Raw genomic sequence first — 144179 nt, forward strand, 5'->3', positions numbered from 1 at the left:
GCGTGCGCGAAAAACGACATTTAAAGACATGCACAATAAAACGAAACGCCGTAGCAACCTGATCACGGGCTTCAACGCCGCCGACAGATTATTCACCGCGTACACCACGGCCATGTTGTCCGTGAAAAAGACCACCTTCCGGTCCCGCAGCCGATCCCCCCACATGGCCAACGCCACGACCAGCGGGAACAGCTCCAAGAAAGCCAAGTTACGCATGAGGGGGCTCGTTCGCCACTCCCCCGGCCAGCGCTCCGCACACCAACTTCCCCCAAAGTAGGCCCCGAAGCCTATGCTACCAGACGCGTCGGTGAACAGCTCCAGTTCCGCAGCTGACACGCCCTCCTGCCTAAAAATCACCGTCCCATTGAACTCCCGCAGGAAAGCTTCCCATATGGCCAAGTCGGCCCTCATGGCCGACGACACTCGAATGAAGTGACGCGGGGAGCGCACTCCCGCCGTCGCAGCCGATAAACTACGGCTGAAAACCCTGCCCATTGGGATCACCCTGCACGCAAAATTCAGCATCCCAATTAACGACTGCAGCTGCCGCAGCGTAACCTTGCGGGCCTGTGCCACCGCTGTCACCTCCCCTTTCAGCCTCTGTAGCTTATCCAATGGCAGCTGACACTCCCCTTGTACCGCGTCTATTTCCAGCCCCAGAAAACTAAGGCACGTAGCCGGCCCCTCCGTTTTGTCTGCCGCCAGCGGGACCCCGAAATGGCCAGCCACCCACTCGATTGTTCTCAGTAAGTGAAGGCAGGCGGGGGAGTCCGCCGGCCCCACACAGAGAAAATCGTCCAGATAGTGCACCACTGCTCCACTCCCCGCCTCGACCCTAACCACCCATTCAAGAAACGTACTAAATTTCGCAAAATAGGAGCAGGAGATAGAACAACCCATGGGGAGGCACAGATCCACGAAGTACTCCCCGTCGAAGAAACACCCCAGCAGGTGATGACACGCTGGGTGGACCGGAAGCAGCCTAAACGCCGCTTCAATATCCACCTTGGCCATCAGTGCCCCGTGTCCAGCCCTCCTGACCAGCTCGACCGCCCTGTCGAATGATGCGTTAGGCCCCGGGGCAAGCGAAACTCCCCCTCCCCCCCCCAGCCGCAGTAGGGACTCCGGCATGCCCCGACTTCCCTTTTTTGAAGCACCGGTTGAGCCCATGGGCGCCTCCGCAGCCCGAACACTCATGCTTAAAGCGACAGTTGGTTCCCCATTTGCACTGGCCCTCGTTAAAGAGCCAGCAGAAGCCCTTTTGTAAGGCGGCTGACGAGGCGGACTGCCCCTTTGCGCCGGCCGTGGGCTGAAAGGGCTGCACCTTCTGCGCCATCATCAGCTTCATCCAGAGGGGCAGGTCCATTTGATCCCAACTCATACCTGGGTTAGCCGCCAAACGCTGCCTGAACTGCTCGTTGTACCGCCACCATGCCAGTCCGCCATAGGTGCGGTACGCCTTCCAAATACCGTCCAAATAACAGAACAGGGAGGAGCACAAGCCCAGTGATTTCTCGCCCAAAACACTAGCCAACACGCAAAACGACCTCAACCAGTTACCGAAAGATTTAGGTATCTTACGATACCGCTTCTTTTTCTCCTCCTCCTCCTTCTTCTCGTCTTTTTTATCGTCCTCCTTGAGGTCGATAAAATCTTCCAAAGGGAGGAGAGAAAAGATCTCGCAAAATTCGCCCTTCCAGATCTTATACTTCACCTCCTGCTTAAGGTGGATCCCCAGCGGACCCGCAAACGACACATATGCGTGTTGCCTGGCTGCATCAGGAACCACCCCCCCAACCAACTCCGCCCGCTCGTTCGACGTGTCCGCCCCGGGAACCGTCGCCTCAGTGTCCCCACCCGAACTCTGCTCCGCGGAAGGAACCACACTAGGACCCGCTACCCCAGCCCCCTGTGCCCATACCTGACCCACACCGCCCCTTGTATCACCCCCCGCTCCCAGTGAGTGGAGAAGTGCTTGAAGTGTGTGAACAAGTGCACTGGATTGCAGTGAAGCGCAGGACTCACTGGCCAAGCCCCTTGTTCCAGAAGCGCCCGGGGCTGCGTTGTCAACTGTTCCATGACCAGGATGAGCGACATCCGTCAACGACCCTCCAACCGGGGAGCCAACCCGGTGCATGGCCATCGCAGAGGCGGAGCGGCTCCGAGACCTGTAAAGAGGAGAAGTCCTGGGCAGGGCATGCTGATCTCGCGCTGCCTCCCCTCCCCGACCCTGGGAGCGCCCGGTGAATACCAAAGCCTCCCGCCGCGCAGCCTCTCCCTGCCGAGCTTTTTACTTGGAAGAAATAAAGTTTGTTTTATCTAGCTGGCGTCCTGCTGTTTTACTACTATTAAAGTCCCATGGTGTGGACTACATGCTGAAGAAGTTGGAGCAGACTTTTACTGCTCCTCCCTTGTGAGTTTTATTCTCTTTTTTGCTGTTTTAAAAATCTTATACAGTATTATGCTATGTGATTTTTTTTCCTTTTATGTACCATATCTCCTAATTGGAATAACCGAATATTATTTATTGTAAGTTATTATTATTATTTGTATCTTTTGTTCACTTTTCACTTGCAATTTCGCACAGTTGTTATATTGAGTGTGATTACATTGGACAGACACTCCCTATTTGCACTATTTTGATGCACTTATTTGCACTTTACATTTTTTAAAGGTACAGCGCACCTTTCTATTTATACTATTTATACTCTTTGTACGGTGTTTTTTGAGCTTGCACACTTTTAGGTGCTGCTGTACCTTTATTTGGAATATTTGCACTAATATTTTACACTTTAGCGCCTATATTGCTTGTTCGTTTTTTATTCTCCCTGCCGTCTACCTAAGGCCCGAGCGGCCCTGCGTATGGGACTGCGACTCCTCCTGGTCCTGCCAGAGGCCCGCCCCCATCGTCCAGGCCTGGGGGCCATGACCCCGTCCCCCCCTGAGCTACGAGATGTGGACCTAGAGCGCTGGGCCCCACCCTTAACTCTTCCGGACCCCCGGGCCCTACTACTAGACCCCGGCCCTGACCCCCCTCTGGGACCGCGCCTAGCAAACGGCTCACTTGCGCGGGATGACCCCCACCTACCGCCCTGGCGGTCCCCCTGACTAGACGAGCCCCCCTTCCCAGGTACCTCCATACTAGCCCCTGATCCCCCCACAGCCCCATTGTCCTTCACTGGCCCAGACCGCGCTGCGCGCCTAGCCCTCCCGTCCACACCCGAGGACAATCCATCCTCCCCCTCGGGGCCCAAAGGGCCCCCCACCTGTCCTGGCCACAGGCCCACGCCCTCCATCCGTGGCCCCTACACTACCACGTGTTCTCCCCCTCCTTTGGCCCTCCCACACCAGATCCAGTAGGGGCCTGACTACCCCTCACCCCCCTCCCAGACCTCTGTTCCCAGGGCCTAGCACTCAGACCGCTATCAACTCCAAGGGGGCCCCCGCCAGAGCCCCCTGCACCACTTGCCTGATCCAGGGGCCGGTCACGCTCCTCTCCCGAGCTGGCCCCGCTATTCCCCGTCCTGGGTGGAGGGGGGCGCCCTCCCGGGCCGCAACCCCGAGCCATCTTTCGTTCCAGGGGGCCGCCCGATGTCGTCCGCGGCCCCCGCTCTAGGCGCAGCCCTCCCCGAACTGGGAGCCGCGCCGTTCACCTCCCGGGCCGCCGCCCGCCTGCAAGTGCTCCTCCGAGGTCTCCGAGGACCATGCGGCTACCAGGTCCGTCGCGGCCTGCTCCCGCTGCCCTGCGGCTCCCGGCTCTGTCGTCACCGGACCCCGTGTCCGGGCTCAGCCTCCGCGGTGGCCTCCGGGCCCGCACAGGACGACCTGCGCCGCCATCAGGATCCGCTGTTCCCGCCAGGGCCGGTCCAAGTTGGGCCCGCAACCAGTCCACGCCACGTCCTCGAGCCGCCGACCGGATCCCCTCTAACAGCTTCTCCATGTCATCCATCGACCCTGCAGAGGAGAGAAAAAGCAAAGGCCCACCAAACCAAATCTGTGGACACAGGAGTGCACACAAACTCGGCAAGGTAGAAATTAAAAGTGAAAGATCTAAAATGGCTGCCTATTTAAATAGCCAAGCCCACTTACCCATAACTCTATCCCTTCCTTCCTTCCTCCTATGCCCGCCTCCTAACCCCTGTCAAGGCCTTTTTCCGCCTAGCTGCGCTTTGGCTACATGGGGCTACAGAAACTCTGTGAGTGTTTCCTCTGGGGGGAATGCAGTAACCAAGCTTCTCCTAGGAGGGATAACTTACAGAAAATATATGTCTATCGTGAGGAGAGACTTATCGCTGCTTAGTAAATATCATTTCCTAAGTGACTGGTCTCTCACCATGTGTCACATGGGGGGGGGGGGGGAGAGAGTCAGTTGGTGGAAAATGAAGGGAATTTGGGGTTGGGGGTCGTGGATGGAGATCCGCATGTCTCAGGGTACCGAGATCTTGGGGTTAATACACTAAACATTTCTCAAAACTGAACAATAACATTGAAAATGTTCACAATCGAGGAACACTGTTTAACATTATATTTTCAGATATTTTTACTAAACTGCAGCTGAAGTTCTCTGCGTTTCACTAGACTATAAATTCCAAGAATGTTGCACTGTTTATTGCTACATAGTGCCACTGGGATATTCCAAACTGATAGGAGAGAGAGAGAGAAAGAGAGAGAGAGAGAGAGAGAGAGAGTGTTCTACAGGCAGAAAGTTAGAAAGAGTCATAGAGAGCAACCGAGCCCCAGAAATAAAAAGAGCTAGAGACAGAAAGAGAGAGATCCAGAAATAAAGAGAGAACCAGTGAGACAGAAAGAGAGATCCAGAAATAAAAAGAACTAGAGAAAGAGAGAGAGCCAGCGAGACAGAAAGAGAGAGAGACAGCGAGACAGAAATAGAGAGAGCCAGCGAGACGGAAAGAGAGAGAGCCAGCGAGACAGAAAGAGAGAGAGCCAGCGAGACAGAAAGAGAGAGAGCCAGCGAGACAGAAAGAGAGAGAGCCAGCGAGACAGAAATAGAGATCCAGAAATAAAAAGAATGAGACCAAGAAATAAAAAGAGAGAGCCAGAGCCCCAGGAATAGAGCCAGAGCCCCAGGAATAAAGAGAGAGACAGAGCCCTAGGAATAGAGACAGAGAGAGACAGAGCCCCAGGAATAAAGAGAGAGACAGAGCCCTAGGAATAGAGACAGAGAGAGACAGAGCCCCAGGAATAAAGAGAGAGACAGAGCCCTAGGAATATAGACAGAGAGAGCCAGAGCCCCAGGAATAGAGACAGAGAGAGACAGAGCCCCAGGAATAAAGAGAGAGACAGAGCCCTAGGAATATAGACAGAGAGAGACAGAGCCCCAGGAATAAAGACAGAGAGAGCCAGAGCCCCAGGAATAAAGACAAAGAGAGACAGAGCCCCAGGAATAGAGACAGAGAGAGACAGAGCCCCAGGAATAAAGACAGAGAGAGACAGAGCCCCAGGAATAAAGACAGAGAGAGCCAGAGCCCCAGGAATAGAGACAGAGAGAGACAGAGCCCCAGGAATAGAGACAGAGAGAGACAGAGCCCCAGGAATAAAGAGAGAGAAAGAGAGACAGAGCCCCAAGACTAGAGACAGAGCGTGTGAGGCAGTCATGGAAGGAAACAGAGACATTTTGATAGGGGTTAAATGAGAGCCACACTGAGCGTTGGATCAATAGCAATAAATGAATAATAACAACGATATAATGTGTATAAATTCTAACAATATTATATGTATAAACTGTATGATATATGTATACATTCTAACAGTATAATATGTATGATTTATAACAGTATGATATATATACCGTATATAAATGACAATAGTATAATGTGTATAAATTCTAACAGTATTATATATATAAACTACAAGGGTGACAGAATACAGCCACACACCTCATTGCGCCCTATTTAACCCTTGCACGGTGTGAGCCTAGAATGAATGTCCGTGTTAGCAGGTTAATCTGATAAACAAGCATTTGCCTGGCACAGACAGAAGCAGGGTGCTCTGTAAATAGCGGCTGGCTTATCTTATAACTAGACCCCCACTCATTTTCACCCAAGTCATGTTTTTAAACACTGCATGGACACTGTGCGCTGTATTTTATATTTTGATAAATTGATTCATATTGTCCTGAGTGCAGAAGATGAATGGTACCCAGCCTCCAGAAAGTCTTGCTGTTAATTTTTAAGAATTTTTTTTTTTTTAATGTCCATTACGTCCCCCACAATAAAGCTGTAATGTAGCTGGACGTCAGCGCCTCGGTTGCCTCCAGATAATATTACGATTGATTGTCCGCATTACTGACAGCGCGATCGATGGTACAGGTGGAATCGTTTGTGGTAACTCTACATCTGGCAACCAGGTGGTGAGCGAGGTCCCTAATGGTGAGACTTGTCATTCTCTTCATTTTGCAGGAAGGCAGTTTAGCAGTTTCTTGTCACCCAAAGACTTGCAGCACTGGGCAGCTCCAACTGCCTGAGAGCTCACGGGAAAAAACAAACAGAACGTTTCACCACAATCTGACAATATGAAATCTTTTTCAGCAGGTTTGAAATACAAGATCTATGCTGCACAGCACAGAGCATCATGCGAGGCCGAGCATTTGGCTGAAATATCAAAAACTAATTCTACAATAATCATTGTGCTTACATTTACATTTTCTTCCCCGATTCTCTGACACTCTATTGGTTAAAACAGCCCTGGAAAATTATTATCTCCTAAACTAAAGAAAGAGCATTCTACCTACCTTCTGGGGCAGCATAATGACATCATAGGAGATCAACAGGGTCCGGTCACAGGAATTCCGGGGTACAGTTCTGTTGCAGGAATTCTAGGCTACAGTTCTGTTGCAGGAATTCTGGGGTACAGTTCTGTTGCAGAAATTCTAGGGTACAGTTCTGTTGCAGGAATTCCGGGGTACAGTTCTGTTGCAGAAATTCTAGGGTACAGTTCTGTTGCAGAAATTCTAGGGTACAGTTCTGTTGCAGAAATTCTAGGGTACAGTTCTGTTGCAGGAATTCTGGGGTACAGTTCTGTTGCAGAAATTCTAGGGTACAGTTCTGTTGCAGAAATTCTAGGGTACAGTTCTGTCGCAGGAATTCCGGGGCACAGTTCTGTCGCAGGATTTCTGGGGAAGAACTAAATGAGAGTTGCTTACCTCGCTGTGGCTGAAGTTTAAATGTTTGTAAAATGTCTTACTTTACCAAACATTTGTTTTTGTTATAACTACGGTAATTCCAAATTTACATATGTTATGACTGAGGTGGACACAATCAATTTATGAAGAAATAGAGGTCCATAAAATGCCTTGTACACCCCAATATTACCCATAATAACAGAATATGCATTTCAGAGAATGTCCTATAGGAGGCGCTCCCTCTCCTTCTCACAGAGTCAGATACATTGGGCACAAAGTTTCCTTTAATGCAGCACACGGTGATAAGAATAAATTGCTCAGTAACTAATGTAACTCAGTAAATATAAAACTATCTCTCATTCTGTAACTCTCTCTCTCGGTCTGGATCTCTCTCTATAACTCGATCTCTCATTCTGTAACTATCTCTCTCGGTCTGGATCTCTCTCTATAACTCGATCTCTCATTCTGTATCTGTCTCTATAACTCGATCTCTCATTCTGTATCTGTCTCTATAACTCGATCTCTCATTCTGTAAATATATCTCTAACTATCAAACATCCCAACATGCAAAATGTTTTTTATTCGGATTCTGCCATGGCCTGCAGACACTGGAGAGAGAGAAGACGACTGCAAATCCCACCTAACGAGAAACCTGATAGGTTAGTTAGCGCAAAGCCTTCAGTTCTTGGTAGGCAGGCTTTCTTTGAAAGAGAGACCAATGAGGACGCGTACTGTGTCACTCTCTCACCATGTCTGTCACTTTTTTTTCTCCTAAGCTGATATCTACCTAGAGTGGCAAAGTGACAGGGGCAGAACCAGAACCTAATCTCTGGAGGGATACTGGTAGTGGGTTGAAGTGGGGGCTGTAATTGAAGAGTTAGGGACACGGGCTGTAATTGACGGATTAGGAAATGTAATTACTATAGGCGTGAGGTGGGTATTAGAAATTATGCAACACAACTATCAGTGTCACACACATCATGGAGATGAGGTAAGGAGGAGCGAGGCTATCTAGGCGCTCGTTACGGTGTATCAATGTGATACCAGCAGTATCTTGAAATGGGAAATCACGCTGTTTGTAGACGTTATGTAATTCACCGAGAAGGATTACATAAGAACTGCTTGTCCGAAATTAGCAAGAATTACTGTAAAGTGTTACGTGACAACGTTTTTTTGCCCCATCATGTTGAAAAACTGTTTAGAATGTTAGAGAATTCAGCAATATTCTGTGTGAGGGAGATTTTTTAGTTCATTAACCTACTTTCTTTTTTTTTTTTTTTTGTGTGTGGAAATGTTGTGCCCATGGCAATCGCCCCTGTGCTATCCACTGGTCTCAGTACTGTTTCTGTGTCTACTTACTGTCCTGTCCCAGGGGTGTTGCTAAGATCCAGAAAAAACATGGACTCTAGCCCAAAAGAAAACTTGGTAATTCTTCTCTAACAAAGCAGTGAGGTATGTCATGTGCCCTCCTCTCTACCCTTGAACAGCTGCTGCCGAAACTCCAGGATTATAATGAGAACACAGCTGGAAACAAGCCCAGGCTACACAGCCAGATATTCAATGTGATCCCGCCACGCTACCTAACAGCAAAGTTCTCTTTTAAAATACTGACTTTCTGACAGTCACCTGCGGGCATCAACCCTCCTCCTGAGTGGCCTGGTGTAGCACAATATTAATCATCTTTTATTTTTTGTAAATGGCTGCCTAATTTTAATAACACTAATATTCTCTTATCCCTTCCATCAACTGTAGTGATCCAGATCTAAACAGTGACTCCTATGGACCCTACTGCCACGCGTTTTGATCTTCTACCTGTTCTTTCTGCTAGTTCTCGTGACTAGTTGGGCTTAGATCTGCATATCCGTATTGGCAGATTGTGTTGACTCTTTCTGTATATCACATCAAGTCTCAAGCTTTAATGCCAGGCTGGAGACTACTGCTTTTCTCCTGTTTTTTCTACTGCTTTTTGTCTTCTTTGCCCACATTCTGATAAATACCTTTTCACTGACTCAGATTGAATGATGGACTTGTAAATTATCTTTATTACAATCTGAGGACCTTGCTGTGCCCATCATTAAGGCAATGACAAAACCTAAGGTGGAGTGATCCCATAGCAAAACCGACATAGTTTAATTCTTAGTCCATCACCTATCCTCGGAGAGTTACTACAGACAACCACCTTCTTTGATTAAGAACATGACTAATGCCATCGTTCTCTAAAAATACCTAAAAATGTTATAGCTGTCTTACATTTTCGCTCTTTGCCAGGAAACTGCACAATATTTTCCATATCTCTCTTCTGCTTTATCCAATATTCTAATTTCTTCTCTTCTGTGTGCTGTTTACCCTGTATAAGTATGTCTCACTCTTCACATTAGCTGCCCAGATCCATGGCTTTTACGCAATGAATAGAGATTCCAGAGACTGTATCTCCTCACCTAACAAACACAAACTGTAGCTGTTAATTTTGCAATAATTACAGTTAAATCTGTAATACGCAAGTCAAATACTTTCAAAATGTAAAAAATGTAAACAAACAGTGGAAGAGAAACTGGGCAGGAGATCAGTGGGATTCAGTGCTCGATGTACATGCTTCCTCCTCGGTGTTTTTCTTGTGGTAAAGTCAGAAATGGAATGGAGCCAAAAAGGGAAGCCTCCAAAATCAGTATCTTCACCAATACAGGCAAAAATAGCAACAACAACAAAAAGCAAATAATATAAATATAGGGGAAAATCAAGTAAATTAGTTTATTGAACTAAAAACAAACCTCCATGATGAATCCAGTGTAAGATCATAATTCAATTTAAGAAATAGCATGAATTATAGAAAGATGGGGACTTTCCATGGCAGCAAAGTAGGTTGCACCAGAACGAAGTAAGGTTCACTAGGACTAAGTAGCGTGCACCAGAACGAAGTAAGATCCACTAGAACTAAGTAGGGTGCACTAGAACTAAGTAAGGTCCACTAGAACTAAGTAGGGTCCACTAGAACCAAGTAGGGTGCAGTAGAACTAAGTAAGGTCCACTAGAACTAAGTAGGGTGCAGTAGAACTAAGCAAGGTCCACTAGAACTAAGTAGGGTCCACTAGAACTAAGTAGGGTGTACTAGAACTAAGTATGGTCCACTAGAACTAAGTAGGGTGCACTAGAACTAAGTATGGTCCACTAGAACTAAGTAGGGTGCACTAGAACCAAGTATGGTCCACTAAAACTAAATAGGGTCCACAAGGACTAAGTAGAGTCAGCTATGACCTCTAGTGATGTACCGAACTGTCCGCCGGCGAACAGTTCCCAGCGAACTTAGCGTGTTCGCGTTCGCCACGGCGGGCGGACACATGCGCAGTTCGATCCGCCCCCTATTCGTCATCATTGGGCAAACTTTGACCCTGTGCCTCTCGGTCAGCAGACACATTCCAGCCAATCAGCAGCACTCCCTCCCTTCCACACCCTCCAACCTCCCTCCCAGCATCCATTTTCGATTCATTCGGAAGATGCATGCTTAGTGAGAGGAGGGAAAGTTTAGCTGCTGCTGATTAGATAGGGAAATTGATAGCTAGGCTAGGGTATTCAGTGTCCACTACAATCCTGAAGGACTCATCTGATCTCTGCTGTAAGGACAGCACCCCAAAAAGTCCTTTTTAGGGCTATAACATCAGGCTGCTTTTTTTTTTTTTTTTCCTGTGTAATGTAATTGCAGGTGCCTGTCTGCCAGCTTCTGTGTGAGGTTCACATTGGATACTGTGCCTATTTGCCCAGTGCCACCACTCATATCTGTTTTAACAATTGGTTAAGCTTTACATTTAAAATAAATATTTTTTTTTCACTGTAATAGAAGAGCAGTTGCCTGCCTGCCAGCTTCTGTGTGAGGTTGGATGCCTTGCCCATTTGCACAGTCAGTGCCACCACTCATATCTGTTTTAACAATTGGTTAAGCTTTAGATTTAAAATAAATAATTTTTTTCACTGTAATAGAAGAGCAGTTGCCTGCCTGCCAGCTTCTGTGTCAGGTTGGATGCCTTGCCCATTTGCACAGTCAGTGCCACCACTCATATCTGTTTTAATAATTGGTTAAGCTTTAGATTTTAAATAAATCTTTTTTTTCACTGTAATAGAAGAGCAGTTGCCTGCCTGCCAGCTTCTGTGTGAGGTTCACATTGGATACTGTGCCCACTAGCCCAGTGCCACCACTCATATCTGTTTTAACAATTGGTTAAGCTTTAGATTTAAAATAAATAATTTTTTTTTCACTGTAATAGAAGAGCAGTTGCCTGCCTGCCAGCTTCTGTGTCAGGTTGGATGCCTTGCCCATTTGCACAGTCAGTGCCACCACTCATATCTGTTTTAACAATAGCTTAAGCTTTAGATTTTAAAGAAATCATTTTTTTTCACTGTAATAGAAGATCAGTTAGTTGTCTGCAAGCGTCTGGGTGTCAGGCCTACTTCAGCGTGTGCTCTGCAGACCTGTGCCAGCGTGCTTTGACAGTTGCCAATCATATCTGTGTCTCTTTAGCGTGCTTTTACAAAGAAAAAAGGTTTCCAGTGTTAGCTAATAGCAGACAGTCAGTGTCCTTCAAGCGGCTCTGTCAGGCCTTCCTTCAGCGTGTGCCCTGCACAACCCTGCCAGCGTGCTTTGACAGTTGCCACTCATATCTTGTGTCTCTATAGCGTGCTTTTACAACCAAAATTTTGTTTCCACTGTAATAGAAGAGCAGTTGCCTGCCTGCCAGCTTCTGTGTGAGGTTCACATTGGATACTGTGCCCACTAGCCCAGTGCCACCACTCATATCTGTTTTAACAATTGGTTAAGCTTTAGATTTAAAATAAATATTTTTTTTTCACTGTAATAGAAGAGCAGTTAGTTGTCTGCAAGCATCTGTGTTTCAGGCCTACTTCAGCGTGTGCTCTGTAGACCTGTTCCAGCGTGCTTTGACAGTTGACAATCATATTTGGTGTCTCTATAGCGTGCTTTTAAAACCAAAATTTGTTTTTCACTGTTATAGATTGAATAGCAGTTACTTGTCTTCAAGCGGGTGTCTCAGGCCTACAGTGTGTGCTCTGCAGAACTGTTCCAGTGCACATTGCCAATCATATCTGGTGTCTCTATAGCGTGCTTTTAAAACCAAAATTTGTTTTTCACTGTTATAGATTGAATAGCAGTTACTTGTCTTCAAGCGGCTCTGTCAGTCCTTCCTTCAGCGTGTGCTGTGCAGAACTGTTCCAGTGCACATTGCCAATCATATCTGGTGTCTCTATAGCGTGCTTTTAAAACCAAAATTTATTTTTCACTGTTATAGATTGAATAGCAGTTACTTGTCTTCAAGCGGGTGTCTCAGGCCTACAGTGTGTGCTCTGCAGAACTGTTACAGTTCACATTGCCAATCATATCTGGTCTCACAGTAGCTTGCACGCATAGTACCACTAATCCCAAAAAAAATGACAGGCAGAGGCAGGCCACCCCGCAGGGGCCGTCTTGGTCGTGGTGCTGTGATTCCCTTTTGCCCTAGAATAATGCCCAGTTTTCAGAAGCCACGTACCCTGAACTTGAAAAGTTCTGAGGACTTAGTTGACTGGCTAACACAGGACACCCAATCTTGTACAGCCTCCGCTCGGAACCTTGACGCACCATCCTCCTCCAGCTTAGCTTCAGGCACCTCTCAAGATAGCACTCACCCGCCTGCCGCCACCACCAAAACTAGCACCACAGCCGCTTTACTTGGTATGTCAGAGGAGTTATTCACACACCCGTTTGAAGAAATGAGTGATGCGCAACCATTATTGCTAGAGGATGTAGATAACAGGGATATGTCTCAGGCAGGCAGCATTAAACACATGGAGGTACGGTGTGATGATGATGATGTTGTACCCGCTGCTGCTTCCTTTTCTGAGTTGTCAGATACAAGCGAAGCGGTTGATGATGACGATGCGTCCATGGATGTCACGTGGGTGCCCGCTCGGCAAGAAGAAGAACAGGGCGAAAGTTCAGATGGGGAGACAGAGAGGAGGAGGAGGAGACGAGTTGGAAGCAGGGGGGGGGTCGTCGCAAGGAGCTAGTGGCACAGTCAGACAGCATGCATCGGCACCTGGGGTCAGCCCGACAGCACGCCAATCAACGCATGCTGTGTCCACCACCAGAATGCCGTCATTGCAGAGCTCAGCAGTGTGGCATTTTTTTTGTGTGTCTGCCTCGGACAACAGCGATGCCATTTGCAACCTGTGCCAAAGGAAACTGAGTCGTGGGAGGTCCAACACCCACCTAGGTACAACTGCTTTGCGTAGGCACATGATCTCACATCACAAACGCCTATGGGATCAACACATGAGTACAAGCAGCACGCCTACTCTAAGCCGCCATCCTCCTCCTGGTCCAGCATCTTCAGCCACGTCAACCACTGCTGTCCTTCTTGCCCCCTCTCAACCATCCGCCACTCCGTCTCCCGCCTTGAGCAGTTCCCGCTCATCTGCCCACAGTCATGTGTCTGTCAAGGACATGTTTGAGCGTAAGAAGCCAATGTCACCAAGTCACCCCCTTGCCCAGCGTCTGACAGCTGGCTTGTCCGAACTATTAGCCCGCCAGCTTTTACCATACAATCTGGTTGAGTCTGAGGCGTTCAAAAAATTTGTAGCTATTGGGACACCGCAGTGGAAGGTACCCGGCCGGAATTTCTTTTCACAAAAGGCAATCCCCAACTTGTACTCGATTGTGCAAAAGGAAGTCATGGCATGTCTGGCACACAGTGTTGGGGCAAGGGTCCATCTGACCACTGATACCTGGTCTGCAAAGCATGGTCAGGGCAGGTATATCACCTACACTGCACATTGGGTAAACCTGCTGACGGCTGACAAGCAAGGAATGCGTGGCATTGCAGAGGAGTTGGTGACACCGCCACGAATTGCAGGCAGTCCTGCTGCCACCTCCTCTACTCCTCCTACTCCATCCTCTTCCATAACCTCCTCGGCCGAGTCCTCTTGTGCCGCTGCTTCTTGCCCCACATCAACGGCACCCCCCCAGCTCCCCAGGTACTATTCCACATCCCGGATACGGCAGAGTCACGCCGTCTTGGGTTTGACTTGCTTGAAAGCAGAGAGTCACACCGGACAAGCACTCCTGTCCGCCCTGAACGCACAGGTGGAAAAGTGGCTGACTCCGCAGCAACTGGATATCGGCAAAGTGGTGTGTGACAACGGAAAAAATTTGATAGCGGCATTGAAGTTGGGCAAGTTGACACATGTGCCGTGCATGGCACATGTGTGTAATCTGATCGTACAACGCTTTGTGCATAAGTACACAGGCTTACAGGACGTCCTGAAGCAGGCCAGGAAGGTGTGTGGCCATTTCAGGCGTTCCTACACGGCCATGGCTCACTTTGCCGATATCCAGCGGCCAAACAACATGCCAGTGAGGCGCTTGATTTGCGACAGCCCTACACGTTGGAATTCAACACTCCTAATGTTCGACCGCCTGCTCCAACAAGAAAAAGCTGTTAATGAATATTTGTATGACCGGGGTGCTAGGACAGCCTCTGGGGAGCTGGGAATTTTTTTGCCACGTTACTGGACGCTCATGCGCAATGCCTGTAGGCTCATGCGTCCTTTTGAGGAGGTGACAAACCTAGTCAGTCACAACGAAGGCACCATCAGCGACATCATACCATTTTGGAGCGTGCCCTGCGAAGAGTGCTGGATCAGGCTGTAGATGAGCGTGAAGAGGAAGAGTTGTGGTCACCATCACCACCAGAAACAGCCTTATCAGCATCGCTTGCTGGACCTGCGGCAACGCTGGAAGAGGATTGTGAGGAAGAGGAGTCAGAGGAGGATTGTAGCTTTGAGGAGGAGGAGGAGGAGCAAGACCAAACACAACAGGCATCCCAGGGTGCTCGTTGTCACCTATCTGGTACCCGTGGTGTTGTACGTGGCTGGGGGGAAGAACATACCTTCAATGACATCAGTGAGGAGGAGGAACGGGAAATGAGTAGCTCGGCATCCAACCTTGTGCAAATGGGGTCTTTCATGCTGTCCTGCCTGTTGAGGGACCCTCGTATAAAAAGGCTGAAGGAGAACGACCTGTACTGGGTGTCCACGCTACTAGACCCCCGGTATAAGCAGAAAGTGGCGGAAATGTTACCCAATTACAACAAGTCGGAAAGGATGCAGCATTTGCAAAATAAATTAAAAAGTATGCTTTACACAGCGTATAAGGGTGATGTCACAGCACAACGGGAATCTAACAGGGGGAGAGGTGGAAGTCATCCTCCTCCTCCTCCTCCCACGACCACGCCGGCAAGGACAGGACGCTTTAAAGACGTGTTGTTGATGGAGGACATGCGGACCTTTTTAAGTCCTATGCATCGCCACAGCCCTTCGGGATCCACCCTCAGAGAGCGACTCGACCGACAGGTAGCAGACTACCTCGCCTTAACTGCAGATATCGACACTCTGAGGAGCGATGAACCCCTTGACTACTGGGTGTGCAGGCTTGACCTGTGGCCTGAGCTATCCCAATTTGCGATAGAACTTCTGGCCTGCCCCGCTTCAAGTGTCCTGTCAGAAAGGACCTTCAGTGCAGCAGGAGGTATTGTCACTGAGAAGAGAAGTCGCCTAGGTCAAAAAAGTCTAGATTACCTCACCTTTATTAAGATGAATGAGGGATGGATCCCGAAGGGACTGACACTGGGCGATACATTCAATTAAAAAAGGCCTGATGAGATGAGCTGCCTTGGGCTAAAAATGGTCCACACGCTGCTGTATTTTAGCTCTGAATGACGTTTGACTTGCGTGACTTATCCGCCACCAACTAGGGTTCAAGCCGCCATGTTTTAGGGCACTTTCTGCCTGTGAAACAAACATCAATTTTTCTGGCCGCTGCTACAGCAGCGGCTGCAACAATACCAAATTTTTCAGGCATGTGTACATGCCTAATTTTTAGGCCCACTGGTGCAGTACTGTGGCTTCAAAAACCAAACCAAAAATTAAAATCCTCCAAGATGGCACCAATATACCAGTGGTCTAAGCATCTTCCCACCTTGGCCTAAAAAGGGGAGGTGATTCAACAATTAAAAATCTCTGCCATTTACACGTCCACTGATAGGAGACGCGGAAGGTATTAAACTGATATGAACAATACTCCACTCCTATCAGTAGGTCCGTCCCATTGTGATTTATGCCCCCCACCCACCGCGCAGGGATGGGGGCCGGGGGGGAGGAAAGTAGGCCCCCCCATTGTGATTTATGCCCCCCACCCACTGCGCAGGGGTGGGGGCCGAGGGGGGGAGGACAGTAGGTCACCCCATTGTGATTTATGGCCCCCACCCACCGCGCAGGGGTTGGGGAGGACAGTAGCTCCCCCCAGTGTGTATCAGGGGCTTTGAGGACAGGTGTCAATCCATACCTGCCAAGTGACCCTATGTAGGGGGAACAGTCCCTATTCTGCTCTGTGTCAGTGTGTATCAGGGGTTTTGAGGACAGGTGTCAATCCATATCTGCCAAGTGACCCTATGTAGGGGGAACAGTCCCTATTCTGCTCTGTGTCAGTGTGTATCAGGGGTTTTGAGGACAGGTGTCAATCCATATCTGCCAAGTGACCCTATGTAGGGGGAACAGTCTCTATTCTGCTCTGTGTCAGTGTGTATCAGGGGTTTTGAGGACAGGTGTCAATCCATATCTGCCAAGTGACCCTATGTAGGGGGAACAGTCTCTATTCTGCTCTGTGTCAGTGTGTATCAGGGCTGGGCTTTGAGGACAGGTGTCAATGTTAGGTGATTTCTGCCCTTTATGGATTAAAAGCAGACTCTGCATCAACTGTGCAATTTTCCATGGGAGTTTTGCCATGGATCCCCCTCTGGCATGCCACAGTCCAGGTGTTAGTCCCCTTGAAACAACTTTTCCATCACTATTGTGGCTAGAAAGAGTCCCTGTTGGTTTTAAAATTCGCTTGCCCATTGAAGTCAATGGCGGTTCGCGAACATTTGCGGAAGTTCGCGTTCGCCGTTCGCGAACCGAAAATTTCGGGTTCGCGACAACACTAATGACCTCACTTAGCTTGGGGTTCACTTGATGGGTTCCAGCTTGCCTGAACCGTTACAGAGGAACAAATAAGGCATAACAGGGAATAAGAGAGATACTAAAGGCTATACATACAGCTTGTTCACTGAGGCTAAAATTCACTCTGCTTACCAAACTGACAGTAACAAAACAAATTATTCAAAATTATCTCAGGTATCCTTAAAATCGATTTTAGAATCCAGCCCAAATGTTATTACCCTCACCACACAGTCTATTGGGTGAAGGAGGAGGTAAGAGCAACGTGTCTGGTTCTAGGGCGGCCTTCATTTGTTTAGTATTTTGTTAATAGCGCTCTTTATATATAATATTATGGGAAATTTGTCACTGCTAAGTTATGGCTGAGGTTAATATGGCATTTGTAGAGCGAGCTGCAGCCAGTAAGATTTAGCAACTAGCATGGATGCGAGTTGGTAAAAGGTCCTTTTCATCCTCCATTTTTACATTATTATATGGGAGATGTTAAGTCAGCCAGGAATTACAAATGATTCTAGACAGGGTGTTTTAGTGAGTAGCAGCTCAGAGGTAACACAAACAACATTAAAAACAAGCCCTGTGTGGAAACTTCGTAACGTTCTCGGTTTTATAGCAATCTCTTTTATGAAACCGTTTTCTCTTTTTCAGTACCAGTTTGTTTAAAAACAAAAATCTGGAAAAAAAAAACCTGTGAATTAAAACAGATTTAACACTATACTGATGGATAGAGAAGTGGACATCAAATAAATTAGTTTTCTCCCGCATCCGCACTTCTACATATAGGATGGCAAAAATCGAAAAAGACAAGTGAGATCTAATAATCCATATCCTGTTACCTACAAAACTACTTATACCTAAAAATTGGAAATCTAATCATACACCAAAAATAGTAGAAATAAAATTTCTAATTATAAACCACTGTCAAATGGAACAGGGGATAAATGATCATTTTAATTTAAGCAACGATATAATCATATGTAAAACATAGATAATATAGGCAAATGAGTTACTAGAATACACAATATAGTCAAAAAAATCATAAGAAATAATCATTTATGCAGTTTGAGTTATGTGTTATGTTCCGATATACCTACTATATGATCCAGGGAAGATATAACCCGGGTATTTAAATCCGAGAAAATAGGATATAGATATAAACAAGGGGAAAGGAAAAATGATGAAAGGATAATTCTAAAGAAATTGTAAGGAATAACATGGTATCAGCGCTAGGCAATATGATTTGTAAAGTTTGTAGGATAAAGGAATATATTGATGTTTATTGTCGTTATGTCAAAACATTTCTTGGAAAAAAAAATTCTTAAAAAAAGAATATAAAGATTAAAAAAACTGATTTAACGCCATACTAGAATAACATCTGCATAAAACAAGCTTCTCACACCCATAATTGATCTGGATCAATCTACAAGCCTTGGCTCCAAAACACGACTCATTACAGCTTATAATGAGAGCGGTGATTAGAGAAGGTGGGTCCGGTGCCATCGCAGGGTCCCACAGGACAGCTTGAAATTACAAGTGTGACGCACGCCAGAGGCAGACAGGCGAGGAGGACATGGAGTGTTCCCAAACCAGGCTGAATGTCACAAAATACAAACAGTTTGTAAGATTATAGGTCTTCAGAGACTTTCATGCTACATTAGTGAGGCACACCAGGCTGGAGGCGCCCCATTGTTTTGTATGCATATTGCATTTTAAAAAATTCTCAAAAGCAAATATTCCATAACAATTAAAGATAAACAATTCCCACATTTGTAGTTGCTGCATTTGGAATAAGTTCCCAGGCTTTCTGCAGTTAGACAAATTCATTCTCAAGCTGTCTGGATTCACAATAATATTCAAACAAATGTCCTCACTGGTGTAGCTAGCATCATCAGAATACACCACCAGACACCATCAGAACAACAGGATCCAGCAGACGTTGTGGTATAGACATTCTCCACTTTGAGCCTCATGGATGCTGGTTAATGCTTTGTCACCTATTCCCAGTCCTCCTTTACCTATCACCAGACTTTCCTCACCTATTCTCAGGCCTCCTTTACCTATCCCCAAACTTTCCTCACCTATTCCCAGGCCTCCTTAACCTATCCCCAGACCTTCCTCACCTGTTCCCAGGCCTCCTTGACCTATCCACAGATCTCCCTAACCTATTCCCAGGCCTCCTTTGCCTTCTCCACCTATTCCCAGTCCTCCTTAACCTATCCCCAGACCTTCTTCACCTACTCCCAGGCCTCATTTACCTATCCTCAGACCTTCTTTACCTATCCCCAGGCCTTCCTAATCAAAATCCCCAGGCCTTCCTTCAGCTATTTCCAGGTCTTTTTTTGACTATTTTTTTGCCAGATCTTCTTTAACAAACCCAGGCCCTCTTCACTGACTCTCAGACCTTATTTACCAGTTCCCAAGCTTATTTCAGTTAGACTCATATCTTTTTACCTATCTCTAGAAATTCTTCACTTATCAATAGATATTATTTACCCTCACCTTTTCTTCACTTCAGAGAGGAGAAAACATCTAACTTAGTGCTGCTACTGAACATCACCCAGGGCCCTCCTTGTGTAAATACTTTGTTTTGGGGCTCTCCAGTCTTTTACACTATTCTTGTGTGGTCCATACATGCCCAAAATTCTACTACGTATCTGCCTTTTACCAATGACTATTGATTTCTTTATCGGTAATGTAATGTAATCATGCATAGATTTTACTCCCCATTGATGTGAATCTCTGGTGGAGCACGGATTAGTTTCTTGCTCATTGCTATGTGTCTTTGTTTGTTGATATGTCTGATAATCAGAATAACATGAATATAGAGAAGTTCTACAGATAAACAAGCAATGCAGCAGTCAGAGCACCACAGTCTTTTCATCCTAGTCTGATGCTTTAGGCTAGCATCAGGCTTTTTGATTTTTTCTCATTTTTTTTCTGGGGTTTATGTTCACCATGCCGGTGTGAGATCTGCTGATTACATCTTCATAAGTTGAGATAGAACCACTGTACGCCATTCACACTAAAGCTGGTATTAGCTCTGGGAAATGTGATTAAAAAAATATTATTGGCAGAAGCTACCTTCCTTTTGTTGGATCATACTATATGTACATTTCTCTCTCTTGCCTTCCCAGTGTAAATAGTTTAAAGTTGGAACAGAGTTGGGAAACACCTTTCATCTACATATAACCAGTTCAAGAAAGCGGATTTTAGAAAGTCCTGCAGATCCCGAGTGAGCAGTTCTAATAGTGAGCAGTTCTAATAGAGACTTCTTTCCCGTGACGAGTGACCTGTCCCTTGTGCTTTACTTACCAAACATCAAGACGATAAAAAATTCCAGTCAACTCAAGGTGTTTACAACAGCTCACTACAAAAATAATAATACAATAAAGGGAAACGTGGGAGCACCATATGAGAACCCATGAATATCTTAGGAAATGACGAGTTTACTCACAAACAATAACCTTGCAGAAAATTAATAATAATACTGACACCAAGGTTCCTTGAGAGTCCTTCCTTTAACCCCTTAAGGACACATGACATGTGTGACATGTCATGATTCCCTTTTATTCCAGAAGTTTGGTCCTTAAGGGGTTAAAGCAGGGTGATCCAGGAATTATTGGCCAACTTCAACTTATTAACCAACGATTGATCCCATCCTCCTTCCATATTCAGGAGGAATCAAGGGTTTCCATGTATTATTTATACCGACTCATGTGAAGGGAGCACAAGAGATTCAGCTAATCAGATAATAGGAGATAATTAAACATTTTCACATCATGTTAGTCCTTTAATGACATGAAATGAAGGAATGAAGCACATAGACGGGTGGTATATCCCCAAAACATACTTCTAATTGGTTTCTTTGAGATTTATTTCTGTTAATTTGGAGACTATCCACCTTGATACGTTTTCATTATAGAGTGATGTAAAGTTTGTAAATGATTTGAAGCAAAGAGCACATTTTTACCATTCAGCCTAGTCCCAGCCATGTAGCGTGAGTATAAGACACGGACCTGACTAATGTCATGGATTTTGGAAAAGATGCTGCTAAAGGCAATAATCGCGAAGTCTTAATATGGACATTTCAGACACATTATGCGCCCACAATGCTTAGAGATATTTTAAATGATGTGGAAGAGGACTGAAAGGTCCTATGAAAGTTTAAACCATTACATACTGTGCAGTTCCATTCAGTAAGAGCAGATGGAAGCCATTATTGCACATTGACTGCCGCTGGAATATAATACTGTAATCACAGACACTGCGAGAGAATACCCAAAGGTCAGAGTAAACGTCAGCCGAGATACATTTGTTCTTCTTCTTCATTGTTCTGAGCACATTTTATTTTTTGTGCCAAATGCTAAAGGTCACTTTTTAAAATAAATACATCTCTGTCATTAAACCGGGAAAGGTGAGAAAAGAGAGGATAATGCATTAAAAGGTACTTTAATATCCAAACGGGGCACATAACAGGGAATAAGTAAACACTGCTCACAAAAAAATCAATATGGCAAATAATGCAGGTATCGTAATGTGAGAAATCAGGCCTCTGGTTTGAAATAATCACCCTTTATGGATTAGCGGGTGGTCCGTCTCGCAGATCAAGAAATGCCACGGGGGAGAGGGGGTATGGGTGCCGTTAGGAAGCAATGATGGGTAAGATGGGTGCCGCTGATGTGTTAGGATTAGGCGTGTGCACCGCAAGAAAGTTTGTTTTGTCGTAAACAATTTCTTTCCAAGAGTAGAATATTTTTCAAGACAACCGAAATTCAGAGAGCAATACAACATTGACCCTGTCGAGGGACCATATTTTTTATTACTCGGGACACCATGGACCCCAAATTGCAACAAGGTGGGATCCATGAGCTCCTTCTTCGATCCCTAACCAAATATGCGGTAATTAGAAATGATGTTGAATTTGCTGCGGTCTCTCTTATACCAGATGTATTATTAAAGTCTGTGCCCAGATGTGATATTGTACTATTACTCTATTATTTGATGTATTTTAGCATTCATTATCATTTTAATAAAGGCATCAGACCATGTCTGTACATTCTCACTTTCAGGTCAGAGCCCCCCATCTACCCCTACACATTCTCCCGTGTAGGAAATGAAGGTCATCGGTGAGTAGCAGAGAGGACTTCACTCTTTATTTAGACCAACAAACTTTATCGAGAGGAAGATAACCTGTATGATGCTGAGATTCTATATTTCATCTAACTCGTTATTATTCTGTGCACCCGTCACATACGGTCTGATTCACATGGTATTAGTTAGCATATTGTATTTTGTTGTAGAAACAAAATATCGAAAAGTGCATATATTTCTTTTGAAGTAAAATATAAATAATGTTATAATGCAACAGAGAAAAACAACAAAACACATCATGCAAGTTATGTTATAAATCGGCAGTCTTTAATGTTCCTTTCATAAACAAACCCATTCATGGTTATTTGCTGAAGTAAGAATTAAAAGTGAATTTAGTCCCATGTAGCCAAATCTAAGGCCAGAAAGAAAAACTGGGAAAATTCTCTAAATCAGCTATGCTTTAAGTTTGGTTACTTTTGCCTGAAATTTGAAATTCACTGTGAATTTTCACTTTTATTTATTACTGGTATTTACTTAGTGAATAACCCTGACTATGTCTACATGCTGACAATTGCTCCTTCCGATTTTAAAATCTTTAAAGTAATCAAGGAGTTATAGTCACAGCCAGTTTTATTCTCTAAAACCCTAGTCATGCCCCATGTGGATAAATCTTAATCTAAAACAGTGTCAATCCCCTCCCCCCCAAGTCCTGACTTGGGGGGTTATGATTTATCTGCTGTCCATCTTTATAAATTAATTGTTCGGTTTAGAAAGAACTATTTCAGACTCTTACGCAAGATGGATTTCAATATTCTGGATGTGGGTTACATGTGACAATGATATAGATATGTTGATGTGTTAGGGTCAGCATAGTCTCTATGGTTTGGTTTACATTACAGAGACCCAATGGCAATGTCATCATCTGGGGCTTGACCTAGTAATAGTTTCATTCTGTAGAACCTCGTACTAGATCGTCTCATGTTGTCCTAGCTCTCTGGTGCCTTTTTACCACGAGTTATAAACATGATTATTTTCAGATAAATGTCTCTGTATTGTGAGAAGCTTTTTTTTTTTTTGTAAAGTCACTTTTTATTGTGGTCAGTTGACAAAATAAAGGAGCAAACAAAACTGTCAAACATTTTAGCAGTGGGACACGCAGGTCTCCAATTAAGTTACTTCAGCGATAGGAGTGTTGGATATGCAGATCCACGGCAGGTAGGCTTACAAATGAATGTAACGTGAGGATGGCTGCTTTGCTCTATATGTTCCTGGTGTGTATAGGGACCAATTAATCTTTATACATATACGAAAGCGGTTAAGAACAACATAATCGTCAGTGAATTACGGGACGCAAAGGTCCCTAGGAGAGAAGGCTAACATGGCTACAGTAGGTGGATCGTAGCATTAGTAAAGAGTAATTCAGTAGTAAATTCAACAGCTAAACATTAGTTAAACATGTATGGTTGTCGGTATCAGCGTATACAGTATGGTCAGCTTGGGGTCTAGTGTGGCGTTGCCGACAGTTGTGGTAGTCAGTGTGTGTGGTGTCGTGTCTGAGGAGCAGCTAGTCCTGCGGAGCATCGTCCCCCTCTACTAGGTTCACCCTGACGTCCATATAACAGATTTGTCGGTCATCTCGGCCCCAACGAGTTGGGGAGGGAGAGGAGGGGGGGGGGGAGGCCCAACCTCTCGAGTCTGATCTAGTGGTACTGGTGTTAGGGCCGTCATGCGAAAGCCAGGGTAGGGTTAGGTCTGTCTCGGGTGTCCTGTCCTCCTCTTAGTCTCTAGTGCACACCTGTGACAAATAGCTATGTGGGTATATGAGTAGCCATTGGGTATGGGCTTTGCCTGGTGGGGCTAGATGTATGCTTTGTAAGCTAGTGGGATCCTTCGTCGTAGTCTCTCTTGAAAGGTCTCGGGATTAGAGATGTGGTTGCGGGAGCGTGAATGCGCCTGGTTAGATTTCACGATGGTCGTGTTAGGGCGTCTTGCCTGTCTCCTAGGGTGCGATAGTCTTGTGTCAGTGGGTGCTGTTACTGCTAACCCCGGGTGTCCCCCCCATATGCTGAGTGGCTACTCTTTGATTCAGGGGTCGTGTATGTATCCGCCAATTTGATGGCTAGGAATATTGTCCCCCAATCTCCGCCCCGGGGCCCTAACGTGACCCCGTTGTCTAATGTTGGGGTCTTGCTTAGCTACTCATGTGAAATGGGTGTGTGCCCCCCTAGGTCCCCAGTGTGCCTCCATTGGTAGGTTGCGGGGTTTTAGGATGCGACCCGGGGAGCTGTGTCCGGCGGCTCTGGGCGTCCCAACACACCCACACCAGCAGCTCGACCCCGGCTGGGTGATAGTTAAGGCCTAGGAGCAGTAGAGGTACTATGACGCCCATTGTTCTGCGTGTTTCTCCTGTCTCCCCATCAGGCAGGCTATCGTAGACTCGGCTCTGTGGATGTCCTCGACCTTAAGTCTCCACTGTCCAACGGTCGGACGGGTTCGTGTTTTCCAGAATAGCGGTATCAGAGCCTTAGCTGCGTTCAGCAGGTGTCTAAGAATCGATCTCTTGTAAGTCAATAGTGTGCCTTCTGTGTGGTGTAATAGGGTTAGGCTCGCCGTTAAGGTTGCGGGTTCCCTCAGTACCTCACGTATCTCCGCTTCAAGTTCGTACCAAAATGGTTGGATCTCGGCACAGTCCCACCAGATGTGTTTGATGGTTCCCACTCCAGTTTCGCATCTCCAGCAGGTGTCCGGTATGTTTGGGTTAATTCGGTGAAGGAGGGACGACGTACGGTACCAGTGGGATAGTAACTTATAGTTCATTTCCTGGTAGTTGGTGTTTGATGAATGTAAGGAAACCAAGTTTAACCAAACCGAGTTCGGTAGTTTCCTCCCGAAAGGTCAGAGTCTAAGGTAGTGCGAGCTTGCTTCGATAGTTACAGGAACCGAAATCCATACGGAATAAAACAGCTGCATAAGATAATTCCCTTGTTACAGCATACGAATTCCAAATAACAGTCAGAGTCCAGGTTCAGGATACAAGTAGAACTAACGTTTATTCATACACATGGCTTTTTATGCAGGTCCCCATGCAAGGGGACATCCCACAGGGAGGAGTAACATTTATCCAATCCCGAACAGTAAAAATATAAAACACACCCAATACAAACAGGCAGTTCCCTCCCCTAGTCCTGGAGATAATCAGGTCTGATATAGTAACAACCTAATTATCTCCAGGCTGAAAATTCACTATTTTCCCCAATTTCTGGAACACCCCTTTATACCTGGGGTATCCCCACAAATACTATATCCCCTGATAGCCCCGAACCGGGTGACCAACATATCCAAATTTCACCCGGATCGGTTCAGGGGTTCGCAAAAAGCATGGAAGTCCTTTGTGACCGGTCCACTGGGGGCGGACTGCCCAAAATAGTTCCAGAGGTTCGTGTGGTTTTGCCGGTCACTTCAGAAAAAGGGAAGAAATGCATAAAAGTACCGAATGAATTCCCCTGGCTCCTAGCAGCGATTGTTCCCCTCATTCGTGTGCATATTTGTACCGAATAGCGCTCTCCTAGCTAATCGGTATCACTAGTTCCAGCGTTCGCATGATGGAGACCGGTGATTGGGAAGTCGAGTGTCCGATTTTAGTTCCAGACACTCGACGACCAAGTCCCGCTGCCTTTGTTTGGCGAAAAAAAGATGGCCGCGGTTTTCTCTGCCACGTGGCGTTCGACAGTACGAACGCTGACCGCACACATAGAGGGTGAAAGTGATGCCGGCTTTGAAGTTAAGTGAGCCAGGGGTGGTCTCTGTTCGGCAGTCCCATCTGCCGAATGAAAAGTACACAAAAAAGCAAGAACTATGCAACAAAATATCGAATAATATAGTCATTTCTTCACAATGAACTCTTATGCTGTCGCAGTAGGATTTGTTCCCATTGACCTTCCGTGAATGTAGTGTCTAGGAGTTCTTCCCACTGCCTCTTAAACAGATCGTTTGTGTCTTTGTCTCCCGTCACCAGTTTTTGGTAAATAATCGAGACTGAGCTGTTCGATTCAGGCGTCAGAAAGCAGAGTCGTTCAAACCAGGTTAGGTCCCTGTGCAGTTTGTTTCTGTTCGGGAGGTTGTGGTAAAAGTGCTTAAGTTGCGCATAATGGAATTGGTGTAGGGGGGTAATTATCCGTTCGTCCGATAAGTCCCGTATGGTTCTCAATCCAGAGTCAGTTAGCGCCAGATGTAGCCTTCATGGGCCTCCAATGGCCACGCTGATGGTGGGAGGTTATCTCCTATGTTCGAGTTAAGGGTGATGGGGATCAGTGGGCTGGGAGAGGGGGAGATGTAGGATGTCTTCCTCAGTCTGGTCCATGGTTTGAGCATATGAGTGATGGGGGATTCATCCCCTACTAGGTTCGTGGCATCGTTTCCATCATGCCAGATGTATTGGAGCAGCTGGTTTCGGGTAAGGTCTGTACACAGTGTGGTCCACCGTTTCTGAGGGGTGGCTACGTGGAGTTCCCTAATGCGCTGCAGCACCGTAGCCTGGTGGTATTTGTTGAAATCGGGTAGGGCGAGTCCCCCCCACGACTTGGGAAGGGTCAGCCTACCGTGGGCTATCCTGGCTCTATCTCCTTTCCATATGTATTTAAGGACCGCTGTCCGGAGCGTTTGAAAGAAGGTTTGGGGTATAAGGCATGGGAGCGTGTGGAAGACATAGAGTATCCTGGGGAGGATATTCATCTTTACCACTGCGATTCGCCCTTGCCAGGAGATGTGATTGTAGTTCCATCTCCCGAGGTCCTTTAATACTGTGGACAGAAGGGGCGTGTAGTTATGTGCGTAGAGATCCTTCGCTGCAGGGGTAACCTGGAGTCCCAGGTATTGCATACTGTCTGCGCACCAGTGGAACGGGAATTGTCGTCTCAGCTGCCCACACTCCTCCTCCGGCACCGTCACGTTGAGGATCTCGCACTTGGGCATATTGAGTTTGAGCCCTGATAGATCACCATATGTCTGAAATTCCGCCAGAAGGTGAGGGATTGATTCAAGGGGTTCAGCCAGGAAAAACAGCATGTCGTCTGCGTACGCAGCGACCTTGTGTTCCTGCGTCCCACTTCTAAGGCCAAGTATCCTGGGGTTTTTCCGTATTTTATCCAAGAGCGGTTCCAAGGTGAGTGCAAAGAGAAGCGGCGAGAGTGGGCAGCCTTGTCTGGTCCCGTTCATTATGTTGAAGCTCTCTGTAAGTGCCCCGTTCACTCGAACTTTAGCATTCGGTTGGTGGTATAGCGTCCCGATCCAGTGTCGCATTTGGTCACCTATGCCCGTCTTCCGTAGCGTTTCCATCATGAATCGCCAATCCACTCTATCGAATGCTTTTTCTGCATCCGTAGATAGCAGAAGTAGCTTCTTCCGAAGGAGTTTCGCCGCATGTTGGACTACAAAGAGCCGAAGGGTGCTATCTCTGGCTTCCCTGCCCGGAATGAATCCCGTTTGGTCCGGTGGACCAGTCGCGGTATGTACGGTCGTAGTCGAGAGGACATGACTTTTGAAAAGAGCTTGACGTCAGTATTGATAAGCGAGATCGGGCGATAGTTACCAACCTGTTCCGGGTTTTTACCCGGTTTCGGGATCACCGTTATCGTTGCCGCTAGGGACTCTTTGTGAAAGGATGCACCTTCCCGGAGGCTGTTCAGTGCGTTGACCAGCCTTGGTACCAATTCCTCCCCGAACTTCTTGTAGTACTCTACCGTAAAGCCATCCGGGCCTGGCGCTTTACCATTTTTGGCTACCTTGAGGGCGAGTTTGACCTCGTCTTCCGTCACCGGTGCGTTGAGTGTTTCTGCTTCCTCAGGGGTGAGTGTATCGGGGTTGAAGTCCCTTAGGTAGTCTATTGTGTTTCTCTGTTTGTGTGCAGCGATGGGGCCCTCAGGTGAGTCGTCCAAGTTGTAGAGGTTGGTATAGAAGACCTCGAATTCCTTTGCGATAGCCTCGGGGAATTGTGTCAGTGCTCCTTGTCTGGTGCGCAGAGTGTGTACTTGGGCCCTGTTTTGCGGGCCTCTTAACATTTGGGCCAGCAGTTTCCCTCCTTTGTTTGCATGCCTGTAAAAGAATACTTTGGAGCGTTGTAATTGTCTCGTATATTTACGTTCTAGGATGTCAGTTAGTTGTCTCCTTTTTGTGACAAGATCCTTAAATGTTTGATCTTCTTGAGATCTTTTATGGCTCTGTTCTAAGGTCGCTATCTGTTCGGTGATGTCGCGTAGCTGTTGTCCTTCGTCTCTCTTCTTTTGTGCTGCTATTCGAATTAGGTGGCCTCTGAGGACACTCTTGTGCGCTTCCCATTTCGTCATGCCTGACAGTTCCTCCGTCGCGTTCTCCTCAAAGTATTGACGTATGTGCACCGCAATTTGCAGTCTCGTCGGTTCGTCTAAGAGCAAGGCATCATTTAGTCTCCATGTTCTTTTTGTCGGGCGGTACAAGGGTGACTCCATCTCCACTTTCACTGCACTGTGATCCGACCAGGGTGTAGTTTGGATGTCAGCTGTCCTGAGGTAGGTTAGTCCTTCCTGTTGTACGCAGATGTAGTCCATCCTGGAGTATCGACGGTGTAGCGTGGAGTAGTATGTGAAGTCCCGCTCCATTGGGTGCAGTGCACGCCACGCATCTATGAGCCGGAGGTCTCTGAGGGCCTTCAGGATGGTCCTGATTGTCGAGCTTGGCACACTGCTCCGTCCCGTGGATGTGTCAGTCAGGGGGTCCAGCGGGACATTGAAGTCCCCCCCAGGATCAGGACTCCCTCCACGAATTTGGTTAGCTTCAGCAGCGTTCTGCGGATGTAGCTAGCCTGTCCCGAATTCGGGGCGTAGATGTTCGCGAACGTATACTTTTTCCCTGCTATTTCCCCTTTCACGAATAGGAATCTGCCGTCCGCATCAGCTAACTGGTCGGAGACTGTGAATTGGAGATTGGCTGCGATCAGTATAGCAGTACCTGCCTTCCTCATTGAGGGGTGGTTGCTGTAGAAGTTGTTCGTGTAATATTTGTTCTTGAGTAGGGGATTCGCTGCTACCCTTAGGTGGGTTTCTTGTAAGAGCGCGACTGAGATGTGTTGGCTCCTGAGGTCTCTCAAGAGATGGGATCTCTTTCCGGGGCATTGAGTCCCCTGCAGTTCTGCGTGAGAACGGTTAAGGGCGTTGGGGAGTAGGCCATCGTAGGAAGGGGGGGTGTTTTGGCGCCGATCCACCGGTGCGCGGGTCAGGGGCCCAGACCCGCCGGACTACTAGCTGCACAGGAAGACAGAGAAGGGGGGGGGTGTAGACACGGAGGGGGTAGCGATCTCCTGGGGACCCAGGAGGGGAGGGTGTGAAGCAAAGGTGTGTGTGTTGTTCCTCCCCCAGAAGCTACTGTGCTCCTCGTGTGTCGGTATCCTAATGTGTGTTAATGTGTGAGGGTAGTTACCCTAAAGTATCCCAACGTATGGGGTTAATACTGCCTTTTTCAGGCAGAGTCCCGTGTAACTGGGTGGGCGGCCTACGCTGTACCACTACACGGTGGATACCGGAGCGGCAGCAAGCGCGGCTCCCCCAGTAGTCCTGGTGTACTCGGGTCTAGGTCGGGTCGTGGCTCTCGCCTAGTGGCGACGGTCAGGTGTGTGTGTTCTTTATGGGTTTGGGTCGGGTTCCTGTTCCGCTAAGCATGTGTCAGTAGGTGTGCACAGAGCAGTCGGGTCAAGTGCTAATGCGTACTCTCCATCTGGGGCCTGATTCGTCCGTCAGGTGTGTATCGTACCAATGTGGTCCCCCTGTCTCCTGCAGCCCGGGCTCTCGTCATGATAGCTTGTAGGGTCATCTAAATATACAGATAAAGCAGTGAGCGTGCCATTCGGGAACAGAGGGGAAGGTGGGAGAGAGCGAAGGAGGCAGTATGGTCCAACTTCCCACAGTGCTACATAACAAGCAACAAAAACATATGAACTAAGTTACGTAAACATGTATAGCCCGCTTCCCCCCCCCCCAACCCCCCACCCAGCCCAGTCAAACATCTCTAGCCACCCATCAAGTGAAAAATACTGCATATACATAGGGCATATTATAACGTCCAGCATGATCAACCAGAGAGTTCAGCAAAATCAGGATGACTAGTGGCAAATTGGTCCCCATTGTAGTTGAACCCCTCCCACCCCAGCATGTGTTCCCACCCAATATTGTCGTGGCTCCCGCCCAACCCATGAATAGGGTTGTTAGTGTGTGGGGCCCACCATAATTCTCCTGCCGGTTGCAGCTAGGGTCCGTGGAAAACACCCCCCACTCGGCTCAGTGCGCAGTCTCCATGTGGGATCCCCCGGTCCCCCCTCCCAAAATGGCCACATGGCAACATAATGCTCATTCGTGTGCGTGTTTCCATCAAAAATTATGCCCCATGGTGGGTTGGGTCCCAGGAGGGACGAGTCACTTCCACAATTGTGAGACTAGCAGTTAGTATACGACACAATATGGGTGGTGGAAAGTACTTATCCATAACCGCACAGTGTGTGGTGTCTCCGTTATCATGGTTGCATCTATTGGTGTGGTGCGTGCTACCAGTAAAGGTCATGCCTCATTGTGGGCTAGGTCCCGGGGAGGACGGGTGCATGTCTAACGTAAAAAGCTAACAGTCAGTGTGCGACCCAAAATGGGGGGGCGGAAAGTACTTATCTGTATCTGTACGGGGAATGATGTCTTCGTCCCTTGTTCGGATGCGGCATCATCTCCGGATCACAGGGCAGGGGGAGAGTCACATTGGTCAAACTGATCTGTTCGGTTGTTACTCAGCATGCGGGGCCGGGTTGCGCGGCCTGTGTGCTGGGGATCTGCGCGGCGAATCCTCTCTGCGCCTCCTTGCGGCTCTCTGAGCGACGGGGCCTGGTCGTTGTTCAAGGGGTCCCAGTATCCAGTCCGCAACTTCGGTCGGCGGTAGGCCTAGTTTTCTCAGGAACACTGGGACCTCATCTGGCCACCTCACGGGTACCCATTCATTTTCATAGCGAGCTAGCAGGCTAAAGGGGAATCCCCATTTGTACGGTATATTTCTGCTTCTGAGCAATCGCGTTACAGGTCGTAGAGCTCTTCGGGCTTCTAGTGTGAGGGGTGAGAGGTCCTGGTAGAGGGCGACTTCGGCTCCTTGAAACAGCCAGGTTTGTCTGGATCTGGCTTTGGACATGATGAGATCTTTCACCCTAAATTCATGCAGGCAGCAAATGATATCTCTGGGTGAATTGTCTGCATTGCGGGGCCGGAGCGCTCTATGTGCCCTGTCGAATTTGAAGGTCGGCGGTGTATCAGGGCCCAAAATCTCAGTGAATAGGGCTGTGAGAGTGGCTTCCACATTCTCTTCATTACGTGGTTCAGGGAGGTTACGTATTCTAATGTTAGACCTACGGCCCCTGTTGTCTAGGTCTTCTGCCTGTCTCCTAAGGTGTAAGAGGATGGTACCTTGTCGGCTTATAGCCAGGTTGTTAGCTTCGATGCGGCCCGACATTGTTTGTTCTGCTGCTTCCAGGGCCAGTATACGAGTGCCCTGCGCTGCTATGTCATTCCCCAGCGTTGCGACTTCGGCACGAATTGCCTCATGTAGGGTATCGGATGAGGCCTTTAGGTCAGCTTTAGTGACCATGCTGGCAGTCAGGGTAGTCAGGGCTCTTATGTCCGCCCTGATGTCTGCTAGTGAGAGGGTCTCCCCCTCCGGTGGCGTGGTCTGCCCGTCGGCCATCTTGGGGCCCTGTTCAGCGTGGGACGGCCGCAGCGGCGTGCGAAGGTATCCGTCCAGCGGTCCGCTCTGTGAGGCGGGCAACTGCCCCCTGGGTGTCTGTGGAGCGTCTGGTCGTTTGGTGCGCCCCATTTAGAGAGTCTGTGCTTCGGGATGTGCCCTGATTATCGCTGCGCGGGTCGGAGCTCCGAGATCAAGCGGCCGGCGCCATCAGCGTTCAAGCCACCGTGAGAAGCTTTTCTCCGTAACGGACCTGTGGCTGGGGATTGGTAGGATCTCCTTATCTTGGTCAGTAGTTACTTTACGTTTGTCGTTTTATTTTTATTTTTTATGTGAAGCATTCCTGACACATGTCTCTGTGTCCAGCTGTGGGGAGTGCACCTGGACAATCTCCATTTTCACTTTTGATTCTCACAGAGGATATGTCCGGTAATTAGAATGGTGATTTGAAATGTTTCGTCACGACTTTGGTTCTCCATGTTATTTCCTTGGGTTCTCAATGGGTTTGAAGCAGACACATGATATTATTCATAGCACAGACAGCACCATAATGACATCGCTTTCTGTAGGATGACTGCCTTTCACGATGGGAAGAGTCTAATGAAGGCGTTTGGCAAAAAGTTGTTTTGTTGTAAATATACGCTATGTCCCATTTTCCTACCTGCACCCAGACTCTCACGTGCTGGACTTCTCCAGGGTTGCCCTTTCTTTATGCAATGCCCTTCTGTGGGACATCAGAGTCTCCTCTTTGTGGCAGTCCTTTAAAACAATTCCTAAGAACACACTTTCTTTAGAGAAGCCTATCAGCTCGCCCCTTAACGTTTCATGCCCTACAACCTTCCTTTGCCATCTTCCACATACTGTCCTCCTCCCAAACACCCCTCTCATCCCTTAGGTACAATCAGGTCACTTGACTTCGCACTTCCCTCTGTGTAATTGTCGCTCATCTCTTTAGGTTGTTAGCTGGTTTGGGCAGAGCCCTCATCACCTGCTGATCCCGTTTGTCAAACGTGTTTGTAAGAATTAAATCTTGTTTGCTATTGGACTGTGCTGCAAAATATGTTGGTGCTATGCAAATAATTGCAATTGTACTTTACTTCAGCATATTAAGGCTGGAATAATGAGCTGAGCTTTTTCAGTTGACGAATGGGTCGCTGGATTGGAGAGCAGCACCTCTGCTGGAATCCATAAAATATTAGATGAAAGGAACATGACCAACAATTGATCTGTTTGTGTAATGTTTGGATAAATGTTATTGTTGTCCAATCCAGATTCTCCTGTTATGGTATTTTTACAAATCTGCAATCAAAACCTCTTTATGAATATCATGTGTGCAGGCCACTAAGTGAGCAGAACCACTGCTGGGACAAAGTCCTCCAAAATAGAGACTGTCCTTCCTAACTAGGGACACATGAGAGGTATGCTGCAGTAGGTGAAATCTCTTTTCTTGGATTCTAAATAACATCAGTTTATTCTTGTTGAGTAACAGGAAAGGATAGTTCATTGAACCAGACTATATTTATATAAAATCTTCATTCGCTTGTAGGTTTATCAGATCATTTTCTAAATATACCATTGTGTAATCCTTATAATCAGCTGTTTTTATGGCGCTAGTTCTCTGTATGATACTTGTTATGTCAGACGTGGTGTGACCCTCTCACATAGAGAAAAATACAGGGTTTAACAGAGATGCTTGTATACCGAGCTGAGATAGTCATTTTACATAAAAAGCTCATTTTGAAATATGAAATATGGTTTTAATTCTAGAATAGTTTTATAAAACCTGTGCGTTATATAAATATAAAACTACGTCATAGAAATATTTTTCCAAATAACTGAATAAATTGCTTCTATGAAAAAAAGAAATGTTATGACATTATGTGATTTTACCGATAAATTCAGCGTTTTGTTTTATTTTTGGTTCTGCAGCTACAAGATCTCCCGGAAGGTGGAATCGGACCGACCTGTCTGTCTATTTTCATATTACATTATTACAAAACGATTTCTAATTATACATGTGAAGGATAAAATGTAACTAGTAAGAGACCTTACAGGTCAATCATTGGATATTGGCAACTTTAATCAGTGATAGAATTTACACTTTATGGAATCAATTACTGTAGAGGACTTAATAAGCTGCAATAATATAATAAACTGTAACCATACAATGAACTTTAATAATACAATAAGCTGTAATGATATACTAAGTGAAAGTTGCATAGTGTTTTGAGTGTCTTATTATTATTATTATTATTATTATTATTGGTATTTATATTGCGCCAATATAAAAGGGGAAATTTAACAATAAATTAGACAATTACAAAACACTACAGGAACAATAGTTAGAAGAAATAATATTATTTATAAGTTGGAATTTTTTTTGTCTAATATTTTATTTACAAAAATGGGGCAGTTTGAAGATTTTTGGGTGTGAAATCTGCATTTGAGTGGGCTTTTATTAACAGTCCTGATAATCTGTGCAGTCAGCAGGTGAATAACTCATTCTGAGTCTTTATAGACTGCAGTATTTATTTTAGGGAGGTGAAGATATATATCAGGAGATGAAATGGTGCTTTGACAGTTATTTACCTGTTTCTTTAGCCTGGAATTCCTCCCACGTTTGATATTGGTGAGCGTGGAGGGCTGAAAGCTTGCTTGGTGGTATTACAGACTGGAGATGAGTCCACTGAATGCTTGGCTCCTTTCTCGAGTACTTTGGGATAATCTTCTCCTCGACAGGCGGCTGTTTCCATTAGGGGGGTCACGCTCAGAGGGTGCTAGGAATTTGAAACACTATGTAGCATAGAATTCCCAAGACAGTGGATGAGATTTACTCCTTAATGAGTTTTCACAATCAAAACATAAGAGTTCGACTTGTTTAATTTCTTTATAGCAGTTATTAAAACCTTTCCTGGGCTTTTAATGATTAACCCAACACTGAAGTAACGAGCCACTTCTTTCTAGTAACTGAATTGTTCTTTATTATTATTTATTATTGCCATTTATATAGCGCCAACAAATTCCAAAGCGCTTTACAATATTATGAGAGGGGGGTTTATATCTAAATAGGACAATTACAGGAAAACCTACAAGAACGATAGGTTGAAGAGGACCCTGCTCAAACGAGCTTACAGTCTATTTATGGTGGATTAATTTGTGCACAAAATTATAACATTCTAGTGGGTCACTCATAGTGCCAAGACGTGTTTCTGCTTTCAACCCACGATGAAAGCGTTACATAAAGATAGATAGAGGTACACAGAGATAAACAGTGGTACATAGAGGTACACAGAGATAAACAGTGGTATATAGAGGTACACAGAGATAGACAGTGGTACATAGAGGCACACAGAGATAAACAGTGGTACATAGAGGTACACAGAGATAGACAGTGGTATATAGAGGTACACAGAGATAAACAGTGGTACATAGAGGCACACAGAGATAGACAGTGGTATATAGAGGTACACAGAGATAGACAGTGGTATATAGAGGTACACAGAGATAGACAGAGGTATATAGAGGTACATAGAGACAGACAGAGGTATATAGAGGTACACAGAGATAGACAGTGGTATATAGAGGTACACAGAGATAGACAGTGGTATATAGAGGTACACAGAGATAGACAGTGGAATATAGAGATAAACAGAGATAAACAGTGGAATATTGAGGTACACAGAGATAGACAGTGGTATATAGAGGTACATAGAGATAGACAGTGGTATATAGAGGTACATAGAGATAGACAGAGGTATATAGATGTACATAGAGACAGACAGAGGTATATAGAGGTACACAGAGATAGACAGTGGTATATAGAGGTACACAGAGATAGACAGAGGTATATAGAGGTTCACAGAGATAGACAGTGGTATATAGAGGTACACAGAGATAGACAGTGGTATATAGAGGTAACAGTGGTATATAGAGGTACACAGAGATAGGCAGTGGTATATAGAGGTACACAGAGATAGACAGAGGTATATAGAGGTACACAGAGATAGACAGTGGTATATAGAGGTACACAGAGATAGACAGTGATATATAGAGGTAACAGTGGTATATAGAGGTACACAGAGATAGACAGTGGTATATAGAGGTACATAGAGATAGACAGAGGTATATAGAGGTACACAGAGATAGACAGTGGTATATAGAGGTACACAGAGATAGACAGTGGTATATAGAGGTAACAGTGGTATATATAGGTACACAGAGATAGACAGTGGTATATAGAGGTACACAGAGATAGACAGAGGTATATAGAGGTTCACAGAGATAGACAGTGGTATATAGAGGTACACAGAGATAGACAGTGGTATATAGAGGTAACAGTGGTATATAGAGGTACACAGAGATAGACAGTGGTATATAGAGGTACACAGAGATAGACAGAGGTATATAGAGGTACACAGAGATAGACAGTGGTATATAGAGGTACATAGAGATAGACAGATGTATATAGAGGTACACAGAGATAGACAGTGGTATATAGAGGTACACAGAGATAGACAGTGGTATATAGAGGTACACAGAGATAGACAGTGGTATATAGAGGTACACAGAGATAGACAGAGGTATATAGAGGTACACAGAGATAGACAGTGGTATACAGAGGTACACAGAGATAGACAGTGGTATATAGAGGTAACAGTGGTATATAGAGGTACACAGAGATAGACAGTGGTATATAGAGGTACATAGAGATAGACAGAGGTATATAGAGGTACACAAAGATAGACAGTGGTATATAGAGGTACACAGAGATAGACAGAGGTATATAGAGGTACACAGAGATAGACATAGGTATATAGAGGTTCACAGAGATAGACAGTGGTATATAGAGGTACACAGAGATAGACAGTGATATATAGAGGTAACAGTGGTATATAGAGGTACACAGAGATAGACAGTGGTATATAGAGGTACATAGAGATAGACAGAGGTATATAGAGGTACACAGAGATAGACAGTGGTATATAGAGGTACACAGAGATAGACAGTGGTATATAGAGGTACACAGAGATAGACAGTGGTATATAGAGGTAACAGTGGTATATAGAGGTACACAGAGATAGACAGTGGTATATAGAGGTAACAGTGGTATATAGAGGTACACAGAGATAGACAGTGGTATATAGAGGTACATAGAGATAGACAGAGGTATATAGAGGTACACAGAGATAGACAGTGGTATATAGAGGTACACAGAGATAGACAGTGGTATATAGAGGTACACAGAGATAGACAGTGGTATATAGAGGTACATAGAGATAGACAGTGGTATATAGAGGTACATAGAGATAGACAGATGTATATAGAGGTACACAGAGATAGACAGTGGTATATAGAGGTACACAGAGATAGACAGAGGTATATAGAGGTTCACAGAGATAGACAGTGGTATATAGAGGTAACAGTGGGATATAGAGGTACACAGAGATAGACAGTGGTATATAGAGGTACAAAGAGATAGACAGAGGTATATAGAGGTACACAGAGATAGACAGTGGTATATAGAGGTACACAGAGATAGACAGTGGTATATAGAGGTAACAGTGGTATATAGAGGTACACAGAGATAGACAGTGGTATATAGAGGTACATAGAGATAGACAGAGGTATATAGAGGTACACAGAGATAGACAGTGGTATATAGAGGTACACAGAGATAGACAGAGGTATATAGAGGTTCACAGAGATAGACAGAGGTATATAGAGGTACACAGAGATTGACAGTGGTATATAGAGGTACACAGAGATAGACAGTGGTATATAGAGGTACACAGAGATAGACAGTGGTATTTAGAGGTAACAGTGGTATATAGAGGTACACAGAGATAGACAGTGGTATATAGAGGTACATAGAGATAGACAGATGTATATAGAGGGACACAGAGATAGACAGTGGTATATAGAGGTACACAGAGATAGACAGATGTATATAGAGGTTCACAGAGATAGACAGTGGTATATAGAGGTACACAGAGATAGACAGTGGTATATAGAGGTAACAGTGGTATATAGAGGTACACAGAGATAGACAGTGGTATATAGAGGTACACAGAGATAGACAGTGGTATATAGAGGTGCATAGAGATAGACAGAGGTATATAGAGGTACATAGAGACAGACATAGGTATATAGAGGTACACAGAGATAGACAGTGGTATATAGAGGTACACAGAGATAGACAGAGGTATATAGAGGTTCACAGAGATAGACAGTGGTATATAGAGGTACACAGAGATAGACAGTGGTATATAGAGGTAACAGTGGTATATAGAGGTACACAGAGATAGACAGTGGTATATAGAGGTACATAGAGATAGACAGAGGTATATAGAGGTACACAGAGATAGACAGTGGTATATAGAGGTACACAGAGATAGACAGAGGTATATAGAGGTTCACAGAGATAGACAGTGGTATATAGAGGTACACAGAGATAGACAGTGATATATAGAGGCAACAGTGGTATATAGAGGTACACAGAGATAGACAGAGGTATATAGAGGTACACAGAGATAGACAGTGGTATATAGAGGTACACAGAGATAGACAGTGGTATATAGAGGTAACAGTGGTATATAGAGGTACACAGAGATAGACAGTGGTATATAGAGGTACATAGAGATAGACAGAGGTATATAGAGGTACACAAAGATAGACAGTGGTATATAGAGGTACACAGAGATAGACAGAGGTATATAGAGGTACACAGAGATAGACAGTGATATATAGAGGTAACAGTGGTATATAGAGGTACACAGAGATAGACAGTGGTATATAGAGGTACATAGAGATAGACAGAGGTATATAGAGGTACACAGAGATAGACAGTGGTATATAGAGGTACACAGAGATAGACAGTGGTATATAGAGGTAACAGTGGTATATAGAGGTACACAGAGATAGACAGTGGTATATAGAGGTACATAGAGATAGACAGAGGTATATAGAGGTACACAGAGATAGACAGTGGTATATAGAGGTACACAGAGATAGACAGTGGTATATAGAGGTACACAGAGATAGACAGTGGTATATAGAGGTACATAGAGATAGACAGTGGTATATAGAGGTACATAGAGATAGACAGATGTATATAGAGGTACACAGAGATAGACAGTGGTATATAGAGGTACACAGAGATAGACAGAGGTATATAGAGGTTCACAGAGATAGACAGTGGTATATAGAGGTAACAGTGGGATATAGAGGTACACAGAGATAGACAGTGGTATATAGAGGTACAAAGAGATAGACAGAGGTATATAGAGGTACACAGAGATAGACAGTGGTATATAGAGGTACACAGAGATAGACAGTGGTATATAGAGGTAACAGTGGTATATAGAGGTACACAGAGATAGACAGTGGTATATAGAGGTACATAGAGATAGACAGAGGTATATAGAGGTACACAGAGATAGACAGTGGTATATAGAGGTACACAGAGATAGACAGTGGTATATAGAGGTACACAGAGATAGACAGAGGTATATAGAGGTTCACAGAGATAGACAGAGGTATATAGAGGTACACAGAGATAGACAGTGGTATATAGAGGTACACAGAGATAGACAGTGGTATATAGAGGTACACAGAGATAGACAGTGGTATATAGAGGTAACAGTGGTGTATAGAGGTACACAGAGATAGACAGTGGTATATAGAGGTACATAGAGATAGACAGATGTATATAGAGGTACACAGAGATAGACAGTGGTATATAGAGGTACACAGAGATAGACAGAGGTATATAGAGGTTCACAGAGATAGACAGTGGTATATAGAGGTACACAGAGATAGACAGTGGTATATAGAGGTAACAGTGGTATATAGAGGTACACAGAGATAGACAGTGGTATATAGAGGTACATAGAGATAGACAGAGGTATATAGAGGTACACAGAGATAGACAGTGGTATATAGAGGTACACAGAGATAGACAGTGGTATATAGAGGTACACAGAGATAGACAGTGGTATATAGAGGTAACAGTGGTATATAGAGGTACACAGAGATAGACAGTGGTATATAGAGGTACATAGAGATAGACAGTGGTATATAGAGGTACATAGAGATAGACAGAGGTATATAGAGGTACACAGAGATAGACAGTGGTATATAGAGGTACACAGAGATAGACAGTGGTATATAGAGGTACACAGAGATAGACAGAGGTATATAGAGGTACATAGAGACAGACATAGGTATATAGAGGTACACAGAGATAGACAGTGGTATATAGAGGTACACAGAGATAGACAGAGGTATATAGAGGTTCACAGAGATAGACAGTGGTATATAGAGGTACACAGAGATAGACAGTGGTATATAGAGGTAACAGTGGTATATAGAGGTACACAGAGATAGACAGTGGTATATAGAGGTACATAGAGATAGACAGAGGTATATAGAGGTACACAGAGATAGACAGTGGTATATAGAGGTACACAGAGATAGACAGAGGTATATAGAGGTTCACAGAGATAGACAGTGGTATATAGAGGTACACAGAGATAGACAGTGATATATAGAGGCAACAGTGGTATATAGAGGTACACAGAGATAGACAGTGGTATATAGAGGTACATAAAGATAGACAGAGGTATATAGAGGTACACAGAGATAGACAGTGGTATATAGAGGTACACAGAGATAGACAGTGGTATATAGAGGTACAGAGATAGACAGTGGTATACAGAGGTAACAATGGTATATAGAGGTACACAGAGATAGACAGTGGTATATAGAGGTACATAGAGATAGACAGAGGTATATAGAGGTACACAGAGATAGACAGTGGTATATAGAGGTACACAGAGATAGACAGTGGTATATAGAGGTACACAGAGATAGACAGTGGTATATAGAGGTACATAGAGATAGACAGATGTATATAGAGGTACACAGAGATAGACAGTGGTATATAGAGGTACACAGAGATAGACAGAGGTATATAGAGGTTCACAGAGATAGACAGTGGTATATAGAGGTAACAGTGGTATATAGAGGTACACAGAGATAGACAGTGGTATATAGAGGTAACAGTGGTATATAGAGGTACACAGAGATAGACAGTGGTATATAGAGGTACACAGAGATAGACAGATGTATATAGAGGTACACAGAGATAGACAGATGTATATAGAGGTACACAGAGATAGACAGTGGTATATAGAGGTACACAGAGATAGACAGAGGTATATAGAGGTTCACAGAGATAGACAGTGGTATATAGAGGTAACAGTGGTATATAGAGGTACACAGAGATAGACAGTGGTATATAGAGGTACACAGAGATAGACAGAGGTATATAGAGGTACACAGAGATAGACAGTGGTATATAGAGGTACATAGAGATAGACAGATGTATATAGAGGTACATAGAGATAGACAGATGTATATAGAGGTACACAGAGATAGACAGTGGTATATAGAGGTACACAGAGATAGACAGTGGTATATAGAGGTACATAGAGATAGACAGAGGTATATAGAGGTACACAGAGATAGACAGTGGTATATAGAGGTACACAGAGATAGACAGTGGTATATAGAGGTAACAGTGGTATATAGAGGTACACAGAGATAGACAGTGGTATATAGAGGTACATAGAGATAGACAGAGGTATATAGAGGTACACAGAGATAGACAGTGGTATATAGAGGTACACAGAGATAGACAGTGGTATATAGAGGTACACAGAGATAGACAGAGGTATATAGAGGTACACAGAGATAGACAGAGGTATATAGAGGTACACAGAGATAGACAGAGGTATATAGAGGTACACAGAGATAGACAGTGATATATAGAGGTAACAGTGGTATATAGAGGTACACAGAGATAGACAGTGGTATATAGAGGTACATAGAGATAGACAGAGGTATATAGAGGTACACAGAGATAGACAGTGGTATATAGAGGTAACAGTGGTATATAGAGGTACACAGAGATAGACAGTGGTATATAGAGGTACATAGAGATAGACAGAGGTATATAGAGGTACACAGAGATAGACAGTGGTATATAGAGGTACATAGAGATAGACAAAGGTATATAGAGGTACACAGAGATAGACAGTGGTATATAGAGGTACACAGAGATAGACAGTGGTATATAGAGGTACACAGAGATAGACAGTGGTATATAGAGGTACATAGAGATAGACAGATGTATATAGAGGTACACAGAGATAGACAGTGGTATATAGAGGTACACAGAGATAGACAGAGGTATATAGAGGTTCACAGAGATAGACAGTGGTATATAGAGGTAACAGTGGTATATAGAGGTACACAGAGATAGACAGTGGTATATAGAGGTACATAGAGATAGACAAAGGTATATAGAGGTACACAGAGATAGACAGTGGTATATAGAGGTACACAGAGATAGACAGTGGTATATAGAGGTAACAGTGGTATATAGAGGTACACAGAGATAGACAGTGGTATATAGAGGTACATAGAGATAGACAGAGGTATATAGAGGTACACAGAGATAGACAGTGGTATATAGAGGTACACAGAGATAGACAGTGGTATATAGAGGTACACAGAGATAGACAGTGGTATATAGAGGTACATAGAGATAGACATAGGTATATTGAGGTACACAGAGATAGACAGTGGTATATAGAGGTACACAGAGATAGACAGTGGTATATAGAGGTACGCAGAGATAGACAGTGGTATATAGAGGTACATAGAGATAGACAGAGGTATATAGAGGTACACAGAGATAGACAGTGGTATATAGAGGTACACAGAGATAGACAGTGGTATATAGAGGTACACAGAGATAGACAGTGGTATATAGAGGTAACAGTGGTATATAGAGGTACACAGAGATAGACAGTGGTATATAGAGGTACATAGAGATAGACAGTGGTATATAGAGGTACATAGAGATAGACAGAGGTATTGTAACGGACCGTTTCACTTACAAGAGGATAAAACCCAGTTTAGGCGATAATCCCCTTTCCAGATGCACAGGCAGCTACTGCAAACACCATTCTCCCGACTGGAACCACACGAACACTGGAACAGCTGAACAAGAAAAGCAGACATCGGCTTACACTCTTGGCAGTCAGCATACAATCCCATTCCCCCAAAGACCGAGACGACACATCGCTTTGAGGGTTAAGCAAGAACTCTGGACTGGGACACCCAGTCTGGCTTTTATTACAACCAAGTACATACAGGACACTCCCAGGGGGAGGATGAATTTAACCAATCACATGGATGTACCTCCCACACATTTCCTCCCCTTAGATTAGCACTTAACATAATTATACCGTACACCTTTTTCCCCAATTCCTGGATGTACCCCAAATACATATGCTACACCTCCAAAACAGGTATCCCCTGATAGCCCTTATTCAGGGGGACAACATATTCAAGAATCAGGTCATTCGGATGAATGGTTCGGGAGATATGAGGTTCCAAAGATTTGACCGACCGCATGGGTAAAGTATCCGAAAACAGTTCCATGCATTTTGGCCCTGCGGTCGGTCACAAACAAGTGAATGAAACAGACGAATTACTTGGGTTATAGAGACTAAGGGGGATTCGCATGAATCCCCTAGTTCGTATGTTTCTTTCTACCGAACGGCGGGTCATTCGGTAGTTTCTATACAAATTCCTGGAAGTCTGGAGGTCTCAGCGGTGTTTGCCTAGTCGAGTGTCCGATTTCAGTTCCAGACACTCGACGGCAAAACACCGCTGTTCGGCAGTTAAAGATGGCCGCCGCCACGTGGTTGTTTCCTGAATGGCGGCCACCCAGAGGACACAGAACACATTACATGATTGCCAATTACCCGTTTGCAACATTGTTGCAAACGGTAATTGGAGGCACACTTAATCCTGGGTGGTCTGGTTGTTCGGTAGTTTCCTCAATACAATGAATGGAGTGATTCTACCGAACAATCAGATGAAGGCTGCATATATATATATATAACCCAGGTTAACTGCATACATAAATACATATACAATATACAGGCAGTACAATAGGATATGCTTCACAGTCTTAAAGGGACAGTAGTCCCAAAATGTCCATTGCTGATTTTAAAGGGCCAGTAGCAGCAATATAAATTAGTACATGCCCAAATATAGTCTTTAAAGTGCAATATGTCCAGGGGCCATAGTCAGCGGGCAGGAGGCTAGCAGCCAGGCCTCTCCAGTTCACAGTGGCGAAGCTGGTTTCGCCACAGTTTCTTTCTACCGAACGGCGGGCCGTTCGGTAGTTTCCCCACGAAATCCTGGAAGTCTGAAGGTCTCAGCGGTGTTTGCCTAGTCGAGTGTCCGATTTCAGTTCCAGACACTCGACGGCAAAACACCGCTGTTCGGCAGTTAAAGATGGCCGCCGCCACGTGGTTGTTTCCCGAATGGCGGCCACCCAGAGGACACATAATACATTACATGGATTGCCAATTACCTGTTTGCAACATTGTTGCAAACGGTAATTGGAGGCACACTTAGTCCTGGGTGGTCTGGTTGTTCGGTAGTTTCCTCCATACAATGAATGGAGTGATTCCACCGAACAATCAGATGAATGCTGTACATATATATAACCCAGGTTAACTGCATACAAAAATACATACATGACATGAAAGTATTAAAGGCAGGATTACTGTACTACGCTCCACAGTCTTAAAGGTACAGTAGTCCCAAAAGTTCCAATATGTCCATCGCTGCTTTTAAAGGGCCAGCAGCAGCAATACAAATTATTACATGCCCAAATATAGTTTCTAAAGTGCAACACGTCCAGGGGCCATAGTCAGCGGGCAGGAAGCCAGCAGCCAGGCCTCTCCAGTTCACAGTGGCGAAGCTGGTTTCGCCACAGGTATATAGAGGTTCACAGAGATAGACAGTGGTATATAGAGGTACACAGAGATAGACAGTGGTATATAGAGGTAACAGTGGTATATATAGGTACACAGAGATAGACAGTGGTATATAGAGGTACATAGAGATAGACAGAGGTATATAGAGGTACACAGAGATAGACAGTGGTATATAGAGGTACACAGAGATAGACAGTGGTATATAGAGGTACACAGAGATAGACAGTGGTATATAGAGATACACAGAGATAGACAGTGGTATATAGAGGTACACAGAGATAGACAGTGGTATATAGAGGTACGCAGAGATAGACAGTGGTATATAGAGGTACATAGAGATAGACAGAGGTATATAGAGGTACACAGAGATAGACAGTGGTATATAGAGGTACACAGAGATAGACAGTGGTATATAGAGGTACACAGAGATAGACAGTGGTATATAGAGGTAACAGTGGTATATAGAGGTACACAGAGATAGACAGTGGTATATAGAGGTACATAGAGATAGACAGAGGTATATAGAGGTACACAGAGATAGACAGTGGTATATAGAGGTACACAGAGATAGACAGTGGTATATAGAGGTACGCAGAGATAGACAGTGGTATATAGAGGTACATAGAGATAGACAGAGGTATATAGAGGTACACAGAGATAGACAGTGGTATATAGAGGTACACAGAGATAGACAGTGGTATATAGAGGTACACAGAGATAGACAGTGGTATATAGAGGTACACAGAGATAGACAGATGTATATAGAGGTACACAGAGATAGACAGTGGTATATAGAGGTACACAGAGATAGACAGTGGTATATAGAGGTACACAGAGATAGACAGTGGTATATAGAGGTACACAGAGATAGACAGTGGTATATAGAGGTACATAGAGATAGACAGAGGTATATAGATGTACACAGAGATAGACAGTGGTATATAGAGGTACATATATATAGACAGAGGTATATAGAGGTACACAGAGATAGACAGTGGTATATAGCGGTACATAGAGATAGAAAGAGGTACATGTAATGGCACTTCAATATTAGCTAGTACACACAAGGACATTGCGACCCTCAGGCCATAAAAGCCAACATTGAGAGGTATGATTGAAATGAGTTGGCAGTCCTCCAAGGGGGCATTGCCTGTGACACAACTTGCATCACTAGTAATACCAATAACGGGCACCCTCTGTAGGAGCATCTCAACCTGGCTTCAAGCACACCAAGCTAACAATATCTCATATGGCCCCCAACATACAGGACCACGCAGAGAACATTGCCAAAGCTGGACCTAGTGCTCGCTGCATTTAGTAGGAAGAAACAATATTAAAACAACACAGGAAATCAGATTCTGCTCATTGTACCACTTCTTGGTCGCTTGGAATATCTACCGTACATGGGGGAATTATCTGCAATTCAGCCTAATCAAGATATTGATTGATGACAAGAATGCTCAATATGCTTCTCTATCTTTCTAATTGTCACACTTTGCACCTTCTTAAATTGGAGATAACTTTCCGCACCAAGAGTCACAATACTGGACTGACAGAGGCAAACCACTCTTGTCACCAGCTGAAGACCTGCATCGGAGCATACCATCAGGTTAAGACTAGTAGAAGACTCATTGAGATAGATTTATGAACTGATGTAAATCAAGAGAAAATTTTCACTATTCCAGTTAGTACATCTCATAATCCACACAACAATCATCTCATAATCATAATAAATATTAGCAACAAATGAGGAAAACTGTGATTGCCCATCTTCCCTAACTCTTCATATATACAAACAGAGATAGAATGATGTCATATTTCAGCCACAAGGAAGGCATTGCTTTATTACATGCTCTCTCAGGTTGGTACAGGTGAACCCTGGAAACATGTAAGTCCACAATCACAAATACCCCTGGTAAGTGGACAGCCAAAGCCATCTCCAAACTGGGCAGTTAGAAGGAAGATCGAGTACGGCAGCTTATGGTTTAAAGAAAACTAGATCAGAAAGGAAGAGCATCCCTCTATCTCTATCATCCCTCTATCTCTATCATCCCTCTATCTCCCACACTGTCGGCTCTGGCTGCTTACAGCCTCCGGGGTTACTACAGGACACAGGAAGCGCGTTCACAGTGACTCCTGTGTCCTGATAGCACAGTTGATGCCTTCAGCTAAGAGTGAAGACATCAAACGTGAGGCCTGCGCATCAGGCAGGACTTTACTCGGAAGTCCCTCTGGTGGCTGTCTGAGTGACTGCAACTGGAGGTGTTCCTAGGTTCTAATGTAAACACTGTATTTTCTATTAAAATACAGTGTTTACAAGCAAAGGCCTGCAGGGAGCTATTGTACTCACCTGAATAACCCCATTAAGCTGAAGTTGTTCAGGTGACTATAGTGTCCCTTTAAGCTTTTTATTGAGGCAGATGAATTGATATACAGAAGTAGACATTGTAACTGAAGAGTCAGCATTGATTACATATGAATAACAAGCGAGTTTATCACTGTGCTTAGTTGAAATAAAGCTGATAGTTGTTAATCCAGATTCCATTGTCTGAGGACAATGAGTGAACAACTCCTCAGCACCTTGCTTCCCAATGGGCAACTGAATCCTTTTATTGGGCAACTGAATCCTTGCAATGGACAAACATAGAAACATAGAATGTGACGGCAGATAAGAACCATTCGGCCCATCTAGTCTGGCCAATTTTCTAAATACTTTCATTAGTCTCTGGCCTTATCTTATAGTTAGGATAGCCTTATGCCTATCCCACGCATGCTTAAACTCCTTTACTGTGTTAACCTCTACCACTTCACCTGGAAGGCTATTCCATGCATCCACTACCCCCTCAGTAAAGTAATACTTCCTGGGATTATTTTTAAACCTTTGCCCCTCTAATTTAAGACTATGTCCTCTTGTTGTGGTAATTTTTCTTCTTTTAAATATAGTCTCCTCCTTTACTGTGTTGATTCCCTTAATGTATTTAAATGTTTCTATCATATCCCCCCTGTCTCGTCTTTCCTCCAAGCTATACATGTTAAGATCCTTTAACCTTTCCTGGTAAGTTTTATCCTGCAATCCATGAACCAGTTTAGTAGCCCTTCTCTGAACTCTCTCTAAGGTATCAATATCCTTCTGAAGATACGGTCTCCAGTACTGCGTACAATACTCCAAGTGAGGTTTCACCAGTGTTCTGTACAATGGCATGAGCACTTCCCTCTTTCTACTGCTATACAACCAAGCATTCTGCTAGCATTTCCTGCTGCTCTGTTACATTGTCTGCCTACCTTTAAGTAATCAGAAATAATCACCCCTAAATCCCTTTCCTCAGATGTTGATGTTAGGACTCTATCAAATATTCTGTACTCTGCCCTTGGGTTTTTACGTCCAAGATGCATTATCTTGCACTTATCCACATTAAATGTCAGTTGCCACAACTCTGCCCATTTTTCTAGTTTACCTAAATCATTAGCCATTTGGCTTATCCCTCCTGGAACATCAACCCTGTTACATATCTTAGTATCATCAGCAAAAAGACACACCTTACCATCAAGACCTTCTGCAATATCACTAATAAAAATATTAAAGAGAATGGGTCCAAGTACAGATCCCTGAGGTACCCACTGGCGACAAGCCCAAGCTTGACTCCATTGACTACAACCCTCGGTTGCCTGTCACTCAGCCACTGCCTCACCCATTCAACAATATTGGAATCCAAACTTAAAGATTGCAGTTTATTGATAAGCCTTCTATGTGCAACAGTGTCAAAAGCCTTACTGAAATCTAGGTGAGCAATGTCTACTGCACCAACCTGATCTATAATTTTAGTTACCCAATCAAAAAAATCAATAAGATTAGTTTGGCATGATCTCCCTGAAGTAAACCCATGTTGTCTCTGATCTTGAAATCCATGTGTTTTTAGATGTTCAACAAACCTATCCTTTAACATGGTTTCCATCACTTTCCCCACTACTGAAGTAAGGCTTACTGGCCTATAGTTGCCCGACTCCTCCCTATTAACTTTCTTGTGAATGGGCACAACATTCGCCAAATTCCAATCTTCTGGGACTACTCCTGTTATCAATGATTGGTTAAATAAATCTGTTAATGGTTTTGCTAGTACACCACTAAGCTCGTTTAATAGCTTTGGGTGTATTCCATCAGGTCCCATTGACTTATTTGTCTTTACTTTTGACAGTTGAAATAGAACCTCTTCCTCTGTAAACTCACGTGTAATAAATAACTCATTTATCCTTTTTCTTAACTGAGGTCCCTCTCCTTCATTTTCATCTGTAAATACTGAACAAAAATATTCATTGAGGCAGTCAGCTAGACCTTTTTCCTCTTCTACATACCTTCCTTCTTTTGTTTTTAATCTAACTAATCCTTGTTTTACTTTTCTTTTCTCATTTATGTATCTAAAACAAGTTTTGTCCCCCTTTTTTACTGACTGTGCTATTTTCTCTTCTGTGTGTGATTTGGAGGCTTTTATAACTTGCTTAGCCTCTTTCTGCCTAATCTTAAAGATCATTCTGTCTTCCTCACTCTGGGTTTTTATAATTACTAAATGCTAACTTTTTGTTTTTTACTATCTTGGCCACATCTGCGGAGTACCACAGTGGTTTCTTGAATTTTTTGCTTTTACTGACAAGCCTAATGCTATTTTCTGTTGCCTTCAGTAGTGCAACTTTTAAATAATCCCATTTCTCTTGGACGCCATTTAAATTGCTCCAGTCTGATAATGACTCCTTTACACATATTCTAATTTTAGAAAAGTCTGTTTTTCTAAAGTCTAAAACTTTTGTTTTTGTGTGGTGTGACTCAGTCACTGTTCTTATATTAAACCACACTGACTGATGATCACTGGATCCTAAACTTTCACCTACAGTAATATCGGATACCAAATCTCCATTTGTTAACACTAAATCCAGCATGGCCTCTTTACGAGTTGGCTCCTCAACGACTTGTTTTAGAGACAATCCCAGTAGGGAGTTTAGAATATGTGTGCTCCTGGCACAAGCAGCTATTTTTGTTTTCCAATTCACATCAGGAAGATTAAAGTTACCCATGATGATAACTTCCCCCTTCATTGTCATTTTAGCTATTTCCTCAACTAGTAGATTATCTAACTCTTCAATTTGTCCTGGGGGCCTATAAATCACACCTACACAAATTACTGTGTGATTACCAAATTCTAACGTAACCCAAACAGACTCTATGTTCACCTCACTAACTTTTATTAGGCTATATTTTATGCTATCCTTCACATACAGGGCCACCCCTCCCCCTTTCTTGCCTTCCCTGTCTTTTCTATATAAAGAGTACCCTGGTATTGCTATGTCCCAGTCATTTTTCTCATTATATCATGTCTCAGTAACAGCGACTAAATCCACACTATCAGTTGCCATTATTGCCACAAGTTCATGAATCTTATTCCCTAAACTGCGAGCATTTGTAGACATGACTCTAAGCTTATCATTTTTTAACACACTTGCTACAGGCACCTTCTGTCCTTGTTTTGGGAGGACAATTGGATTGATGTTTTATCACCCTTTTGCCCCCCCCCCTCCTAGTTTAAATACATCCTAGCAAAACCTCTGAACTGCTCACTGAGAACATTTGTTCCCTTTTGAGAAAGATGCAAACCATCTTTTTTGTACAGTTTATTTCCATTCCAAACAGAGGTACCATGAGAAATAAAGCCAAATCCTTGCTCCCGACACCATTCACCAAGCCACAAGTTAAAGTCCCTAACACGCATCTGCCTGTCGTTCTGAGTGTTATGCAGAGGCAGAACTTCAGAGAATGACAGTGTGGAAGCAACCTGCCGTATATCATTGGCAAAAACACTAAAAACTTCCTTAACCTCTGAAACCTCATTGCAAGCCAAGTCATTTGTCCCTAGATGGACACGTACATCCAATTCCCCTTCCTGCTTTGCTCGCTTAACAATATTACAGATACGTTTCCTGTCTCTGTGAGCAGTAGCTCCAGGAAGACACCTCACAAGACCACCATTGTCCATCTCCACACCTCTTATGATGGAATCCCCCAACAACAACTGCTTTCTATTAGGCCTCACCATAGTCTCCAAGCCTCTCTCCACAACATCACTAGCCTCAGTGCCTCTCTCCACAACACCACTAGCCTCAGTGCCTTTCTCCACAACACCACTAGCCTCAGTGCTTCTCTCCACAACACCACTAGCCTCAGTGCCTCTCTCCACAACACCACTAGCCTCAGTGCCTGTCTCCATAACACCATTACACTCTGAAAGTACAGAAAATGAATTATGTAGAGCAACAGACTGTGCAATATGCCTTTTATCCACAACTCTAAGTCTACCAGATCCTACAGTGATCCATCTGCCATTCCTAGTATGTCTCTGCGGCAGTGGCTTTGCAGCAGTTCAAGCCTGAGTTTGTTTACCAGATAATTTGCAAATCTCCTGCCGCAAGATAGAGAACTGTCTACAGATTAGACCACAACCAAACCTCCAAAAAGTGGAACGTGAAACAAATGCATAGCAACTATTACACTGAACTAAGTCTGCCATTCCAATGAGGGAAATAATTTAAATCAAACGAATCTTAACTTTTTATTTATCCTCCTGAATACCTCAGATTACCTCCAGTTTATCTCCAGAATATCTCTAACCGCACACACTTAGAAGCAACACTCTCCAGAATATCTCCAACCGCACACACTTAGAAGCAACACTCTCCAGAATATCTCCAACCACACACACTTAGAAGCAACACTCTCCAGAATATCTCCAACCACACACACTTAGAAGCAACACTCTCCAGAATATCTCCAACCACACACACTTAGAAGCAACACTTAGATGAAGCAACCAAGCTCTATTAGCCAAGCTAATGACAACAACCCTTATATACTCCTAAAATCACCTCCCACTAGGAATGTTTAACACCTGGGTAGGCCTCTGCTTATTAGCAAACAATAGCTAATTTCAACAGCAATCAATAGCAAGTAGCTAACTAATCAAATCAAATGCCTTATAATTACCAACAGGAAATCAAACCTTGTGCAATCAGTAACCTTTCCCTACAGATGAATCTTACCTGTAACAGTAAAAAAGAACTCTTAGCACAGCTCTTAGACAGTTGAAGCTTCTGTAAAACTCTCCAGAATATCTCCAACCACACACACTTAGAAGCAACACTTAGATGAAGCAACCAAGCTATATTCCTTCCATTGTGCAACTAAATCCTTGCAATGGGCCACTGAATCCTTCCATTGGGCAGCTGATTCCTTGCAATGGACAACTGAAACCCTTTCAATGGGCAGCAGAATCCTTCCCGTTGGACAACTGAATCCTTGTCATTTTTCTCAATGGTTAACCTCAATTCTCTTATCTTCCTTTCTCTTGCCTTCCCTCACATTGCCGAAAGAAACTCTTGCTACTAAAAAATATATCTGCAAAAATCCCTCTTGTAGCGGAATGCAGTGAGCCTGTCCTGCAAAATGCCTGTGTGACTGTGTTCGTATATGTTTTCCCTATGTTGAAATTGCTATTCGTTTGTGTATTATGTGAATTGTATGGTATTCGGTAGTTTCCATCCGTACTATATACTTATGGAAACTACCGAACGGAGGGACCACCCCAGAGAGAAGTGTGCCAGCTATTAAAGTTCACATTCTTTCCAACCGCAAGTTAACCGGCTCATTAACATTGTATCTGGGTGGCCGCCATTCGGCATGCGTACACGTGGCGGCGGCCATCTTACGCATGAAAATCCCAGCGGTGTTTGGTCGTCGAGTGCCTGGAACTCAAATCGGACACTCAAACAACCAAACACCGCTGAGACCTCCAGAGCTCCGTAACTGCCGAACGGAGAAACATAACGAATCCCCATTCGGTAGTAATAAAGTACCGAATGAGGGAATCACTATCTAGGTGAATGTAAATGTGGATGGCAATTATAAATGTCTGTTTTAACTGCCGAACGGAGACCGACCGCAGGGCCCATTCTCATGGAACCCTTTTCGGATACCAACTCGTGTGCGGTCGGTCAAACTTCACCTGCCTGTAACTACCGAACCCCTGGTCCGATCTGGGTGAATTTTGGATATTATATTCACCCAGATCAGGGCTACCTAGCGGTACCCTGATATTAAGGATATGTGATGGTTTAGGGGTACCTCCAAGTTTGGGGTAAAGTACGGTACAACTTAAGGGGATTATGACTCACTCTGAGGGGAGGAGATGTGTGGGAGGTAACAAGAATGGTATTGGTTACTGTCCTAATTACTGTAGTTCCCTCCCTTGCATGGGAGCAGGCTTTATAAGAAACCTTGGAATAAACGATTGTCAGTTCTACTCCTGAAACTGTGTGTCGTCCAGTTATTGGGAGTGCTGTGGGGATTTCGCTGTACCTTTTTACCTGCTGGAAACTCTGCTGTGGATTTACTAATGACTTGTTCCTGAGCCTTTCTTGGATCTAAAGTGGAGAATAGCTGCGAGAAATCAGCTCTCCGCTACATTGGTTGGCAGCGCTGGGATCCAGACTCACAGAGGAACAAGGATTAATGGAGATTGATCTTTCTACGCTAAAGAGAACCACATTGAAAGACCTTCTGGAAGCGAAAGGTGTTTCTGCCAGCAGCAAATCCAAAGCAACGCTTATCACCGAAGTAATGGCAGAGTACAGAGCAGAAGAGGTCCAGGCCACGGAACAAAGACCTGAAACAGAACAGGAGGAGTTCCAAAGGCATTTACAATTCAGACTGGCCTTTTATGGGGAAAACCCACCAACAGAGATCATCTCTAAAACAATGACAGAGGTGCAGGAGTTTGTGATGAGAAACAGGAGACCACAAACACCGGAAAGAAGTGCCGCAGGAGCTGTGGCACAAGAGGGTAAGCCTAAAATTCCCTATCAAGCGTTTAAAACGTATGTGGAAGCAGAGGAGGATATAGATGCCTTCCTCCAAGATTTTGAGAGACTATGTACGCTGCATAATATACCAAGGGAAGAATGGGTACCCATATTGGCAGGACGGCTGTCAGGAAGGGCAGCTGAAGCCTACCGCACTGTGCCTGATATTGAAATAAGGAACTATAGCCGGGTAAAAGAAATTATCCTGGCCCGGTACGCAATAACAGCAGAGGCATACCGGAGGCGCTTCAGAGAATTGAAAAAGGCGGACAAAGATTCGCACGCAGAGTGGGCTTGCCGACTAGAAAGGGCAGCTCTTGGGTGGATGCAGTCGAGTAAAGCGCGGTCCATGGAGGACTTGTTACAAATGCTACTGTTGGAGCAGTTTTATGAGGGGATATCCTCAGAGCTACAGGAATGGGTGAGGGATCGTAACCCCACCACCCTCACCGAGGCTGCCAAAAAGGCAGATGATTTTATGGACGCTCGCAGACAAACCAAAGCAGTGAGTACCAAACCTGTCATGCGACCACTAGGGGGGAACTCCTTCTCTCCTAACCCTCAACCCCCACCAAGGCAACTTCCTCCACCAGCACCAGCAGCAGCGCAGCAGAGATACCGCACACCTGCTTCTGTGCAATGCCACCGATGCCAGAAGTGGGGACATTACCAGCGAGATTGTCCGCAGTCCAGGGAACGCAACACCTGGATCCGACCAGGACCTCCACCACCACCACCAAGAGCAGCAGCGCATCATTACCAGGACGAGGTACCACTTCCCTACAGCTCTGCCGTTCCAGTCACGACTGTGGAACAGTGGGAAGTGCTACATGAGGCCAACCCCTTACAGGCACAGGCGGATAACCGCCAGCACCATAGGCAGACCGTATATCTGGAAGGGAAGCCTATGCAGGGGCTCAGAGACTCGGGAGCCACTATCACCCATACTTATGGAAACTACCGAACGGAGGGACCACCCCAGAGAGAAGTGTGCCAGCTATTAAAGTTCACATTCTTTCCAACCGCAAGTTAACCGGCTCATTAACATTGTATCTGGGTGGCCGCCATTCGGCATGCGTACACGTGGCGGCGGCCATCTTACGCATGAAAATCCCAGCGGTGTTTGGTCGTCGAGTGCCTGGAACTCAAATCGGACACTCAAACAACCAAACACCGCTGAGACCTCCAGAGCTCCGTAACTGCCGAACGGAGAAACATAACGAATGCCCATTCGGTAGTAATAAAGTACCGAATGAGGGAATCACTATCTAGGTGAATGTAAATGTGGATGGCAATTATAAATGTCTGTTTTAACTGCCGAACGGAGACCGACCGCAGGGCCCATTCTCATGGAACCCTTTTCGGATACCAACTCGTGTGCGGTCGGTCAAACTTCACCTGCCTGTAACTACCGAACCCCTGGTCCGATCTGGGTGAATTTTGGATATTATATTCACCCAGATCAGGGCTACCTAGCGGTACCCTGATATTAAGGATATGTGATGGTTTAGGGGTACCTCCAAGTTTGGGGTAAAGTACGGTACAACTTAAGGGGATTATGACTCACTCTGAGGGGAGGAGATGTGTGGGAGGTAACAAGAATGGTATTGGTTACTGTCCTAATTACTGTAGTTCCCTCCCTTGCATGGGAGCAGGCTTTATAAGAAACCTTGGAATAAACGATTGTCAGTTCTACTCCTGAAACTGTGTGTCGTCCAGTTATTGGGAGTGCTGTGGGGATTTCGCTGTACCTTTTTACCTGCTGGAAACTCTGCTGTGGATTTACTAATGACTTGTTCCTGAGCCTTTCTTGGATCTAAAGTGGAGAATAGCTGCGAGAAATCAGCTCTCCGCTACACCTCTCATTCCTTACGAATGGAAAAGTGGACCTGCTGACCCCCCTTTACTAATCAAATATATTCTGACTTTCTCTTTAAATGGGAACGTGCCCTCTTCAAACTATGAATATCCCTTTCCCTCTGGCTACAGACATGTGCGGGTCTGCATGGAACCATTTGTGGAAACTGATTGGATATTCTGGAAAATTGTTTATGTTCTCCAGATTGTAAGTTTCTAACTCCTTGAATACTATTGTATTAGGACCTGATTTCCATGTGCATGTATCCCACCACTTTAACTTATTAGTAACACTTGTTTAGAATGTGTTCTCTGGGACCCAATGACCCGTGGCTTATTGTGCATTGTGAATCCATCTTCCCGGTGAAATGTGCGTTACCTCTGGCTTCCATTCAGTTGGTTTAGTAATGACTTTGTTATCTCTCTCTTTGGCTATATCTGACGGAGCCCAGGATGTATTAGTGTACTGCACTAAGTGCTCTCTGTTTGCAGAGCTCTATGGAAACAAACAGGAGCCATTTACCTGTCCAAACAGCCAGCACTTCATGGAATAACAGTGTCCTCTCTGCTCATATCCTACTCAGGGTTTAACAAGAAATCATAAAATAAAGCACTTAACCCCATTTAACAGACTACATGAAGGAAACAGTCTGTCCTACAATGAGTTAATCCCTAAACCATATAGGGTCAGGGCCGGATTAACATAGGGGCTGATGGAGCTGCAGCTCCAGGCCCAGGCCCATGGAATAGGCCCATTTAAAAAAAAAAAAAAAAAAAAAAAAAAAATTTTTTTTTTTTTTTTTTTACACACTACTCTTAGGTTTGCCGGTATTTTACTGGTTTGCCACCTGACTGGTATTTGAGGCTGCCTGGCCGTGCCAGTATTGCAGTAATACCGGCAATACAAATGCAGGTATTTTTCTCAGAATAAATGGAGATTACTCTGCAATACCAGCACCGGCCAGTAGGGGTCACTGTGTGTGGAGAGAGGCAGGGATAGGAAGTTACAGCATATCCCTGCCTCTCTCTACTACTTACTAATCCGTGGGGGAGCAGCAATACAGCACAGAGTCCAGACAGCAGCTCTACAGCTCAGGTAAGAGAGGGATGGGGGGGAAAGGCAGCAGGGACACATGGGGACACCGAGATACTAGGGGACACTGATAAAAATAGAAGATGAATCCAGGCACTCCAAATGAATTCCAAGAGAAAGGCAATTTATTGGAACCAGCAGCTACAAAGCGACGTTTCAACCCCTAAGGGTCTTTATCAAGCTACTGAAGCACACACAAATAATGCAATATATAGGTGCATAACATATTAAATCAGTGAATACACATGTGATACAATAATTGATTGATAACATCAAACATCTGAGTAAAATACATATATGTATTTTACATATTGCATTATTTGTGTGTGCTTCAGTAGCTTGATAAAGACCCTTAGGGGTTGAAACGTCGCTTTGTAGCTGCTGGTTCCAATAAATTGCCTTTCTCTTGGAATTCATTTGGAGTGCCTGGATTCATCTTCTATTTTTACTATTATATTTGGTCCATTTTGGTACTGGGACATATCCAGTGAAGCACCCTGGATTCCTTGGCAAGGGGTGGAGTGCACTTCCATCAATTTTCTACATTTAACTAGGGGACACTGAGGCACTAGGGGACATATGGGGACACTGAGACACTAGGGGAAACAGACACTAGGGGACAAATGTGGAGACAGACACTAGGGGACACTGAGACACTAGGACACATGGGGACACAGACACTGGGAGACCTGAAACACTGAGACGCTTGGGGACACTGGAAAACATGGGGACACTGAGACACTAGGGGACACTGGGACACATGGGGATGCTGAGACACATGGGTATGCTGTGAAACATAGGGACATTGGGAGACACTGAGAAATTGGGACACAGAGACACTATGTCCCCATTTCTCCCAGTGTCCCCATGTCCCCCATCCAGTGTCGCTAGTGTCTCACTGTCCCCAAGTCTCCCAGTGTCTGTGTCCCATGTCTCTCAGTGTGCCTAGTGTCCCCATGTGTCCCAGTGTCCCTATATGTCCCAGTGTTCCCATGTCTATGTCCACAACTGTCCCCTTGTCTCCCAGTGTCCCCAAGTGTCTGTCTCCCAGCCAGTGTCCCATAGTCTCCCGGTGTCCTCATGTCTCTGTGTCCCTAGTGTCTTAGTGTCCCAAATGTTTCAGTGTCCCCATGTCTCCCAGTGTCTGTGTTCCTAGTGTCTCAGTGTGCCTAGTGTCCCCATGTCTCCCAGTGTCCCTATATGTCCCAGTATCCCCATGTCTATGTCCACAACTGTCCCCATGTCTCCCAGTGTCTGTCTCCCAGCAAGTGTCCCCAGTGTCCCCTAGTCTCCCAGTTTCACCTAGTCTCTCAGTCTCTGTGTTCCCATGTCTCTGTGTCCCTAGTGTCTTAGTGTCCACAAATGTTTCAGTGTCCCCATGTCTCCCTAGTGTCTCAGTGTCCCCATTTCTCCCAGTTTCCCTAAATGTCTCAGTGTCCCCATGTCTCTGTGTCCCCCGGTCTCTCAGTGTCCCCGGGTCTCTCAGTGTCCCCATGTCTCACTGTGTCCCCAGTATCCTAGTGACATGGGGACACACTGAGACATTGGGACACTGGGAGAAATGGGGACACTGAGACACTGAGAGACTAGGGGACTGGGTGACATGGGGACACTGACACTGTGATACATAGGGACACTGAGACACTGGGTGACTTGCGAGACTGAGACACTGGGAGCAATCCATCTATACAGCAGAATCAAACTGTGAGTAGTCTGTTGGTGATTTTACAGAATTTTCTCTGATGTCACTCCTTGTGATTATACAAATGATTAAGGCTGGTATTTTTTTCCAAGAAAGGTGGCAACCCTAACTACTCTTCACATACTTGTTTAAAGGAGCACTATATGGTCAGGAACACAATCATGTATTTCTGACCCTATTATGTTAAAACCACCACCCTGGCCCCTTCTTGCCTCCCTAAGTATAGTAAAATATAACTTGTATTCAAGTCTGCAGCTGCTGGCTCTGCTTTTGAACTGACTGTCTGCTGACATCATCAGAAGTGGTGGTCTGAGCAAATTACAATACTTCCCCATAGGATTGGCTGAGACTGTCAACTATGCAGATCAGGGGCAGAGCCAGCACAAGTCCAACATAGCCCTGGCCAATCAGCATCTCCTCATAAAGATAAATTGAATCAATGCATCTGTATGAGGAAAGTTCAGTGTCTGCATGCCGAGGGTGGAGACACTGAATGGCAGTGCTGCACACTAGGCAGTACTGCCCCAGGAAGCACCTCTAGAAGCCATCTAAGGAGTGCCCAGTGGAGTTATTTTCTCTGAAAAGAAAGTGTTTACTGCAAAAGGCCTGGATGGAATGATTCTACTTACCAGAACAAATACAATAAGCTGTAGTTGTTATGGTGACTATAGTGTCCCTTTAGGTTTGGAAGCTTAAGAGGGATGTATGGGAACAAAACTTGTGTGGACTGGCTGACAATAAAATTAGTTTGGGTAATGCAGACGCTGGTCTCTCTAACACTGTGCATGTCCCCTTTCTTCTAGACTCACTGCATACACCTTTTCTCTGTCTCAGACTATATACCAGGAACTTCTGCCTGCTAGTAAGAAGGTAAGGAGACAAGTGGACATGTGAGTGCTAGGGGACCGTCCTTAGAAAGCATGGAGTGAGCGCATTTTAGGATGCATTTATGTCAGGGTGCTGCCTGCATAGTATGCCCTTAGTTGCACAGCCTGCAGGATTGGCTGGCAGCCTGACATGCATTCATGCCAGGCTGTCCTTCAAATTCTTTAGACATACAGGCCCCCTTTTTGGGAGGCATGACTGTTTTAGTGTTTTTGGTCAATAAGATCCCGTAATTAGGCCCATCATAATTGTCAGCACCAGGCCCAGTGTGCTCTTAATCCGGCCCTGTATAGGGTAGAAAACGGTACATTTTAGGCCCAGATAGTAAATTTGGAAAATAGCAGATTTGGAAAAAGTTTTAAATTTAGTCTAAAATGTGAAATTTCTTTCTCATGTCTCACTCTCAGTAAACCTAATTATCGGGTAATTCATTTAAATGGTAACTGTCTGGAACTGACCAGGAAATGTAACATTTTAAATCCCAAATCACAGAATAAGATCATTTTTCCAGCTCGCCTATTTTTGTTTAAAATGTGCCATTTCCTTTCTAATCCAAACAATTTGCCATTTGGAGAAATATTGTTAGTAGTATTTTGAGAGATCCCCAATGTTCAGTGCTTGATTCATGGATCTGAAACGGGTGCTGCTCATGGTCCAATCTCTGGAGCGGAGTTTGGATAAACCGCGCCCTCACTGCTTAAACCTTACAGAATAATTTGTGCCAACGAACCCGGTAGCGTTGGATGGCACTTGGCACCAGAACCCAAATGGAATTCAGTAAATACAAATTGGTGTTCATAGACCACAAGTGGTTGATAAATAAGAATGTAGAATAAATACTGAACTTTTTCATATTCTATTCAAAATTAACTTTATTCTCATTCAAATGAAAAAAATAAATAAATTGTGGCAGTCAGGAATTCTATCACGGAACCGTGGTCCTGCTGTGCTGAGACCACTCTTGATTTTATTCTGGTTTTTAATTATATTTAGTGATATTTTTGTTTGGATTATTGTGTGTTTCTTTTCCAAAAATTAATATGATTATCGTCATAAACAGTTGTTTGTGAATGTAACAGATTATCCTTGTCAGATAATTCACACACCCTGGGCTCATTATTACCCAGCAGAATTAAACTCATTTTATTGAGCTCACAAAGTCACCGCTAGCAGATTACTGACTGCACACAAGCTTAGCGCCACTCAACTGGATTTAATCAAATAGGAACTACAAAATATAGGCTATAACAGACCGGCTCAGACCATAGCTATGAAATTTCTTCCAAATGAGCTATTTTAGTGTCAGTTTTGCCATTTAGATTTAATAGGTTAATAATTTTATTTAGAGAACAACCTTGTTTCGATTAACCGTATTCTCCAAATCATGACTTTTTGCAATTTAGTGTTTAGAGAATAAACCCGCTGCTTACACTGCAGTTTCAGAAGCATTTTATCGGAAATCGACAGTTTGTTTTGTCATGTCTGACATTTGTTTGTGTGGTAATTCGGCTTTGGAAAAATGTATAGGGAAACATTCGGACAAACCAAAAAGGGAACGAAAATACTGTACTGCAAAATATATACATATATACAATAATTCAATATAAATTGTATGTTTATATTTAGCAGTATACTGATAGGAGCCTTTTCATGCCAGATCAAGTGAAAAAAGTAACCAATACAGGGAAAAAAGTGGAGAAAAAGTAAAACAATAAAAAAATGTGTATATATATATATTTGTATATTATATATTTTTACTAAATAATTATAGACTTTTTACGGATGCTCATTTTCTTCCCTTCTATTGGTCACTTCTCATTTGATCTGTGAATGAAGTTAACATTTACCAACTGCTCCACCAGCCATCAATCATCTTTTTTTCCCATTAAGCATCTCTTTTTCATTTTGTCACCATGGGAGGAACTCTAAATACCAAAACAAACTAACATGTCCGGCCATCGCGATAGTCGTTTGCTCGTTTATACGTCTGTATGGCGATTCAGAGACATTGAGTTACAAATCTATTTTCTCACTGTACTTTAATGTCGCTCAGATCTGTCCTTTTCACACAGACGCACCATAACCCTGATTTGGGTGAATTTTCCACAAAGGATTCAAACAAAAAATTCTAAAACTCATCCATAGAATGGGTCTGCCACCTGGAGAACCACAGCAGTGAGGTGTGATCAGAGAAGACATTGATCTTGCACAGAATGGAAGGGAATGGAGGCTTTATTCAATCGTCAGATGTTGGTAGATTAATGGTAGTCAGATTAGTCCAGAGCCCAGGCTTGCTCGCAGTTATCTCCACTCACCTGTGACCATTCGGCATTCCTCGAGCGTTTGTTATTTTAAAAAAATGAAATGCAAAGTATTAAATCCCAAAACATGCCAATAACAGAGAATATCTTTAAAGCTGCACTCCCATGTGGATGTAGGCTTTCCTTTACAAAATTAATGAATGTGTATTTTCTATGGATTTAGAGAGAGAATTGGAGCATTAAATCATTCACCATCCACAGACTGCTAGAATCGTAACTGGCTATGACTAGCGCATGCACTACCGGAGTTGGGATACTCAGCATTAATAAATGTTAGAACTGGTAAAGTGCTAAAGAAGGAATTATTAGCAGGAATATTTCAATGGCTTCCATGGATATTAATCTGTTATTGACAGTCTCATTCTCCGTACACTTCCATTGGGCAAAATGTCTCACCTGATTGTGCAAACGCCTATTGCTGTGTTTATTGTTTATAAGATAAGGCCAGGGAATTAAAGCATTTAGAAAACTGGGCAGACTAGATGGGCCGAATGGTTCTTATCTGCCGTCACATTCTGTGTTTCTATGTTATTCTGGGATATATTTATTTACAATCTCAGTCGTACATTCCATTCCCAGGTCTACTCTAAGCTCCAAGGAGATGTAAGTAGCACCCCAGAGGGCAGGATGTTATGTGGGTTACAAAATTAAAGGAGAATTATTACACAGCTACCCCACATATCAACCAATGACATATCATCGTATCGGTAAATCTGCCCCAAAGACGGATTGTCGTATCGGTAAATATCCTCCAATGACGGATCATCGTATCTGTAAATTTCCTCTAATGTCGATCGTCGTATCGGTAAATATCCTCCAATGACGCTTTATCGTATCTGGAAATATCCTCCAATGATTGATTATCGTATCTGGAAATATTATCCAATGATGGATCATCGTATATCGGTAAATATCATCCGATGACGGATCGTCGTATATCGGTAAATATCACCCGATGACAGATCATCGTATCGGTAAATATCCTCCAATGATGGATCGTCGTATCAGTAAATATACTCTAGTAGTCACCAATCACATAATGTGTTCGTTATCCTGGAAACTGAGATTTTTATCGTCCCATCATTGTTATATATATATATATATATATATATATATATATTTTTTTTTTTTTATTCAAATTTTATTGATATTTTTCATAAGAATAAGCAAGAGGGGATACAGAAAGAAGAAGGAAGGTTAGGGGGTGTATATGTTTCGTACAAAATAGTCACATTCATAACAGTCATAATTAACACCATTTTTACAACACACAACTAAGCATAAGTGTCAGTGTATCTGTCACGGTTGCCGGCCCGCCGCGTGGCACGGCTGTGCCCGACCGGCACAGCCTCGCCGACAGCACGAGCTTAGCTGCTCGTCGGCGAGCTGACAACTGCTTCCCCGCATCCTCCGGCCGTCGCGCCCGGATCCAAAATGGCGCTGACCGTGTGGTCGCGCCTAAACATAGCTCCACTCCCGAAGTTCATACTGACGTGCGCGTGACGTCACAACGTCAACGCGCACGCACGTTTTGGGGTCAGAGGTCGCCCTCTGACCAATCAGACCTTAGAGAAGGATATTCGCCAGGAACAACGCGACTCATGAATCTTCTAATCATAGTCCATTTTTTGTAAATCAGGGCTATTACCCCACAGTTTTCCCTTCTGAATTCTCAGACACAGACATTCCTGCTTTAAACACCCGTTTGGAATCTATTCATGATACTTGGGATTCCCTTCATTCAGCTCTGCAAAAGGCTTCGATACATGCGAAAGTCCAAGCTGACAAGAAACGGGGTGCCAATCCTGTCTATCATCCGGGTGACAAGGTGTGGTTATCCACACGCCATATCAAACTCAAGGTTCCTTCCATGAAATTTGCCCCTCGGTACATAGGTCCTTTTCGAGTCGTCCGACGTATCAATCCAGTGACCTATTCATGGCACTTCCTGCCCATATGAGGATTGCCAATTCGTTTCATGTATCTTTACTCAGGCCTCTTACTTGCAATCGATACACTAGAGCAGGGGTAGGCAACCTTCGGCTCTACAGATGTTTTGGACTACATCTCCCATAATGCTTTTACAGCCATATTGATGGCAAAGCATCAAGGGAGATGTAGTCCACAACATCTGTAGAGCCGAAGGTTGCCTACCCCTGCACTAGAGTGTCCACTCCTCCTCCGCCCTTGGTAGTGGGTGACCAGGAGGAGTACGAAGTTCGTTCTATAATGGACTCCAAAATATCCAGAGGTATCTTGTCCTATCTTGTTGACTGGAAGGGGTATGGCCCTGAGGAACGTTGTTGGGTTCCTGCTGACTGGGTTCATGCGCCCCGTCTTGTCCGGTCACAACCGCTTTCCCCTCAAGCCGGGTCCTTCGCGCCCGGTGGGTGGTCTTCGAGTGGGGGGTACTGTCACGGTTGCCGGCCCGTCGCCTGACCGGCACAGCCTCGTCGACAGCACGAGCTTACCTGCTCCTCGGCGAGCCGACAACGCTTCCCCGCATCCTCCAGACGTCGCGCCCGGATCCAAAATGGCGCAGACCGCGTGGTCGCACCTAAACGTAGCTCCACCCCCGAAGTTCATACTGACGTGCGCGTGACGTCACAACGTCAACGCGCACGCGCGTTTTGGGGTCAGAGGTCGCCCTCTGACCAATCAGACCTTAGAGAGGGATATTCGCCAGGAACAACGCGACTCATGAATCTTCTAATCATAGTCCATTTTTTGTAAATCAGGGCTATTACCCCACAGTTTTCCCTTCTGAATTCTCAGACACAGACATTCCTGCTTTAAACACCCGTTTGGAATCTATTCATGATACTTGGGATTCCCTTCATTAAGCTCTGCAAAAGGCTTCGATACATGCGAACGTCCAAGCTGACAAGAAACGGGGTGCCAATCCTGTCTATCATCCGGGTGACAAGGTGTGGTTATCCACACGCCATATCAAACTCAAGGTTCCTTCCATGAAATTTGCCCCTCGGTACATAGGTCCTTTTCGAGTCGTCCAACGTATCAATCCAGTGACCTATTCCTTGGCACTTCCTGCCCATATGAGGATTGCCAATTCGTTTCATGTATCTTTACTCAGGCCTCTTACTTGCAATCGATACACTAGAGTGTCCACTCCTCCTCCGCCCTAGGTAGTGGGTGACCAGGAGGAGTACGAAGTTCGTTCTATAATAGACTCCAAAATATCCAGAGGTATCTTGTCCTATCTTGTTGACTGGAAGGGGTATGGCCCTGAGGAACGTTGTTGGGTTCCTGCTGACTGGGTTCATGCGCCCCGTCTTGTCCGGTGACAACTGCTTTCCCCTCAAGCCGGGTCCTTCGCGCCCGGTGGGTGGTCTTCGAGTGGGGGGTACTGTCACGGTTGCCGGCCCGTCGCCTGACCGGCACAGCCTCGCCGACAGCATGAGCTTACCTGCTCCTCGGCGAGCCGACAACCGCTTCCCCGCATCCTCCAGACGTCGCGCCCGGATCCAAAATGGCGCAGACCGCGTGGTCGCACCTAAACGTAGCTCCACCCCCGAAGTTCATACTGACGTGCGCGTGATGTCACAACGTCAACGCGCACGCATGTTTTGGGGTCAGAGGTCGCCCTCTGACCAATCAGACCTTAGAGAGGGATATTTAAATCCCTAGCTCACCTCAGTACCTTGCCCTGTCGTGGTTTCCTGTTCCTGGTTTCCTGAGAGTGCTTTATCTTTGTGAATCTGATTTCCTGGTATCCTGATCTTGGCTTTTCCCTGGTTATTCTGAATTCTGGTTTCCCTGACTTGGCTTATGTATACGGTATTGTGTATTTTCTGGCTTCCTTGACCTCGGCTTTCCCTTTGACCATTCTCTGTCTCTAGCGTATTAGTCCGGCCATTCTAAGGTTCGGTTTACGCTCTGTCCTTTTATTTTCCTTTTCTTGCCTATGTATATGTTTACATAGTTTCTGCATGCTGGACCACACTAGTAGTCGTGACAGTATCTCGTTCCCTCTCATGTGTATTGGTATTGGGGTTTGGTGTGCCAACCACTCTATTGCATAGTCGTGCATCATCTACCAGTGTTCTGCCTCTAGCGACGTCACTCGTGCCCGTGTAGATTAGTTATAGGGTATAAATGTTGCGGGGAAGTATTTTAGGCGGATAATATTGTTATACTGCATTCTGTAAGCGTGTGATTTTATTTGAATATATATTTTTTCTAAGTCCCTGAGGAAGTTCCAATGTCGGAACGAAACACATAGGACTTATTTTGGTATTGTATAACTTTGAATTTATTGGCAATAAAATAGCTTTTCTACCACCTTCCTGATTCCTGCTCCGTTTATACTCCTGAATAACACCAAAAGGGAAGAAGAGGAAGACCACTCTGAGCCCCCCCTTGCTATCAGGGGAGGCACCTGACAGGCGATTATAATCCTCACATTCTGTGAGTGTATTATATTGGCGTGTCATATATTGGTTTAGAGCATACTACACTATGTTATTTTGTTTGTTTACATTATTTTTTTTAGGTTTGCAGCTGTATCCCACTTTTCTCTACATTCTATATAGTTATAGGATATGTCTGGTGGAATTAGTGTTCTCTTCTCTGTATGCTCCCCGCGGAGGGAGTAAAGGGTAAGAAAAACTGGGGGTAAAACCGCATACAATATATGTATTAAAGTTTAGTCTTAATGAACCGCATTCCTAAAGTGGGTGACCCTAATGGGACGGGTTGAGTCTGACCAAGCCCCGTCAGTTTTCGCTCAGCAACTGCTCCAAATATATTCTTACTGTGTGCCTTGGTAGAGTGCCGGCCAACAAGACCAGGCTATTTGTAGGGATTGTGCTACCTGGTGTGTATTGGCTGACATATTTTCATACTGGTAGCATTGATTGATTTTAACATACAACTCGTTTTTTTGAGAGGCAATATATTGTTTTCTAATTTGTGGCTATTAGGTTTCTAGTTGCCAAAATGACTATTGCTGCCACCAGGAGGGGGGAAATAACAAAAGCAGTGTGAGCTAAGGAGTAAATTCAGTGTCAGGAATCTGAAGAGTGAAGTACTTCTCGAGCATCTTTCCATAATGGTTGTATCAGTGGGCAGTTGAGTGCATCTCCAGCAGGTCGGTGATACGTTTGGGTATATTTTATGTAAGCGGCTGGGGGTGAGGTACCATCTGTATACAAACTTTGTATGTGCTTCTATATGGGAATAACATGATGTCAGTCCATTGAGTGCACCCAATGACCGGAGCCTATGGGCATCAGATGGAACCTGCAACCCTTCCTTTTTCCACCGTTCTCTATATGTTAGGGGTGTTAGAGGTATATATTCCATCAGAAGCTTATAGCATAGAGAGAGGGCCTTGGGCTTTCCCAGATTTTTATGACATCTGTCATAGAATATATGTAGAGACAGATTTTGTTGTTGTGTACCTGCAGGGGGGAAGTGTACTTTGTCAGTTATGATGCTTTAAAGTTTGAGGTAGGGAAAAATAAATGCGTTGGGTAGGCTTTGGGAGCGTTGTAGCTCCGGGAAGGGTTTAACATCTGAACCCGCACAGAGGTCACCAATATTTGAGATACCCCATTCCTTCCATTGTTGTAACGATAACCATGGGAAAAGCAATGTTGGCGTTGAGATGGGAGCTTGGGGGAGAATTTTAGTTCTCTCTTGTGGCGTAGTGGATAGAAAGTTATCCCATGTGCGTATTGCTAAATTGATAGTATAGTACAGGTTTGGTAGCTTGGGTTTATATGGTTTTGGGGTCCAGAGGATGTCTGGGATTGATTTATTTGGTGTTGCCCTGTTTTCCATATCTACCCATTGAAATCTATTTGAGGGTGAGTGAAGTTCTATTGCTGCCTCCATTTGGCAGGCTCTATAGTAGGTTAGGACCTTAGGAAATCCTAGTCGTTTTCATTCGTTGCAGGAGGGCAAATGGGAGACAAGGTTTCAGCCGACCCCGTACAAACTAGGATGGCTTGTAACTGTTTACAAAAAAGCTGGTGGTATTGGTAAGTGTTTTGGGTAAGAGAACCATCTTAATGGTGTTTAGTCTGCCCAGCCAGGACAATTTAAAAAATTTCCATTGCTGGAAAGTGCGAATGCTTGCATGTCTAAGGGGTGCATAGTTAAGCTGCACCATTTTCTGCGTGTGGGCTGCCAATTTCACATTCAAATGAGTTATGGAGGTATCTCTCCAGTCAAACGGATAGGTAGCCTTTAGTGTGGCACCAATTCCTTTTGGGATTCCGACTTTTATTGCCTGTGTTTTGTGTCCGTTTGATGGCGCTATATAAATAACATAATAATAATAATAATAATAATCATTGAAAGACAGTAAGTAGATCCATCAATAGGGATCCCTTCAATGTGAGGGTGGTTCTGTATTTTATGCGCCAAGTGCTCCAGGGACAAAATGAAAAGCAGGGGGCATTCTTGTCTGGTGCCATTAGTAAGTTGAAATGGTATAGAAAGAAATCCTGCATTTAGAAACTGAGCTGATGGGCTATTATATAAGGCCATAATTCCCTAGATGATCTCCTGTGGTAACCCAAACCATAGTAGTTTCCATATAACTCCAGTTGAGTCGGTCGAAGGCCTTCTCTGCATCCAGTGCTATGAGAAGGCCTCCAATGTTGGTTGAGGACATATGTGCGAGAAAGTTCAGAATTTTTCTGGTGTTGTCCGATCCTTGTCTATCCTTGACAAAACCGGATTGGTCATTATGTACTAGCCTAGGTAAAATATTAGTTTGGCGTATAATTTGGAATCAGTAAAAAAATTGGTCTAAAGTTGGGGAAAGCTGTTGGTGGCTTTCCTAGTTTGGGCAGTGCGGAAATGTTGGCTTGGAGCATAGCTGTTGGCAGTGTCCCTTATGGTAGCAGGTGTTGAAGAGGTCAGTGATATGTTGTGTCAGCATGCCTAGGAAAGTTTGGTATTAGAGATTGGGAAACCCACTGGGGCCCGGAGTTTTGTTTTTCGGTCGGATTGCTTGCGAGATTTCAGCTGCTGTGAATGGTTGCGACATTGTCGCAGTATCCTCAGGTATTAGGAGTGGTAAATGTATGCCCTCCAGAAAAGCATTGACGCTATCCAAATTTGGGGTCAATGTATCTGAGTCATTATGTAGATTGTAGAGGGAGCTGTAATAGTTGGCAAAGTTGTCAACTATTTATTGGGGATCTATAAGTTTCCGGTTATCACTCGTCTGTATGTGGGCAATCATAGTGGAGCCAGTACGAGCTTTGAGTTGTGATGCTAATACCTTGCCTGCTCTATTACCGTTCGATAAAAATTTGTACTTAAGTTTATTGAGCATGTATGTAGTTTTTTTTTTATTCTAAAACTGTGAGCTTATTTTGGAGGGTTTGAATGTCCCTTCGTGTATCTAGTGAGGGATGTTGAAGTGTGTAAGTTCTGTCAACTTTTGCATAATAAAAAAAAAAAAACTTTCACTGTGTGGTATGTACACCCACCCCAGTGAAACAGTGGAGCACTAGAAATCTAGGCATTTACCCTATAATTTTGGTAAGTTTTAACGTCCCATAATGACAAAAATACTAGCATAGTGTAGTGTAGTGTATCCTATGCTATACAGAGGGTATTACTGAATATCAAGATACTCACATTTAACCGAGCCCCACAGGATAGGCTCAGATCACTTGGGCAGATGTGTACTATGGTGACACTTCCCCTCGTCCTCTGTATCTGGATATATATGGAATGCAGAAAGTAGAAGAAAACCTAGTGCAATATGTCAATATTCAAAAGTGCATATGAATGGGGTTGCACAACCGCTCACCTTCTTAAGAGCCTATTGTACGTGGTTCTTAGTTTGTAGACTCTTGTTTCTATAAAGGGGACACAGAACCCTTCTTTCAAACAGGATCCAAGGTAGCAGAATAAAGAATCCAAGAAGAATTAAAAATACTATTTATTACCACTTGTATAAAAACAAATATAAGTAAAACTTAAAATCTTCACAATGGAGCTCCCAGAGACGCGTTTCGTCGCTATAACGGCTTTCTCAATTGGTATAATTGCCACCAAGTCCTGTCTTAACTTTAAATGTCCTTCAGTGTTCTCATTGGCCCAATCCAGAGATCATTATCCAATTGTCCTTCTTGTTGATGATATAATTTTCTTCCATAAGTGATTGCTGACCAGATTCACCTGTCCCGGAAGTGACGCGACAAAACCCCCATCGCGTCACTTCCGACTCCCGGTCCACCATCTTGAAAGAGGGAAAGCTTCTGGAAACTGCAGGAAAGTCAGTCAAAAGGAAGAGACGCGACAAACCTCATGCCGCGCCCCCACCTCTTCAAATGTGTCCGATTTTATTGTCTGTATAAGTCCCATATACAAATATACTCTCATATAGACGCAGATATATGGGATAGAAAAGGGAGAAATGGAAAAAATTATTACACATACATCCATAATTGTTTACGTCTAAAACTACAATAAGATACCATGAATCTGTTTAAAATACCTTCTTTTATAAGAAATAGAAATAAAAATCCTTAAAAACTATTACTAAACATAAGTTATCAATTTATTGGAGGAAATAATTATAGAAAATAATTATAAAAAGTGACAAAGCTCGAAATCACTATTAAGACCATGAGGTAGCATTGTATTCAAATTAAAAATCCGCCTCATTTCATTTTGGCCCATTTTTCTAATTAAATCATGCCCTCTCCAATTAGGTAGGACTTTTTGGATTCCCATCACTGGGATCCTTATTGTGTGCGTTTTTAAAGTGTAGTGACAAGCTGTGTTTCTCTAACCGTTTTCTTACATTTCTAATATGTTCCTGAATACGAACATTTAGAGTGCGGATAGTCCTCCCTACATAAAATAGGCCAAGTGGGCATACGATGATATAGGTAACGTTATGAATGCTTTAATGGTGTAGTTCTCCTTAGAGTGTTGTGGATGATTAAACTAGAAATGTTCTGCTTCTTTCTTAAAGAATTTTGACAAGCTCCACAGGAGCCACGCCCATAAAATCTTTTGGATGCATTCAGAAAGTTATCCTTAGTTGTTTCTGTCTCCTTTATGTGGTTGGGGACTAGAGCTCTCTTCAAATTTGGAACCCCTCTATAAATGATGACAGGTTTGTCCGGAAGTATTCGATTTATTAGGTCATCATTTTTTGCAAAAATATTTTTTATTTGTTGAGTCTGACAATTAAAGTCACATATAAAACTAATTTTTTTTATTAACGTCATTTGTATTTCTATCTTTATAGTTGATTAAGACTTCCCTACTTACATCTTTAACTTTGTCACAAGTATCTTTTAAAAGTACCATATTGTGGGGGCGGAGCCTGGAGCTGAGCCTGAACGGACGCACTTAATGTGAGCTCCGTACAAACAACGATAATCCGCCTTAATCCGAGGTACCGAGGTATCATCCAAAGACCCAAACTCCCATCGGACTTCCCCCTGGAGCCCAAGGCTCAGACGAATGCCGTTCCAGTTCCCGCAAACGGGTAAAAAGACCCGGCGAAAATCTGGTGCCTACCTGACACTCCAAGCCACAAGGTACGCGACGGAAGTCGCTGCATTCGACGCTCGACACAGCACCTACCTGTTAACTGACCCTGCGGAATCGGACGGCTACACAATGGGTCGCAGGTCCCAAAAGCCTCCACCAACTGCCAGCAGAGGCATTCAAGATATAGGTGACATGCTACAGAGGCCAATGGCGCCCAAGATGGTGGCTCCGCCGAAGCGCACGCCAGCCTCTCCAGATGAGGGGAAACAGCATGGGGCCGGATTAGAAACATCCACCGCTCTCCAAGTCACAGACCCACTAGCCGGCCAGGACACTCAAACCCCGGCTACCAAACAAGATATTGCCGACCTCCTGATAGAGATGAGGAGAATGCATGCAGCAGACATTAACCTAATAAAGACTGAATTACAAGCGATGACAGCACGCACACAGGCTACAGAGGAGGACATCCTAGACCTCAAAAATGAGGTGAGAGAGTTAAAAAACACTTGCTCCCATATGCAGGCCGTACAGTCCTCCCTAATAACGAGACTGGACCAAACAGAAGACCGCAACAGACGCGCTAACTTAAAACTAAGGAGGATCCCAGACACCATAGACTCCTCAGAACTACCCCACTACCTCAGACGTCTCATAGCAACAATTCTGCCACCCGCTCAGGCAAAAAAACTTGTTGGACGGCTGTTTTAGAATCAGAAAAGCCAGACAAGCACCAATGGACGCCCCTCCAGATGTCATTATCCGATGTCACTCCGTGACCGACAAAATTAAGCTTCTCACGGCGGTCAGAGGGAAGACCCCGCTAACATTTGAAGATTCACAAATTACCTTTTACCAAGACCTGACCCACAACACATTACTGTGGCGCAGATCCCTGGCCCCGGTCACAACCCAACTGAGAGAGGCAAAGGTTGAGTATAAATGGACATTCCCCAGATCCTTGACAGTGTCCAAGGAGGGCGCCACGCACAGCCTCTCCTCACTACAGAACGCAGAACCATTCCTGAGGGCACTGGGGATACTAGCGCTCACCCAAACAAGGGAGAATCCCACAACGTCGCACACATGGAATCCAGAGACGGTAATCTCTTTCACCCCTAGGAACACGGAGAGAAGCGGAGCCCTAACCTGAACTGCCCCACCGTGCCAGACCTTAGACCCTCTAAGTGCCCTCCGCAGGAGCAGAGGAAGAGCTGATCTGAACTGTAACACTGGTGGTCAGCAACTTTAATATATCCAGCAGGCACTGTCTCCTCTTTTTTGCTTAGCTTGCCGGCTCTACTGCTGTTTTATCCTGTGACTGTTTATTTTTATTTTTTTATGGGTTATGTTGGTTTTTGTGTTTTGTTACCGTTTTCAACATTATACTACTACACACACATCTAACAAGTATAGCATACGCTATACCATAACTGCGACCAACCATCACCAGCCGTGACTGACTCGGACAAAGAACACCACAAGCTCCAGGGAGAGTAATCCTTCTCCCACCCCCCCCCGTGACTTCCTCGGTAAGAAGTCGAAACCCCAACCCATCGGTACACCACAAAGACGCAACGGGCTCTATGAGCGATAACGCTCACCCCACAAGCACACGCCAGCTACACGGACGCAATAGAATTCACTCACAGACACTAACAACACTAAGGACAGCCATACGCACACACACGCAAACCTGAGGGGTACAAACATGCTGACAACTACCTCAAGACTGATAACCTTTGGGTACACACCCCCCCCCCGATTTAACATGAACCCGAAACTCGTAGACTGACATACACTGTGAATACACTCCAAGGAGGCCTTAGTTTCACACTAATTGACTTGTAAAAATAAAAATGTGCAGATTTAGCTGACGTTACAACTCCGAAATGACAGACAAAAGTATGCCTTAAATTTGTTGTGAAGTCATGTAACAACCATCACCCGCGAGGCTATTGTGGCCAGCCGGGTTGTTTTGTACTTATCCATGCACGCAAAAATAAAGAATTTAAAAAAAAAAACAAAAAAAAAAAAAGTACCATATTGTACCCCTTTTCTTTCAAATCATTTAAGATTTTTTGAACAAGTTCCTGAAACACACTTGTGTCTGAACAGTTTCGCCTCACTCTTAAAAGCTGAGCCGTGTGGGCATTCGATAGCCAAAGTGAAAAATGGCAACTATTCTGTTGTATGTAGCTATTTACATCTACCTTCTTAAAGAAGGTGCACATTTTTCTGTGCCATTTTCTATATAAATACATAAATCTAAATAGTTAACCTTTTCTTTGCTATAATCAGTAGTGAGTTGAATTCCTCAATCGTTAAAATTCAAATAATCTAAAAATTATATCAAAGAGGCCTCAGTACCTTTCCAAATAAAAAATAGATCATCAATGTAACGGCGATAGGTCACGAGGCCGTCCACCAGTCCGCCATCTCTATAGATAAATTCCTTTTGCCCACATTGACATGAAGAGATTGGCATACCTGGGGGTGAACATCGTGCCCATCGCCGTGCCACAGATCTGAAGATACAAATTGCGGTTAAACCTGAAGTAGTTATTATTTAAAATCCATTGTATCCCTTCAAATATAAAATCCATTGTAATTTCGAGCTTTGTCACTTTTTATAATTATTTGGTATAATTATGTCCTCCAATATATTAATAACTTATTTTAAGTAATAATTATTAAAGTTTTTTTTTTTCCTATTTTTTATAAAAGACTGTATTTTAAATAGATTCATGGTATCTTATTGTGGTTTCAGAAGCAAACAATTATGTATGTATGTGTAATAATTGTTTAAATTTCTCCCTTTTCTATCCTACATCTGTGTCTATTTGAGAGTATATTTGTATATGGGACTTATATGGACAATGACATTGGACACATTTGAAGCGGTGGGGGTGCGGCATGAGGTTCGTCGCGTCTCTTCCTTTTGACTGACTTTCCTGCAGTTTCCAGAAGCTTTCCCTCTTTCAAGATGGCGGACCGGGAGTTGGAAGTGACGTGACAGGGGTGTCCGGTCGGCAATCACTTATGGAAGAAAATGATATCATCAACAAGAAGGACGATTGGATAACGATCTCTGGATTGGGCCAATGAGAACATTGAAGGACATTTAAAATTAAGAGAGGACTTTTACCAATTGAGAAAGCCGTTATATCGGCGAAACGCATCTCTGGGAGCTCCATTGTGAAGATTTTATGTTTTACTTATATTTGTTTTTATACAAGTGGTAATAAATAGTATTTTTTCATCTTCTTGGATTCTCTATTCTACTACCTTGGATCCTGTTTGAAAGAAGGGTTCTGTGTCCCCTTTATAGAAACAAGAGTCTACAAACTAAGAACCACGTACAATAGGCTCTTAAGAAGGTGAGCAGTTGTGCAACCCCATTCATATGCACTTTTGAATATTGACATATTGCACTAGGTTTTCTTCCACTTTCTGCATTCCATATATATCCAGATACAGAGGACGAGGGGAAGTGTCACCATAGTACACATCTGCCCAAGAGATCTGAGCCTATCCTGTGGGGCTCGGTTAAATGTGAGTATCCTGATATTGAGTAATGCCCTCTGTATAGTACTGGATATACTACACTATGTTAGTATTTTTGCCATTATAGGACGTTAAAACTTACAAAAATTATAGGGTAAGTGAATAACTTTCTAACGCTCCACTGTTTCACTGGGGTGGGTGTATATACCACACAGTGAAAGTTTTTTTATTTTAACTGCAGCGAATATGAGGGACATTCACACAGAGGTGGTAGCAGCTCACTAGTATAATATATCTTGTCACTGTTTAAGCGCCTGAAACACAAACCTTTAGTTTTTTTAACTTTTGTATAATATCTGTATATTCTTGCATTCGCTGCTTCTTTTTATAGCTGGAGTATCTAATAAAGAGTCCTCTAAGGACCGCCTTATGGGCCTGCCATACCATTTATATGCTTGACTCTTGCGTAGTGTTAATCTGGAAATATGCTTTCAGTTCCGTTTGGAACTGGGATACTACTTCTGGATCGCTTAATATCGATTCGGTCAGGCGCCATGCACCCTTACCATGCGTGATAAACAATGTTATGGGTGCGTGATCGGACCATGAGATCCATGAGACTCAGGTATGTAGATTTTAGAGTAAAACTTTCGGGCTCTGCTTTAGTTAATGCTCGTTTTGTGAAACCCTCATGGAGAGCTGAGAGCTCACGTGTCCATTTCCTTCAGCGGTCAGGACACCCTCCCCCCCCCCTTCATTGTTATTTTTGTATACATTTTTTTAAACAAAATAAATAAATGTTTTCTTCTCTGAGGCATGCCCCTATCTTCTTGTCATATATATATTCTGTAGCATAATGTTGGGTTTTATAACAAATTATACGTTGGCTGTCTTGTTTAGGGTCTTTGTATATATATATATATTTAAATTAACCCTCTTCTTGTTAAGGTTTGTTTTCCCAGTTTGTTTTTTCCTGGTCTCCACACATTCCATGTTACTAATTTGTGTTCAAATCTTTCCTCACCTCACATTTACTGGAATGAGTCAGATCTGAAGTTAAACTCTTTACAAGCGGCACCAACGTCAAACATGCCGGAATCTAAAATAAAACAACCGTGGTTCAGGTTTTTAGAAGAGTATCGACAAAACCTTCTAACATCAGATATAACTGTCAAAATCGCTTCGACCTCAACAGCGGAGTTCTCTCTGAAAGATGATTTCACTGAAGGCGTCTCCCTGCTATACACACAGTCTGAATATCACTTTATTGAAAGAGAATGAACCATCAAAACTTGGTAAACCAATACTGAAACCCAGTGAAACTGTCAGGTTTACAGACGTTATAATGAATTTGGGGCCATCCGGCCATCAACGGCCTGTTCTCTAGAGTTTAAACTATCAGGAATTTAAACCAAAATAGCTGAACTCTAAGAATTCTTATCAATTATGCTTCTAGTTTGGATATTCTGGAATAAAAGTTTAAATTCACTTTGAATTCTACATTCTGAGCAAGGCTTGTTCAACTCTCGTCTGTTTCAATGTTATTTTGTCTGTCAATTACTTGTGAAATATCCCGATTCTATAAAATAAAGCACTGCTGTATATGTTAATGCTATTTAATAATAATTCTCAACAATTCACACATTAGTGCATAACCCTGTCTGTCTGAGATATCAAATTGTGTAAATGTGCAATGCATACATTTTATTTCGAATCCCATTCGCTAAACACTGAGGTTTGGTAACTTACGGTTTTAGGTTAAGTAACCGAATAGGATAGTTCTGCTTGGGAATAGGAGGTTTAGCCATTGCCTTTAGCTATGCATTGATTGTGCAATTTAGATGTAAAGTCACCAGCAGTCACTGTATGGTAACAATCCCTGCAGGGATGACAAATGGAGGCAATTATTATTAATAATATACCACCAACATTCACTCCAATGTGAATAAACAACATGTCAAACAAGTTAATGAAGGGTCCTGCTCAAAGGAGCTTACAATCTAAATTCATGTCAGTAATATGAGAAGAATTAAGACTGGCAGAGCATCATGTATACCTCTCAAGTGCCCCTATTTAGGAAGGACAGTCCCTATTGTGAGGAGAAATCCCTCTGTCTCTCTTTTCTATGAGCTCCATATTGTTGGTGCGTCTCAGTGTATAACAGAGCTCCAAAGCAATAATACTCCCAGTAATGTGTCTGAGTGTATCACAGAGCTCCACAGCAATAATACTCCCAGTAATGGGGCTGAGTGTATAACAGAGCCCCACAGCAATAATACTCCCAGTAATGTGTCTGAGTGTATAACAGAGCTCCACAGCAATAATACTCCCAGTAATGTGACTCAGTGTATAACAGAGCTCCACATTAATAATACTCCCAGTAATGTGTCTTTGAACTACAATAAATGTGTTTAGAAATCAGTCTGTGTAAATAAGATACATTGTTCTTGTTATAAATTATATTTTAGTTCTATAAATTATCAGTAAGTCAATTAATATTTCTCAGAACAGCTACACCCCAAACTCACACCCGAACAGCCCCGCCCTGCACACAGGGCCGGCGCGTCCATAAGGCGGCACAGGTGGCCGCCTTAGGGCGCACGGGCTCTGGGGGCGCAAGATTTCAGTGACCGGCAGGGAGGTTAGAGCTCCCTCGCCGCGTCTGATTACAGCACAGCCGCACGCCGCCCAGCAGCCCCACTGGACCCCAGGGAAGGATTCATCATCCACACCAGCTCTCCAGGTAGGGAGGCTGGGTGGAAAATATTTATTTGTCAAATAATTAGTGAGTGTATGTGTGTGAGTGTATGTGTCTGTATGTGTCTGTGTGTGAGTGTATGTGTGTGTGTGTATGTGTCTGTGTGTGTGTATGTGTCTGTGTGTGTGTGTGTGTGTGAGTGTATGTGTGTGAGTGTATGTGTGTGTGTGTGAGTGTATGTGTGTGAGTGTATGTGTCTGTGTGTGAGTGTGAGTGTATGTGTATGTGTCTGTGTGTGAGTGTGAGTGTATGTGTATGTGTATGTGTCTGTGTGTGAGTGTGAGTGTATGTGTCTGTGCGTGTGCGAGTGACCAGGGGCGGACTGAGCACTCGGGCAAATCGGTCATGGACCGAGGGCCCGAGGCTCTAGGGGGCCCGCCCGCCTGCCTGCCATGCAGTAAAGTAATAGCTGGGCTGGGGAGTTAAACAATCTCCCCAGCCTGCATGCAGTCAGTCAGGGGCCCGCACGGCACTCCGCGGGCCCCTGTTACAAAATACATATCCCCCATGTTCGGGCAGGCACAGTCAGAGACAGCTAAAGGGCCCTCCTAAAGACCCACTATGCTGTCTCTCACTGTGCCTGACTGGTGAGCAGAGCAGGAGAGCTGTCTGTAGTGCTGATCAGGCAGCTCCGTGCGGCTCCTCATAGAGGAAATGACATCATGTGTCAAAAGGTCAGGGAGCCGTGCGGAGCTGCCTGATCTGTGTTAGAGGCAGCACTTCAGGGAGAGACAGCATGCTCCAGTGCTGCTGGGAGAAGGATTAACCCCTCTGGCCAAAGGTAAGGCTCCTCTTCATCCAGCAGCTCCTACCTCTACAGCCCCTCTACTCTCTGCTGCCCCTTTGCCCCCTACTCCCTGCTGCCCCTCTACCCCCCTAGACCCTCTGCTGCTTCTCACCCCATACTGCCCCTCTACCCCCTGCTGTCTCCCACCCCTCTGTCTCCCTACTGCCCCTCTACCCCCAGTAGACCCTATGCTGTCCCCCTGCTGCTCCTCACCCCATACTGCCCCTCTACCCCCTACTGCCCCCCACCCCTCTACCTCCTGTTGCCTCCCTACTGCCTCTCTACCCCCAGTAGACCCTCTGCTGCCCCCCACCCCTCTACCCCCTGCTGCCCCCATCCCTCTACCCCCTGCTGCCTCCCTACTGCCCCTCTACCCCAGTAGACCCTCTGCTGTCCCCATGCTGCTGCTCCTCACCCCATACTGCCCCTCTACCCTCTGCTGCCCCCCAACCCTCTACCTCCTGCTGCCTCCCTACTGCCCCTCTATCCCCTGCTACTCCTCTACCCCCAGCAGCCCACTACAACCCCTATACCTACCACAGCCCCTACCCCTACAGCACCTATACCCTCTACTGCCCCTTTGCCCCATACTCCCTGCTGTCCCTCTAGCTCCTGCTGGCCCCCCTATCCCCTGCTGCCCCTCTACCCTCTGCTACTCATCTACCCCAGCAGCCCCTTTGCCCCCTGCTGCCCCTCCACCTCATGCTGGCCCCCTGCTGCCCCTCTACCTTATACTGGCACCCCTACTCCCTGCTACCCCTTTACCCCCTGCTGCCCCTTTGCCTACTACTCCCTGCTGGCCCCCTTACCTCCTGCTGGCCCCTTTGCTCCCTGCTGGCTGCCCCCTACTCCCTGCTGGCACCCCCCTGCTGGCAACCCCTACCCCCTGCTGTCCCATCTACCTCCTTCTGCCCCTCTTCCCACTTACTCCCTGCTGCCCCTCTACTCCCCGCTGCCCCTCAACCCCCTGCTGCTCCTCTACCCCCAGCAGCTCTTCTACCTACTACAACCCCTATACCCACCCCAGCCCCTACCCCTTACAGCCCCTCTACCCTCTGCTGCCCCAGCAGACCCCCTGTCAACCCTCTAGCCCCAAAAGACCAGCCACTGTCCCTCTACCCCCTGCTGCCCCTCTAGCCCCAGCACACCCCCTACTCCCTGCTACCCCTTCTGCCCCTTTGCTCCCTATTCCCTGCTGGCCCCCTTACCTGGTGCTGCCCACCCTACCTCCTGCTTGTCCCCCTACCTCCTGCTGGCCCCTCTACGCACTTACTCTCTGCTGGCCCCCTACTCCCTGCTGCCCCCCATACTCCCTGCTACTCCTCTACCCCCAGCAGCCCTTACCCCTGCGGCCCTTCTACCTACTACAACCCCTATACCCACCACGCCCCTCTACCCTCTGCTGCACCAGCAGACCCCCTGCTGACCCTCTAGCCCTAGCAGACCCCCTGCTGTCCTCCTACCCCCTGCTGCCCCTCTAGCCCCAGCAAACCCCCTGCTGCTCTCCTACACCATGCTGCCCCTCTACTGCCCTGCTGCCCCCCTACTCCCTTTTTCCCCCTACTCCCTACTCCCTGCAAACTCTACAGACCCTGTACCCCATGCAGTCCCTATACCCACTACAGCCCCTTTACCGCATGCACAAACCGCATGCCTATATATTCCTTACAGCCCTTATCCATTATTATATTATTTATATAGCGCCATCAGATTCCGTAGCGCTCTACAATACCCCACTACACCTCCTATAGTCCCTATACCCACTACAGTCTCTATATACCATGCACCCACTACAGCCCCTATATCCCATAAAACCACTAGAACCCCTGCAGCCTCTACACCCACTACAGCTGATATACCAACTACAGCCTCTAAACACCTGCATCCACTACAACCCTATATCCATGAAAGCTCCCATGCCCACTACTGCCCTTTTTCCCTGCACCCACTACTGCCTTTATTGCTGTCTGCACTTACTACAGCCCCTATCCCCCTAAAACAACCACAGTCCCTATGCCTCCCCTGCAACTACCACAGTCCCTATCACTCCCCTGCACCCACTGTAGCTTCTATTACCCCTTGTCTCCACTGTAGCTTCTATTACCTCTATTACCCCCTGCCCCCTCTATAGTCACTATTTCGCCTTACCCCCACTATAGCCCCTATTATTCGCTGCCCCCACTATAACCTCTATACCCAATACAGCCTCTGCCCCCACTACAGCCCCTATAACCACTACAGTTTCTATGCCCCAGCACCCACTTCAGCCTTTATTCCCCTGCCCCCACGGCAGCCCCATGTCCCCTACACCGACTACAACACCCCACAGTTTTTATCTACTTAAAGGTAAACTATAGTGCCAGGAAACATGTTTTATTTTTCCCTAGCACTATAGCTTCCTAATGTGCCCCCCTCTTTTACAGGGTTAAGGGACCTGGGACACTGTACCTAGACCACTTCAATGAGTGGAAGTGGTCTGGGTTCCTATAGTGTCCCTTCATAGATACTCTGTATTTCGTGTTAGGATATGAGGATTCAAAGGCATACATATATTCACTTACAGTAAATATACACAGAAACATACATTCACTTTACATGCACATACAATCAAATATATTTTGAATCCTAATATCCCAACACGACTTACAGTAAGTATACACAGAAACATACATTCACTTTACATGCACATACAATCAAATATATTGTGAATCCTAATACCTCACACAAAGACATACATATATTCACTTACAGTGAATATACACAGAAACATACATTCACTTTACATGCAAATACAAGGTACATCTGCAACAGTATATATATATATATATATATATGTATATATATATATATATCTGGAGGGGGCCCAGGTCCTAATTTTGCCCGAGGGCCCAGGACTCTCTCAGTCCGCCCCTGCGAGTGACGGCGTGTGCGTCTGCGAGTGACAGTGTGCGTCTGCGAGTGACAGTGTGCGTCTGCGAGTGACAGTGTGCGTCTGCGAGTGACAGTGTGCGTCTGCGAGTGACAGTGTGCGTCTGCGAGTGACAGCGTGTGTGTGTGAGTGAGTGCGTCTGTGTGTGTATGAGTGTGTTTGTCAGTGTATGAGTGTGTGTCTGTCAAATCAGTGACAGTATGTTTGTCATTGAGTCTGTGTGTGACTATCAGTGTGTCTGTCACTGAGTCTGTGTCTGTCAGTGACGTCTGTGTGTTTGTCATTGAGTGTGTGACTGTCAGTGTGTACAGAGTGTAGCGGAGCGGAGCGCTGTACAGGAGCTTCTGTTTCCTGTACCTGGCCAGACTGACAGGAGGTGCTCACAGAGAGAGCACTCCCTGTCAGTTCGGCCGGGTACAGAAAACTGAAGCTCCTGTACCGCGCTCCGCTACACTCTGTACACACTGACACACCAGGAAGGGGAGTGTGACCACTAAAGGGGAGTGGGGTGCACCAAGGGACAGGGAGGGAATGGGAGAGAAACACCAAGAGACAGGGAAAAAAGGGGGGAGGGGAGAAGAACACTAAGGGACAGGGAAGGGACCATTAATGGCCGGGGAGGGGAGAGGGGCTGGTTAAGAGGCAGATAGGTGAAGATTTTTTTTTTTGGGGGGGGGGGCAGAAAAATGCATCTTCGCCTATGTACCTAAAAATCCAAGCACCGGCCCTGCCTGCACACACCTGCACTCACACACAAAACAGCCCCGTCCCTGGCCACACCCCCATTCACACCCTACTTTGTCCATGTGACATGTTGATAGTTATGCATCGTGGGAGATAAAACCCATAACTCTCTGGGGTAAAGGTTGTATCCTCTGAAAATGAACCGGAATCTCTGTTTTGAAAATCGTTCCATCTCCTACTCACACACATGGTACGGCTGCCATTCTGTTATTTATCGCAATACTTTACGGTTTTACAATCTTTCTGGAATTTGTTAAGTGATTACAATATTTATCAACATAGTAAGAGTGGGTTTACACACCGGGTAGATCTATAGGCTGAGATAAGAAGTTGAGTTACAATGTATCAGTGAGAGAATACACAAATTGATAAACTCCCCCATCCTAGACGCGGTAAGGGCACGTCACGTGATCCAGTGATGGCAAAAATGCCGCATTAAACCCAGGAAATCGCCAACATGAAACACAAGGAATTTTCATCAGGAATTGAATTGGGAGAGAATGTTCGTTATTTGCCATTTATAACCTCATGGTTCAGGGATAACTTCCTAGCGAATATCAGTTCAACTCACATTTGTAATAATTGTTTATTTGGAATTTTGCTCATTTTTCGATTTTGGATTAAAAAAAACAACAAAAAAAATTTTTTTTCAAATATGAACTTTTTCAATAAACAAAAAATATAGCAGTGAAGATAATAACCAGTAAATATGTCAAATAATTATGAAGAGAAAAAGGAAGCCCCCAGATTAGTAACCAAAACTACTGAATGGTTACCTCTGCTCATAAACGTTTGCTTTAAACATTTCTTATAAAGCGCAATCAAAGAAAAGAAACATTTATAGAAAGATGGTGTCATTCTCAGGAAGATTGAATTAACATTTCATATAGGAACAACCTGGGGCCAAGTCATTGAGTTCCTTAAATAAGGGAAATAATGAATGTTAATCTGTATTATGATCCAAAACTACATGTTGACACATGTACCAAAGGATGTGTAGGAAGAGTTTAGCATTTGATTTGGTTTGTGTTCACAGTAACAACCTTAAATAGCAGAATTTATCATCTGTGAAAGTTCAAGGTGGAAAAGCTGTGTTCTAAAAAAGACTTGTGGGATATGTTAAACAAATACAAATTTGTGAATATGATCAACAAAGCACAAAGCACGGACGCCTTTCCTTTTGTAAAATGGGCAAAAAGTAAACAGCTAGTACGCCATCTAAAAAAATAGAATTAAAGCTCTGCTAAGGGGGTTAAACTAGAATATGTTTATTTACCATATTAACGCCTTTAAATCGGGCAATATTAACCCCTTCCCGACCGCTGACGGTTCAGGACCGTCAACGGAAAAATCACCATGAGGACCGGTGACGGTCCTGAACTGTCATAACGGTAGTATGTACAAGTTTGATGCACAGGACAAGTTTGACGCACAGGAACAGAGGGGTTGAGGGCCCTTCTCAAAGAGCTTACATGCTAGAGGGAGTGGGCAGTGGTGTATTTAGGATTTGTGCTGCCCTACGCAGGACAGTGCTCAGGCACCCCCCACTCCTAATTTACATTTTCCCCACCCCTTCCTGTCAAGGCCGCACTTTGACTGACAGACGCTCACTCACTGACAGACGCACACTCACCGACAGACGCACACTCACCGACAGACGCATACACTCACTGACAGACACACACTCTCATATACACTGACAATGACATACACACACACTATTACTTGGACACACACTGACAGACGCACACTCACTGACAGACACACACTCTCATATACACTGACAAACAATGACACTCTATTACTTAGACTCACTGACAGACGCACGCACGCACTCACTGACCGACACACAAACATTCACTCACATAGACACACACACTTACAGACACACACACTTACAGACACACACACACACACAAATTCACTTACAGACACACACACACACATACACACTTACAGAAACATACACATTTCTCCCAACACTCACAAATTATTATTTTTTAAATGTTATTTTAAATCCACCCAGCCTCCCTGGGAGAGCTGGAGTGGATTACTTACCTGTCCAGTAGGGCTGCTGGGCAGACAGGCAGGGGGCGGACAGGCTGAGTAGGCGGTGAGGGAGCTTTAATCTTCCTGCTCAATTCCCTTGCGCACCGTTTAGTGATGCTGGGAGCGGGAGTGATGTCATATGAGCTGAGCAGAAAAAGCTTGGGTGAGTATACCGGACAGCTCTTGAGCCCCCCAGTGTGATATTTTGTACAAATCAGTCAATTATTCCTGTATAACGAATTACAAGTTTCCTTAGAATTAAAGGAAGTGCATCATCCACAGCCAACAACAGCCCAACCGCCCATACATCACAATACATACACTCATAAAATCACACACTCATACAAAGCCCAACAGTCCATACATCACCCCCAGGACACGAGGCAAGCAAGGGATATGCCTGGGCGTTTGGGGGCGGCAAAAAAAGCCGTAAATTGCCGCCCATGGCAGATGCCTTGTTTGCCTCACGGAAGACACGTCCCTGGGAGTGGGGTATAGTGACACAGTAACAGAGTGGTTGAGACCCTTCTCAGTGAGTTTACATGTTAGAGGAAGTGGGGTATAGTGACACAGGAACAGAAGGATTGAGGCTAAGTATACCTATCTAACAGGGTTATGTATTAAAGTGTAAACTGCTGGGAATTGAAAAAGAATTGAAAGTTATAGAACAAAATAACTGAATTGGAAATATCTCCTGTTAAATGATCTTGTCGGGGGCGTGGCCAGCGACCGCATGGAGTAGTCGCACGGGAAGAGAGTTCCGCGACCACCGAGCACACAGCACCATAAAACGAGCCGCAAAAGCGAAAATAAACGTACCCACCGGGAGCTACACCCTCTCTGACACCCATGGCACCATCACAGCAACTTAAAATAACGCATCCGATCCGTACCAACAAAAAAGAGCGCCCACGGCAAAAACAAGATGGCGCCGAACTGGACGCACATTCGCCGGACACAGAACTCCTCACAGATGAGGACATTACTAAATTGTCCCAAGGAGAAACCCCAGTCACCAATCACAGCCTGCATGTTATGCTACAAGCATTAAAGGAATCCCTGAGAACAGATTTTAGACAGATCAACAAGGAAATCTGAGAAGAAATACAAGAATTAGGTGAACGCACAAACCGTTTAGAAAATAAAATGGAGGAACTCTGCTCTGCCCATAATGATGTAGTAGACCAACTACAAAAAAATAGAAGAAGAACAACCAAACATAAAACTAAAAGTAGCTGATATGGAAAACCGGGCACGGAGAAACAACCTCAGATTTAGAGGTATACCGGACTCGATATCCACCGAAGCACTACCACAATACCTGCGGTCTATGTGCACCACCCTAGCACCGCAGCTTGAGGCCGCAGCCTGGACCCTGGATAGGGTACATAGGCTTCCCAGACCGGCCAGATTTACAGCGGACACACCTAAAGACGTGATAGCACGCTTCCACTATTACACATTAAAAGAGGCTATTCTAACCTCCACAAGGAAGATGGAACAATTACCGGACCCGTACCAAGGAATTTGTATTTACGCTGCCCTATCAGCGACAACCATGGCAAAAAGGATAGAGTTTATTAATGTCACCAGGACTCTACGTAACCACCAGGTACCATACCGATGGGGTTACCCAACCAAACTGCTAATATGGTACAGAGGCAGAACAGAAGCGATACTGGAACCAGAAGTCGGAATGGCGAAACTTAAAGAATGGGGCCTTCACCACAACATGGGCCACAAATCTCCACAGAAAACAGAGCCGAAAAAGATGAGGACCGAATGGACTATCATAGGCTCTCCTGCAAAACCAAACGTGCATACCGAGGACTGAACGCATAGGCCCACCACAGCTCGCCGGAGTCACTAAACTCACTTAAGTATCATCCATGAATGTCTGTTTCATGTTACATTTAATTTTACCACGCAGAAAATGTTGTATGAAATGACACTGACACTAGGGGCAATGGCAAATAACGGCATAAATGGTTTAAATACTATATAGACGGCATACAACGCACATAGCCGCACGAGATCACAAAACTAGCTTTACACAGACCTATTGTAAATGACACTGCTTTAAGGGTAAATGAGAACTAAGTGTGTAAATGGTTTAAATGCTATACAATCTATATATGCAGCATGTAACAGCATGAGAACACGAAGCTAGCGTTGCATAGATCTAATGTAAATGTTATATAGAACGCATATGTTTAATTGTTAAATGCCTTAAGTAATGTATTAAGTCACGTACAACCTCATGCGCACACAAGAGCTAACCATAATTTAGACAACTAACACACGATACCGGCAATGAGTACAAACTGTGCGGGCTTGTTTCAATGTTTTAATGCTCCCAATAATGTATCACGAAACACAAACCACATGGGACCACACAGCTAATCTTAAACGCACTCACAATCTACATAGAAACAATGTAAGCAGCACTCCCAACAGTGGATAAATGTGTGCAATGTGGCACACCCACGCGATGTCCACGCTGGGCCTGTGACATATCTTCTTCTCTTTTTCACACCAGCAACATCACCAAAATGGATATGTACTCAAAATCACACTGTGCAACACCCCACCACAATTGTACGCACACACTGCAGGTAGACAATAAAACAATAATGCCGCATAACAATGAAGCCCACTGCCAGGTCCAAAGTTATAGATACCCAGTAGGGCTCGACTATTGTATGATGATTCGGCGAGCTGGGTACGGGCTGACACACAACAACATACCTCTATAGGAGGTAAATAGGCTCCTATAGCATAGGAAGGCTTGATAGATCGACTTTTTAACAAAAGCTAAGTATCGGTGGAAGCTCTCACCCCACCCCCCACTGCCCGAATTATGAGAGAGAAGGTCTCCCCTCAGAGGCAGGCGTTACCCCTGCACTGTATGCAGTATTGTTTAAGTTTCACGCCCCTATGTTTCACCCCTACGTTATGTCCCCTGTTAATACGCTCATTGATACGCTCACTTGCTAAATACAACATTGTATCTGAATTATTTAACTTCTGTGTCACTCGAGTCCGCAGAGGACTGTCCCTTCCCAGCCTCCCGCATCGTAAAGGTACCAATCTACTAGAAAAGCAGGTACCCCTAATGGGGAACACGCACCCTACCGGGAAGATGCATAAATTCTTGATCTTGCTAGGGGAAATGCGGTGGCGGAACGTACACGAACAAATCTCAAAACGCACTTACTATGACGGGAACAACATTTAAAATATATTCCCTGAATGTAAAGGGATTAAATAGCCCACACAAGCGGCACTTAGCGGCCCAAACTATACATAAATCAAAAGCTGCTATTATATGCCTCCAGGAAACCCATTTTTGTGCTCGGAAAACCCCAAATTCGCTCAAATCACTATCCCCAGGCATTCCACGCATACTCACCTCACAAATCCAGGGGAGTAGCCATTTTCTTTCACAGAGTTTGGTTGTTGCAGGAGACTAAGAAATATGTGGACCCAACAGGAAGACTCCTAATCTTAGTTGGAAGCCTCAACGGCATGCAGGCTACAATTGCATCACTATATGCACCAAACGATGCACAAATCCCTTTCATTCACAAAGCCATGAAACAAATAGATACCATAAAACAGGGCCATACAATAATATGCAGAGATTTTAATTGCATATTAGACCCAGACCTAGATATTAAAGAGAACACAACAAACCACCTACCTCACACGCTATTTCAAACTGCACTGAATTTAGCAAAATCCTATTCAACACCAATCTCTATGACACTTGGAGATCCACATATCCAAAAGAGAAAGATTATACCTACCTATCGCAAGTGCATAGAACTTACACCAGGATAAATCTGTGCCTAGTGGATAAAGCCACCCTAACTAACATTGATGAGGTACAGATAGGGCAGCGAACATGGTCAGACCATGCCCCATTAACTATCACCTTCCGAGCCATCTATCAGGCAAGGGGGAGAGGCAAATGGAGACTCAAGGAGCCTACTTGACAACACACAGGTGCTTAATACAATTCTAAAAGAGGCGGCCAAATATTTTACGAACAACATGACAGACTCCATTCCTATTCAAACAATATGGACAGCACATAAAGCAGTCATGCGCGGAATATTCATTAGAGAAGGATCAAAACAAAAAAAGCACATAAATGAAACCTATAGAAAACTACAGCAAGAACTACAATCCTTAGAAACTTTAAATAAAACCAACCCAACCAAAACAATTACGACACAAATTAACGAAATTCAGAAAAAGAAACAAGCACTGGACCTCGTAACCACCGAAAGATGGCTTAGAACTCTGAAGATTAGACACTACACACATGGCAATAAAGCAGGCAAAGCACTAGCTAATAGACTCAAAACTAAACAATTACAATCCAAAACCCCATACATAAACTCACCCACAAAGGGCAAACTATATAATCCAGTAGATATTGTCAATGAGTTATCATTATACTACAATAAGCTGTACAATCCCGACCTACCACAACCAAATACCATAGATATTGAGACCTTTTTAAAAGATCTACCCCTACCCCAACTAACGCCACAAGCAAGCGAACATTTAGACGACCCATTCACAGAAGAAGAAATTCGCAAAGCCATAATGTCCCTACCCAAACATAAAGCCCCAGGTCCAGACGGGCTAACCAATTACTATTATCAGAAAGCAGAAAAGTTACTTACTCCCCATCTCACCGTCCTGTTCAACGCAATAAAACAATCAGGAAACCTCCCAATGGAGATGCTAGAGGCCCACGTAGTTACATTGCCCAAACCGGGTAAACCGCCCACACAATGCGAAAATCTCCGACCCATCTCTCTGCTTAACGCAGATATAAAACTCTACGCTAAGCTCTGGGCAACAAGATTGAAGGCACATCTGACAGAACTGGTTTCAGAAGAACAAGCGGGGTTTGTCCCGGGGAGACAAGCAGGGGATAACACCAGACATTTCATAAATCTGATCAATTGGGCCAAAACCAGCCGTCAAACAGGCACAGTACTAGCGCTCGACGCCGAAAAGGCATTCGACCGCCTAGGATGGGAATATATGGGAACTACATTGCTTAAAATGGGCCTCACACGACAAACCTTAAGGGGAATAATGGCCCTATACAAGTCCCCATCAGCGAGAGTATTTAACTCAGGCTTTCTCTCAGACAAATTCCAAATCAGCAATGGCACCCGCCAAGGCTGCCCACTGTCCCCACTCTTATTTATACTGTGTTTAGAGCCACTCATCTTACACATTAAAAACCACCAAGGAATAGAGGGTATCACAACCCCAGCGTGAGTCCAAAAAATAGCGCTCTTCGCTGATGATGTGCTCTTGTTCCTCACAAACCCCATACAATCTATCCCAAATCTGATCAAACTACTTATACTATACGGACACAATTCATATAAAAACAACCTTAAAAAACACAGGCATTACAGATAGGCGTACCTGCGCACACACTCCAACTACTCAAATCACAACACCCCTTTGACTGGAGGAAAAGCTCCTTAAAATACTTGGGAATCAACCTGACCAAATCAACCTCCCACTTAGTACATGAAAATCACACCCCACTTGCATACAAATTACAAGCACAATTGGACGGATGGCAAAAACTGGAGATCTCATGGCTGGGAAGAATAAATACCATTAAGATGATGGCACTCCCCCATGTATTATACTTGTTTCGCACCATACCCATAACTTTAGGAGACAAATTATTAAATAAATTTCAAAATCTTTTCAACGCACACATTTGGAAGAAAAAAAAAAAACCCAAGAATTGCTAGACGACTGATGTGGTTACCACCAAATAAAGGGGGACTGGGAGTTCCAAACATTAGAGCATATTATAGAGCAGCTGCCCTATCTCAAGGTCTGGAAATACTCTCCCGTACCACACCACCACTATGGGCCCATTTAGAAAATGCATGTATACGACCATACACGCTAGACTCCTTGCTAAGATCTTTCACAATATGGGACAATAACAAAATTAAACCTATGGAGAGCACTAGATTTCTAATAAACAACTGGAGGAAATGGGCAAAAACTCTCACAGGAACGAACAACACCCTGTACTTTGCTCCAATTCACACAATCTTGGAGCTTTCAGAAAATATCAATATGAATTTGTGGATCCAAAAAGGTATCACACTGATATCACAGCTCTATACAGAAAGGGGCCTAAAGCCCTTCCCAGACCTCCAGCTGGAGTTTACACTACCCTCCAGAGATATGTATACATACCTTAGACTAAAACATATCCTCCACTCGTTGCAAGTCAAACAATGTGAAGTTTCCCAACTCACACACTTTGGTTTATGCTGCATAAACAAGCGACTACAAACAAAACACCTATCCCTCTGTTACAGAGAACTGAACGATGCGGACCCACTAAGAAAACACAAATATATAGAACAATGGGAAGCAGATCTCCACATTAACAATCCCATTCCACTTTGGCTACAAGCCATGCAGACGACAAAAAAGGCATCTCACAGCTTATCTCACTGGGAAGCATACAATAAGATACTAATGAGATGGTACTTAGTGCCGACCACGCTTGCAATCATGTATTCATCAATACCACAAACCTGCTGGAGATGCGAACTCCACAAAGGCAACATACAACATATATTCTGGGACTGCCCGTTACTGAAGAGATTCTGGCAAACAATAAGCAAAGCGATAGCACTAGTCTCAACCCAGAAAATACCATTCACACCAGAATGTTATTTGCTCCATTTGTCCCCTGAGTTACTATCAGACAGGAATAACCATGTCATAATAAACATACTGACAGCAGCAAAAACTAGCATAGCCACCCATTGGAGAAGCAAACACATCCCACCCCCATGGAGGTCTGGAATAAACTCGAGACCATAGCAGACTTTGAACAGATGGCATACAGACTGAATGGACAAACTGACACATATACCAAAAGATGGGCAAAATGGCAAACCCACAACACAGAGGTGAAAAACCTTACGTGACACTATAAGAACCGACAGGCCACAGCTCACGAGACGACCACACAGAAAGATTATAAATAATTGGAACATGACACTTAAGTCAAACGTGCCCATCTCCCTTTGCTCACCCTCTTGACTAACGAGTGTTACGAACAACCTAACGGAGCGTAAAACCTGTTCCCCCCTACCTACCCAGGTTTAATGAAAATGGAATGGAAAATGGAATATAACGCACAAAGAACAACCGGTACATATATTGGACCACACCATACACTTGCCATAGGATAGAAATAGGTGAGAGGAGATATATTAGGTAAACATGACCTATATACGCTGCCAATCCTATCAATGTCTGTGCAATAACAACCGTATGTAACACCTGTATATAATGCCTATCCACTGTAATTGCATATTTTGTTTTGGAATATGTATGTACTTGCCCCCCTCCCTCTTCCCTTCTGTATCCCCTAAGTCTTTATTTCCTGCGCAAAACAATTAAAACTAAACATGGCAAAAGAATTGGCCTAGAATTTGAATGGATTACTATTGAATAATTCGGGCATAGTGAAAGTCTTCCTGGAAAAAGATCATTGCCATCCCATTGATGTATCCAGGTGACCCAGAGAAAGGGTCCAACATCATCTGGTCAGGAGAATTGTCGGGTCCCCAGCTAGGCCTAAGTATGGCGAGCCAAAGACACAACATCAGAGAGACTTGGAAAGTCCTATAAATGCCAACTGGTCTCCAAATGCCACCGGAGTAGGAACTCATATTTTAATTATGTAACTGGAATAATGACAGAACGTGAAATGTCACCCCAGAAATGGCTCCTGTGCTTTTGTAATTTTCCACTGGTAGTGGAGTTGGTTGAGATACCGATTTTTTACAAATTAATACGCCCTCTCTGAATGTCAGGAGCTTAACTTCAACAGTACATTTATATAACTCAGCCATATAATTTATCTCATTGTTCTCTAATTACAGCTCTGTCTCTCCAGTTAAATCTAATTGTACAGGATTAGCCGTCCAATTTACAGGATTAAAAAAATAAGACGGAACTCTGCTTTTTATAAAGGACACCGAAAGGGAGAGAGGAGGAACTGTGCAGGAAGATGCTATGTATTATTAGACACACACGGGAGGACTCTGTATCTCGGATGGAGTGAATTAACCCTTTCTGTTGACAGGAAGTGGAGAATATTCTCTGTAGTAAAATTCAGAATGTATTAACTAGACAATATTCATAGAACTGAAATAAAAGCTATGGTTTGTTAGGCTGACAGACTAGGTGTGTAGCGGAGCTCCGATACCACAATTAGGTAACTATTACTTCCTCGAAGCTGAAAGAAGCACTCTAATAATCCCTTTCCCCTCAGCAACTAGACGACATATCGTTCTGGGAGTCAACTGATTTTATTTTGGCCACACACAGCTTTTATGCACTGACCCCTAGCATGGGGTTTCACATCAACATTACAAGTGTTTTCCTCCCAGGAGCCTCTGTTTCTGAGAGATAATTGAGTGAGAAAATGATAATTCAATTATCTCTCAGATACAGGAAACATAGAAAATATTACAATTTACCTTAAAAATACATTATAACATGGGAACCCCACAAAAGTTATATCACCAAAAAGCTGGAGTCTGAGCGTCCACTTTGTCGAAAAGCGCTCAGATCCCTTTGGTGGTTTAGAAACGCCATTCAAATTAAATTTTGACCATTCGGCCACGAGGTGATGCCCCAAAATAGTTCCATAGAAAACAAGGCAACAACCCTGCATCTTTCGTGGGTTCTCCTATAAATACCGATTGGTAGTATATGCTTCCCGAATGCTAACTGTTCGTGACGTTGGACAGACAACGGTATGAGTTTCCCAGGGGTTCACGGGGTTGCATAGCCGACAAACAGTTCCACACACATTTGACGACCAAGTACCACTACCTTCGTTCGGAAGACAAAATGGCCACCAATTCTTGGAGCATGTGTATTCGGTTATACGAACGGCCACACAGGGAAAGCACTTGGGCTAATTGCTCATTTGTGGTTAACAGCCAGGAGTGGTCGGGGTGTGAATAAGGGGACCACGCAAATTTGGTTCGGTAAACGAACAGTTGGAATGTACGGACAGCTGAACAACAGTAATAAAAGTTTATTCCACAAATCCATTTCACTACAAGGTGCATCGTTTAACTCTTATTGAGTGTTTGAACCCATTTTTAGGATTCTGCAGAATTTCCATCAGCTTGCAATGAGCCGGCTGTATAGGTTAGATTATATAATGGACACATTGCGCACTTTATCTAATGGACAGCTGGCGATAGTCTCTGATGGTGCAGACAGGACTTGGAATTTTTGACTAGTTCTAAAACATAAGATTTATTGGATAAAAGAAAGATAACAAGTAAATGATTGTTCCATCGAGTCCTGAATTGCAGAAATTACATTATATCTGAATCACATAGGACAGGTCGGATGTTTTTAAAGTCAGTGGAATTTTCCATTTATAGATTTGTTATAATTAAATGTTATATATAATTTAGTTTGGAAAGCGGTATTTCCATATATTATATTAAGAATTGCTTAACTTGTGGTAAGAGGACACCACGTAGAATAGGTCCACGTAGAATAGGTTAATGAGTTTAGTTGGAACAAAGCAGATATGATCGGTATGAGAAACCTGCACTTTATATTCAAGGGGGGTGTCTGCAGAGTTTGTGGGATCTTATTTTCTGTATGCATTAGAAATATTACAAGACTGAGCACTGAACCCTGCAGCTCTCCATAGACTGAACCCTGCAGCTCTCCATAGACTGAGCACTGAACCCTGCAGCTCTCCATAGACTGAACCCTGCAGCTCTCCATAGACTGAATACTGAACCCTGCAGCTCTCCATAGACTGAATACTGAACCCTGCAGCTCTCCATAGACTGAACCCTGCAGCTCTCCATAGACTGAACCCTGCAGCTCTCCATAGACTGAATACTGAACCCTGCAGCTCTCCATAGACTGAGCACGGAACCCTGCAGCTCTCCATAGACTGAATACTGAACCCTGCAGCTCTCCATAGACTGAACCCTGCAGCTCTCCATAGACTGAATACTGAACCCTGCAGCTCTCCATAGACTGAGCACGGAACCCTGCAGCTCTCCATAGACTGAATACTGAACCCTGCAGCTCTCCATAGACTGAACCCTGCAGTTCTCCATAGACTGAGCACGGAACCCTGCAGCTCTCCATAGACTGAATACTGAACCCTGCAGCTCTCCATAGACTGAGCACGGAACCCTGCAGCTCTCCATAGACTGAATACTGAACCCTGCAGCTCTCCATAGACTGAATACTGAACCCTGCAGCTCTCCATAGACTGAGCACGGAACCCTGCAGCTCTCCATAGACTGGATACTGAACCCTGCAGCTCTCCGTAGACTGAACACTGAACCCTGCAGCTCTCCATAGACTGAGCACTGAACCCTGCAGCTCTCCATAGACTGAGCACTGAACCCTGCAGCTCTCCATAGACTGAGCACGGAACCCTGCAGCTCTCCATAGACTGAATACTGAACCCTGCAGCTCTCCATAGACTGAGCACGGAACCCTGCAGCTCTCCATAGACTGGATACTGAACCCTGCAGCTCTCCATAGACTGGGCAATGAACCCTGCAGCTCTTCATAGACTGAATACTGAACCCTGCAGCACTCCATAGACTGAGCACGGAACCCTGCAGCTCTCCATAGACTGAATACTGAATCATGCAGCTCTCCATAGACTGAGCAGTGAATCCTGCAGCTGTCCACATCTTTCTCTGGTGATGCCAGGTATCCCCAGTGACTGCAGATGACACAGCTGGGATCTGTAAGAATACTTATCTTACTTTTTAATTACATTTTTTAGTTTCCACATACTATGCATTATTTAAACCCACAGCGCACCATCTCTGGTACCCACACAGAAACCAACCAAATCCTTGTTATCAAACTGTGTAATTTTATTGTCTGTGCATAGACAGGTTCCACATAGTTTACATATGTGAGGAGTACACCAAGTACACTACATTTTCACATCCTGCATTATTGACCAGGTTCCTGTATGTTGCTGTCTTTGTCTGTCTGTTAAGGCCCTGGGGAGTAAGCACAGCTAAATGGACATGGGCACATGTATGAGTGTGGGGATGGTGCTAGTAATTGGCTGCACGTGTGTAGGGGAGTGGTTATGGGTTTGTAGTGGTGTAGGGATCATCTTACCTCAGTGCCTCTTGGGAGATGGGCAACCAAACAACTTCCCTCCCACCCACCCTCTTTTTGTGTTTTTGTTTCTGTTACAGTTAGCGGGGAGCGTGTCCTTGCCAATAGAGTTGGGGAGTATCAGATGGAATGTCAGGAGATGGACAAGGTGGGTCTCAACCTCCCCTGCTCTGTAGGGTAAACCTCCCCTGCTCTGTAGGGTAAACTTTTCAGTTACCGACTTGGATGTGCCCACTGAGCTAAAAGCCGGCTGGTGGTAGAGCATGCATAGGCACCTGGTTAATTTCGTTGGCACGGACTGTTTTTTAAATTAAAGGCTGTAGGGCAATAGGTGGTAATTTATATGTTAAGTTATGGTTTATGTATATATATATTTATGTGCTTATTTATATTTGAATTGCAGGTTAATAAAGTTCGGATGAGTCCTACAGTTGTATGTTTAATAAATGCTGTGGCTTGTTTCATCCAATATTCGGTGTCTGTCATTATTGGGGGGAGAATTGGGGTAAGTTCTTTTCCCTTAGATGCACCACATTCCCTGCTACGTACATACATGTGTTTTTCCCACTGGCTTTACACATACAATGATCATCTTAAAAAAAGATACTTCGCAGAAACACCTCACCCCTAAACTGTGTTCATTCTGGTTTGAACTCTCAGCAACGGAACTGCTGTAAATGAAGAGACAAATGGTTTAATTCTCATTCAGTCCAAAGGTTACTGCTATACTAATTCCTCTACTGATGAGTTCTAAATGATGATCGTGATTCTCATCCTACAATCCCCACTGCTCTGCAGGTGTCTCCCATTCTGGGATATCCTAACACCGCTTTCTGGAAGGGATGTCCAAGGTTTTGTTCAAGGTTCCCTATCATTCTTACTCAGCATTGCCCATCATCCTGATTGAACTGGTTCTTTTAGACTTTGATACCCAGATCTATTCCTTTTCTTGGATCGTATGCCCTCCTGTCAGAAGCTGTCTCTCCATCTCTGAAGACTGCTCAACAAAGACAGTTCGAAACAAAGCATTTTTTTCCCCTCCTTCGCACCCTAATCCTCTTTTGTCAGTTTCCCTTCAGGTTACCGGTGCTACCATCAGCCCTTCACTGACCTCTCTTACACTTCTCACACACTCCAAATCCTGGCACTTTTATCTATAGCTTTCATTCATCCCTTTCTAACCCCAGATACAACTGAAATACTTGCCCACACTCTGAGCATCTCACATCCTAACCAGTGTAACCTACCCCTAATTGGTGCTTCACAATCAATATTGGATGACACTACCAGACTATCGACCTAACATACGGTTCCTCCCATACCTCATGTAACGGCACCCCGGGTATAGAACTGGTTAACGCCGCCAAAGATGTTCCCTTCCCGAATACGAAGTCAGCTACCAATCACTCCTAAGCGCCGAACAGGAAAACACACAAATAATCCCCCCTAAGTACGAGACAAGGCTATGTATTGAGGGTCAAGCAGGAATCTGTTTAATGTGGGCTACATGCCTGTCTTTTATGCAGGTCTTCCAGCAAGGGACATTCCCATAGGGACCTTATGGAAGACTCGGACAATTTTATGCATTAACCAATCACAAACAGACACATGGATAAACACTCCCACATGGACATTACAAACCCTCCTCTCTATCCTGGAGATAATTGGGTTAAGTGCTAGAAGTAACTCAATTATCTCCAGGGAGAAAGCATAACCTCCATTTTACAGAAACAGTAAAATACAATGAAAATATATAATTCCCAAACTACCGAACAGAATCCCCACATTCAACCTATCCCCAGATAGCCTAGATCTGAGCGCACAATATCACCGAATAGCGCTCAGATCCCATACACACAGTTCAATCGCCATGGAGCTAAAGTCTTACACATAGTGTATTCGTCATATGAAAGGGCTCTATGGGATGGCTATCTGGGCGGCTCTGTTCGTATAATCAATGTACTGAATGGCACAGCATTCATATGAACCGGGAACAGGACGAGGAAGGGTCGGCGACTTCAGCGGTGTTCGTATGAAATCGTGTCCGATTTTAGTTCCATGGGTTTTGTCGACGAACACCGCTGGGTGTTCGAATGTCCAAGATGGCCACCGCCACGTGTTCGTTCATACGAACGACGACCACCCAGCCGACCGTTCGGGAGTTGGAAGTGTCTGCGGTTAACCACAACATTAATAAGGGCAAAAAGGTTAACAAGCAGCACACTTCCCTGCTGGGTGGCCCGCCATTCTGTAGTTCTTTTGCATAAAGGGTAATGAAACATAGGGCCGTACGGACAAGTGGCAATTACCGAACAAACAGACGAACCAAGGTTAAATTACAGTAATTCAAACACAGAGAGGTCTGTCACACCTCACCCCTCTGCCGGCCCTCACTCTCACCTCACTCTAACTTTCGTTACAAGTGCCTTAATCTGAATATGTAATCCAGAGTCACATCCGTCCCAATCACCTGCCTCCTTGTGGCAACTGTCTGCCCGTACCTGTAACTGTCATCTTCAAGGCTCCTGTAGAGCTGTCATATTCCTCTTGGAGTCACTGTCCTTGCAATTAGACTTTCCCCCTTCTGTGCTGTCCTTAATAAATCTTACCAAAGCCCTTCTTTAGGGTGGGAAGTCTAAAAACCAGTTAGCTTCTCTCTGTCCCCATCTATCCAGTAATCCAATTATCTCTTATACTTTATTTCAAATATATGCTGTCTGCAGTCTTTATAGTGCTGACACCATACGAGCAATTAGTCTTTATTTTGAATAGATTATAAGCTTGTTTGAGCAGTGTCCTCACCACCTCTTGTAACTGTGATAATGCAGTCATGTTACAGTAACCTGTTTATTATTCAAAAACACAACCCATTAACAATTATTAGAATAATTCATGGTAACCCACCCAGAGGGACCCTTCAGTATTGAGTGAAATTCAAACTGCATTCTTTTTTTTTTTTTTTTGAATTCTTTATTTTTATTGTGCAAATGAGATTACAACATTGCTTGAATAGCCACAACAGCTCTATCAAGCGCAGTATTCGTAGAGTGGTGAAAATGTTTGTGGCATAAGAGTAACTTGCACATTTTTGGTTTAGTAGACTTTTCATATAACACATAGTAGTTGCTAAGCATTGCACATTTTCAAGTAGTTAGTTGCAAGATAAGGTTACATGCAGGCAGTATATTTAGTTTAGCTAGGTACATGCTTAGGTATGAGAGATAACATCACCCCTTAGGCCCCTATAGCCATACATGGATGCAGTTATTAAGGTATGAGAGATACAGCTTCACCCCGTAGTCCCCTATAGCTACCCATTAATGCAATTAGCACAGTAAGACATAATTTCGACATTGTTATACAAGTTCCCTTGTGTCTGGTAAAGTCCTGCCTTCTGTGGTTTCAGCTTGTTCCCGCTGTTGTCCGGTTGTCTGCCCGTATTGCGGCTGCTGTGGGCTGGTTAACAGGTGCTGCATGGGGTGATGTGCGGCATCCGGCTCGCTGGACTTGGACCCCGGTGTGGCTAAAAGGTGATGTGATGCGGAGTAGGGGCTGATGTTCCCTGCCGGTCAGGTAAGTGCAGGTTTGGCGCGCTGCGCCCCTTTTCCCGCCGCTGGTTGCTGTTCCATCCCCTTACCGGAGCTGAGAGCTTAAAGAGAGTCACCCAAGGTAAGTGTCCTGGTATGGTGCCAGAATGCGAGTATACGGCTGGATCGTATGGGCGTCTGATCCTTTAGGGCTGTTGAACCACGTTGGATGCGGCGTTTGTGGGATAAGCATCTCCCGCTTAGGTCTTGAGGTTAGGTGCGTGGGCTCTGCCATTTTAAAGTCTGCCTCTGGTATTGCTGCGAGGCCTTAGTCCCAGTCGTAGCGGTCAGGGCTTCAGGGTGAGGACCTGGATCACCCCCCCGGTCCAGAGGGGGGGGGGAACGGAGCCGGTTCATCGAGGGCATAAGCCCCAGGTTATACACTGTTCGGCAGGATAGCGGGGCGGCGGCCGTCCGCTCCACTCACCGCCGGAACAGGCCTCAACTTCAGCGTTGAAGATTTCTCCCCCAGGGGACTAATACTCGGCGAGCAAGCCTCACCCTGGGTCCAGTGCACTTTGCCCGTCGAGGGCCGCCGTTGCTGGACGGAATTTTTGGTAAAAGCCGTAGTTTAATGGCTGAACGGCTTGGTTTTTGCTGGAGCTGGTCTGTCTTGCGACCGTCCAGCTCGGCGGTCCGGCCCCGCCCCCTCAAACTGGATTCTTAGAGGGTTAAATTGGAAATATTAAATATGCGAATGGTTAATAGTCTTTAATAATAAAATATAAATAGATTCAAAAAGAAAAAAATCTCATAAAAATAAATAAATCAGAGGATATAAAAGATTTAGGCATGTCTGGTTCATGTTCTCAGCGTTTAACTCATTTATTACAAAAAATGTTCTTGTTGTCACTTGTCAGCAAAGTAATTTAATTAAAAAAAATATCAACTGCTTGTGGGGCAGTAGCTGAAGGGTTAATGCGGATTTGTTTTAACACGCGGTTCTCACCTTCTCAGAGCGCTCCTGGTTATTCTATAATAATATTAATTGAATCACTAGGCAATGAAAGGATATAGGGATCATTAAAAAAAGAATACTAACAGGGAGACGCTCTGTCTGTGCCTCGACTGGAGCCACCATTTCCTGCTGATCAAACAACATTTACATTCGTCCTTCTTATTAAATTTTACAAAATCAGTGTGACTCTCTGTATACTGGTAAAAATTATCCTATAAACGTCCAAAACCACCACAGTCGTGTAAGACACTTTAATACTTTGTTCTGCTGGCAGGTATAATTCAGGCTAATTCTGTTTATTCACGGCTATTCACTAAAATGTGACATTTTAGGTCAAAATAGCCACATTTATGTGTTTTATTAAAGTTTGAATTATAAAGAGAGAACAGAGAAGGATATAAAAACATGACACAGCGAAACGAGCAGGTTCTTATATACTCCAACTAATAGGACTTGCAGGTGATGGTGCCGATAAATCAGGAGGCCAATTTTCCTAAAAAAGGTATGGGTCCCTCCACAATCAGAGATTGAAGCCATCTCAGTCCTAACAAGTTCCTGCTCATATTTCCAGCCTTACGCCTTGCACTTCAGTCCTTATCAACCCTTTTCCAGTTTCGACCCCAATTTCTAGCCTTCACTATGTTTAAAGACTTCCCTTCTCTACGGCCAAAAGTCTTCTTATCCCCCAACTGAATCAAGCAACACTTTGAATCACTCTATGTGGCTGCCGTAAACTGGAGCAGCATGAGAGCATCCTCTCACTGCGGATTAGCCAATCAAAAATGATTTGTTTTTTTCATCATTTAGACTCCTTTAATAGAAACTTAATATAGGACAGCTATTATCCAGAACAGCATGACCAGGAACATGTGCACTGACTGTAATGCAAGCTAACCTAGGACCACGTGTACCAACTGCAATGTAAGCTGTTCCAGAACCACATGTACCAACTGCAACGTAAGCTCTCCTATGACCACGTGCACTGACTGCAATGTAAGCTCTGCCAGGACCATGTACACCAACTGCAATGTAAGCTCTGCCAGGACCACGTACACTGACTGCAATGCAAGCTCTCCTAGGACCATTGTGGAAGGGTCAGATAGGCTTTCTATGTGAGTAATAGATTGGAGCGCTCTCTATTCCCAGCACGATGGGGTTAATTGGGGGGAGTCACCCCTTGAATGTTATCAACCAGGTGAATGTAATTAACCAGCCCTAGGGTTTTAAAAGGTTAGCCTCTGAAGACATCAGGGAGTCTAACAGCTGGGAGAGAGGAGGCAGTTAAGCCTGAGACTCTGAGAAAAGGTACTGTGTGAAACCTGCTAAAAGTGCTGTATTTCATTTTGTTTAAAACTGGGAACCAGATTAGCTGGCCAGTTGGATAGTTAGTAACACTGTTGTTTAGTAAGTCTCCAAGTTGGAGTAGGATTTATTTAATTTTTGTTTTATTTTGAGAGCACAACCTTGTGTATATTGTGGAAATTGCCAATAAACGGCAGTACTATTTTATCCTGACTGTTGCATTTGAAGTTTATTGTGAAGAGCCTGGCCATCCTGCCACACCATGTACACTGACTGCAATGCAAGGTCTCCTAGGACCACGTACACTGACTGCAATGCAAGGTCTCCTAGGACCACGTTGTAACGGATCACCTGGCACCCCGACTGGGTACCTCCGTTGAAGGATTCTCCTAGCGCTTTCTGAGGGCTCCAAGCATTCCAGCCGACACCATAACCACCGTAGACTCCTTCCGAGAGCAAGACAGGAACACGCTCTTAAAAGAGCTTAGAAGTGATTATCCAAGGGAGCATGCAGAGCATAGCAATCCCTTGTAGTGATATAGCAATTCCCCCAATAAGAGACAGGACTCTAGATTGAGGGTGAAGTAGAACTCTGGTTTAATGACACACACTCTGCTTTTATGCAATTCTCCCCTGCAAGGGAGACGCCCACAGACAATTATACATTACCCAATCACACACTGGTTACATCCCACACATCTCCTCCCCTCAGCCTGAGAGGTAACACACTTAGCCGTACAGTTTCAAACATACTTTTTACCCAACTTTCATAACTCTAAAACTATACATCCAATATTAATAAAAGTCACATATTATTAATCAGCACATTTCAAATACAAACATACCCAAAAAATCATTAAAATCCGTTCAGCCGTTCGGGAGATAGATATAAGTCACTTTTGACTTACTGTTTGACCAAAACAGTTCCATGGATTTGGGCTGTGCAGTCGGTTTATTTTACACTGAGAAAATGACTAAGTCCCATTCGAACGAGTGTTCGAATCTTCGAACGGGACTTAGTCTCCAGCCGCAGTGTTGAAGTAGAGTAGAAGGTACGGGTCAGCAGTGTTCGTGCAATTGGGTAGCCGAAAACAGTTCCATAGATTTGGCTGCACACACCGGTGACTGCGTTCGAATTAGTTAAAATGGCCGCCGCCACGTGTTCGGTTTTCGAATGGCGGCCACTTCGACGACTTCAGCACTTCGACTGCATCTGAAGTGCCAGTTTAAAGTACAAATCCTGTTTCTCAGAAACAGCAATATAAAAATCAATTATGCCCAAATCAGTTCCTAGAAGGGCAATACATCCCAGGGCCATAGTCGCAGGGCAGGAGGCTGGCAAACAGGCCCCTCCAAAAAACAGTGGCGAGGTTACTTTCGCCACACACGTGTACTGATCCCATGGATAACTCTCCAAGGACTACAGCATGGCCTCAGTACATACATTGCAGAGCACTGAATTCTGCACACACGCATGTCATTGTGACGCATCATGTGCATTCGCGGTTCTGCTCCCATGTATATGTATGGTAGATGTAGGGCGGGGTCCTAGGAGAGCTTGGTTTGTTGAGTTAGTATTGAGAAACTATAATCTTTTTGCACTTTGTTTAATGTATTATTTATGTATTTCACTGAAAACATGGCTCATTTCCTGCTTGCTGGGTTGTGTTAAGCATTCAGTCAGTCTCTGTATTGCTCCTTCTAATTCAGGAGGTAGTGGGACATTACTTTGGGGTGTATTGCCTCATTCTGACAGGATTTATGAACTCTGCAAATCTTTAGAAAAGGTTTGTCTTATGAAGTTATGGCTTCCAGTGAGAGTTATTGTTTGCAGTTTAGCAAACTAAAATGTTTATTTTAGAATTTATTTTCTGCGCTGTCTTTATTTTGAAGTGACATGTGTGTGGATGGAAAGTACCTGGCTTCCCATGTCAGCTTTCACTTCCAATAATTAAGAATATTCTAAGTGTATCTATAGATCTATAGATAGTGAGATTGTGTACGTGTGCACTAACATGACTCTTACAGAAAGCATGACTGATTGCTCTCTTGTGGAAATCCCTTCAGCGGTCTCTATCTCCGGCATTTGTTAATTATTTCATAAAAACAAGTTTTCGGCTAATTCTGAAAGATATTCATGATGTAATAATATGATTTCACATAAAGGGACACTATAGTCACCATCACTGGCGTACATCCAGGGGTCGCAGCTGTGACCGGGCCCGGCCCACCAGGGGGCCTGGCCGCCCTGCGACACGGGTATGTACGCTAGTTTGCAGGCCACCCCCGGGTTCCCCTGAGGCTGGCAGTGGTGTCAGTTGGCGGGCGCGCGCGCAAGGGAGCATTCTCCCCTGAGCGCTCTCTGCCCAGCTCCCTCACGCGCACCGCAGTGATGCGGGAACCGGCTCCGGCATCAATAAGCGGCGCACATCAGTGACCGGCCGCCCAGCAGTCCCACTGCACCCCAGGGAGTCCCCTCAGCACAAGGTATGGAGGCTGGGGGGTTAAATAAAAAAAGTGAGTGTGTGTGTGTGTGTGTCAGTGAGTGTGTATTACTGTGTGTGTGTGTCTGTTACTGAGTGTGTAAGTGTGTGTGTGTCTGTTAGTGAGTCTGTTTGGTGTCTGTTAGTGAGTGTGTATGTTTTGTAAGTGAGTGTGTATGTGTGTCTGTCAGTGAGTGTGCATGTATGTCTGTCACCGAGTGTGTGTCTGTTACTGAGTGTGTATGTCTGTCTGTCAGCGAGTGTGTATGTATGTCTGTTAGTGTGTGTCTGTCAGTAAATGTGTGTGTCTGTTACTGAGTGTGTATGCGTCTGTCCGTGAGAGTGTGTGTGTGGTTAAAACCCCTTCAGCACTTACCTTTCTCCGGCGCCGGGCTCCCTTGGCGCTGGGGATCTCTCTGCCCCGATCCGCCTCTCAGCTCATTACTCAATGCTTTCCTATGGACGTCCAGCGTCTTCTCACTGTGATTTTCACAGTGAGAATCGCGGAAGCCCCTCTAGCGGCTGTCAGTGAGACCGCCACTATAGGCTGGATTAACCCTCAGTAAAAAAAAAGCAGTTTGCCTGGAGAGTCCCTCCCCCGCACTGTCTGCTGGCCACCAGTCTCTTATCAAGCTGTAGGACTCGGAGATGTGTTAATTACTCTCCCGGAACAGTCCAGGCCCCCTCCCCCGCACTGTCTGCTAGCCGCCAGTCTCTTATCAAGCTGCAGGACTCGGAGATGTGTAAATTACTCTCCTGGGACAGTCCCGCCCCCCTCCCTCGCACTGTCTGCTGGCCGCCAGTCTCTATCAAGCTGCAGGACTCGGAGATGTGAAAATTACTCTCCCGGGACAGTCCTGGCCCCCCTCCCCCGCACTGTCTGCTGGCCGCCAGTCTCTATCAAGCTGCAGGACTCGGAGATGTGTAAATTACTCCCCCGGGACAGTCCCGGCCCCCCTCCCTCGCACTGTCTGCTGGCCGCCAGTCTCGATCAAGCTGCAGGACTCGGGGATGTGTAAATTACTCCCCCGGGACAGTCCCGGCCCCCCTCCCTCGCACTGTCTGCTGGCCGCCAGTCTCGATCAAGCTGCAGGACTCGGGGATGTGTAAATTACTCTCCCGGGACAGTCCCGGCCCCCCTCCCCGCACTGTCTGCTGGCCGCCAGTCTCGATCAAGCTGCAGGACTCGGGGATGTGTAAATTACTCTCCCGGGACAGTCCCGGCCCCCCTCCTCCGCACTGTCTGCTGGCCGCCAGTCTCTATCAAGCTGCAGGACTCAGAGATGTGTAAATTACTCTCCTGGGACAGTCCTGGCCCCCCTCCCCGCATTGTCTGCTGGCCGCTAGTCTCTATCAAGCTGTAGGACTCGGAGATGTGTAAATTACTCTCCCGGGACAGTCCCAGCCCCCCTCCCTCGCACTGTCTGCTGGCCGCCAGTCTCTATCAAGCTGCAGGACTCGGAGATGTGTAAATTACTCTTCTGGGACAGTCCCGGACCCCCTCCCTCGCACTGTCTGCTGGCCGCCAGTCTCTATCAAGCTGCAGGACTCTGAGATGTGTAAATTACTCTCCCGGGACAGTCCCGGCCCCCTCCCCCGCACTTTCTGCTGCCCGCCAGCCTCTATCAAGCTGCAGGACTCGGAGATGTGTAAATTACTCTCCCGGGACAGTCCCGGACCCCCTCCCTCGCACTCTCTGCTGGCCGCCAGTCTTGATCAAGCTGCAGGACTCGGAGATGTGTAAATGACTCTCCCGGGACAGTCCCGGCCCCCCTCCCCCACACTGTCTGCTGGCCGCTAGTCTCTATCAAGCTGCAGGACTCAGAGATGTGTAAATTACTCTCCTGGGACAGTCCCGGCCCCCCTCCCTCGCACTGTCTGCTGGCCGCCAGTCTCTATCAAGCTGCAGGACTATAAGATGTGTAAATTACTCTCCTGGGACAGTCCCGGCCCCCCTCCCTCGCACTGTCTGCTGTCCGCCAGTCTCTATCAAGCTGCAGGACTCGGAGATGTGTAAATTACTCTCCCGGGACATTCCCAGCCCCCCTCCCTCGCACTGTCTGCTGGCCGCCAGTCTCTATCAAGCTGCAGGACTCGGAGATGTGTAAATTACTCTTCTGGGACAGTCCCGGCCCCCCTCCCTCGCACTGTCTGCTGTCCGCCAGTCTCTATCAAGCTGCAGGACTCGGAGATGTGTAAATTACTCTCCCGGGACATTCCCAGCCCCCCTCCCTCGCACTGTCTGCTGGCCGCCAGTCTCTATCAAGCTGCAGGACTCGGAGATGTGTAAATTACTCTTCTGGGACAGTCCCGGCCCCCCTCCCTCGCACTGTCTGCTGGCCGCCAGTCTCTATCAAGCTGCAGGACTCTGAGATGTGTAAATTACTCTCCCGGGACAGTCCCGGCCCCCAACCCCGCACTTTCTGCTGGCCGCCAGCCTCTATCAAGCTGCAGGACTCGGAGATGTGTAAATTACTCTCCCGGGACAGTCCCGGCCCCCCTCCCTCGCACTCTCTGCTGGCCGCCAGTCTCGATCAAGCTGCAGGACTCGGAGATGTGTAAATTACTCTCCCGGGACAGTCCCGGCCCCGCTCCCCGGCACTGTCTGCTGGCCGCCAGTCTCTATCAAGCTGCAGGACTCAGAGATGTGTAAATTACTCTCCCGGGACAGTCCCGGCCCCCCTCCCCCGCACTGTCTGCTGGCTGCCAGTCTCTATCAAGCTGCAGGACTCAGAGATGTGTAAATTACTCTCCTGGGACAGTCCTGGCCCCCCTCCCCCGCACTGTCTGCTGGCCGCCAGTCTCTATCAAGCTGCAGGACTCGGAGATGTGTAAATTACTCTCCCGGGACAGTCCTGGCCCCCTCCCTCGCACTGTCTGCTGGCCGCCAGTCTCTATCAAGCTGCAGGACTCGGAGATGTGTAAATTACTCTCCCGGGACAGTCCCGGCCCCCTCCCCCGCACTTTCTGCTGGCCACCAGTCTCTATCAAGCTGCAGGACTCGGAGATGTGTAAATTACTCTCCCGGGACAGTCCGTCACCCACCCCCGCACTGTCTGCTGGCCGCCAGTCTCTATCAAGCTGCAGGACTCGGAGATGTGTAAATTACTCTCCCCGGACAGTCACGGCCCCCTCCCCCGCACTGTCTGCTGGCCGCCAGTCTCTTATCAAGCTGCAGGACTCAGAGATGTGTAAATTACTCTCCCGGGACAGTCCCGGCCCCCCTCCCCGGCACTGTCTGCTGGCCGCCAGTCTCTATCAAGCTGCAGGACTCGGAGATGTGTAAATTACTCTCCTGGGACAGTCCCGGCCCCCCTCCCTCGCACTGTCTGCTGGCCGCCAGTCTCTATCAAGCTGCAGGACTCGGAGATGTGTAAATTACTCTCCCGGGACAGTCCCGGCCCCCTCCCCCGCACTTTCTGCTGGCCACCAGTCTCTATCAAGCTGCAGGACTCGGAGATGTGTAAATTACTCTCCCGGGACAGTCCGTCACCCACCCCCGCACTGTCTGCTGGCCGCCAGTCTCTATCAAGCTGCAGGACTCGGAGATGTGTAAATTACTCTCCCCGGACAGTCACGGCCCCCTCCCCCGCACTGTCTGCTTGCCGCCAGTCTCTATAAAACTGCAGGACTTGGAGATGTGTAAATTACTCTCCCGGGACAGTCCCGCCCCCCCTTCCCCACACTGTCTGCTGACGTGTCCGCTCTCACTGCTCTTCCAGCGCGGTAGTGCTCTGAGGAGCCTGCGGTGGGCGGGGCATGTGACATCACTCCCTTCGCTGAGCGGCGAGAAATGCTCTACTGAAGCTATTGAAGAACACTTGGAAAGCCCATCTCACTAAAGGTAAGTGAAGGTCTTGGGGGCACTAATAGCCCTTAATGCCCATACCCCTTAGTACCCCATACCCCATGTCATTAATGCCCCTACCCCTAATCCTTAATACCCCTACACACACAGTGTTAATATACCTATCCCTATTCCTTAATACCCCTACACACACACAGTGTTAATACCCCTATCCCTAATCCTTAATACCCCTACACACACACAGTGTTAATACCCCTATCCCTAATCCTTAATACCCCTACACACACAGTGTTAATACCCCTATCCCCAATCCTTAATACCCCTACACACAGTGTTAATACCCCTATCCCTAATCCTTAAAACCCTTGTTAATATCCCTAATCCTTAATACCCCTACACACAGTGTTAATACCCCTATCCCTAATCCTTAATACCCCTACACACAGTGTTAATACCCATATCCCTAATCCTTAAAACCCCTACACACAGTGTTAATACCCTTATCCCTAATCCTTAATACCCCTACACACAGTGTTAATACCCCTATCCCTAATCCTTAATACCACTACACACAGTGTTAATATCCCTAATCCTTAATACCCCTGCACACACAGTGTTAATACCCCTATCCCTAATCTTTAATACCCCTACACACACAGTGTTAATACCCCTATCCCTAATCCTTAATACCCCTACACACACAGTGTCAATACCCCTATCCCTAATCCTTAATACCCCTACACACACAGTGTCAATACCCCTATCCCTAATCCTTAATACCCCTACACACACAGTGTTAATACCCCTATCCCTAATCCTTAATACCCCTACACACACACACACAGAGTTAATATCCCTATCCCTAATCCTTAATACCCCTACACACACACACAGTGGTAATACCCCTATCCCTAATCCTTAATACCCCTACACACAGTGTTTATACCCCTATCCCTAATCCTTAATACCCCTACACACACAGTGTTAATATCCCTATCCCTAATCCTTAATACCCCTACACACACAGTGTTAATACCACCATCCCTAATCCTTAATACCCCTACACACACACAGTGTTAATACCCCTATCCCAGCACACATAGTTCTTAATCTTAAGGATTAGGGATATGGGTATTAACACTGTAGGGGTATTAAGGATTAGGGATAGGGGTATTAACACTGTGTGTAGGGGTATTAAGGATTAGGGATAGGGGTATAAACACTGTGTGTGTAGGGGTATTAACCCCTTAAGGACGGGTGACGGACGAGGTCCGTCATCCTGGGGATACCCTTAACGACGGGTGACGGACCTCGTCTGTCACGCGGTAAAATTAACCCCAGATCGCAGCAATCGCGGCGATCGTGGGGTTAATGGTGCTCCGGTCTGCCTCTGTATTAGAGGCAGACCGGGAGTACCCGATAGTGCTGCCCCAGCACATGTGCCCGCTCTGACAGCATGTCAGAGCGAGCACATGTGCTCTGTATACGCACCTCCGCCTCCCTGCACTTCCGGGTTCTGTGTGAAGTGCAGGGAGACGGATCAGTGCTGATCCTGCCCCCTTGTGTAAAAAAAAACCAAAGTACAATTAAAATCCCACCCCCCTTTACCCATTTTAATAAAAAATTAACCCCTTCCCTGCCAATTGATCACTGACTACAGTGATCAATTGGCAGGGATTATATTTTAAAATGATCTGATTTTTTTTTTTTAAACCCCTGAGCGTTAATTCTTTTTTTTAACCCTCAGGGGTTAAATTTATTTTATTAATTAATTTAAATATTTTAAAATTTTAAATTTAGCTAGCTGGGGAGGGTGGAAGTTAGTGGGGAATTGGGGGGATTTAGTGTTAGGCTAACTAGGGGTTAACGTTAAAAAAAGTTTTAAAATAAGCTTTAAAAAGTTAAAAAATTAAGTTAAAAAAAAGTTTTAATAACGTTTAAATAAAAAAATAAAAAAAAATAAACCCTTTACCCAGTCCAAATAAAAATTAACCCCTTCCCTGCCAGTCGATCACTGCCTACAGTGATCAAAATACAGATCACAGTATTATACTGTGATCTCATTTTTTTTAACCCCTGACGATTAACTTTTATTTATTTTTTAACCCTCAGGGGTTAAATTTATTTAATTAACTAATTTAAATATTGTATAATTAAATTTTTTGCTAGCTGGGGTGGGTGGGAGTTATGGGAAAATGGGGAATTTACTGTTAGTGCTGCTTACTGCTAGTTAGGGGTTAACGGTAAAAAAAAAGCTTAGAAAAATGTTAAATCTGTAAAAAAAGGTTTTACGAAAGTTTAGGAAACTTTAAAAAAATTAATAAGCAAAACAAAAGTTTAAAAAATAGTTTTAAAAAGTAAAAAAAGTTTTAAAAAGTTAAAAAATACATTTAATAACGCTCATTACCACTACACTAAGGTTCAAAATATGCCTTTTGAAATACCCTGGGATGTCTTCTTTAAGAAATGGTATGCCTTTATGGAGTAATTGGATTATATAGCCTTGTAAAATACTCTAAAATGGGACATGGACACAGCGTAAAAATTCAAAGTTTGAAAAAAACTGGAATGGCTGTGTCTCAAATGTGCCCCTTCAATGTCCACATATACCTGGCAAAGGTACATACAGGGGTATTGCTGTACTCAGCCGACATAGTTGAGCAACATATGAAGTATTATACAGTCGTAGTACACATAAGGTTTGAAAAATATACTGCGCAAACTCACTTTGTGTGTCAAAAAGGCAGAAAAAATGCGTTTTACCACTACACTTGGTACAAGCTAGCGGAAAAATGATCCCACGCTAAGGTTCAAAATATGCCTTTTGAATTGCCCTGGGATGTCTTCTTTAAGAAATGGTATGCCTTTATAGTGTAGTTGCAATATGTAGCCTGCTCAAGTGCTCCAAAGTGGGACACGGACGCATCAAAACCCTCCATGAAAATTCACACTTAAAAAACTCAACTTGTTATGTCTCTTTTACAGCAGTGTAACTTCACAAAATAGTGTCTAGGTCATACATTGGGCATATTGTTTTACTCAGAAGGCTTAGCTGAGCATAATTTGGGGGGTTTGAACTTAGTGGCACATATGAAATGTACAAAATGCCCAGCAAAAATGTAATCCGTATGTAAAAAATGCCCAAAATTATTTTTTTACCACATACTTTAGCATATATTGGTGAAAAAATGGGGGCATGTTAAAGCACAATATGCACCATATGAGATACCCTGAGGTGTCTACTTTTACAAATGGTAGGCCTTTGTGAGTTTTTTTTGAACAGTCAAACTGCTATAATACACCAAATTGAAGCATAGGCCCATTAAATCCGCCTCTCAAAATTCTACTGTAAATGTTGAAACGGACAGGTCTCCTATATGGCACTGTAGCTTCACTAAATAGTGCCAAAGACATACAATGGGGGTACCGTTGTACTCAGCAGAAGTAACTGAACACATAATAAAACTTTGTACAGGAATAGCACACACCAACTTTACAAAATACACATGAGAAGTTCTTTGTTATAAGTTTGTGTGCCAAAAACCCCAAAATACTAAATTTTTCTCCAATATTTAGCAGAGATTGGCGGTGAAATGGCTACTTAGAAAGTGTCAAAACAACCTTAGGACAATAGCCTGTGGTGTCTACTTTATATAAATATATACTTTTGTGTGGCAATTTTGTTTTCTTTTATGGCTATTAGGCTTACAAGACAAACATACCAAATTCTAAAATCGTTCCAGATTAAAAGTTTATTTTACTCCTTGTGCTTTGTGACCTGTAACTACCAAAAAAAAACTGAAAATCCCAGACACATTATATATTCTGTAAATCAGAACAACTAAATGAATTTATTTTTAATTACTTTCTTTAACCTGCACTAATTAGGCACACATTATTATTGCAAAAACTGAAAAAAACAAAATTTGTCATTTTTATTTGCATTTTTCTGTATTTTTTTAATAATAAATAAGCATTTATATATATATATATATATATATATATATATATATATATATATGTAGTAAGGCCTTTTGGCCTGTGTTTGTGGGAGGGGCGTATGACACACCCCTTCCCTACTTAAGGGACACCCCTTACCTGGCTCCATACCTTCGAGGTCAGCGTTGCATCCTGAATCCACTTCCGGTTCACGGACGGCGCCATCTTGCTTTCGGAAACTCCGCGTTTTTCTTCGGTGTCAGCTGTGTCCAGGAACTCCTTACAGGTCTTTCCACGGCCAGCCACGCAAAAAAAACCCGGTCTTCTTCGCTGATCGAGTCCTCAGGACTTCTCAAACGTAAGTCCGTCGCCCGGATCACTTCCCACGGCGTCGCAATAATTTTCAGCCTTACTTTACGGCCACACGCTTTACGGCCAAAGTCTCAGGCAAATTAACCCTCTGGTTTCCGGAAACCAAGTACTAAGTATGTAGCATTATTATGCTTTACTTTTTCCCTCCTTTATTTCAGTTTGTTTCTATATGATAAGTTTTTAGTACCTGATAGTAGGATTATTCATTTTTAATGCAGATTATAGTTCATTAAATACCAGTCTGTTTTATATACATATAACGATTATAGCATGTATTTCATAATTTATGCTGTCACATTAATTATACCTAGGTTAGGGCTCATGTATTATTAGTTCATGATATTATCCTGGTATACATATACATAGTTTTGCTTGAACAACTTTACTTTTTGTGTACCTTCCATTTGCACTTAGGAAATTTGTTTTAAACAAACGTTTTTTTTTTTTTTTCCCTCCCTGTTTAAACACACCATGTACACTTTTCATTACATGGCACGTGTCATATGCTGACTTTTCTTTATGTACTCAAAATACATACACAAGAACTCAGATAATTAATCAGGAATAGGTATAATGTGTATATATATGTGATAAGGTTTTCTCTAATTTATTTGTGTATATTACGTTGTCACTACCATGTACACCCGATTACATGGCACGTACATTTCCTGACCTTTCTGCATATACTCAAACGATATATCGTGTATACAGAACACGGTCCCAACATCTCACACTTTCAGGATTGAATCACACTTTTGGTTTAACCTCTCATACGTCAACTTTTTCTGCATATGGTCAATTTTCATATTTTAACTCATACTCCCTGCACTATGATTACTACAGTAGCACGGCCTTATATATATTTTAAATTTGGTCACCATGTATACACATTATACGTAGCCACTACAAGCTAATCCTGCGTTACGGTTTTCTCCATAACAAATCAGGCGGGGTACTTACTTACTCTAATTGTTCCCCTTCAACACATACGGTTAATAAAATCAACCACAGCATATCTAGTCTACGTTAGTATCACAGGATCCATTTCTCATACTATCATATCTATTTCTACCCTTTTAGGTTTATCCAGGTTTCTATACCTTACGCACCATATACGTATACATACTATCAGGTACGTAAGCCTGCTCACGTGTCACATACGTTCTCCCTAAATAGGACATAGAGTACTGGCAAGTTAGGGGTATAGGCCCAAATAGGTATCTCCCCTCTTGGCATACCGCCTATAGTTTAGAGGTCCGCGAGGCCAACACCCCGCCTCAAACGTTTCGGAGGCAAACACCCCTCGAGCCACACGTTAGTTAGCCGCCTCGCAAAGTTTAGAGAGGGCGTCACCTGTCACTCCCTTCCCCTGTTTTTCTTTTATTGTCATCGAGAGGCCTACGAATTCCTGCCACTACATGGGTGGCCTCAATATTCCCTCGCACCAACGCATAGATAGAGCCTCTCATAGCCACTTGGCAAATAGCAGGGCCTCACCTGTCACCAAAGGACAAGATTAATTTTTTCGCCTCACACGGCATAATTAGCCCGCCAGTACATCCCCTGGGTTTCAACACTAACGGTATATTTTCTCATCTAGTATGTCTCAAGAAGGGGTAGAGGACTCCGGCTAGACCAAACTCCCCACCACCGGAAGAAGACATGGCTAGTCCTGCATCATTCAGGTCCTGGACAATCCCTCGCATAACTAGCGAACTCAGGAGGCGACACATTCCTTTCCCCGCTACTGCCAGGAAAGCGGAACTATACAAACTGTTGCACACCTCAACTGATAACTCTGATGCAGGGGAAGGGACTAGCCAGTCTAACCCGACAGATATACATGGCATGCTTACATCCCTCATGTCATCCATGGGCAAGGTAAACTCCAGGCTGGAGAAACTGGAATCGGTCACCACAGCCCTTACCTTGGCTGGGTCAGCCACTGTGACCCCTCCGCCACTGGTCGAGTTGCCACTAGTTTCTCCAGCCACCACCTCTGACGAGCAGGAGGTTAACCCTGCCCATATGATACCTGAGCACCTTAAGAAAGACATCCTGGAAGGTAAAGATGTCAACTTAGCTGCACTACTAATTGCCTCCCAGGATGTGGTGGAGCATAAAACTTATGCGTATGAGGATATTTCTGTGGTGGTCAAGTCCAGGGATGCACGCCTAAACAGGAAACTCACCATCCCGGAATTTGTGTTGGCTTTTGGCATCTACCGGGATGTCATATGTGCCGTTTACCCACACAGGCGTGAGGAATTTGACATGTATATGCACAAGCTGGTGGACCTGGGCAATAAATATGGTGGATCGGCATTCTACGATTACCATAGATCTTTTTCTGCAAAAGTGTCAGGCGCCTTCTCACAGTACGGGACAAGGTCCAACTGGAGTAAGATAGACACAGTGATTTTCTGCAGACACTTTGCAGGGCTAAGGACGCCGGCTTGTGCATACTGCTCCTCCATGTCTCATTCGGCAAATTTTTGTCCCACCACTGCTAACGAGCATACCCACGTGCAAGGACCTAGCTCCGCTGGTCCTACGGAAAAAATAGCTGAAGACAAACTGGGTAGACCTATCAAGTTTCTGGGCAAATCCCAGATATGTAATAACTTTAATGTTGGTACATGTAATTACAGCGGTTGTCGTTTATTGCATATATGCTCAAAATGTTTCAGGGCACATGCAAAAATCATGTGTCCCAATAAAATGTATCCCAAACAGTACCTAACGTCTATCAACATATCCCTACTTGCGACATTTCTGTCACAGCATCCATCTACACATTTAGTAGATTTCATAATCTCTGGTCTATCAGAAGGATTCCACACAGGTATCATACATATGCCTTCAGGAATCCTGGAATGTCCAAATCTACAATCCGCCCAACACAACCCTACAGCTGTTGACACACTCATAGCTAAAGAAGTGTCAGAAGGTTTCTTATTGGGACCTTTTCAATCCCCTCCTTTCACTACATGGAGGACAAACCCTATCGGGGTTGTCACAGGAAAATCTTCCAACAAGCAGAGACTTATCGATTTGTCGGCACCACACACCTCTACCACTCCTAGCCTCAACTCCCTAATACCATCGGAGGAATTCTCCCTGCAATATTCCACTATAGACCACGCCATTACGGCTATCTTACAGGCAGGAGTCGGTGCATGGCTCAGTAAGACCGACATAACAAATGCATTCAAACTACTACCATTCCACCCCACACTGTGGCACCTACATGGCATCAAGTGGGAAGGGAACTACTACTTTTTCTCACGACTAACTTTTGGTTCTAAAAGTAGTCCAGCCATATTTGACACATTTGCCGAAATCCTATGCTGGTTACTACTCAATATATCCAGATGCCCTACAGTCATACATTATCTGGACGATTTCCTAATGGTCGAGGAGAATTCTTCCCCTCCCAGTAGCCTCAAAGAAACTGTCAGCCTATTCAACCAGTTGGGGGTCCCAGTCTCCCCTACCAAGACCGAAGGCCCAGATACCATCATCACTTTCCTGGGCATCATGCTAGACTCAGCCAACATGCAAGCTAGCCTACCACGCACCAAGGTAGAAAACATCCTGACAAACATCAACCTCTATACACAACTACGCACTTGCAACCGCAAAGAATTACAATCTTTACTAGGGTCACTCAATTTTGCCATGCGTATTATACCTCAAGGCCGTGCTTTCATATCACGTCTCCTCAGCATGTTCCCACGGTTTCTACATGATGCACACAGATTAACCCTAGATACCCAAGCCACGGCAGACCTTCTCATGTGGAGAAACTTTTTAAACTCCTGGAACGGAAAAAGCATGTTCCTCCCTCAATTGTCTGACACTTCTCCTACTGTTTGGACAGACGCGGCGTCTACCACAGGTTTTGCAGCGATTTTTGGGAACGAATGGCTTTGGGGTAGCTGGCCTTCAGAGGTGCAGGACCTGGAGTGTTTTTTCTCTACCTCAGCTCTCTTCGAGATATATCCCATCGTGGCGGCTGCCGTGGCATGGGGACATCTATGGACAGGTTCATCAGTCAGGTGTTACTCAGACAACCAAGCAACCTGTTCCATTATCAACAAAGGTCGCTCCAACTCCCTTACTATCATGAGATTTTTGAGGAAACTCACTTGGTTGGCAGCATGTCATAATTTTTTCTTGCATTGTGTTCATATTCCAGGTATTTGTAACGAGGCAGCTGATAATTTGTCTCGTTTTAAATTCCAGGCCTTTCATCAACTTCTCCCATCAGCCGCGCTCACAGCCACGGCCACTCCACTGTTCCATCAGCTAACAATGGACTAGACGTTATCATGCAACATTGCAGAACTTTGTCCCAACTAGCTCTATCTACAAATACCAGGAAAACCTACAACAGAGCTTTCAGTTTATTCAAAAGATTCCTTTTGGAACACAACATATTACAACCATTCATCATGACATCTTTTTTAAGTTTTGCCTCTTTTTGCCACATCAAACTCAAACTTTCTTACAACACAATCAAACTATATCTTACAGGCATCCAACATCACATGCTGACCTTACAACCCAACAACTCAAGTTTCATGTCATCATACCAAATCAAGAACATCCTTAGGGGTATACAAAGATCCGAACCCCCGCAGACAGCACAGAGGCTTCCTATAGATTTTCATATCCTTAAGAAATTATCACAACTACTAGATCTAAAACCCTTCTCCTTCAACACAACTCTAGTCATCAAAACAGCTATTTACGTGGCTTTTTATGGGTTTCTGAGACCTAGAGAGTTTACCGCCATCAATACAACACAATCCACTCACCTACTGCTTCATTCGCACTTAACCAAACACATGGACTATTATATCCTGACACTACCTCATTCCAAAAACAGTCAACACGCTCCACCCGTAGAGGTTAAATACTATCCGACTCACAACAGATGGTGCCCCGTCCAAATACTGGACTCTTATACAGAGAGTCTCAAGGCACCACCATCACAACCACTTTTTGTTCTACGAGGTTCAGTTCTCACTACTACCAACTTCATGACCCACGTTAGGTCATTACTAACACAGCTGGGACTCAAGCCAGCTAACTATTCAGGCCACTCCTTCCGCATAGGAGCGGCCTCCACAGCCTCCAGTGTTAACATACCGGTTCATGTTATCAAGACACTGGGGCACTGGAAATCATCCGCTTACACACGATACATTCCTAACCCTGTACAAGAAGTAAGAAATGCTTTTCAGAACATGTCTTGTTAAAAGTATGTATATTGGTTAGGGATCGACCGATTATCGGTTTTACCGATATAATCGGCCGATATTCGGTATTTTCGGCAATATCGGTATCGGCCAATGGGGATACCGATATTGCCGATAATACCTCCCAGGACCGCCAGGCTCATTACAAGCCCGGCGGTCCTGGGGGGGGGGGGGGGGGGGCGGGCAGCAAGCGTTTACTCACCTCCCAGCAGCTCCTCCAGCTCCCCAGTGTAAATCTCGCGAGACCCGCGGCCAGCTCTGACGGCCGCGGGTCTCGCGAGATTTACACTGGGGAGCTGCAGGAGCTGCTGGGAGGTGAGTAAACGCATGCTGCCCACCCCACTTCCCTCCCCTCCCCCAGCTAAGCCAATGCCACTGGACCACCAGGGATTAACATATCCCCCCTCCCTGGCAAGGCAACAAGCAGGGAGGGGGGACAACAAAAAATAAAAAATAATAATTAAATATATATATATAAAAAAAATAATTGAATATAAAAATTAAAAAAAAATTTTTTTAATAAAAAATGCCCCCTCACACACACTGTATATAATTCAGTGTGTTTGTATAGTGTGTGTGTGTATATATAATGCAGTGTGTTTGTATAGTGTGTGTATATATAATACACACTGTATTATATACACACACACTATACAAACACACACTGCATTATATACACACACTACATTATATACACACACACTATACAAACACACACACTGCATTATATACACACACTGCATTATATACACACACTATACAAACACACACTGCATTATATACACACACATACTATACAAACACACACTGCAGTATATACACACACATACTATACAAACACACACTATACAAAAACACACTGCATTATATATACACACACACTATACAAACACACACTGCATTATATACACACACACACTGCATTATATACACACACTATACAAACACACTGCATTATATACACACACACTGCATCCACTACACACACACTGCACACACACTGCATCCACTAAACACACATACACAGCTCCCCTGTCTAAACACACTGCATCCACTACACGTGGCATGTATATTTTGTGCATTTACCTTTAGAAATAGTTTTTTATTTTCCAAAATGGTAAATGTACAGAATATCGGCAAATTATATCGGCTATCGGCCTGAAAGTTCACTGGATATCGGTATCGGTATCGGCTCTAAAAAATCAATATCGGTCGATCCCTAATATTGGTAGTTTGTATTAAATATTGAAATTTCTATTTTTGCCCTCTTTATTTTCAGGCCTACCTCATCGTCGGTTTCGGCACACCACAACCGACTTGCTACTTTTATACCATCCTACACTTATTAGGTCTTATTTCTCTTTGCCATCATGAGCCCTTCACACAAGTAGTAAGGCCTTTTGGCCTGTGTTTGTGGGAGGGGCGTATGACACACCCCTTCCCTACTTAAGGGACACCCCTTACCTGGCTCCATACCTTCGAGGTCAGCGTTGCATCACCCTCCCACCCACACCTCTTTATCAACCCATTTTTCTTACATTTCTTCTTGGTGGGCCCTCTTTATTTTCAGGCCTACCTCATCGTCGGTTTCGGCACACCACAACCGACTTGCTACTTTTATACCATCCTACACTTATTAGGTCTTATTTCTCTTTGCCATCATGAGCCCTTCACACAAATATATATATATATATATATATATATATATATATATATATATATATGTTACATCAAATTAAAGCCCTTTCTGTCCTCTAAAAAACAGTATATAATATGTGTCGGTGCAATAAACGAGAGAGATGCAAATTGACGTTGAACGCATACAGCAAGAAAATGCAAAAATTGCTTGTGTCATTAAGCTTAAGACAAGCTTCTGAAGCAGTGTCCTTAAGGGGTTAAGGATTAGGGGTAGGGGTATTAACACTGTAGGGGTATTAAGGATTAGGGGTATTAAGGATTAGGGGTAGGGGTATTAAGGATAAGGGGTATTAAGGATTAGGGATAGGGGTATTAAGGATTAGGGGTATTAAGGATTAGGGGTATTAAGGATTAGGGGTAGGGGTATTAAGGATAAGGGGTATTAAGGATTAGGGATAGGGGTATTAAGGATTAGGGCTATTAAGGATTAGGGGTATTAAGGATTAGGGGTAGGGGTATTAAGGATTAGGGATATTAAGGATTAGGGATAGGGGTATTAAGGATTAGGGGTAGGGGTATTAAGGATTAGGGATAGGGGTATTAAGGATTAGGGATAGGGGTATTACGGATTAGGGATAGGGGTATTACGGATTAGGGATAGGGGTATTAAGGATTAGGGATATTAAGGATTAGGGATAGGGGTATTAAGGATTAGGGGTAGGGGTATTAAGGATTAGGGATAGGGGTATTAAGGATTAGGGATAGGGGTATTACGGATTAGGGATAGGGGTATTACGGATTAGGGATAGGGGTATTAAGGATTAGGGATATTAAGGATTAGGGGTATTAAGGATTATGGGTATTAGGGTTAGGGGTATTAAGGATTAGGGATAGGGGTATTAAGGATTAGGGGTAGGGGTATTAACACTGTGTGTAGGGGTATTAAGGATTAGGGATAGGGGTATTAAGGATTAGGGATAGGGGTATTAACACTGTGTGTAGGGGGATTAGGGGTATTAACACTGTAGGGGTATTAAGGATAGTGGTATTAACACTGTATGGGGTATTAAGGATAGGGGTATTAAGGATTAGGGGTAGGGGTATTAAGGATAAGGGGTATTAAGGATTAGGGATAGGGGTATTAAGGATTAGGGATAGGGGTATTAACACTGTGTGTGTAGGGGTATTAGGGATAGGGGTATTAAGGATTAGGGGTATTAACACTGTAGGGGTATTAAGGATAGGGGTATTAACACTGTAGGGGTATTAAGGATTAGGGATAGGGGTATTAAGAGCTACAAATGCCCCCAAGTCCTTCACTTACCTTTAGTGGGATGGGCTTTCTAGGTATTCTATGTCTATGGTGCTCTGAGGAGCCTGCGGTGGGCGGGGCATGTGACATCACTTCCCATCAGGTAGTGCTCTGAGGAGCCTGCGGTGGGCGGGGCACGTGACATCACTTCCCATCAGGTAGTGCTCTGAGGAGCCTGCGGTGGGCGGGGCATGTGACATCACTTCCCATCAGGTAGTGCTCTGAGGAGCCTGCGGTGGGCGGGGCATGTGACATCACTTCCCATCAGGTAGTGCTCTGAGGAGCCTGCGGTGGGCGGGGCATGTGACTTCCCTTCCCATCAGGCCCTGCTAGAGATTGCCAGCAGGGAGAGCAGTGAGAGGCACTTTTCATCCACCTCCACCTGTAAGCAGCAATGTTTGATGTATTATTATTATTATTATTATTAACAGAACAGAGCTCCACTGAGCTGAATCTTATACTTTATCTGCAGCTCTGTGTTTTATTTGGGCCACCTCACTTCTATTACCCACTTCTCCCCCATCACTAACAGCCACCCCCATCACTAACAGCCACCCCCCCTCCCCATCACTAACAGCCACCCCCCCTCCCCATCACTAACAGCCACCCCCCCTCATCACTAACAGCCACCCCCCCTCCCCATCACTAACAGCCACCCCCCCTCATCACTAACAGCCACCCCCCCTCCCCATCACTAACAGCCACCCCCCCTCATCACTAACAGCCACCCCCCCTCCCCATCACTAACAGCCACCCCCCCTCATCACTAACAGCCACCCCCATCACTAACAGCCACCCCCTCCCCATCACTAACAGCCACCCCCCCTCCCCATCACTAACAGCCACCCCCCCTCATCACTAACAGCCACCCCCATCACTAACAGCCACCCCCCCCTCCCCATCACTAACAGCCACCCCCCCTCATCACTAACAGCCACCCCCTCCCCATCACTAACAGCCACCCCCCTCATCACTAACAGCCACCCCCTCCCCATCACTAACAGCCACCCCCCCTCCCCATCACTAACAGCCACCCCCCCTCCCCATCACTAACAGCCACCCCCCCTCCCCATCACTAACAGCCACCCCCATCACTAACAGCCACCCCCCTCCCCATCACTAACAGCCACCCCCCTCCCCATCACTAACAGCCACCCCCCCCCATCACTAACAGCCACCCCCCCTCATCACTAACAGCCACCCCCCTCCCCATCACTAACAGCCACCCCCCTCCCCATCACTAACAGCCACCCCCCCTCCCCATCACTAACAGCCACCCCCCTCCCCATCACTAACAGCCACCCCCCTCTCCATCACTAACAGCCACCCCCCTCCCCATCACTAACAGCCACCCCCCCTCCCCATCACTAACAGCCACCCCCCCTCATCACTAACAGCCACCCCCCCTCCCCATCACTAACAGCCACCCCCCCTCCCCATCACTAACAGCCACCCCCCCTCCCCATCACTAACAGCCACCCCCCTCATCACTAACAGCCACCCCCCTCCCCATCACTAACAGCCACCCCCCTCCCCATCACTAACAGCCATCACCCCTCCCCATCACTAACAGCCATCACCCCTCCCCATCACTAACAGCCATCACCCCTCCCCATCACTAACAGCCATCACCCCTCCCCATCACTAACAGCCATCACCCCTCCCCATCACTAACAGCCATCACCCCTCCCATCACTAACAGCCATCACCCCTCCCCATCACTAACAGCCACCGCCCTCTCCCCCATCACTAACAGCCACCACCTCTCTACATCACTAACAGCCATCTCCCTCTGTTACTAGCATCCATCCCCTGTCACTAACAGCCATGTCCCACTCCCCATCCCACTATCCCTGTCTTTTCAGAGTAAATGCAGTGTTTACATTACAGCCTAGTGATAACTCCACTGGCCACTCCTCAGATGGCTGTTAGAGATCCTTCCTGGGTCATGGCTGCCTAAAATGCACCCAAAAATTCAGTATCTCCTTCCTCTGCATGCAGACACTGAAGATACATTGATTCAATTCATCTCTATGAGGAGATGCTGATTGGCCAGGGCTGTGTTTGAATTGTGCTGGCACTGCCCCTGATCTGCCTCTTTGTCAGTTTCAGCCAATCCTATGGGGAAGCACTGTGATTGGATCAGGCTACTACTTCTGATGATGTCAGAGGTCAGAGGAAGTTCACAGGCAGAGGCAGCAGCTTCAGACTTGAATACAAGTAAGATTTTACTATATTTAGGGGGTCCAAGGGGGCTAGATAGTGGTTTTAACAATATAGGGTCAGGAATACACCTTTGTGTTCCTGACCCTATAGTGCTCCTTTAAGTTTGAAAATCCCATCTCAATTCCTACAATGTCTGGAGCAACTCTAATATCAACACTACATACAATGTCTGGAGCGTCTGTGGCAGAACAGACCTCGCCACATGTTCTTGGAAGGGGCTGCTTGCCCATCTCCTACCTTCTGACTATAGCCCTGGGATATATGACATTTGAAAACACTATTTGTGCTCTGTGACAAAACTGGAGATTGTGTACAAATATGACTACTGTCCATATTTTTTTATGATTCCCTTCGTTTGTTGCATTGTTCCCCATGTGTTTCATCTGTTGGTTCGGCTGGATAGACTATCAGACAAACTGTGGAGTTACTGGGTGGCCACCATTTCATGTATCAGAGGCACATGGTGAGAACAATGGATGAAGCACATGGTGAGAACAATGGATGGCGGCCATTTTAACTCACAGACACTGTTTTGACTTTTCTACACGGTGCCAACTCGCCGGTATTTGGTGCACAAAGACATTGTTCAGTAGTTTTAAACTACAGAACAGGGGACACATTTAACAGTAATTATTTTTCATATAGCCTGTATATGTTCTGCGGAATCTGCATTAAACCGTATCTTCCAAACTACTGAACGCATCTGAATTTTGGATATGTGGTTCACCTAGATCCCCCGGTTCTGAGGATATATTTTCTATGGGGTTATTGCATGTTTTGGGGTCCCTGTGATATGTGTTATAATACTGTATTTTCCTGCCTGTGATAATTAAGTTAGTCTATTGTGTTGAGATAATTGTATCACAGGCAGAGGGGAGGATTTCTGATGTAATGAATGGGAGTGTTAGCTGTGTTGTAATGTGTTGATTGGTTGTTCTTCAAAACCCTGTGGGCAGTACTATGTTTGTAGAATGTGAGTAAAAGAGGCTGTATGTGCCAGTACAGACAGTTCTTCTTGATCCTCAACACGTAGTCTTGTCTCGTGATTGGAGGGGACATCTATACTCACACTGGGGATTGCTATGCTCTGCATACTCTCTTGCTATATTCACTGCTAAGCTCTTGTAAGAGCTTGTTCCTGTTTTGCTCTCTGAAGGAGTCTACGGTGGTTATGGTGTCTGCTGGAGTGCTGGAAACCCTCAGGAAGCACTAGGAACATCCTTCAACGGAGGTACCCAGTCGGGGTGCCAGGTGGTCCGTCACAGCGTCTCTAATACAAACACTACATACAGTGTCTACAATATCTAGAGCGTCTCTAATATCAGAACTATCTACAGTGACTGTAGTGTCTCTAATACCAAAACTATCTACAATGTCTGCAGCGTCTCTAATACAAACACTACCAACAGTGTACAGAGTTGCGTGGCCGGGCGGTGCGGACCGTGGTACAGGAGCTTCCTGTACCCGGCTGTACTTACATGAAGTTCTGTCAGTGAGCACTTCCTGTCAGTACGGCTGGCAACAGGAAACAGAAGCTCCTGTACTGTGGTCCGCGCTGCCCGGCCACGCTATACAGGAAAGTAGGAGGCACACAAGGGAAGGGAGGGGGGGGGGGATGGGGAAAGGAGATACCACCAGCGGGAAGTGTGGGAGAACTCTAAGCGAAAGGCAGGGGAGAGCACTAAGGGACAGGGGAGCAGGGGAGAGCACTAAGGGATAGGGAAGCAGGGGAGAGCACTAAGGGACAGAAGGGGAGGGAAGTTGGCTAAGGGACACACAGAGGGGCTCAGGAGGGAGACGCACAGAGGTACCTGATAGTGGGAGGAAAAAGGCACACAGAGGGGCCACAAACCCTCTCTTTCACACTACACACATACACAATGCATCCTTACACTCACACACAAACACATAAACATACAATGCACCTCTACTCAGACACCACAACATACAGTGAATCCTACACACACACACAAACACACCATGCTTCCCTTCCGCTCTCAGCCTTATACACAATGCATCCAGTACACACACACAATGCATCCCTCACACACACACACAATGCAGCCCTAGCACACATAATGCATCCCTTATATACACTGAACAAAATTATAAAACGTAACACTTTTGTTTTAGCCCCCATTTTTCATGAGCTGAACTCAAAGATCTGAGACCTTTTCTATGTACACAAAAGGCCTATTTCTCTCAAATATTGTTCACAAATCTATCTAAATCTCTGTGTGACGAACTGGACCTCGTCACGTGTTCTTGAAGAGGCATACTTGCCAGCCTCTTACCCTGTGACTATGGCCCCTGTGATATAACTTGGTTTAAATCACTGTTTGTGCCTTTTTGGACTTATGAAGCAGCACTTCGAATTCCCGAAGCAATTCGAAGTGGCACTTCGAATTACCGAACAACCGCATGAACCAGAGGCCACCCTGGAGCTTGTTAACACCTATTAACAGCTTGGAATGTTTCTACCGCAGTGTTCTAATTGTTTGTCTGGGTGGCCGCAATTCCTATGAACAACCACGAGGTGGCTGCCATCTTGTTCGCATGAACACAGGCAGCGGTGCTTGGACATGAATCTCATGGAACTGAAATCGGATACAGAAACTCCCAAACACTGCTGGACTTCCATCATTGTCTGTGTTTGTTTATATGCTGCTTAGAACGGCACTGTTTGGTGAGATCATTCGTTTGGATGATGGGAACAAGCTCTAGGGTAAGTCTATTGACTCTCTTCGGTAGTTTGTTTGTTTTCAAACTACAGAACTAAACCTACCACAAGCTCTAATTCTCTGGAACTGTTTTGTGCATGGGACCATGCCTGCGGTCGGTCAAACAAATTACTTCCATAACATTTCTGAACCACTGAACTGATCTGGGTGATTTTTGGATATGTTGGTCACCCAGATCAGGGCTATCATGGGATGTATGGTGATTTTATGTGTTTTTAAGGTATTTTGGGGGTTTTGTGAAAATGTGTTTTTTTTTTGTGTTTGGAGATAATTGAATTTAGTATAGTACTTGACTCAATTATCTCCTAACTAAAGGGGAAGGCTTATTGTATTATGTGTGGGAATGCCTTAGATTCTCTATTGTGATTCGTGTATACATTTGTGTCCCTGTCCCGAACAAGGTCCATGTGGGTGTCACCTTGCTTGGGGACTTGCATAAAAGGCCAGTGTGGCTACTATTAAACCATTCCTGCTTAACCCTCAACACGTAGCCTCGTCTCATGCTTGTAGGGAACCTGCTTCACAGCTATATCACTAGATCTTGTAAGAGCTTCACAGCTATACTCTCTGGAGAAGAGGCCTTCCCACTGAATCTCTGGATCCAGGAGTTTGGTCCAGGACGGGAAAGGATGGCGAGACCCCAACCAAGCTGCGGCGGTTCGTAGGGTCTTATGGTCCTCAGCATCAGCTAGGAAGCATCGGTTGGCAGAGGTACCCAGTCAGGGTGCCAGGTAGTCCGTCACACTGTGTTAGTGAGCACTTCTCCTTTGCCAAGTGTAACGGATCACCTGGCACCCCGACTTGGTACCTCCGTTAATGGATGCTCCTAGTGCTTCCTGAGGACTCCAAGCACTCTGGCAGACACCATAATCACCGAATCCGAGAAACCTTTAAATTCTCCCAAGCGTATGAATGCTGTAGACCATTGAATAGGAACCATACGAATAGACTTGTACTCCTAGCAGTCAACTGGAACAGCATACAATAAATCCTTCCCCCAATAATGAGACGACACATCACTTTGAGGGTAAAACAGGAACTCTGGACTGGCTCATCCAGCCTGGCTTTTATTACAATAATACACATACAGGCCACACCCAGGGGGAGGCATAAAATAACCAATCACATACATGGTTCAGCCCACACATCCCCTCCCCTCAGATAACAGTAAACCCAATTATCCGGTACACTTTTCCAGCCAAGTTCTGGATGTACCCCAAAAACAGGGGGTACACCTTTAGCCCGTATTCAGGGGGACAACATATTCAAAATTCAAGTCATTCGGATGAACGGTTCGGGAGATATGGGGTTCCAAAGATTTGACCGACCGCATGGGTAAAGTATCCGAAAACAGTTCCATGCATGTTGGCCACAAACAAGGGAATGAAAACAGGCGAATTGCCTGTGTTATGGAGCCTGGAGAGGGTTTGAATGAATTCCCTTGTTTGTGGGGTTCTTTCTACCGAACGGCAGGTCATTCGGTAGTTTCTATACGAATTCCTGGAAGTATGGAGGTCTCAGCGGTGTTTGCCTAGTCAAGTGTCCGATTTTAGTTCCAGACACTCGACGGCAAAACACCGCTGTTCGGTAGTTTAAGATGGCCGCCGCCACGTGTTTGTTTCCCGAATGGCGGCCACCCAGAGGACAAAGAATATATTACAATGATTGCCAATTACCCGTTTGCAACATTGTTGCAAACTGTAATTGGAGGCACACTTATTCCTGGGTGGTCTGGTTGTTCGGTAGTTTCACTCAATATAATGAATGGAGTGATTCTACCGAACAATCAGGTGAATGCTGCATACATATCACCCAGGTTAAACTTAACACATGAATACATATACAATATTACAGGCAGTACACTAGAACATGCTTCACAGTCTTAAAGGGACAGTAGTCCCAAAAGTCCCAATGTGTCCATAGATGCTGTTAAAAGGGCCAGTAGCAGCAATATACAGTACAATATGCCCAAATATAAATCTTTAACTGTACCAATTTTCCAGGGGCCATAGTCAGCAGGTAAGAGGCAGGCAGCCAGGCCCCTCCAATGCCCAGTGGCGAGGTAGGTTCCGCCACACCAAGATAATCCATCCACCTCACAGGAGGGGAGGGGGGTGGTCCGAAAACCAGTCAGTATCTGGTGTGACCACTATTTGCCTTATGCAGTTCAACACATCTCCTTCACATAGAGATGATCAGGTTGTTGATTGTGGCCTGTGGAATGTTGGTCCACTCCTCTTCAATGGCTGTGCAAAGTTGCTGGATTTTGGCAGGACGTGGAACACGCTGTCATATACGCCAATCCAGAGCATCCCAAAGACGCAAATGGGTGACATGTCCTGTGAGTATGCTGCCCATGCAAGAACTGTGTATAGATCCTTGCAACATGAGGCTATGCATTATCATGCTGCAACATAAGGTGATGGTTGTGGATGACAATGGACCTCAGGATCTCGTCACATATCTCTGTGCATTCAAAATGCCATCAATAAAATGCACCTGTGTTTGTTGTCCATAACATACGCCTGCCCATGCCATAACCCCACCGCCACCATGGGCCACTAGATCCACAACGTTGACATCAGCAAACCGCTCACCCACACAACACCATACACGCTGTCTGCCATCTGCCCTGTACAGCGAAAACTGGGATTCATCCGTGAAGAGAACACCTCTCCAATGTGCCAGACGCCATCGAATGTGAGCATTTGCCCACTAAAGTCAGTTACGATGACGAACTGCAGTCAGGTCGAGACCCTGATGAGGACGACAAGCATGCAGATGAGCTTCCCTGAGATGGTTTCTCACAGTTTGTGCAGAAATTCTTTGGTTATGCAAACCCATTGTTGCAGCAGCTGTCCGGGTGGCTGGTCTCAGACGATCTTGGAGGTGAAGATGCTGAATGTGGAGGTTTTGGGCTTGTGTGGTTACACGTGGTCTGCGGGTTGTGAGGCCGGTTGGATGTACTGCCAAATTCTCTGAAACGCCTGTGAAACGGCTTATGGTAGAGAAATGAACATTCAATTCACAGGCAACAGCAACAGCTCTGGTGGACATTCCTGCAGTCAGCATGCCAATTGCACGCTCTCTCAACACTTGCGACATCTGTGGCATTGTGCTGTGTGATAAAACTGCACATTTTAGAGCGGCCTTTTATTGTGGCCGGCTTAAGGCACACCTGTGCAATATTCATGCTGTCTAATCAGCATCTTGATATTTCACAACTGTGAGGTGGATGGATTATCTTGGCAAAGGAGAAGTGCTCACTAACACAGATTTATGAACAATATTTGAGAACAAAAGGCCTTTTGTGTAAATAGAAAAAGTCTTAGATCTTTGAGTTCAGCTCATGAAAAATGGGGGCAAAAACAAAAGTGTTGCGTTTATAATTTTGTCCAGTGTACAAAAACACACAATGCATCCCTTACGCAAACACACACTGCTTCTCTTACACACACAGAAACACAATGCATCTTACACACACTCAATGCACCCCTTACATACACATAAACACACCTTGCATCCCTTACCCAGACACACAATGCATTCCTTATACACAAACAAACACTACTTTCTATCCCTTACACACAACACACTGCATCCCCTATATACACACACAACATCCCGTACACAAACTGGTATTCCTATACACTACATTGCATAAGAACACACACACACACACATTCCATCCTCTACAACAGGCATAGGCAACCTTCGGCACTGCAGATGTTGTGGACTGCATTATGAGGGATGTAGTTCACAACATCTGGAGTGCCGAAGGTTGCCTACCCCTGCTCTACAATAACATATCCCTTACACACATACACTCTACTCCCTGTGAGCGAACTCAGGTGTGGGCCATGTAAGTGGACTTATGGGCGGGCCTTGTAGGCGTACTCACGGTTAGGCCCTGGGGCCCAGACCTTGAGCTGTGTAAGGGACCTCAAAAAATGGAGCTGCTTCCTGTTCGTTAATTGTTGTGAGCAGAGTTACAAACAGTCTCCAGAGAGCCTGTTCTACACCCAAATTGCAGCCTGAGCCCATCATCAACCTCTTGTCCTCATCTGGTGATAAGTAGTCTCACTAATCTCTAATTTACATTAAAGGGACACTATAGTCACCAGAACCACTACAGCTTGATGTAGTGGTTCTGGTGTCAATAGCCTGCTCCTGCAGGCCTTTTAATGTAAACACACTGTCTTTTTAGAGAAAAGACACTGTGTGCAGCACTGGCGTTAACTCATATGGCAGATCATATGGGCGGGGCATTGTGATGTCGCATGGTGGGCAGAGCATATGAGGGGGCAGCAAATTTTTGTTTGCCTAGGGCGGCAAAAATCCTTGCACCGGCCCTGATGGGAGCTATGATTTACGAGTCACATTAGTAAAAAAAAAAACATTATTTAGAGGGTTGGGGTGACACCGTGAGTTACCGCACCGGGTGACACCAACCCTAGTGACGCCACTGTCTGCAGCAGCTACAGTGTCTACATCTTCCTTGCATTTCAAACACACCAATTAGAACTAAAGAAATATCATTCTTTTTTACCTTTATATGTTTCCCATTAAATGCTAGAAAGTGCCTTTATGAAGGAGGCAGCTTTTCCGGGAATGGGGGGTTTGGCGCAATGTGAATGACCCCTTTACACTGATAGAAGCTGATGTTTTTCATCTGGTAAAAACACATGGACCATACTCCCACTCTGACAAGTTCCAACTCAGGAACCGGCTGTTACATATTATTTCTGTACAATCCTCCCCCTGGACACTCAATCATGTTTAGCCACCACTTGATATCAAAGTGCTTTTAAAATTAATTTCTTCATTTTAAAACCCAAATTTTCTCTGTTTTGTTTCAACAATTCCCTTGAAACATTTACAAGCGGTCAGTAACAAGTTAACTCATTAATGAGACGAGAAAAATCTGTGCGTTGTTCACACTTTGTAGAAATATTAGGATAATAAATAAAAAAATATGTTCCTTTCATCTTTATCCCCAGCAAATACAAGAACGAGTAGGGTGTGGTCTTCGTTGTGGAGGTAATTCTGGTGCTCAGCAATATCAGGGGATAAGTTTAACTGGATGGTGTCAAAGTACAAATATGAATCCACCCAAATATCATTCTATCCTTCCCTTGTACATCTACCCATCCATCCATCCATCCTGCTATCCTCCCCTTATACGTCCATCCATCATTCTATCCTCCCCTTGTACGTCCATCCATCATTCTATCCTCCACTTGTACGTCCATCCATCATTCTATCCTCCCCTTGTATGTCCATCCATCATTCTATCCTCCCCTTGTACGTCCATCCATCATTCTATCCTCCCCTTGTAGTCCATCCATCATTCTATCCTCTCTTGTACGTCCATCCATCATTCTATCCTCCCTTTGTATGTCCATCCATCATTCTATCCTCCCCTTGTACGTCCATCTATCATTCTATCCTCCCCTTGTACGTCCATCCATCAGTCTATCCTCCCCTTGTACGTCCATCCACCCATATATCAAGTCATCCATCAGTCTATCCTCCCCTTGTACATCCGTCCATCATGGTTGATGTACATGCATGGGTTGCATCAACCCATCTATCAGTCATCAATCAGTCTATCCTCACCTTGTACATCCGTCCATCATTCTATTCTTCCATCATCCATCCACCCATCTATCTAACTATCCTTCCACCATGCGTCCATCCATCATTCTGAACTTCCATCTGTAGTGGAGCTCCCTGTACCCCGGCTGGGTACCTCCGCCAAGGACCGCTTCCTAGCTGGAACAGGGGACAAACCACAGCACTTCTGCCCACAGTCGCCGTGGCTTGAATGGGGTCCTGGAACTGCTCTCCTCTGGAGCCGAATGGTGAATTCGCTCTAGACACCCCCAGGAACTGGACGACACTCAGTCCGGGGAGCTCTATTCCTTACAAGGACTTCCCCCCCTTGAATCCTCCACACTGGAACAATGGTTAAAGAGTAGCCCTTTCCCCTCCCAGTAACCAGATAAAACATAGTTCTGGGAGTACAAGCTGGAATACTTTAATGGCAGCCACAACTGGCCTTATATGCATGTCCCCATGCAAGGGGCACTCCCCCTGGACCTCAGAGTAAACCAGAATAGAAACAAATACACAATTACCTTGGCTCTCAGGTCCAGGACACTCCCATACATAATCAGATAATTCCTCCTTGGTGCCTGGGAGATAATTGGATCAGAAACTGTACTAATCTAATTCAATTATCCCCAAGCACAGAAAAAACATACTTTTTTCAAAACACCCCAAAAGTACCCTAAAAATACATAAAACCCCACACAGTTACATCCCCTGATAGCCCTAATCTGTGTGACCAACATATCAAAAATCACCCAGATCAGTTCAGGAATTTCCTGGAAGTCATTTGATTGACCGACCGTACGCATGGTCCCATGCCCAAAACAGTTCCATAGAATCGGGGCTAGCGGTAGGTCTAGTTCGGTAGTTTAAAAACTAACAAACTACCGAACATAGTCAATGGTCTTACTCTGGAGCTTGTTCCCCTTGTTCAGACGTACAATTCCACCGAACAGTGCCCTTCTAACTTGTGTAGAACCGAACGCAGGGATGATGGAAGTCCAGCGGTGTTCGGGCGTTTCTGTGTCCGATTTTAATTCCATGAGATTAATGTCCAAACACCGCTGCCTGTGTTCATGCGAACAAGATGGCTGCCACCTTGTGGTCGTCCGTAGGAATTGCGGCCACCTAGACGAACAATTAGAACACTGAGGTGGAAATTGCTACTATGTTGCAATTAGGCTTAACAAGCTCCAGGTTGGTCTCCGGTTTGTGCGGCTGTTCGGTTCCCAAACTACATAATTCAAATACACGAACGGAGACTTTTATATCACATTTTACAGGGTCCATAGTCTGTGGGCAGGAGGCTGGCAAGCAGGCTCCTCCAGAACTCGTGGCAAACTCACTTGAAAAGGGGATTTTGTCGCTCCATCCATTATTCTGTCCATTCATTATTCATCCATCATTCTACCCTCCTCTCATCCATCCATCAGTTTATACTTCCATAATGCATTATTCTATTGTTCCATCATCCAGCCACCCATGATTCTATCCTCATAAATCCATCGATCATTCTATTAATTCTTCTATCCATCATTCTATCCTTCCACCATACATCCATCATTCTATCCTTGCATTATCCATCCATTTTTCTACCCTCCTCTCATCCATCCATCCTTGTATCCTTCCATCATGCTTTATTCTATTGTTCCATCATCCATCCAGCCAGCCATCATCCATCCAGCCATGATTCTATCCATTGATCATTCTATCCTTCCATCATCTATTTATTCTTCTATTCTTTCATCAATTCATTATTCTATCCTTCCACCATCCATCCTTCTACCCTTTCACTATCCATCATTTTATGGTTCCACCATCCATCCATCATTTTATACTTCCAATTATCTATCCATTATTCTATCCTTTCATCATTCGTCCATCAACCTATCCTTCCATTTGCCATTGATCATTCTATTCTGCCATCATCCATCTTGCCATTGTATTCTTCCATCAGCCATCCATGCTTGCATTATCCACCCACCATTACACCCTGTTCCAAATTATTATGCAAATTATATTTTTCTCATTTACCTAAATAATTGATATAAATAACAGTCAGCATAATTCTCATGTTATCCACTATTAAGAGTACAATTCAAATTTTATTGAACAAACCTCCTAATGATAACAGTATTTTTTTCAAACATAAAAAACTTACAATGCACTGTTCCAAATTATTACCCACAGTAAGTTTCAAAACACTTTATAGGTTGTAAAGAACTGAAAATTGTCATTGTGTTTACAGCATATTTACTGAAATCAAAAGCTATTTCAATCAAACTTAGAACAACATTTTAACTTTTCAAACATTTAAACATGTCACGTTATATTTTAACATAGGACCCCTTATTTGATAGCAGCTTCACAAGTCTTGCATCCATTGAACTTGTGAGTTTTTGGACAGTTTCTGCTTGAAGTTGTTTGCAAAATGTCCAGAATAGCCTCCCAGAGCTGCTGTTTGGATGTAAACTGCCTCCCACCCTCATAGATCTTTTGCTTGAGGATGCTCCAAAGGTACTCAATAGGATTGAGGTCAGGGGAGGATGGAGGCCACACCATGACTTTCTCTCTTTTTATCCCCATAGCAGTCATTGATGCAGAGGTATTCTTTGCAACATGAGATGGTGCATTGTCATGATATTACGGAAAGCATAGTTCTTCCTTCTGTACCAGTGAAGAAAGTGGTCAGTCAGAAACTCCACATACTTTGCAGAGGTCATCTTTACACCTTCAGGGACCCTAAAGAGGCCGACCAGCTCTCTTCCCATGATTCCGGCCCAAAACACGACTCCACCACCGTCTTGCTGACGTCGCAGCCTTGTTCGAACAGGGTGGCCGTCCACCAACCATCCACTACTCCATCCATCAGGACCATCCAGTGTTGCACGGCACTCATCAGTGAACAGGACTGTTTGAAAATTAGTCTTCATGTATTTTTCTGCCCAATGCAGCCGTTTCTGCTTGTGAGCATTGGTTAGTGGTGGCCGAATAGAAGGTTTATGCACAGTCCGTGGGACTCCAGAGGCACCAGCAGCTTCAAATATCTGTTTGCTGCTATGTAATGGTATTTTAGCACTGCTTTCTTGATCTGATGCATGGATCTGGCAGAAATCTTCCTCAATGTGCCTTTATCTGCACAAACCCGTCTGTGCTCTGAATCAGCCACAAATCTCTTAATAGTGCGATGATTACGTTTTCGTGAAACATCTAATGTTTTCATACCTCGTCCAAGGCATTGAACTATTTCACTCTTTTCGGCAGCAGAGAGATCCTTTTTCTTCACCATATTGCATGAAAATGGTGCTCTGCTTAATAATGTGGAACACCCTCCTTTAGTAGGTTTTCCTTAAATTGGGCTAACCTGGCAATCTCATTATCACAGGTGTCCGAGATTGTTTTCAGTGATCAAAAGAGCCCTGAGACACAATGCCATCCATGAGTTAAACAGAAAAACAAAATATTTAATCTTTGTGACACTTAAATAGAATTTGCATAATAATTTGGAACAGGGTGTACATCCATCCTTGTAGCCTTCCACAATCCATCCTGCCTTCCATCCTTCTACCTTCCACCAACCATCCATCATTCGATCCTTCCATTTTCCATCATTATATCTATTCATTCATTCATTCATCTATCCATCCTTCATTCTATCCCTCTACTAGCCATCCATCCATCATACTGTACTCCCACTATCCATTCATTCTTCCACCTTTCCACCATCAATCCATCCTTCTATCTACCCACCCTTCCATTATTAATCCATCCATCCTTCTAGCCTTCCATATTCCATCCCTCCTCCTAACTTTCCATCATACATCCATCACTATATTTCTCCATCCATTCTATCCTTCCATCATCCATCCATCCTTCTATCCTTTCATCATCACAAGAAAGTGACAGGACCAGGTGTCTGATAATTGACAGCCGGGGGGGTGTAACAAGGTTAATTTATTAATGTACCAATTTCTGGTGAAATCTGCACTTTTTGTAAAATAACAAAAATAAGAGACATGCTTCACACATGGAGAACTTCAGCAAGATAAAGTGCTATAGGGGTTTCGAGTGTCCAATTAAGTGAGAAATAACTGTATCTACACATGCACAACTGCCATAATTATAATTAGCATTTAGATAGTGCCAACATGATCCACTGCACCTTATAAGAATGTTATTTACTGGCAAGGTGGTCTGACTGCGATTTAAACCGGTTTTCCAAGTTTTAAGGCAGTGAAATTACCACAGCTATAAACAGCTGGTATTGGACCTTTAAAAAAAAAAAAAAAAAAAAAAAAAATGCTCTTTTAATGTGCAAGTTTAACCCCTTAAGGACACATGACATGTGACATTTCATGATTCCCTTTTATTCCAGAAATGTGGTCCTTAAGGGGTTAACTCATTTCCAATATATTGTGACAGTGTCTGAGCTATTGTGCGTACGTCCGATATATATTTCAAATTCCATGTTGACCATCCGACCCATTTATAATAAAATTTGGATAATATTGAGAGGTGTAGACACTGGCCTCCCGGATATTGACCCGACCAGTCGAACTAGACCCATGGGCATTCCTACTGGCAAAGCCCGTAGACAACTGGCCCCGACCAGAACAACAATTATTTAATAAAATAGCACTGGCTCCTTAAAATCATTCTACAAGATTTGGGAAAAATGGGAGACTTGCATCAATACATAACGAACGAAACTCAAGCATAGACTATGCTCACACAGTAGACTCCACAACCAAGACAATCCCCAACACCCTTATATAAAGATATAATTGTAGAATAGAATTGTAATTTAAAATGTTACATTCCAGTGAGTTGCACAATCCTCTGATCTGAGCAGTTTAAAAAGAAGCACGTTTCCTGAGGGTTAGTGTATTTTAATATCCTTGTCCTCTGAAGTAACAGCCATCAAGACACTGAAATTCCTGTGTATTTCCTTGGTTGCTATGTGTTAAAATATACAAGAACACTGCACAAACATTGAAGGTATGCAATGTGCACTTCATGTCTTCATTTCGACAAAGGAATGTATCGGTATCTTGGATATAGCTGATTACTCCTATCTACCTGGACTATTGACATGTTTTATGTGCAGGACCTAGTAGAATTTCTTGCTACTGTACTGGCTGGAGGGCAGCTGAGCCATTATCTAGATAGGACTTAAAAAGTATTCAGGTTGCGCCAGCGTTCAGAGAGGATTCAGGCTGTGCCAGTGTTCATAGAGGATTCAGGCTGTACCAGCGTTCAGACGGGGCTCGGAGAGGATTTGAGTGACTTTGACAAGGGCCAAATAGTGATATCTAGCTGACTGGGCCAAAGCATCTCCAAAACAGCAAGTCTTGTGGGGTGTTCCCAGCATGCAGTGGTTACTACCTACCAAAAGTGGTACAAGAAAGGACAACCAGTGAACAGTCATCAGGGTGGCCAAGGCTCAATGATGCAAGTGTGGGGGTGGTGGGGGGGGGGGAGGGGTAGCTACTCCCTCTAATCCATCCACACAAAAGGGCTACTGTAGCTCAAATGGTTATGAAAACCATAATGCTAGCATGATAGAAAGGTGTCACAGCACAGCACATCACAGTTTAGTCACAGACCAGTCAGAGAACCTATGATGACCCCTGTCCACCACTGAAATCACCTCCAATGGGGACATGAAAATGAACCATGGAGCAATGGAAGAAGTTTGCCTGGTCAAATGAATCTCATTTTCTTTGAGATCACATGGATGGCCAGGTGCTGTGCACCGTTTATGTGGAGCAGAGATGGCATCAGGATACATTATGGGAAGAAGGCAGGCAGTGTTCTGTTGGGCATCCTTGGGTCCTGACATGTACCACCTACCTAGAGATTATTACAGACCACATGCACCCCTTCATGGCAATGGTGTTGCCTGATGGCAGTGGCCTCTTTCAGTAGGATAATTCACCCTGCCACACTGAAAATTGTTGTCAGGAATAGTTTGAGGAGCATGTCAAAGAATTGAAGGTGTTGTCTTGGCATCCAATTTCCCCTAATCTCATTCTGATTGAGCATCTGTGGGATGTGCTGGAACAACATATCGGATTCATGGAGGCCCCACTTCACAACTTGCAGGACTTGAAGGATCTGCTGCTAATGTCTTGGTGCCAGATATCACAGGACACGTTCAGAGGTCTTGTGGAGTATATGCCCCGATGCTTTAGAGCCACTTTGGCAGAACGAGGACAACCTACATGATTATAGGCAGGTGGTTTTAATGTTGTGGCAAATCAGTGTAATCGTCAAGAGAAATGCACTGACCACAACAAATCTTAATTTCTAGGTTATGGATGAATTTCTAAACAGCCAAAAACTGAACATGCTGAAGAAACTAGCTCAAGCAGAACAAAAAGATGAAAAACATATCTTTAAAAAATGATCTGCTGTAAAATTAATGTTATTTTTCTTATAATGGGAGCAAATAATTTATAATTTTTTTTGTCTTTTAAAAAAAAAAATTCTAATTTCTAGCAGCAGTTTATATGATGACTCTCTGCGGATGTTTTTGAGCTAAATCCTCATCATGGAAACTGTAGTTTACAGACGCTTTCCGTGTTAACATTAGCCATCACTGATCTACCTCCCATGTGGCCTTGGCAAGTCAGGTGGGGGCGATCCTAAGGAGGTATCGTCAGAAACCAACAATGGACGCGGTCACCTTAAGAGGGTGTGATCTCCTCTGAAAAGGAAGTGGGTCAGCCCAAGAAAAGGGGTGGGCCCACCACATGAAGGCAGTATGTCCGGCCCCCAGCTTTCAGCACCATGCAGGGAGCGCTGCTGAATAACTCCCCGCATCGTCTTAGTGTTCTTTGCAAAGGCTTGGGTGTCTAAGGAGATGTTCCCGCTATGCTGGCCGGGGCACAGTTCCCTGGTGTCCCCAGATGTGGGACACCAGGAAACTAAAGCAGGATGGTGGAACAGCACCCCAAAAACAGGATTATCCCATCAAAATCAGGACAGTTGGGAAGTATGTGTGTGCATTCTGCACCTTTTAAATATTCTCCAACTGGCCTGAATCAAGTCACCATGTAGATTCAATGCTGGATGGATTTTATATTATGTCGTGAGCTTGGTCAATAGTAAATTTGCTGCATATATTAAAGCTAAAGATGAATCAGAAAATGGCAATATAGCTGCATGCAATTCCATTAACTAACATTCCCTGAGAGCCATTTAAATCTCTTTGTGTAGTGTATAAGCGTATATTATCAAGTATACATAATATTATAACCTGGGTTTGTAGTACTGTATGTGAAGAAAGTTTACAGGTTAGTGACAAGACGCAGGGCACATCCTTACCAAGGTCGCCGTGGTGCGGAGTCGTGTTTGTATTGGGTTTACCTCCCTTTATGGTAAGGTATGATGTGGGCTGGTCTCTGCCAGGTTCAATGTCCCTTTAACAGGGCTGTAAATTTCCACTCATGTAATAATTGTAGATTATGCTAACGTAGTGTACAGATAATCTTAATTTTAATAATGACAGGAGGCGAGTATTTTGCATAAACTTTCTTTACTTTATGCCTCCAGCAGCACAAGTCAATCATTCAAAATAATTTTTTTTTTAACCAATCAGAGTCCAGCACATCTTGTATATAAGTCTCTGACAGGCGTTCCATTTCCTCTTTCTTTGGTGTAACTGTGTCTGGAGAAACTTCCATGAACATAACGAAAACTTGAACTGTAGAAACCTTGACAACTTGGTTTGTAGAGCTGGAAAGGAGTCCTGATAATCCGACTTTGTGTAATGACGTGATGTTATGCTGAAAGAGATAACAAGTGAAAGGTGTGGGAAATCGACTGATGTCCACATAGTATTACATTCTTAGTCTTGAGAATTAATCAACGTACTATGTTCATTACATCTTGATGAAGTATGACTGTGTACATTGTGTGATAAGATATGATTTGTAAGTGACCTGATAGCTGTCTGATGTCGTGTAATCTAAGCGACCTATAGCCTAGTTTTAACCTGTATACTGTACTATGTGTAACTGAAGTAACTAATACAAAATAAAGAAGAAAAAGCGTCCCAAAGAGTATAGGGAGGGACAGAAGAGAAGGGAGGGAAAATACTCGCCTCCTGTCATTATTAAAATTAAGATTATCTGTACACTACGTTAGCATAATCTACAATTTTATTACATGACAGGAGGCTTCCTATTTTGCATTTTTAACGCTGAGGTAAAAACGAGAAGGCCGCGTGTGAAGATTGGCGAAAGTAGAAAACTCTGAAGGTATTCTCTCTTGTCCAATCCGCCGTACGCAAAATGTTTGTCAAGGAGGCTCCTGCCAAAAAAGCCCTAGATGCCGCCGCCCCTCGAACCGAATGGGCCCCAAAACTAGTGTCTATTCCAGCTAGAAATAATAACCATCGTATCCATCTGGCTAATGTAGTAGTGGTTACTGGTTTGTATGGTTTGGCATATGAAATTAACAGTTGTCCCGTTCCGGAGGACCGAAGAGGTGTTGTAACCTCCACATAGCGAAGTAGAGTGTTGACGACGCAGAGGCTAGGAACCGCCGGGAAAAACGGATAGGACACAGGCTTGGAATCCGTCTTAGTCCTGCGGGATACCGAAAACGTAACACCGTCGGGGGTTATAGAAAACCCATCCACGTCAAATGCAAGTTTGGCTGCTAATTGTCGTAGTGAAAGGGCCGCGTTGTCTGGCCAGTCTCGGATGAAACGGATAACTACATCCACATCCCATAATCGGTTATATTTTGGAGCCGGTGGTCTGGCTAATTTCATGCCTCTCAATAGTCGACACACTAAGGCTTCCTGGCCCACTGGGGCACTGTTAATAGGAACATGAGCCGTAGAGATAGCGGAGCGTGTAACATTAATAGATCTGTATGATTTTCTGGTGGAGAACAGGTTGGACAAGAAATTTAGTATGGTCGGGATAGGTGCAGTAAAGGGATCGAGGCCCCTTTCCATACACCAGCGGTCCCATATATTCCATGCTGCCATGTAGCTACGTCTTGTACCTGGTGCCCATGAGTCCCATAGTAGGTCTTTAGTCGTTTGCGATAGGCCTGGGATTGCCCAAGATCCCCTGAAAGAGTCCAAACTACTAATTCTAGACGTTCTTGTAGAATTAGTGGATGAAGTTCCCCTCTCGGGTTCGTGAGGAGCATGGGAAACGTTGGTATGACAAGTGGGTGGTCCTGTGACAATGCCAGCACCTCTGGGAACCATGCTTGACTTCTCCATAATGGTGTTACTAGTATCAACGATGTCTTGAACGTGCGTAGTTTGTGAAGTACCCTTGCCAGCATCGAAAACGGTGGAAATGCATATGCTCTGACCCGGGGGCCATTGTTGTAGAAATGCATCTACTGCTTCGCTCTGTGGATCTGGTAGCCAGCTGTAGTATATTGGTAGTTGTGCATTTGTGCGTGAGGCAAAGAGGTCTATGTGTAGTGGTCCTCTGAATGTTCTCACCATGTTGAAGGTTGTTGTGTCCAGGTGCCAATCTCTGTTGTCCCGCCAATGACGAGAGAACCAATCAACTGTGAGGTTGTCGAGACCCGGTAGGTATTCCGCTTTGATAGTTATGTTGCGGGGAAGACAAAAACAGTATATGTCCTTCGTCGCTTCTGTTAAAGCTCGTGACCTGGCTCCCCCCACGCGATTTACGTATTGGCCTGCAGATATATTGTCCATGCGTAAAAGTATGCAGCAATTGGACATATTTTTGGCCAGACTGCGGATAGCGAAGGAGCCTGCTATCAGTTCTAGGCAATTGCAATGCAATAGCTTCTCTTCTGCTGACCAAGGACCTCCCGTGGATGCCTGTGCGCAGTGGGCTCCCCAGCCCCACAGGCTGGCATCCGATTCTAGAATGAAGTCCGGGTTTGAGCCGAATATGGCTCTGCCGTTCCAGGCCTCCATGTGGAGGAGCCACCAACGGAGTTCTGACCGAACTTCTGCAGATATCTTGATTCCGTGATCGTAGGAGTGTCCTCGTCTTAGGTGGTGCGCTTTTAGCCTTTGCATGGCCCGGTAGTGAAGGGGTTCGGGGAAAATTGCTTTTATCGAGGATGACAGCAGTCCGACTATCCTGGCCATGAGTCGTAGAGGGACCGTGTCTTTCCGTAGAAATCGTCGTATCTCCTTTCGAATATTCGTAATCTTCGATTTGGGAAGGCGCAGTGTGCATGCCACCGAATCCGAGGAACTGGATGGTTCTTGATGGAGAGAGTGATGACTTCTCTCTGTTTACAATGAAGCCTAATGATTCCAGAAAGTGTATTATAAATTTCGTCTGAGATTGAAGTCTGGACGCGTTTTCGCAGAAAATCAGTAAGTCGTCCAGGTATATTAGGCAGCGGATACCCATTGTCCTTAGGTGTGCCATGGCCGGCTTCAGTAGTTTCGTGAAGCACCACGGGGCTGAACTGAGACCGAACGGAAGGCATGTGAATTGGTATGTGCGTTCCCTCCAGTGGAATCGCAGGAAAGGTCGGCTGGTAAGGGCTATCGGGACCGATAGGTAAGCATCTTTTAAGTCCATTCGAGTGAACCAGTCGTGTTCCAGGAGCAAGTCTCTGAGAAGGTGTATGCCCTCCATTTTGAAATGTCTGTAGGTTACGAATGTGTTTAGTTGATAATCTCCCGTCTTCTTTTGGACTACGAATATGTTGCTGATAAAACCTGTATCGTCTGGGGCGAGTTCGACTGCTCCCTTGAAGAATAGGTTTTGTATTTCGTCGTCTATGAGTTTCGCATGTTTCGCCGACGTTCATATCGGTGTTGGGTGACGTGTTTGGATGGGTGTATCCGTAAAATCGATCTCGTAACCCATAATCGTTTGTAGGATCCAGGCGTCTGAGGATATCATTTCCCAATTCTGCGAAAAAAGAGACAGTCTGCCTGCAGTTACATGTGACTGGGAATACATTAGCTGTGGGGTGTTCACCTGTATTGAAGCGCCCGCGGCCGCAGGTTCGAGCTCCTCTGGGGCGGAAGGACCCTCTAGAAAACGGTGGTCTTGATGATGGGAAGAAAGCTTGAGTTGCTTGGTTCCTGGGGCCTGTAGGCCAGAAACGGCTGGTGGCTCGGCCCCGTTGGCGACCAGCCCTGCCGAAAACCCCTCTATGTGGTGCGGGGTTGCGGAAAACTTACTTAATCGAAGTTTGTGCTTTACTCAACGTAGTGAACAGATTCACGTGTTTCTTTAATTCACCGATGAACGAATCCCCAAAAAGTTGCCCATTCGCCAGTGGTCCCAATTCTTTTTTTGCCGAGTTCTAGGAGTTTGGGATCCATCTTCAGTAACGCAGCCTTGCGTCTCTCTGCACACATGGCGGAATTTGTGTTGCCCTACATGCAAATAGCGCGTTGTGCCCATTCCCGGATGTCGTGGGCGTCTAGGACATTGCCTCTAGTGAGGGCTCCATCCGCGAGATATAAAATTCTGGCCAATGGGCCCAGCATGTCCAGTAGCTTGTCTTGGGAGGATTTTAGGCCCTTTTCAAAGCCTTTGCGTGGGTCACGGCCTATTCGGGACATGAATAAAACCACGGTGGTATCGAATTCTGGGGTGTGTGCTATCTTGTCCGGCAGTATGGGTTTCGGGCATTCGGCCCATAGTCTTGCACGCACCTCCCTCTCCATTGGCTGTCTCAGCCAAAAATGGATGAATTGGGCCAGGTGGTCTGGCAGCCCCCACTCTGACGACCTTGGGTGGCGGATTGTACGGGGTCGAACATAGGCTTGCCTTGGGGGTCTATGAAAGAACCCTACTCCGGGTTATCTGCCTGCAGGTGAGACTTCCTTTGTCTGTGATGGGTGTCTCGTTCCTCGACCAAGTCAGACCCTGGGTCTTCCCGGGGCATGTCCTGCCAATCATCTTCCTCGGAGAGCGAGTCTTCTGCTCTCCACTCATCCATAACCTCCATTGAGGGTGGAGGAGTATGTTCCTCATCGTCGAAGGAAATCATTGGAGGGGTTGAAGGGTCCTGGCATTCCATCTGGCGGCTTTTCTTCAGTGGAGCCTTGCCCTTCGCTTTCCTGGGGGCTGGGCCACTGCCTTTCCAGTGCCGCTTAGAAGTGGCAATCTCCCCTGTAGACCTATCTGGGTCTTTAATATCAGGGTCCCCATTTGGGTTTTGGACCAATAATTTGGCTATAGCCTTCTCCATCGAGGCTAACACTGCTGAGCTAATCATCGACTGGAAGTCGGGTGGGGTTGGTTGTGAAGATTCGCTCATTTTTTATGTTCGTAGGTCTCTCTGTCGGTGGAAGACAGAATAGTTTCAGGTACCAAAGTACGTGAGGGGTAATAGCAGTAATATCAATACTGTGGCTTTCCACTTACGACTGGGGTTCACCCAGTGTATTTAATAGACCCAATCGGTTGATTGATAAGTCTTTTTTAGTATAGCACAGGGCTCCGCGGGCATCGGTGAGGGGAGGCTGCAATCCTCTCGCAGCACTCACCCTCGGTCCGTCGCTGCCCGCAGTCCCCCTTCCTCTTACCGGTCCGCGAGCGGCGTCCTCTCCCCTTGACACGCCGCTCGCGTCCTCTCCTCCTCCCAGCGGCAGCATGTCTAACGCTCCACGCTGGGAGCCGGCACTGGTATCAGTACGCCGGGGTCGCTCACGTGACCCGGCGTTAAAGCGACAGTGCAACAATCACAGTGGGGGGTATAGATACCCCCCACGTGTGTTTGTTAATTCTGATTGGAAGTTATCCAATCAGAATTAAGGCAAGGATATATATACTTACCTTTCCTGTCTCTCAGTGCCCTGTTGTGGTCTTTGCTTTATAGTATTGATACTGAACTGGTGCTTTCTGGTTACGTACTCTCTGGCTTGTTATACTGACTTTGTGACTTTCTCCTACCCTTTGACCTCGGCTTGTTTCTCGTTATTCTGTTTTCTGGTTCCCCTTACTCGGCTTGTCTCCTGACTATTCTGTGTGTGCTTAGCCCGGCCACTCTAAGGTCCGGTACTGCACACTTTCTGTGTGTGTGTCTGTGTGTGTGTGTGTTAGCGTGTTGGGTTCCCTGAATCGTGACATTACAACACGATTCGGAACCTGCTGACATACCACAGCTCCTAGTTAATCAGGAGGCTAGAATGGATGGCTTGGACCACCGTATGGATCAGTTTGCTCAAGCGTTGCAGACCATACTGGCTCGTACTGCACACTTGCAGCCTGCCGTCCAGGAGGCGGCTGCTGCTGTGCCCGAACCCATTGCCACTCCAGTACCCGTTCCTGCTCATGTAGTCCATATGACACCGCCACAGCGCTATAGTGGCGACCCAGCATTGTGTCGTGGTTTCCTCAATCAAATCGACATCCATTTGGTGATGAATCCACGTTCCTATCCCACCGACAGATCCAAAATTGCCTTTTTGATAAACCACCTGTTCGGGAGAGCTTTAGCATGGGCAAACCCCATGTGGGAGAATATGTCTCCTATGTCCTTTGCAGATTTTTTGTCAGCATTCAAACGCACGTTTGATCAACCTGGTAGGGTTGCCTCTGCTGGCAAAGCTCCGCTTAGGGTTCGACAGGGTAACAGATCTGTAGCGGATTATACTATCGAATTACGCACTCTAGCAGCTGAAGTGGTTTGGAATAACGACGCCCTCGTAACAGCCTTTCAGGAGGGTTTGGCCGCTTACATACTGGATGAAATAGCATCCAGGGAACTGCCTGTCCTTCTAGATGATGTTATAGACTATGTAATCCTTATTGATAACCGCATTAGAGAGAGGCGTAGTCAAAGACGGATGGATACAGGAGTGTTACCTGCTCTACCCAGTACTG

The sequence above is a fragment of the Pelobates fuscus genome, chromosome 2 (genome assembly GCF_036172605.1).
Source record: "Pelobates fuscus isolate aPelFus1 chromosome 2, aPelFus1.pri, whole genome shotgun sequence".
Lineage (NCBI taxonomy): Eukaryota > Metazoa > Chordata > Amphibia > Anura > Pelobatidae > Pelobates > Pelobates fuscus.